At 40.8% G+C, this 144179-nt stretch overlaps 2 protein-coding genes, 2 long non-coding RNA genes and 1 pseudogene across 7 annotated transcripts; 3 read left to right on the top strand and 2 right to left on the bottom strand.

Moving 5' to 3' along the window:
• Window positions 1–33199: 33199 nt before the first annotated feature.
• On the bottom strand, window positions 33200–46895 carry LOC123333986. Of its 2 annotated transcripts, none has more exons than XR_006551689.1 (3): window positions 46176–46895; window positions 40175–40425; window positions 33200–34599 (listed from the first exon to the last, which is right to left on the bottom strand). It is a non-coding gene; the product is annotated as an uncharacterized LOC123333986 (long non-coding RNA). The 2 variants fall into 2 exon arrangements; XR_006551675.1 differs by having other exon boundaries at window positions 40275–40425.
• Window positions 46896–56989: 10094 nt separating this feature from the next.
• On the bottom strand, window positions 56990–68248 carry LOC123333984. Its single transcript, XR_006551660.1, has 2 exons — window positions 67888–68248; window positions 56990–57279 (listed from the first exon to the last, which is right to left on the bottom strand). It is a non-coding gene; the product is annotated as an uncharacterized LOC123333984 (long non-coding RNA).
• A 25940-nt stretch (window positions 68249–94188) lies between these two features.
• Window positions 94189–105956, top strand: DPPA4 (developmental pluripotency associated 4). Of its 2 annotated transcripts, none has more exons than XM_006047308.4 (7): window positions 94189–95231; window positions 97016–97166; window positions 98254–98423; window positions 98510–98560; window positions 98680–98959; window positions 102171–102366; window positions 104091–105956. In XM_006047308.4, the coding sequence occupies exons 1-7, from the start codon at window positions 95064–95066 to the stop codon at window positions 104119–104121; spliced, it is 1047 nt and encodes a 348-aa protein (XP_006047370.3). In that variant the 5' UTR covers window positions 94189–95063; the 3' UTR covers window positions 104122–105956. The 2 variants fall into 2 exon arrangements, with proteins under 2 accessions (XP_006047370.3, XP_044797601.1); XM_044941666.1 differs by lacking the exon at window positions 94189–95231 and adding an exon at window positions 96114–96129.
• On the top strand, window positions 105001–105956 carry LOC102396319 (annotated as a pseudogene).
• Window positions 105957–120210: 14254 nt separating this feature from the next.
• DPPA2 (developmental pluripotency associated 2) lies at window positions 120211–132885 on the top strand. 2 transcript variants are annotated; one of them, XM_006047307.4, is made up of 7 exons: window positions 120211–120362; window positions 123430–123577; window positions 125001–125161; window positions 125478–125531; window positions 125936–126191; window positions 129244–129439; window positions 131936–132885. In XM_006047307.4, exons 1-7 carry the CDS (start codon window positions 120339–120341, stop codon window positions 132042–132044), a joined length of 948 nt encoding a protein of 315 aa, XP_006047369.1. In that variant the 5' UTR covers window positions 120211–120338; the 3' UTR covers window positions 132045–132885. The 2 variants fall into 2 exon arrangements, with proteins under 2 accessions (XP_006047369.1, XP_044797598.1); XM_044941663.2 differs by lacking the exon at window positions 125478–125531.
• Window positions 132886–144179: the final 11294 nt, after the last annotated feature.

Raw genomic sequence — 144179 nt, 5'->3', positions numbered from 1 at the left:
AGTGGCTACCATTATCCTAGAAAACTCAATTATACTGCTCTCTTCCACACCATGCTACATTAAAACATAAAAATAGCCAGAATTTTATAAATGAGAGAAATAAGACACAGTGCACACACATGCACACACAAACAGAGCTAAATTGTTCCATATAAACTCAGCATCTAAAGGAGCCAAGTCAATTTTGTTTCTGATAAATCTCACTTCTTCCCAAATACAAATGAACCTCAATAACACAGATGTGGACTATGTAGGCCTACTTCTACATGGATTTTTTTTCAATAAATATATTTGAAAATTTCTCAGAGATCTGAGAAAATTTGAAAAAACTCACAAAATGTATAGCCTAAAATATAAAAAAAATTAAGTATGTCACAAATCCATAAAATATATGTAGATACTAATCTATTCTATCATTTACTGCCATAAAATATGCTCATATCTATTATAAAAAAGTTAAAATGTATTAAATCTTGTACAAACACTTGCAGATGATTCATTCATTAGTGTATGTGCGGAGCTACTCTGAAGTAATTGTATAAATTACTACACCACCATCATATCAGATCATATCAGTCACTCAGTCGTGTCCTACTCTTTGCAACCCCATGAATCACAGCACGCCAGGCCTCCCTGTCCATCACCAACTCCTGGAGTTCACTGAGACTCACGTCCATCAAGTCAGGGATGCCACCCAGCCATCTCATCCTCTGTCGTCCCCTTCTCCTCTTGCCCCCAATCCCTCTCAGCATCAGAGTTTTTTCCAATGAGTCAACTCTTCACATGAGGTGGCCAAAGTACTGGAGTTTCAGCTTGAGCATCATTCCTTCCAAAGAAATCCCAGGGATAATCTCCTTCAGAATGGACTGGTTGGATCTCCTTGCAGTCCAAGAGACTCTCAAGAGTCTTCTCCAACACCACAGTTCAAAAGCGTCAATTCTTCAGCGCTCAGCCTTCTTCACAGTCCAACTCTCACATCCATACATGACCACTGGAAAAACCATAGCCTTGACTAGACAAACCTTTGTTGGCAAAGTCTGCTTTTCAATATGCTATCTAGGTTGGTCATAACTTTCCTTCCAAGGAGTAAGAGTTTTTTAATTTCATGGCTGCAGTCAACATCTGCAGTGATTTTGGAGCCCAGAAAAATAAAGTCTGACACTGTTTCCACTATTTCCCCATCTATTTCCCATGAAGTGATGGGACCAGATGCCATGATCTTTGTTTTCTGAATGTTGAGCTTTAAGTCAACTTTTTCACTCTCCACTTTCACTTTCATCAAGAGGCTTTTTAGTTCCTCTTCACTTTCTGCCATAAGGGTGGTGTCATCTGCATATCTGAGGTTATTGATATTTCTCCCAGCAATCTTGATTCCAGCTTGTGCTTCTTCCAGCCCAGCGTTTCTCATGATGTACTCTGCATAGAAGTTAAATAAACAGGGTGACAATATACAGCCTTGACGAACTCCTTTTGCTATTTGGAACCAGTCTGTTTTTCCATGTCCATGTTGCTTCCTGACCTGCATACAAATATCTTAAGAGGCAGATCAGGTGGTCTGGTATTCCCATCTCTTTCAGAATTTTCCACAAATTTTTGTGATCCACACAGTCAAAGCCTTTGGCATAGTCAATAAAGCAGAAATAGATGCTTTTCTGGAACTCTCTTGCTTTTTCCATGATCCAGCGGATGTTGGCAATTTGATCTCTGGTTCCTCTTCCTTTTCTAAAACCAGCTTGAACATCAGGAAGTTCACAGTTCACATATTGCTGAAGCCTGGCTTGAAGAATTTTGAGCATTACTTTACTAGTGCGTGAGATGAGTGCAATTGTGCAGTAGTTTGAGCATTCTTTGACATTGCCTTTATTTGGGATTGGAATGAAAACTGACCTTTTCTAGTCCTGTGGCCACTGCTGAGTTTTCCAAATTTGCTGGCATATTGAGTGCAGCACTTTCACAGCATCATCTTTCAGGATTTGGAATAGCTCAACTGGAATGCCATCACCTCCACTAGCTTTGTTCGTAGTGATGCTTTCTAAGGCCCACTTGACTTCACATTCCAGGATGTCTGGCTCTAGGTCAGTGATCACACCATCGTGATTATCTGGGTCGTGAAGCTCTTTTTTGTACAGTTCTTCTGTGTATTCTTGCCATCTCTTCTTAATATCATCTGCTTCTGTTAGGTCCATACCATTTCTGTCCCTTATCGAGCCCATCTTTACATGAAATGTTCCTTTGGTATCTCAGATTTTCTTGAAGAGATCCCTAGTCTTTCCCATTCTGTTGTTTTCCTCTATTTCTTTGCATTGATTGCAGAAGAAGGCTTTCTTAACTCTTCTCGCTATTCTTTGGAACTCTTCATTCAGATGTTTATATCTTTCCTTTTCTCTTTGCTTTTCACTTCTCTTCTTTTCACAGCTACTTGTAAGGCCTCCCCAGACAGCCATTTTGCTTTTCTGCATTTCTTTTCCGTGGGGATGGTCTTGATCCCTGTCTCCTGTACAATGTCATGAACCTCATTCCATAGTTCATCAGGCACTCTATCTATCAGATCTAGGCCCTTCAATCTATTTTTCACTTCCACTGTATAATCATAAGGGATTTGATTTAGGTCATACCTGAATGGTCTGGTGGTTTTCCCTACTTTCTTCAATTTAAGTCTGAATTTGGCAATAAGGTGTTCATGGTCTGAGCCACAGTCAGCTCCTGGTATTGTTTTTGCTGACTGTATAGAGCTTCTCCATCTTTGGCTGCAAAGAATATAATCAATCTGATTTCGGTGTTGATCATCTGGTGATGTCCATGTGTAGAGTCTTCTCTTGTGTTGTTGCAAGAGGGTGTTTGTTATGACCAGTGCATTTTCTTGGCAAAACTCTATGAGTCTTTGCCCTGCTTCATTATGTATTCCAAGGCCAAATTTGCCACCATAAAGCAATCTATATTGCTGCTTCTTCATTATCAATGTATGAGTCATTATATCTGTAAATAAAGATGAATTTTTTTTCACATTCTTTTTGTTTTTGGCCATGCCACCTGACATGAGGATCTTACTTCCCTAACCAGGGTTTAAACCAGTGCCCCCCTACATAGAAGCGAGGAATCCTAACCACTGGTCTGTTGGGCAGTTCCAATCTTTTTCACTGTTGATGTCTAGTAATAGGTATAATATCTACAGTGTTTTGTATAATTAAAGATAACATGGATGTAATACTAACAGATGATTAATCTTCTAAACAGATGACATGAACTTATGGTATCAGTAAATACAAGGAGTTCAGTTCAGTCCCTCAGTCATGTCCGACTCTTTGCGACCCCATGAATTGCAGCACGCCAGGCCTCCCTGTCCATCACCAACTCCTGGAGTTCACTCAAACTCACATCCATCGAGTCAGTGATGGCATCCAGCCATTTTATCCTCTGTCGTCCCCTTCTCCTCCTGCCCACATCTCTCCCAGCATCAGAGTCTTTTCCAATGAGTCAACTCTTCACATGAGGTGGCCAAAGTGCTGGAGTTTCAGCTTTAGCATCATTCCTTCCAAAGAAATCCCAGGGCTGATCTCCTTCAGAATGCACTGGTTGGATCTCCTTGCAGTCCAAGGGACTCTCAAGAGTTTTCTTCAACATCACAGTTCAAAAGCATCAATTCTTCGGCGCTCAGCCTTCTTCACAGTCCAACTCTCACATCCATACATGACCACTGGAAAAACCATAGCCTTGACAAGACTAACCTTTGTTGGCAAAGTCTGCTTTTCAATATGCTATCTAGGTTGGTCATAACTTTCCTTCCAAGGAGTAAGCATCTTTTAATGTCATGGCTGCAATCACCATCTGCAGTGATTTTGGAGCCCCCAAAAATAAAGTCTGACACTGTTTCCGCTGTTTCCCCATTTATTTCCCATGAAGTGAGGGGACCAGATGCCATGATCTTCGTTTTTTGAATGTTGAGCTTTAAGCCAACTTCTTCACTCTCCTCTTTCACTTTCATCAAGAGGCTTTTTAGTTCCTCTTCACTTTCAGCCATAAGGGTGGTGTCATCTGCATATCTGAGGTTATTGATATTTCTCCCAGCAATCTTGATTCCAGCTTGTGCTTCTTCCAGCCCAGCGTTTCTCATGATGTACTCTGCATAGAAGTTAAATAAGCAGGGTGACAATATACAGGATTGACGAACTCCTTTTCCTAGTTTGATCCAGACTGTGTTCCATGTCCGGTTCTGTTGCTTCCTAATCTGCATATAGATTTCTCAAGAGGCAGGTCAGGTGGTCTGGTATTCCCATCTCTTTCAGAATTTTCCACAGTTTCTTGTGATCCACACAGTCAAAGGCTTTGGCATAGTCAATAAAGCAGAAATAGATGTTTTTCTGGAACTCTCTTGCTTTTTTGATGATTCAGCAGATGTTGGCAATTTGATCTCTGGTTCCTCTGCCTTTGCTAAAGCCAGCTGGAACATCTGGAAGTTCACGGTTCACGTATTGCTGAAGCCTGGCTTGAAGAATTTTGAGCATTACTTTACTAGTGCGTGAGATGAGTACAATTGTGCCATAGTTTGAGCGTTGTTTGGCATTGCCTTTATTTGGGATTGGAATGAAAACTGACCTTTTCTAGTCCTGTGGCCACTGCTGAGCTTTCCAAATTTGCTGGCATATTGAGTGCAGCACTTTCACAGCATCATCTTTCAGGATTTGGAATAGCTCAACTGGAATGCCATCACCTCCACTAGCTTTGTTCATAGTGATGCTTTCTAAGGCCCACTTGACTTCACATTCCAGGATGTCTGGCTCTAGGTCAGTGATCACACCATCGTGAATCTGGGTCGTGAAGCTCTTTTTTGTACAGTTCTTCTGTGTATTCTTGCCACCTCTTAATATCTTCTGCTGCTGTTAGGTCCATACCATTTCTGTCCTTTATTGAGCCCATCTTTGCATGAAATGTTCCCTTGGTATCTCTAATTTTCTTGAAGAGATCTCTAGTCTTTCCCATTCTGTTGTTTTCCTCTATTTCTTTGCATTCACCGCTGAGAAAGGCTTTCTTATCTCTCTTGCTATTCTTTAGAACTCTGCATTCAGATGCTTATATCTTTCCTTTTCTCCTTTGCTTTTTGCTTCTCTTCTTTTCACAGCTATTTGTAAGGCCTCCCCAGACAGCCATTTTGCTTTTTTGCATTTCTTTTCCATGGGGATGGTCTTGATCCCTGTCTCCTGTGCAACGTCAGGAACCTCCATCCATAGTTCATCAGGAACTCTATCAGATCTAGTCCCTTAAATCTATTTCTCACTTCCACTGTATAATCATAAGGGATTTGATTTAGGTCGTACCTGAATGGTCTAGTGGTTTCCCCTACTTTCTTCAATTTAAGTCTGAATTTGATAATAAGGAGTTCATGATCTGAGCCACAGTCAGCTCCTGGTCTTGTTTTGTTGACTATATAGAGCTTCTCCATCCTTGGCTGCAAAGAATATAATCAATCTGATTTTGGTGTTGACCATCTGGTGATATCCATATATAGAGTCTTCTCGTGTTGTTGGAAGAGGGTGTTTGCTATGACCAGTGCATTTTCTTGGCAAAACTCTATTAGTCTTTGCCCTGCTTCATTCTGTACTCCAAGGCCAAATTTGCCTGATATCCCAGGTGTTTCTTGGCTTCCTACTTTTGCATTCCAGTCCTCTATAATGAAAAGGACCTCTTTTTTGGGTGTTCATTCTAAAAGGTCTTGTAGGTCTTCACAGAACCGTTCAACTTCAGCTTCTTCAGCATTACTGTTTGGGACATAGACTTGGATTACTGTGATATTGAATGGTTTGCCTTGGAAACGAACAGAGATCATTCTGTCATTTTTGAGATTGCATTCAAGTACTGCATTTCAGACTCTTTTGTTGACCATGATGGCTACTCCATTTCTTCTAAGGGATTCCTGCCCACAGTAGTAGAAATAATGGTCATCTGAGTTAAATTCACCCATTCCAGTCCATTTTAGTTTGCTGATTCCTAGAATGTCGATGTTCACTCTTGCCATCTCTTGTTTGACCACTTCCAATTTGCCTTGATTCATGGACCTGACTTTCCAGGTTCCTATGCAATATTGCTCTTTAGCATCGGACCTTGCTTCTATCACCAGTCACATCCACAACTAGGTATTGTTTTTGCTTTGGCTCCATCCCTTCATTCTTTCTGGAGTTATTTCTCCACTGATCTCCAGTAGCATATTGGGCACCTACTGACCTGGGGAGTTCCTCTTTCAGTATTCTATCATTTTGCCTTTTCATACTGTTCATCAGGTTGTCAAGGCAAGAATACTGAAGTGGTTTGCCATTACCTTCTCCAGTGGACCACATTCTGTCAGATCTCTCCACCATGACCTGCCTGTCTTGGGTGGCCCCACGGGCATGGTTTAGTTTCACTGAGTTAGACAAGGCTGTGGTCCTAGTGTGATTAGATTGACTAATTTTCTGTGATTATGGTTTCAGTGTGTCTGCTCTCTGATGCCCTCTTGCAACACCTACCATCTTACTTGGGTTTCTCTTACCTTGGGCGTGGGGTATCTCTTGACGGCTTCTCCAGCAAAGCGCAGCCGCTGCTCCTTACCTTGGACGAGGGGTATCTCCTCACTGCCGCCCCCCTCACCTTGAACGTGGAATAGCTCCTCTAGGCCCTCCTACGTCCAGGCAGCCACTGCTCCTTGGACATGGGGTTGCTCCTCCCAGCCGTTCCTGTGCCATCTCAGCCTGGCACTCTTGGCCGCTGCCTCTGACCTCGGACGTGGGGTAACTCCTCTTAGCCGCTCCCTTAAATTTGTTTTCTATTCCTGTAATTTTCTTAATAACATTTTCTTTTCTTAGCTTACTTTACTGTACGAATATTGTACGTAATACATACAACATACAAAATAAGAGTTAATAGACAGTTCATCAGTAAGGCTTCTGGTCAACAGTTGGCTATTAGTAGTTAAGTTTTTGAGGGAGTCAAAAGTTATATGCTGGGTTTTCCCTGGTGGCTCAGAGGTAAAGAATCCGCTTGCCAATCCAGGAGACATGGGTTCAATCCCTGATCAGGGAGGATCCCACATGACTCAGAGCAATAAACCCCATACACCACAACCGTTGAGCGTGTATTTTAGAGCCTGGGAGCCCCAACTACTGAGCTTGGCAAGAAAAGAAGCCACCACAATGAGAAGCCTACACATTGCAACTAGAAAGTAGTCCCCACTCTCTGCAACTAGAGAAAAGCCCGTGCAGCAAGGAAGACCCAGCACAGCCAAAAATAAATAAATCAAATAATTTTTTTAAGTTATATGAAAATTTTGATTGCATAAGGGGTGGGCACCCCTCCACCCACATTGGTCAAAGGTCACATGTATTTTTATTTATGTTAGTAAATATAATTTTCCGTAAAGACAATTTTCCACATATATGTCTAGCAATCACTGGAAAACATGAGAACCATATATTATCACATATTTGTATCCAGTTTTCCAGAACCCAGTACAATCTTATCAAGCAATATCTGCCAAATCCTGACACTTGTGAATTTGCATCTACCTGTTTACAGACACTGGTTGAAAATCTTGTAACAATTTGACAACTCACCTTTAAGATTGGCTGTGTACTGGGATTCAGTAATAGATCTGTCACACCACAATTACCAAGCCAAAGTTGCATTTTATTTCTAAATGCCCATAGAAGAATTTTTACTCAAACTGGAAAGTCTCCGGTACAAAAAGTATTCCCTTAAAGTCTGCACTTCATGAGGTTTTCTAATTTGGTTCACCAATTAGATGCGATCTGCATTATCTTAAAACAAGCTGAGTGAGGTTTATTTAGCTAGAAATCCCTTGGTAAATTATAAAAAGTGAGACATAAACTGGGCAAGCACCATTGCATAATCACTAATTACAAAAGTGAATGACTTTGGATTTTTCTGGTGGTCCAATAAAAGGGAATCTGCCTGCCAGTGCAGGGGATAGGGGTTCAATCCCTGGTACAGGAAGATTCCACATGCTACAGGCAACTAAGACCATGTGCCAAACTACTGAAGCCTGAAAGCGCTAGAGCCTGTGCTCTGCAACTAGAGAAGTCAACTCACTGAAAAGCCCACATGGAGCAACACGGACCCAGTGTAATCAAAAGTTAAATAAATAATGTTTTTAAGTGAATGACTTTATGACAAAATTAGAGCTTAATTTGAAACCTCACCTAGAAATGAAAAACAAAACAAAGCTTAAAATAGAAGAAAATAATACACTAATTTGGATATGTGTATCTATAAAAGGTATATTTTTCGTATACAAAAAGAAAAAAAGGGTCGGAGTACAAGTGTGGAAATATCTGCTTATTTTCTTTGCCTTAATTAACTTTTACCTACAAAGGGTATTAGTGAGTTCTCTCTTCTTAACAAGGACTATATAAGACCAAACTTATAAGTTTGTAACTATATAAGGTTACAAACTTGGGAAACAGTATGACTTTTGGAGAAAGTAGTGCTAAATCATTTACAAATTGCCCAAGTTAAAAAGAGTAGAAGATAAAGAACTCCAATTATGCAAGAAGTCAATAGATTTTTGCAAACCTGAACATAAAACGACTTCCATCAGATCAGATCAGATCAGTCGCTCAGTCGTGTCCGAAACATAAAAGGACTTCCATAGGGACTGGTAAATTCTGGACTCTTAAACACTGTCCCGAAAAACCTAAAATTCTCACTTTGCAGAAGGAACACCAAGTGATGGCTCTTAAGAAGGTACACTCTTAAGAAGGTATCATGTTTTCAAATGGGAAGTGTAAGGAATGATATGAAAAAGGTTTTTCATGCCTTACTAATTTTGATGATATGTCACATTTGATTAACCTCATTAAGTATCCATTGTCAAGAGTAGCTTAAGAAGAGAGAAATGTCCTCACTTACTGCCAAACTGTCATTTAGATATATTTAGAATCTTATTCCCATTTAAAGTTCTCCCTGCAGGGTATAAATTCAAGTTGTTACTGTTATTCAGTGCTAAGTCATGTCCGATTCTTTGCGATCCCATGAACTGCAGCACCCCAGGCTCCTCTGTCCTCCACTATTTCCTGGAATTTGCTCAATCCATGTCCATTGAAACAGTGATGCTATTTATCTAATCCTCTGCTGCCCCTCCTCCTTTTGCCTTTAAACTTTCCCAGCCTCAACGTCTTTTCCAATGAGTTGGCTCTTCTCATCAGGTGGTCAAAGTTTTGGAGCTTCGGCTTCAGTATTAGTCCTTACAATGAATAATCAGGACTGATTTCCTTTAGGATTGACTGGTTGGATCTCCTTGCAGTCCAAGGGACTTCAAGAGTCTTCTCTAAAATCACAATTCAAAAGCATCAATTCTTTGGTGCTCAGCCTTCTTTATGGTCCAACTCTCACATCCGTACATGACTACTGAAAAAAACCATAGCTTTGACTATACAGAACTTTGTCAGCAAAGTGATAGCTCTACTTATTAATATGCTATCTAGGTTTGTCATAGCTTTCCTTCCAAGGACAAGCATATTTTAAATTCAGAAACTAAAATTCTCCCCTTAAATGCTTAAAATACTTGAAGGGAACTCCAGTACGTAGCTATTGATGGCATAAAGCAATTTTAGCATTTTATTTTACAAAAATTTGACTTTGCATTTCTATCAAGAGATGGAAGCAAGAACCTTCCCCCAAAGGTTTACTGTAAAAATACAGAACATAATACTTTGCTGCCAATTGACCTGCTTAGATGGCAGGGGGAAAAGAAATAACTAGAGTTTTTGCCATCTAATATTTGAGGCTAACTTAAATAAATATCACTGCCATATAATGAAACAGTTTAGTGTCTTCTGCTCAACCACTACAACTTAATAATAACTCTCATTCATTGAGCAGTTATTTTATGTCAGGCACAACATTGAGTGCATTGCAAATGGAAATAATGACTGTATTAGATGGTTTTTATTATCTCAATGTTCAGAAAAGAATATTGAGACTCAGAGTTTAAAACATATGGCATGGGCAAATCATTAGAAACCAGCAGAGAAGAGATCTATAATACAGTCAAACCCTGACTCTAAAGTTTTGTTGTTCCTATATGGCTTCTTAAATTGTCCACAAAACATGCTTACACAATTTTTTTTTTTTTTTTAAGGAGGAAAACAGATTTTTATTCCCCAGTTTTCCCACTGTTAAAATGGTATTGGTGGAATTCCCTGGCAGTCCAATGGTTAGGACTCCACACTTCCACTGCAGGAGGCCCAGGTTTGATCCCTGGTGGGGGACCTAAGATCCCACAGGCCACCTAGGGCATGGCCAAAAAGAGAAAAAGAAAAAAACTTCAAAATAAAATAAAATGGAACTGGTATTGCCTTCTTTGATTGATTCACATGTAGTTTAAAATTAAAGTAGATATGTAAAACTTCTTTAAAAAATAAATTTTTTGCAGGTTTTATGAAGGTCTTCTACCCATCTCAATTGCCCTGCAGAAACTGGTAAGATTAGTTTCTTTTAGGAGGGGAACCAGGAGGATGCTAAGAAAGGGTAGAAAGGAAGACTTTTATTCCATGCCCTTTTACTCTTCCAAACTATATTAACTACTTTATCCGATCAAATAAATACAATTTAATTAGAAATTATTTCCTCAAATGACCCTTATAGTAATAGATTATAGTTTGAGACATCAGTATGAATTTAGGTTTGACTTAATATAGGTACAGATGATTACATATAGAAATATTTATAGATATGTATATATACACGGCTTACTATATACACATATATTACTCTTTTTTGCTCTGTCAACTTAAAGTATGTAAAAAAGTAAAGATACTCCTGTAGAAGCAAGCAAACCTAGAGTCCGGATCTTGGTTTCTAATATGATTTTCCGATAAAAAGAAAGGGCTCCTTGGAGAAATGGTTGATTTTAAGACAAGGACAAGAATTACAGAAGATGAGCCTGGAGCATTTTGTAGTATCAATAAGTAAGGAAGTACTCAAAAAAAAAAAAAAAAACCACCAAGATGGGGATATGTCAAATGAGCACAGAAACCACTGAACATCCAAGGGCCAAAGCTGAAATAATTTGATCAAGAAAATAAAGTAGTACTGGATTATAAACCAAAGTATAAAATAAATATCCATAAGTCTATATGAAAATAGATAAATGATTGAGTAAAGTAATAAATGGAGGAGAAGAGATAAATCCTTTGTGCAGAATTCCAAAAAATGTATGTAGATATTCTGCCCTCAAGGAGGGGAAATAAACCTCCCCATTCTGTAGGTGAGGACTGTAAATAATGACTTCCTTCCAAAGAGTACAAGAAGGAAAGAGGGAGGCTTCCTCAGTGGCCCAGTGGTTAAGAATTTGCGTGCCAGCGCAGGGGACACAGGTTTAAGCCTGGTCCAGGAAAAGTCCACATGCTGCTGAGCAACTGAGCCTGTGCGCTGCAGCTACGGAGCCTGATGCCCTAGAGCCCATGTTCCGTAACAAGAGAAGCAACTGCAGCGAGAAGCCCAAGCACTGCAGCAAAGAGTAGGCCTTGCTCAAAGCAAGGAGAGAAAGACTACATGCAGCAACAAAGGGCCAGGGTAGCCAATAAATAAACAAATAAATTTTAATGAAGTGGGGAAAAGAATAATTTTACAGTGGAAAAATCTGACAAGTACTACTTCAGTCAAGTGATCAAGGTCAACATCGACAGGCATAAGTCATGTCCATAATATGTACTCTTGCTAGGAGGAGATGAAAATGGCACTTTACCCCTATGGTTTTTCTCCCAGTGACCCATAAGCCCAGTCTTATCATGAAAAAAAAAAAAAAAACAAAAATTAGTCCCATGGAGATAGAACATCCTACTTTTCATTCTAATTTGAAAGAGACTGCCGTAACTAAAAGGAGTCTAAAGAGATACGACATCTAAATGAAATGCAGAACCCCGGATGGGGTCCTAGAAAAAGGACATTAGGTTAAAAACTAAAGCAATATAAATGAACTGTGAACAATAGTTGCTGCTTCCCTGGTGATTCAGCCAGTAAAGAACCCTCCTGCAATGCAGGTGACCCAGGTTCCATCCCTGAGTTGGGAAGATCGCCTGGAGAAGGGAATGGCAACCCACTCCAGTATTCTTTCTTGCCTGGAAAATTTCACGGACAGAGGAGCTTGGTGGGCTACAGTTCATGGGGTCACAAAGAGTCAGACACAACTGAGGGACCAACAACCACCAACAACCAACTATGAACAATAGTAATAATGTATTGATATTGGTTTATTAGTTATGACACATATATTATACTAACGAATGATATCAATAAGAGGGAAAACAAGGTGTGGGTATAAGGGAACTCTGTACTATCATCTCATTTTTTTCTGTAAATCTAAAACCATTCTAAAAAATAAAATCTATTGTATTAAAAATAAGAAAAAGTAAAACAACGGTTTTCCAGACATTGGAAATCAGGGCAATGACTCCCAAGAGAAGGTAAGCAAACAATATAAATTGTAAACTTCTTCAGCTCACTTCCTAACCAATCCAAAGGACATCAAACAGTGGAAGTATTTACATGCTGCTTCGTTGTTATTGTTTAGTCACTAAGTCGTGTCCACTTCTTTGGGGATCCCATGGACTGTGGCCCATCAGACTCCTCTATCCATGGGATGTCCCAGGCCTGGGTGAATCTAAATATTAATACTACAACAATTTGATAATGTCTGAGCCACCAGGGAAGCTCTCTTAAAACTCAATATATATCAACTGTATGATCCAGCCTTTCCAAGAGAATTAAATAATATGTCCATACAAGGACATGTACAGTGCAAAGACTTGTACCTGTTCCTGGAAACTTTGTAATAATCGCAAACTAGGAATAAACAAATGTCCATCAGTAAGTGAATAGGTAAACAAACTGTGGCAAATCAATACAGTACTATTCAACAATAAAAATAATGAACTATTAATACACTCAATATCATGGATGAATCTCAAAGTAATTACATTGAATGAAAGAAACCAGACCCCAGCAAAAAATAAACATTCTGTACAATTCCATTTATATAAAAGAATAGAACAAAGTGAAAACAAATTTACAGTATCAGAAATCAAATTTTTGGTTTCCTGAGGACAGGGAGAGAGGAAGTAAGAAAGGATTTTTAAGAAGTACAGGAAAGTTAGGGTTTCATTTTATTAATTGTGGTGGCATTTTTTTCACTGTATATACACACCAGGACTCCTCAAACTGTATGCTTTAAATGTATGCAATTTATTATGTGTCAAATACACCTCAATAAAGCTGTAATAAAATAATAATTAACAATATAGTATAACTAATTCAATAAAATAAGAATTTGATCCCATTCTGATAAAAGTAAACAAATACAAACAGAAAGCTCCATCTTAAAATTGAATTCCAACTAAAAAACATAGACAGAATGATAGAATTAGAAAATAAATTCATCAATCACCATTGTAATAAATGATTGAGGCAAAAGATCTCAATGGATATTATAATCACAGGGTAATTTTTTTTTCTTTTACTTTTTTTAACTTTCTGATTTGGACTGGAATATAGCCGATTAACAATGTGCAGTCTCAGGTGAACAGTGAACAGACTCAGCCATACATATACATTTATCTATTCTTCCCCAAACTCCCCCCATCCAGGCTGCCACATAACATTGAGCAGAGTGCCAGGTGCTATACAGTACATCCTTACTGGTTATCCACTTTAAATCTAGTAGTGTGTGCATGTCCACCCTAAACTCCCTAGCTATCCCTTCACCCATCCTTACCCTGGCAACCATAAGTTCATTCTCTAAGTCTGAGTCTCTTTCTGTTTCCACATATAAGGGATGTCGTATGATATTTCTGGGCTTCCCTGGTTACTCAGTGGTAAAGAACACATCTGCCAATTCAAGAATCGCAGATTCAGTCCTTGGGTCAAGAAGATCCCCTGGAAAAGGAAATGGCAATCCACTCCAGTGTTCTTGCCTGGGAAATCCCATGGACAGAGGAGACTGGCAGGCTGTAGTCCATGGGGTCGCAAAAGAGTCAGACACCACTTAGCGAGTAAAGAGCAACGATACAATAGTTCTCCTTCTCTGTCTGACTTATTCAGTATGACGATCTCTATCTAGTTCCACCCATGTTGCTACAAATGGCATTATTTCATTCCTTTTAATGGCTGAGTAATATTCTGTCATAAATATACATACCACATCTTCTTTATCCATTCCTTTGTTAATGGACATTTAGGTTGCTCCCATGTCTTGACTCAACAGTGCTACAGTGAACACTGGGGTGCATGTATCCCTTTGGATCATGTTTTTCTCCAGATACATGCCCAGGAGTGGTATTGCAGGGTCATATGGTGCTTCTATTTTTAGTTTTTTAAGGAACGTCCATACTGTTCTCTGTACTGGCTGTACCAATTTACACTCCCACCAGCAGTGTAGGAGGATTCACAGGATAAAATTTTGATGAGAAAAAGAATATGTATGTGCAGAGTCTCAAAATAAATTACCCCCAGAATCTATTAATTCCTCAACTATCTTTAGTAATGAGAAAAAAATAATGTGCCTTCTGACATGAGCCATTGAAAATAGCACCATTTCTGTGGTATCCACACCAAAAAGTATATCCTGAATCTAGCCATGAAAAAAAAAAAAAATCCGAGAAATCCAAACTGAAGGCAATTCTATAACATTTTAACCTATATATACTCTAGTCAAGTCAAAGTCACTCAGTCGTGTCCGACTCTTGTGACCCCATGGACTGCAGCCCACAAGGTTCATCTGTCCATGGGATTCTCCAGGCAAGAATATTGGAATGGGTTGCCATTTCCTTCTCCAATATATACTCTAAAAATGTCAAAATCATGAAAAACAAAGAAAACCTAAGGAAGTAGATTGAAAGAAACTAAACAGACATGACAATGAAATACAATGCATGATTTTCTGAATTGGATTTTGAACCAGAAAGGAAAGGAGGGAAGGGCAATAATTTTGTTACTACTATTCCTTTTTTTGTGTGTGTGTGGCACATGTAATCTTAGTTCTCCATCCAGGGATTGAACCTGTACCCCCTACATTGGAATCACAGAGTCTTAACCACTGGACTGCCAGGGAAGTCCTCTATTCCTTTCTATATTAGACAACTGGAGAAATTTGCATGGATTTTGTGGATTAGATAAAAGTATTGTTGCCATGTTAATATCCTGAATTCAATGGGGATATTGAATTTACGTATGCAAGTGTCATTGTTTTAGTATATATACACTAAAGTATTCGGGAGTAATTTGGAAACATGTCTACAACTTAACCTCAAACATTTCAAAAAGAAAATAATGATATATGGGAGAAAATGAAGACAAATGTTCATAATTAGGAAACCTGGGTAAAGTGTAGAGGGTAGCTCTTTGTATCATTATTAGATTGTATTTTTCTTGCAAATCTTTAAGAATGAAATTATTTTAAAATAAACTGCTAAAAATTGAAAAATATCAATGAATTTGGATAATGGGTTCATGACAGGTCTTTTTATTATTCTTGCATCTTTTCTGTAGGTTTGAAATTAATTTCCCCTCCCCGAAAAACACAGGTAATGGAAACATTGGAAAGATGAAGCAGAGATGCTTCACTGGGGTCTGGCCTAACCCAGTCATTCATACTCAACACAGATGTATGGGGTGCCTATCCTGCACCAGGCACTGTGCTTGTGTCTGAGGATATAGACATGAATGGAATGGGCATGATCTGGAGGTTGTTAGAATTAGGGAGTCCAAGGTGGCCAGTCAGCTCTGCACTAAGATTCTTCATGAAATCCAACAAAAGGAAAGGAGAATATGCAGTAGAAACCATCCTATTTTAATCTCTGGATAACAGCACTGTTGTTGTTTAAAGCCCTTAAATACATCCAGTTCTTCTCTGAAAATTACGTGTATCACTTTATCTAGAAGAGCCACATCATCATTTAATTCCACATCATTTAAAACCCAGTGTCAAAAAAAAAAAAAAGAAAAAAAAAAAACCCAGTGTCCACCTAGAGGGGTGGGATGGTGGGGGTGGGAGAGAGGCTCAAGAGGAAGGGGATATATGCATACTTACAGATGATTCATGTTGTTGTACAGCAGAAACTAACACAACATTGTAAAACAATTATATTCCAATTAAAAAATATATTTTAAGGGACTTACTTGGTGGTCCAGAGGTTAAGAATCTGCCTGGCAATGCAGGAGACACAGGTTTGATCTCTGATCCAGGAAGACCACACATGCCTCAGGGCACCTGTAAGCCACAACTACGGAGTCCACACATCCTAGAGCCCATGCTCCAAGAAAAGAAAACCCACAGCAATGAGACGCCCACAAGCCCACACACTGCAACTAGGGAGTAGCCCCCGCTCACTGAAACTAGAGAAAGCCCTCAAACAGCAAGGAACACTCAGCACAGCCAAAAATAAATAAACAAATTTAATTTTAAAAAATGACCCAACATGATAAAATTTACTAAAGCACTAGCTAGCTTTAAGGACAATAAGAAACAAACATATTTGAATACCTAATTTTTGGGTAAATCATTAACACAATGAATCTAAATTTGTATCAATAAAAAAATGAAATAAAATTCAATGTCCAATAGTGTCACCTATTGAAATAAATAATTTTATCAATAAACTTTACTCCCTTCTTGGATTAAACTTTTGTGTTCCCATGAAATTAATATCAGGATGAATTCAAGGTCAGGAGGGGTGGCAGTGAGGAGATACCCCTCGTCCAAGGTAAGGAGCAGAGGCTCCACTTTGCTGGAGCAGCCATGAAGATACCACACATCCAAGGTAAGAGAAACCCAAGTAAGACGGTAGGTGTTGCAAGAGGGCATCAGAGGGCAGACACACTGAAACCATAATCACAGAAAACTAGTCAATCTAATCACACTAGGACCACAGCCTTGTCTAACTCAATGAAACTAAGCCATGCCCTGTGGGGCCACCCAAGATGGGCGGGTCATGGTGGAGAGGTGTGACAGAATGTGGTCCACTGGAGAAGGTAATGGCAAACCACTTCAGTATTCTTGCCTTGAGAACCCCATGAACAATATGAAAAGGCAAAATGATAGGATACTGAAAGAGGAACTCCCCAGGTCAGTAGGTGCCCGATATGCTACTGGAGATCAGTGGAGAAATAACTCCAGAAAGAATGAAGGGATGGAGCCAAAGCAAAAACAATACCCAGTTGTGGATGTGACTGGTGATAGAAGCAAGGTCCAATGCTATAAAGGGCAATATTGCATAGGAACCTGGAATGTTAGGTCCATGAATCAAGGCAAATTGAAAGTGGTCAAACAGGAGATGGCAAGAGTGAACGTCGACATTCTAGGAATCAGTGAACTAAAATGGACTGGAATGGGTGAATTTAACTCAGATGACCATTCTATCTACTACTGTGGGCAGGAATCCCTTAGAAGAAATGGAGTAACCATCATGGTCAACAAAAGAGTCTGAAATGCAGTACTTGGATGCAATCTCAAAAACGACAGAATGATCTCTGTTCGTTTCCAAGGCAAACCATTCAATATCACAGTAATCCAAGTCTATGTCCCAAACAGTAATGCTGAAGAAGCTGAAGTTGGACGGTTCTATGAAGACCTACAAGACCTTTTAGAATGAACACCCAAAAATGACATCCTTTTCATTTATAGGGGACTGGAATGCAAAAGTAGGAAGTCAAGAAACACCTGGAGTAACAGGCAAATTTGGCCTTGGAATACAGAATGAAGCAGGGCAAAGACTAATAGAGTTTTGCCAAGAGAATGCACTGGTCATAGAAAACACCCTATTCCAAAAACACAAGAGAAGACTCTACACATGGACATCACCAGATGGTCAACACCAAAATCAGATTGATTATATTCTTTGCAGACAAAGACGGAGAAGCTCTATACCGTCAACAAAAACAAGACCAGGAGCTGACTGTGGCTCAGATCATGAACTCCTTATTGCCAAATTCAGACTGAAATTGAAGAAAGTAGGGAAAACCACTAGACCATCCAGGTATGACCTAAATCAAATCCCTTATGATTATACAGTGGAAGTGAGAAATAGATTTAAGGGACTAGATCTGACAGATAGAGTGCCTGATGAACTATGGACGGAGGTTCGTGACATTGTACAGGAGACAGGGATCAAGACCATCCCCATGGAAAAGAAATGCAAAAAAGCAAAATGGCTGTCTGAGGAGGCCTTACAAATAGCTGTAAAAAGAAGGGAAGTGAAAAGCAAAGGAGAAAAGGAAATTTATAAACATCTGAATGACGAGTTCCAAAGAATAGCAAGAAGAGATAAGAAAGCCTTCCTCAGCAATCAATGCAAAGAAATAGAGGAAAACAACAGAATGGGAAAGACTAGAGATCTCTTCAAGAAAATTAGAGATACCAGGGGAACATTTCATGCAAAGATGGACTCGATAAAGGACAGAAATAGTATGAATCTAACAGAAGCAGAAGATATTAAGAGGTGGCAAGAATACACAGAACTGTACAAAAAAGTTCTTCATGACCAAGATAATCACAATGATGTGATCACTCACCTAGAACCAGACATCCTGGAATGTGAAGTCAAGTGGGCCTTAGAAAGCATCACTACGAACAAAGCTAGTGGAGGTGATGGCATTCCAGTTGAGCTATTTCAAATCCTGGAAGATGATGCTGTGAAAGTGCTGCACTCAATATGCCAGCAAGTTTGGAAAGCTCAGCAGTGGCCACAGGACTAGAAAAGGTCAGTTTTCATTCCAATCCCAAAGAAAGGCAATGCCAAAGAATGCTCAAACTGCCACACAGTTGTACTCATCTCACACGCTAGTAAAGTAATGCTCAAAATTCTCCAAGCCAGGCTTCAGCTGTACGTGAACCGTGAACTTCCAGATGTTCAAGCTGGTTTTAGAAAAGGCAGAAGAACCAGAGACCAAATTGCCAACATTCGCTGGATCATTAAAAAAAGGAAGAGAGTTCCAGAAAAACATCTATTTCTGCTTTATTGACTATGCCAAAGCCTTGGACTGTGTAGATCACAATAAACTGTGGAAAATTCTGAAAGAGATGGGAATACCAGACCACTTGACCTGCGTCTTGAGAAACCTATATGCAGGTCAGGAAGCAACAGTTAGAATTGGACATGGAACAACAGACTGGTCCCAGATAGGAAAAGGAGTACTTCAAGGCTGTATATTGTCACCCTGCTTGTTTAACTTATATGCAGAGTACATCATGAGAAACGCTGAACTGGAAGAAGCACAAGCTGGAATCAAGATTGCTGGAAGAAATATCAATAACCTCAGATATGCAGATGACACCACCCTTATGGCAGAAAGTGAAGAGGAACTAAAAAGCCTCCTGATGACAGTGAAAGAGGAGAGTGAAAAAGTTGGCTTAAAGCTCAACATTCAGAAAACAAAGATCATGGCATCTGGTCCCATCACTTCATGGGAAATAGATGGGGAAACAGTGGAAACAGTGTCAGACTTTATTTTTGGGGGCTCCAAAATCACTGCAGATGGTGATTGCAGCCATGACATTAAAAGACGCTTACTCCTTGGAAGGAAAGTTATGACCAACCTAGATAGCATATTCAAAAGCAGAGACATTACTTTGCCAACAAAGGTCCGTCTAGTCAAGGCTATGGTTTTTCTAGTGGTCATGTATGGATGTGAGAGTTGGACTGTGAAGAAAGGTGAGTGCCAAAGAATTGATGCTTTTGAACTGTGGTGTTGGAGAAGACTCTTGAGAGTCCCTTGGACTGCAAGGAGATCCAACCAGTCCATTCTGAAGGAGATCAGCCCTGGGATTTCTTTGGAAGGAATGATGCTAAAGCTGAAACTCCAGCACTTTGACCACCTCATTCGAAGAGTTGACTCATTGGAAAAGACTCTGATGCTGGGAGGGATTGGGGGCAGGAGGAGAAGGGGACGACAGAGGATGAGATGGCTGGATGGCATCACTGACTCGATGGACGTGAGTCTGGGTGAACTCCAGGAGTTGGTGATGGACAGGGAGGCCTGGTGTGCTGCGATTCATGGGGTCACAAAGAGTCGGACATGACTGAGCGACTGAACTGAACTGAACTGAAGGGTTAGAGTACATCATGAAGGTAGGGGCTTCACGATGAGATCAGCGACCTTATAAAATGAGGAAGAGAGAGGAAAAGCCTTACGAATACACAGTGAGATGGAATCCATCTGGAAGCCCTGAAGCAAGTTCTCATCACAATTCCAGCATGCTGCCACCCTAGTCTCTGACTCCAGCATCCAGAACTAGCAGAGAATGAACTTTTGTTGTTTAGGTCACCCAGATGGTATTTTATAATGGTATTTGGAATTAAGACATTGACTTTTCCTCTTCCCTTTCCAATTCAGGATCCAATCCAGGATACAGTACTGTGCTTGTCATATCTCTTAATATATCTGTCAGCATTATGGACAAATGAGTGAACTAGAAGTGAAGTGGCTACAAGGAAAGTTCACAAAAAAGATTTAATGGCTAATTTTTTTTTAGCTTTCTTTTTGTTTGTTTGTTTCTCAAATTCCATTGTTATTTTGTGGGCAAAAAGAAAACAAATTTAAGTCTAAATGTCATGAATGTGAAAGAAGGGAACTGACTTTCCCCTGACACAATGACATACTCTAAGTTAGCAAACTTCAGTGCACTACAGCTGGGGACAAGGCTATGGCAGAGGGAAATGATGAAGCAAATATGAATAACAGAAAGGCAGGGAAATGGCTGCTTCTGCCAAAACCTTAAAGAAGACCAAGTCCTGGGTCTACTTGCAATACCAGGGCTAACTCTTCTACAAACACTTACTAGATACCAGCCAGTGTGCTAAGTGCTTTAGGAAGTCTGTCTAAATTATATGCCCCCAATAATACAATAGTCATGTACGAATGTGAGAGTTGGACCATAAAGAAGGCCAAGTGCCAAAGAATTGGTGCTTTCAAACTGAGGTGCTGGAGAAGACTCTTGAGAGTCCCTTGGATAGCAAGGAGATGAAACCAGTCAATTCTAAAGAAAATCAACCCTCAATATTCATTGGAAGGACTGATGCTGAAGCTGAAACTCCAGTACTTTGGCCACCTGATATGAAGAGCCAACTCACTGGGAAAAACCCTGATGCTGGTGATAGCTTACAGTGAATGATGTCGAATTCATGATCTCCATAAAAGAAGATTCAGCCTTGGTCCAAGGGCCAGGCTTGATCACTCAGGAGCTTTTGTGTAGCAGAGGGACAGAGAAAGCTTCTGACATAGAGTTCTGAAGGGAGATGGAGAATGCCCCCTTCCCTAGTCTTAGCAAGGGAATTATATACTTTTTAATTGGTTATTAAAATAAATCAAAAGTATGTCACAAGGTTGTAAAGATCTTACTAGACCCACTCCCATAATATACATTTTAAGGTAACAGGATTAGTCAGAAGGTTTTCAGGAAGGAGAAACATGTCCTTAAGCAGGATACATTATGTTATATAATCCTTACTAAGGAATGTGGGAAAAATGTTTGTCCTTTCCTCCTCCTTGAGAATTCCAGACCCCTATCTCCTTCTTGAGAGCCCCAGACCCCTTTCTCCTCCTTTGGGACCCCGGACTTCTTATCAACCTGCCTTACTCTCTCTCGTTCACCGCCACCCCCCCTCCCTTTTCTTATAGGAAAATTATGTTGCCAAGGGAAAAGAAGGTCGTTTTCATTGCATAACTACTTCCTGCTGTTGAGGGGCATGGTCCCTAAATTGTTGAGGCAACATATTCTCCTAACCCTCGTAATGAGGGTCTCTGATCCAGGAGCCCCAGGTAATAGTTGGAGGAGGCTGTGGCATCGTAAGAACCTAGACAACCATTTGTAATTTAAAAGCTTTCAGATGGTTAGAAACAAACCCCATTTTACAGTCACAAATGTAAGGCAAAATAGTCAGCAAACCAAGTTAAAACCTAATCAAAATTAAAAGTCACATTATGTTCATAGTTAAAGTACAATATGTTATACCAGTCCATCTTAGGATTGTTAGATGTCATCAGACCAAGAAGAGGCGTTGCATATGATTGTCATTGGTGAAGGTATTCGCAGAGTTGAAGAAAGTCCCTTCCTTGAAGTGGAGAAACCCACCATGGGAAGCCTTCAATTGATGAGGAGGCTGAAAAGCTGAAAGCTGGGTCACATAGTTAATTCTAAGGCTTCAGGGTCTATGACAATATCTGTGCACAAAAACAGTCTGCCATAGAGACAGTCCCTTCTTAGGGGCAGTTTGAGCCCTCATTAAAGCTATGGGTAAAACTTTAAACCAATTGCCTTGTGTTTCCTGAGTTAGCTTACACAAATGCCTCTTAATAATGTCATTAGCTTTTTCAATTTTTTCTGAAGATTGGGGTTTCCAGGAACAGTGTAAGTGATATTCTATTCCTAGAGTTTTCAACACCCCTTGAGTTACAGCAGCTTTAAAGGCGGAGCCATTGTTACTCTGAACTTTAGAGTTTAAGATCCCTCTTACATCCTGAGAAGTCAGCACAGTAAAATTTTGCCTATTAGCATACTTATGAGCTTTAGGCATTAGCAAAACAATAGTAGAAATTATCCTTAAGCAATGTGGCTATAGCCTTTTCTCAGTAACAGACATACTAAACTCTGATCCTGTGGGCAAGCTCAAAGCAGAAGCCTGCAAGAGAGCATTTTAAACAGTCTTAAAAGCCTTTTGAGTCTCTGGTGACTCAGAAACTGGTTTGGACCTGCTAAGTCTCAGTTATAAGTTTATATAAAGGCTGGACAAGTTCCCCATAACCCAGAATCCAAATGCAGCAATAGCCTGTAATGCCCAAGAATCCTCTCAATTGTCTTAAAGTCATAGGTATATGATTTAATATAGGCTTAACTCTAGAAAGCATCCTTCAAATCAAAGACTGAAAAATATTTGGTTCTTTCAGGAATTTCAGACAATGAAGTAAAAGGATTAGGCACTTACTATTCATATACCTTGAACTAGTCTCCGTTTATCATTTTATTTATTTATATCCAGAATAGGAGTGTTGCATGGACTGTTACAGGGAATTAATAGCCCCTGCTCCTTTAAATTCTCAATGATGGGTTTTAACCCTTCCTTTACCTCGGGCTTTAGTGGGTACTGCTTTTGATATGGAAATAGGCAAGGGTCTTTGAGCTTGATAAAGACAGGAACAGCATTTTGTGCTTGACCCACAGTTTTTCCATCAGCCCACAATTTAGAATTTACATTCTGTTCAATTAATGGGAGAGAAAGAGCAGGCTCCATATTTATGAAAACAGAGGCCTGGACCTTGCTCAGTATATTCCTCCCTAGAAGGGGTGACAGAGAATCCAGCATGATTAGAAACTCGTGAGAAAACAGCACAGAATCCCAGTCGCAGCTTAAAGGATGACTGAAATAACAGCATTTGGCTCGTCCTGACATTCCCATTACAGGAGTGGATTGGGAAGAAAGCAGACCAGGGGCTTCAGTGAGCACAGAGAAATTTGCCCCAGTGTCCAAAAGAAATCGACTGATTGGCCCTCCACAGTTATTAATATGCTGGTTTCCTCAGGTGTAATTAGGACAGGAGCTCATGTGGGTACCCCCAGGCACTGTCAGTCACAATTGTCTTGAGAGTCTGACCCCTGGGGCCTACATCTCGTAGGGCAGTCTCCTCTCCACTACGGTCCTTTACAGACTGAACATGGAGCCTGGGGTGACTTAGATGCCTGAGGGCAATCTTGCTTGAGATGCCCCTCCTTTCCACAGTAATAACAAGTCTGTCCCTTTTCACCTGGGTCCCTCTGGGCATTTTTCTCAGGCTGTTTCAGAGCAGGTCTAACAGTCATTGTTGGGGCTTCAGTCTTTCCCTGGTCTTTTTTGTCTCTTATTGTCCTCCTCGTATTCTCTACCGTAATATACCATCTGAGCCAGCTGCAACCATTTCTTTTAAAGACTGATTTGGTCCAAACACCTGTTTTCATAATTTATGGCAGAAATCAGAAGCCAAATGAGTGGGAAATCTATCTTTAAGATCATTTCTCCTCTGCACTTTCAGGGTCAATGTCAGTAAACTGGCAGAGAGCCTCCCAGAGTCTATCTAGGAATTTACCAGGAGTTTATCAGGAGTTTCCTTCTCTCCCTGTTCTATGTCAGCCAACTTAGCATAAAGTTTTATCATGTGCTCACTTGAAGCCCTACAATAATGCAATTGACAAAGCGGTTCTGATCCCACCCTCTTTTAGCCATGTTATAGTCCCGGTCTGGCTCTGTCATGGGAACTGCTTGGCTCCCAGTAGGGAGGAGGCTATTTCATGTTCCCTCTTATCTCATGTTCAAGCCATTCATCTCCAAAAGTAGTAGCTTCCCCCAAGACTCGAGCTCTTGAGTCAGGAGTCAGTGTTTGTCCTAAGACATGTATTATATCTCACCAAGTAAGGTCATAAAGTAAAATTAGCCCCATAAAGCCTTCTGTGTACTTTTTGGATCCTCTAAATAGTCTACGGAGACTGAGGCAATCCCCCCTAGAAGAGTGCCCTGATTCTCAGCCTGTTCAGTTCAGAGCCCCACGTACAGGGGCAAAGTAAGAGAACAGGAAGCAGCTGTGTAGGTTTCACACCCAAATCTGTACCCTTAGGACACAAGACTGGCATGTCTCACAGAAAGATAAAAGAACAACACTTATGTCACTTCTTCCCATTTCTCTTGTTTTCTACAGAACCAGTCTAGTTGTAAAACAGTGTCATAATTAAGAGACCCTTCAACAGGCCAGCATTCCCCGTCTTCCAAAGGATACCATGGCCATTCAACATCACAGAAGAAAATCAGGCATGTCTTTGTAAACTCTGGAGATCAAACTTGTCCCAGTTTTTTTAAAAAATACATTTTAAAAGAGTGGTTCTGGAACTGCTACCTCCCATCTATAAGAGAGAAAAAAGCAGCATCCACAGCCGTGGCTTTTTTCCACCAGAAATGCCCTTCCTTGCTCTAGATGGGGATATAGACAGACTCTCCACCGAAGCTTTCCTTCCCTGGTCTGCCCCTTACCAACGCAGGTGTCTTGTCCCTCCCGTTCTACCACTGAGGTGGCATGGAGACGCACCAGGGGTAGGCCTGATGGCATCCCAGATTCATGTCCAGTTCCTTACCACCAACACCTGTGTTTGGTTTTCCCATTTCCTCTGATACCACCTAGGGTGGAGCAGAGTAGTTTTCCCAGAATGTTTCCTAAGGTAGGACTCCTAGGGGAAGTATCCATGTTCCGTGTGCCTATGTACATTCCTGAGTACAATCCTGACCTCAGTAGAAGCAGTGAATCATAGAGATGAACAATAACCAAGATGTCCCTTCTGAGTGCCACCACGCCAGTTATGTGATAGCAAAAGAAGTTGTGGAGGGATAGTCAGTGAGGAAAAAGTGATTTTTGTCCTCAAATTACTGGGGCCAATCCTTCCAGTTCATTTACACAGATTACATAAAAGGAATATCTAGGGAGTTGAGACAAAAGCCATCAGAGAGCCTTCTCTGGTCTGCTAAGAACTAGCACTACCAAAAAAAGAGGCCCATTATAATCCCAATCTAACCACATCTTGCAATTCCGGATCTGTATTCTCAAAAACCTCATGGTCACTAGCAATGCATCTATCCACACAAATCAGAGGCACAGCCATGACAAAGACTCACGTTCAGGTCACTGGCCTCTGAGGCAGGCTGCCAAGAGAATGACCTCTAGACTGAGAGATGTTCCTGGAGCTAGAGTTCTGCCTAGTTCCCAAATATGCTTTTGTAACTTTCAGCTCTTAGCAAGGCTAGGTGCTTCCATACTTGGGGTCTAAGTAAAAGTACATAGTAAGAGCATGGATCACAATTCCCTTTAAAGTCTATGATCCAACAGATTAGGCTAGTAGTTCTAATTCCCCATGCAATTATGAAATGGTCAAAGAGACCACGAAAAGATGACTGAGAAAGGAAAATTCGGTCCACATGCTTTGCCCATCTCTGGTCATTCCCCTCACAGGGATGTTGGGTGTCTCTTGGTATTGGCAAGTTGGTATAAACCCCCAATAAGCTTCTCCTTTTGGGGGCTTCCTTCAGTCATTACAAGACACCTCGAAACCACAGAGCAGGGCTCAACACTTGCTTCGTGCAAGGTGTCTCATTAACTCACACAAGCACATCATAAAGTTATTAAAGTAAAGCAGAAAATGCCTATACTGAGAAAGCAGAGAGGCTTGAGGTCTTGAGTGCTCTTACCTGGTCCTGAAGATCCTGGATGAGCCCTGAAGAAGATAGCTTGTTGTTGAGCCATGAAAGACGCTGAGATTCTTGGCCTCCGGAGGAGAGGAATTCAATCCAGGGCCAGTGACAAGTCTTGATTGCTCAGAGCTTTCATGTAATAAAGCTTTACTAAAGTACAAAATTGATTATATTCTTTGCAGATTGATTACACTCTTTCCAGCCAAAAATGTGGAAGCTCTATACAGTCAGAAAAAAAAACAAGACTGAGAGCTGACTGTGGCCCAGATCATGAACTCCTTATTGCCAAATTCAGACTTAAAGAAAGTAGGGAAAACCAATAGACCATTCAGGTATGACCTAAATAAAATCCCTAACAACTATAGAGTAGAAGTGACAAACAGATTCAAGGGATTATATCTGATAGACAGAGTGCCTGAAGAACTATGGATGGAGGTTCATGACATTGTACAGGAGGCAGGGATCAAGACCATTCCCAAGAAAAAGAAATGCAAAAAGGCAAAATGATTGTCTGAGGAGGCCTTACAAACAGCTATGAAAAGAAGTGAAAAGCAAAGGAGAAAAGGAAAGATATACCCATATGAATGCAGAGTTCCAAAGAATAGCAAGGGGAGATAAGAAAGCCTTCCTCAGTGATTGGTGCAACAAAATAGAGGAAAACAATAGAATGGGAAAGACTAGAGATCCCGTCAAGAAAATGAGATACCAAGGGAATATTTCATGCAAAGATGGGCTCGATAAAGAACAGAAAAAGTATGGACCTAACAGAAGCAGAAGATATTAAGAAGAGGTGGCAAGAATACACAGAAGAACCACACACAAAAAAAGATCTTCATGACCCAGATAATCACGATGGTGTGATCACTCACCTAGAGCCAACATCCTGGAATGTGAAATAAAGTGTTAGGAAACATCACTATGAACAAAGCTAGTGGAATTCCAGTTGAGCTATTTCAATTCCTAAAAGATGATGCTGTGAAAGTGCTGCACTCATATGCCAGCAAATCTGGAAAACTCAGCAGTGGCCACAGGACTAGAAAAGGTCAGTCAGTTTTCATTCCAATCCCAAAGAAGGCAATGCCAAAGAATGCTCAAACTACTGCACAATTGTACTCATCTCACATGCTAGCAAAGTAATGTTCAAAATTCTCCAAGCCAGGCTTCAATAGAACGTGAACTGTGAACTTCTGATGTTCAAGCTGGATTTAGAAAAGGCACAGGAACAAAGATCAAATTGCCGACATCCGTTGGATCATTGAAAAGCAAGAGAGTTCCAGAAAAACATCTATTTCTGCTTTATTGACTATGCTGAAGCCTTTGACTGTGTGGATCACAATAAACTGTGGAAAATTCTGAAAGAGATGGGAATACCAGACCATCTGACCTGCCTCCTGAGAAATCTGTATGCAGGTCAAGAAGCAACAGTTAGAACTGGACATTCCCCCTGGTCATTTAAATTATATTCAGTGTGTGTGTGTGTGTGTGTGTGTGTGTGTTAGTTGCTCAGTCATATCCGACTCTGTGACCCCATGTACTATAACCCTCCGGACTCCTCTGTCCATGGGATTCTTCAGGTACATCAAGCGAAATGCCAAACTGGATGAAGCACAAGCTAGAATCAAGATTGACAGAAGAAATATCAATAACCTCAGATATGCAGATGACACCAGCCTTATGGCAGAAGTGAAGAACTAAAGAGCCTCTAGATGAAAGTGAAAGAGGAGAGTAAAAAAGTTGGCTTAAAGCTCAACATTCAGAAAACCAAGATCATGGCATCTGGTCCCATCACTTCATGGCAAATAGATGGGGAAATAGTGGAAACAGTGACAGACTTTTTTGGGCTTCCAAATCACTGTGGATGGTGACTGCAACCATGAAATTAAAAGAGGCTTGCTCCTTGGAAGAGAAGTTATGACCAGCCTTGACAGCATATTGAAATGCAGAGACATTACTTTGCCAACAAAGGTTCATCTAGTCAAAGTTATGGTTTTTCAAATAGTCATGTATCATTGTGAGAGTTGGACTATAAAGGAAGCTGAGAGCTGAGGAATTGATGCTTTTGAACTGTGGTGTTGGGGAAGACTCTTAAGAGTCCCCTGAACTGCAAGGAGATCTAACCAGTCCATCCTAAGGGAAATCAGTCTTGAATATTCATTGGAAGGACTGATGCTAAAGCTGGAACTCCAATACTTCAGCCACCTGATGCGAATAACTGACTCATTTGAAAAGACCCTGATGCTGGGAAAGATTGAAGGTGGGAGGAGAAGGGGACAACAGAGAATGAGATGGTTGGATGGCATCACTGACTCAATGGACATGAGTTTGAGTAAGCTCTGGGAGATGGTGATGGACAAGGAGGCCTGGCATGCTGCAGTCCATGTTGTCACAGAGTTGGACATGACTAAGCAACTGAACTGAACAGAAAGTATAAAAGAGATAGAGAAAGCTTCTGACATAGACATCAGAAGCGGGCAGAAAGAGTGCTCCCCTTCTAGTCTTTAGCTGGATGTTTTATGTCTGTTAGAAAGCTATTACTCAAATAAGAGAGACACCTAAAGGCTGATGGAGTTTCACCAGGCCCCTCTCCCACAATATGCATTTTTGAGATAGGATGGCAAGAGGTGTGTCATCCCCCAGCCATAAAACAATTGGTATCAATTCTGGTTTGTTGAGCTATTATCAGCCCAAGGTTTGAGAAAAGAAAAAAAGTTAGTCTTAGGTGGAACCACTTTGAAGAAAGGCAAATTCCAAAGCAAATACATAGTTTGATTAACATAGCTTAAGAAAAATATTTCCATAAGAAAAACACATTTGTTAGTTCAAGTTATGAGAAAAGTTAAGTTCAGGTGGAAGCAGGTGTCGTCACGGCAACACAGAATTTTAAGAGAAAAAAAATCTGACACTTGTAGTTTGTTTCCTCCTGCAGCTTAAGGGAGAGATAAAAAATGTCTGACACTTGCAGCCTATTTCCTCCATTCGAAGACCCTTGGTCTTCCTGCCTGTTACGCTCTCACTGGGAAAGAGTGAGGGCGAGAGGAAAAGGGGGCGACAGACAATGATATGGTTGGATGTCATCACTGATTCAATGGACATGAGTTTGAGCAAACTCTGGGAGATACGGAAGGACAGGGAAGCATGATGTGCTGCAGTTCATGCAGTTGCAGAGTCGGACACGACTTAGCAACTGAACAATAGCAAATAATATGTGAAGAGGTTTCCATTACCTCCATACCCTCATTTGTTAATATCTTAGAGAAGTGAAGTTACTTTCTCAAAGTCATAGCAGTATTTAAGCAGCAGAAGTAAGGAGAACTCTCTCAAATAGTGCCTTTCAAATATACACACAAGTCACTAAGGAATCTTGTTAAAATGCAGGTACTGATTCTGTATGTCTGGAGGAGGACTATGATTCTGCATTTCAAATAAGCTCCTAGGTGATGCTGGTGCCGTGTTCTGCTAAACACACTTTGAATAAAAAAGCTCTAGAAGTATAAAACAACTTAGTGTACCTGGCATATAGGTGTCCACTAGATTTTTTTTTTAATTATTTAACAAATACAGAAGGGGAAAAAAAGATTCTAAAACTCTACTGTTGACTTCATTCTTAATCAGCAAGTCTTGATTGTTACAGCTTTTCTCCACAAGGATTTTATAAAATCAAATATTTCATGAGCAATCTGGAAGGTTTTTAGGTACAAGATGCTGCACAGTTACAGAGAACACAATACTGGAAAGCTGAGAGCAGACACCAGCCTTTGGGTGGTATACTTAGTTGTAATGTAGTATAGCAGACTATTCGCTTCTCCATCCTTCTTTCCTTTGACCTGGCTGGTGAGAATGCTAAGAATTAATAAAATGCTTCACCCTCTAAACATCATATGAGGCTACAAGGGCTGCAAAAATCCTGTCAGGAAGAAAAGATTCACTGGGAACAGAGTTGAAGACCAATGCTAGCGAGCATTCTTACCTAAGAGTAGATGGGTAGAAAAACTCCACATGAAAGCAAGTCACTGCGACTTCCCTGGTGGCACAGTGGGTAAGAATCTGCCTGCCAATGCAAGGAACACGGGTTGGATACCAGTCCAGGAAGATTCCACATGCCGTGAAGCAACTAAGCCTGAGAGCTGTACCTACTGAAGCCGGAGCACCTAGGGCCTATGCTCTGAAACAAGAGAAACCACCGCAATAAGAAGCCCCAGCACCACAAAAATGAGTAGTCCCCATTCACTAGAGAAAGCCTGTGTGCAGCAATGAAGACCCAGGGCAGTCAAAAATAAAAATAAATAAATAAATTTTCGAAAGCAAGTCACTGATATGGCAACTGCAGAGTTATTGTTTGAGAGTATAAACTAAGTATGCGCGCATGCTTGCTCGCTTCAGTTGTATCTGATTCTTTGTGACCCTATGGAGTGTAGTGCACCAGACTCCTCTGTCTATGGAATTCTCCAGGCAAGAATACTGGAGTGGGCTGCCTTCTCCTCCCTCCTCTAGGGGATCTTCCTGACCCAGGGATCAAAACCGTGGTCCTATGTGTCCTGCATTGCAGGTGGATTCTTTACCACTGAGCCACATGGAAAGCCCATAAACTAAGTATAAGTACAGGTTAATGTGTAACAACTTCCAGAAAGAGTCAGTTTTGAAACTCTTAAATACTCTTATTAACAATTAAAGCCTTTTTAAGATAATTGCTTAACTGAGGTATAAATGACATCATAAACTGTACATCAGATATTTAAAGTATGTGATTTTATAAATTGTGACAAATGTTATCTTAGACAGTTTTTTTTCACCCTTTTACATACCTAGTTACCAAGTTTACTCCCTAGCTAACAATTATTTGTGTTAAATTCTCTTTGTTCCAATAACTGATGTGGTTTCTGTCCCCTGACGGAACCTTGACTCATACATGTGTAGAGCAGCCATCAGCCACCATCATTACCATCACTTACCTGCCTAGCCGAAAAAAACAGACAAAGCTCATTCTAGATATTCCCTTTCACTGAAGCAGACATCTTGGATGTCCCAACAAAGTCAGGTCTGTATTAATTTCTAAGTTCTAAGGTGCTAAAATAGTTCAAAAGTTTGTATGAAACAGGATGTCATTCAAATAAAAGAAAACCACTAGGTTTGTGGTAATTTGTTATGGCAGCCCTGGGAAACAGTATAGGTAATAAGTGGGGAAAGACATCAATAAATGAAAAAAAAAAAAAAAAAAAGATGTGCTTCTATCAGGCAGTCAAGGAGCAGAATACTCTGAAAAGATAAGCATAAAATGTAATAAACCTCAATTTTCTTTGGCAGATCTGAACCCAAGGTCACCAGAGTCTATATATGGAGTAGGAGAGCAAAGGTAATTTGTATATGTACCCTAGGGTACTTGGAACTCCCCAGTTCTCTAGGACATTCTTGTAGTGTGATTTTCATGAAAGTATCTGTGTGGGATAACAGACTGATAGTTGAACAGAAATTTGGAGGGCTTGAAGATTTCTCTAAATGACAGTTTGGATATTCCTGAAAGGAATGTTACTTTGAAAGGGGTGGAATGGGGTGGAGATGGTTACTGATGCTTGCTACTCATTCCTCCATCTAGCATAAATCATGGCGGTAGAGGTGTCCCATTCATCTATTAATTCCTGGGGTCCAGTGGCTGAGACTCCATGCTGATCAGGAAACTAGATCCCACACTCCACAATGAAGAACAAAGATCCCACGTGCTGCAACTAAGATCTGTGAAGCCAAATACATAATGAAAATTTTTTTAAAAAAAGAATGACTTTCTATCAAAAGAAAAAGAAGAGAAAAAAATAAAAGACCTCATAAGGTTGCAGGCCACAAAACTATCACTACAGGTATGATATAAAAATTTACACTAACAACCCCTTATTTCATAAATTAAAAAGCAAATCTATGCCTTTTACCTTTATTTCTTCTTCCCAACTCCTTTGGGCCACTGAAATTCTCTTTGCTAAGTGCTTTTCAAGCTCCTTGATAACAGCTTTTGGTAAGTAGCCCATCATTCCAATACAATTTAGCATTCACAGTGAAAAATGAATCTAATACCTCTATATTTTGATAAATGCAGTTTCAATTACCTAGTAACTAAAGAGCCTGGTAAACAGAGCAGGAGAGGAGAATGTTTAAATCCATTTTCTAGGGACACTCAATTGATTTTCCTAAGTTTTGTATTTAAAATGGTACCAATGAAGTTATCTAATGAATACCAAGGATTTCCCCTTCATTTCTCAAGAAAGCTCATACATAAAACCTGGTCTCGGAAATCAGTATGGAGGAGAAAGTAGAAATGATAATATTTACTTAACAGTGTCAAGACAACACTGGAGCCATCCATTCAAAACACTTGTGAGGGACTTCCCTGGTGGTCCAGTGGTTAAAACTCCATACTCCCAGTGCAAGGGGTCTGGGTTCGACCCCTGGTCAGGGAACTACATCCCACACGCTGCAACTAAAAGATCCCGTGTGCCACAACGAAGACTTGGTGCAGACAAATAAATAAAGATTAAAAACAACAACAACCACACACGTGAATCTAGGCTCTGGGCTTTTAGTATTGGTAAAAAGTGAAAGTGTTAGTCCCTTAGTCACATCTGACTCTGTGACCTCATGGACTGTGGTCCACAGGCTCCTCTGTTCAAGGACTTTTCCAGGGAAGAATACTGGAGTGGGTTAGTACTGGTAACCTTTGGGAAATGGAGTAGACACACATGAAGGAAAAAACTGACTATACTTTATATGTGATAGAACATTTTCTGTTCTTTAATGACTTGATATGATACTTTTCTAATTTTAAAAAATATAATTGCATTGTGGTGAGAAGGATTATGGGAGAAAGAAAGTGTCAATGCCTCTGCCACATGCCTTTTTCAAAAGCGAAACAGAAGTGGCAATGCCAACAGACACTTTAGAAAGATGGTTGGTAGAGTTGAAGAGGAATGCAAGAAGAAACAGGTCATTGAAACAGTCAAGTGTATTTAAAGCAGCTTTACTCATAGCAGCCCACACCAGGAAACAATACAACGTCCTTCTACATTACAACAGAAAAATAAACATTATTTACCTTTGAAAGATGATATTTACTGAGAACAGACCTCATGTAACCTTTTGAGCTTCTGGAAAAACTCTAATTTTATCTGGGTTGTAGTTAAAGGGTGCATATGTAAAAATTCATGAACACTAAAGGTTAGTTTATTGTATATGTAATATAAGTCAATAGAAACTCCGGGAGATAGTGGAGGACAGGGAAGCCTGGTGTGTTGCAGTCCATGGGGTCTCAAAGACTAGGACAGGACTTAGTGATTGAAAAACAACAACAAAATGTCACTAGAAAAAAAAAAAGATGGCAATGTATTTATTGTATAAACACACTCTGGATTCTTTCATGTTGCTTAGTAAACTCTGGATCCTGCCAACTTGTAGCCAAGAAGGTGATACCAAGAGAATGATTAGCCACATTCAGGTCTCACCTCTAGGTGGAATCAGAAGACCAGTTGTAGTTCAGACCCTCCCTGGATAAATCCAAAGCCCACATCAACCTTCCCCTCGACCTGGCCACACCTTCCTGCTCTGCTGATCCAGAGGCAATCATATTCCAGAAGAGGAAGCAGTAAATACAATTGATCCTTGAACCACATGGGGGTTAAAGGCAGCGACTCCTCCCCAGGAATGGAAAATCTGCATACTATTCTATCTTGAAAACAAAGAAATTGATAAATGACTCACCCAAGGGCAGGAAGTTGAAAGAGTTTGAACAGAATCAAGACTCAAATTCTAGTTCTTGTGGTTCTACATAATGTGTTCTCTAATAGAACCCAAACTTTTCCCAACACATTTAAAGATCTATAAAATGAAAATACAGGCACAATGCTTATTGAAAAAAAAAAAAATCCATGTGTAAGTGAACCTTACAGTTCAAACCTGTATTGTTGAAGTGTCAACTGTACTTCTAGCACTGACAGAGGTACAAATTCTCACCCAGAAAAAAAGGCTTTGAAGGATCCCAGAGTCACTGTTTATATTACATTATACAGTAATCTCAACCACCTCGTAGCTTTCTCAACTTGAGACCTGATAATGCCGCTTTCAGAGCACACTCATCCCAAAAGTGGGGAATGCAGGTAAGAAATAAGGAAGACAGCCCTTCAATGCTTCCATGTGATAGTCCCTACATTCCATCAGGTGAAGTGCACAAGTGGAACAGGATGGTCCACTCATGGCACAATCTCCCCAGTACTTGTTCCTGATTCCTCCTAGTTTTTTTCTAGTTTTCAAAGCGTGCACTCGTTTCTCTGTTTGACAGCTTGTCTTCTTCTTTGGGGTTTGTTCTAGACTTCCTCGTTCAGGACTGTGGAAAAGGAAAGGAGAAGAACATAGAAATAATAAAGATGTTAAATATCTCCCAAAGATCATCAAAATATTGCCCAAGTAGCAGCTTTAAAAGAGGAAATTGTTGATGCATTAATTTGAAATTTATGGTGCTATTGTTCTCAGAAAGCATAATTTTAAAAATATAATGTGCAAGAGAAATGACAGCAGCAAATTCCTCCAAATGGGATTACAAACAAACACAACCATCCTGCCTGGTTCACTAATGTCCAGTTGAGTCCTAACTCCATGAGGAAGATCCAGAAGTAATATCCTAATGTGAATATAGTATTTTGGACTTTCAAAAACACAGCAGCCAAGGACAATTTCATGAACTAGGCGAGGGCTGTGCCCCAAATGTGAGAACATTGGTTACTGTAGACAGTCACCCCTTAACTTGGGCAAACACCAACCTTCAGATACCCCAGGTACTTTTCCATTACTTCCCTTCCCTTCAGATTTGCTCTTTACAATCATCTCCTCAGGCACAAAAACTTTCACTGTTACTTCCTCTGGGTTCTCAATGCCCACCCTAGCTTTTTCATGTTAACAGAAGGCCTTAACATAAAACATTTTATTACTTGTTTAGGCCTCATTTGCCCCAAGTGTCTCAGTGGTAAAGAATCTGTCTGCCAATGCAGGAGACAGGAGTTCCGTCCCTGGGTGGGGAAGATCCCCTGGAGGAGGAAACGGCAACCCACTCCAGTATTCTTGCCTGGAAAATCCCATGGACAGAGGAGCCTGGTGGGCTACAGCCTAGAAGTCACAGAGTTGGACACAACTAAGTATGCACACATGTCAGCACAGTAGATAGACCATGCAGTTAATATGAACCCCAGTCCTTGACTAGCTGGTTAGCTGTGACTAGCTGACTAGCTGGTTAAATAAGTCTAAGCCTCAGTTAATTCATCTAAAAAGATGAGGATAAGATTAAAATTTAGAGGGACTTCCCTGGTGGTCCAGTGGCTAAGACTTCAGGTTCCCAAGGCAGGAGGCCCAGATGTGAGTCCTGGTCAGGGAACTAGATCCCACATCCTATAAGACGCAATGAGATCCCACATGCCACAATCAAGACACAGTGCAGCCAAATAAACACACATTAAAAGATTTTATATTGCTTCATTTAATCCTCACTGCAACCCCACAAAGTAGCTATTACCCAGCCCACTTTACAGATAAGGAGACAAGCACTAAAAGGATACATAACCTGCCCAAAGTCACACAGCTGCAAAACAGCAGCCTGAGATTGGAGGCACATGGCAGAGGTACATGGCTCCTGGTATGTATAAACTTTCTGTTCTACTGTTTCATATACCTCAGTTACTATTAATTTTACTGCATGGGAATTTAGGATAGTGGTCAGATTGTAACAGAAATATTTAGCTAAAGATGAGCTTGATGTTTTGCAGGAGACCTGGGTTCAATCCCCACATTAGGAAGATTTCCTGGAGGAGGGCATGGCAACCCACTCCAGTGTTCTTGCCTGGAGAATTCCCAAGGACAGAGAAACCTGGTGGGCTACAGTCCATGGGGTCGCAAAGAGTCGGATACGACTGAGTGACTAAACACAGCACAGAAGACTTGATGCTTACAAAGAAAAAAAAGTAATGGTAGCCCATGACCATCATGGGAGTAATTCATTGGTACATTTATTTAAGACATATGTGAGGGCTCAGCACTGTTTTAGAGGATGAATACGCAGCTATGGATGAGACAAAATTGTATGGTTTTACCTCTGTACCTTTTGCTGAGAATGTACCTGTACACACACACACACACACACACACACACACACATACACACACGTGCTTTGTAGTCTGATCATTCCTCACTTTTTCCACTCAGTGTAGTAAAACTCAGTTACTGCTCCACCTATTCTGGATTCCTACCTTCAGCACACATCTCAGAGTCCCTAATTAAACTCAAAGAGGAACAAGAGAATAAAAGAAGAACTTTAAAAAAAAAAAAATAAGACAAAGAAAGAAAAGAAAAAGGATGCATTTGGGAGGTGCCAAAAGAAAGAAACCAAAAACAAAAATTAGAAATAAAAAGACAGTTAAAATAAAGAGTGAAAAGGATGAAACGACAAGGCAGTTTAGTAATATGTTTAGTACATGAAGGACTTTTACATGGAGAATAACAATAGGCTCTTCTCCTTAGGGAGTTATAAGGGAGGAAATCATTTGCAGTGAAAGTGGTACAGACAGAGGCAGCTAGCTTTTATTAGGCACTTCCCATAGGCAGGGCATAATCACTACTATCAAGGCGCTTACAATTTAATGGGAAAGACAGCTGCACATAAAAAGATGACTAGTAATCAATTTAATGGAAAAGATTACAAGAGCAATGAATGCAGAGAAGGGACAGATTTCAATGAATTCATAAGCTGCAATAGAAAGGAAACACTTCACTAAGGAGATAAAATAGTAGAGTCTTATCCATGAAAGAAAAAAGGACTTGGGCAAAGGGTAGAGCTGAAGAAAATGACATAAAACATGATTGAACTGTCTTAAAAATGCATTTTTAGAGGCCCTTTGCTAAAGCCAACTTCACTTCTCCATCAGAACTTGCACCAGCTTCATCAAAACTCCTCTCCATTTTTTTTTTCTCTTCTCTTTTCACTGGATAATTCCATCAATATAGCTTTCTATCATCTAAAACATTAAACCAAAATTACTGCTGCTATACCTATTGCGCCATTTCTCTCCTTTTTCCTTTTTTTCTTCCAGTTTCATTGAGATGTAATTGACATATAGGGCTTCTCTAGTGGCTTAGTGGTAAAGAATTTGCTTGCCAATGCAAGAGATGCAAAAGACAAGGGTCTGATCCCAGGGCCAGGAAGATCCCCTGGAGGAGGGCTTGGCAACCCCCTCCATTATCTTTGCCTGGAAAATCCTACAGACAGAGGAGCCTGGCGGGCTACAGTCCCTGGGGTCACAAAGAGTTGGCCACGACTTAGCGACCAAACAATAACAAATTGACATATAGCACTGAATAAGTTTAAGGTATACACTGCATACTGATTTGACTTAAATATATCATGAAATGATTGCCACAAGTTTAGTGAATTCCCATCATATATATATATACACATCAGAGTTAAAGAAATAGAAAAAAAATTTTTTTTCCTTGTCATGAGAACACTTATGATTGACTCCTTTAACAACTTTCATGTAAAACATTCAGCAGTGTTAATTATATTTATTGTGTTAAACATTACTTCCCTTACTTATGCATCTTATAATTGGAAGCTTCTATGGTAACTTCTGACCACCTTCATCCAAGTCCCCCTGCCCCCACCTCCCACTTCTGGTAACCACAAATCTAATCTTTTTTTCTGAGTTTGTTTTTGAGGTATAATTGACCTACAACACTGTAATAGTCCTGCACACAACATAGTGAGTTGATTTTGTATACATTTCAAAATAATCACCATGATAAGTCTAGTTAACCTCTGTTACCACAAAAAAATACATAGTTATTATTTACTGAGTATACTCCCCACACTGTACATTTCATATCCATGACTCGTTTTTTTTTTTTTTTTTTGAAATAAACTCTCCAAGCTAGAAGAGAGTTTAGTCTTTTTTTTTTTTTTACCACACCACATAACTTGTGAGATTTTTAGCTCCCACAGTGACAGTGCAGAGACCTAGCCACAGAAATTCCCCTGTGACATTATTTTATAACTGAAAGTTTGTGCCTTTTAATTTCCTTCACCTGTTTCTGTCCTTCCTTTTCCTTTTTCTTGTGGGAATATTTTTTTGACATCATTGTCTATGTTCTCTGTCTCCTATTCCTCTCTTTGCATTCTCTCTAGATCCCACTACAATCAAGCCAACCTCACACCAAACTTTTCCCATCAGGCCTCAAGGGACATTCACATGCCTAAATTCAGTGGTCAATTTTCAGGCCTCATCTCACTAACTTGACTTACTTGACACCTCTCTCCATGAAATACTTTCTGACCTGGCTCTCAAGACATCAAGCTCTATTTCCTTAGTGCTCTCATTTAGTCCCAAGGTTTTAAATATCATCTATATGCTAATAACTCCGAAACTAATATCTCTGCCTTAATTCCTCACTTGTGTATCTAACTGCCTGATACCTCTCTGCACGTGTCCAAAGGCATCTCAAATGTAACAAACCCAGGATTACATTTCTAATATTCCTCACCGTCCCTTAATTCTACTCCTTTTGGACTTTACCGGTGCTGCAATGATTAAGACTTTGCCCTCCAGTGCAGGGGGTGCTAAGATCCCATTGCCTCATGGCCAAAAAACCAAAACACAAAATAGAAACAATACTGGATCAAATTCAATAAAGCCTTTAAAAATGGTCCACATCAGGACTTCCCTGGTGGTCCATTGGTTAAGAATCTGCCTGCAAATGCAGGGAACATGGGTTCAATCCCTGGTCCAGGAAGATTCCACATGCCATGAGGCAACTAAGCCCATGTGGCACAACTACTGAGCCCACTCTCTAGAGTCTTCAGGCTGCAACTGCTGAAGCCCACACGCCCAGAGCCCAAGCTCCCCAAGAGAACCCACTGCAGTGAGAAGTCCTTGCACCACAGCTAGACAGCAGCCCCTGCTCTAGGCAACTAGAGAAAGTCCACAGGCAGCACAAAAACCCAGCTCAGCCAAAACTAAATAATTTTTTTAAATGGTCCACATCAAAAAAAAATCTACTCCTTCTACAATGCTTTTCTTGATAATGATAGCTCTTCTTTGCTCAGGGCAAAAATCTTAAGAGTCATCACTGAACTCATCTTTTTCTCACCCCATATTCAGTTTAGCAATCAAGGTAATCATTTTTTCAAATATATGCATAATCTGGAGGTCCTTTCAATTTGTTGTCGTTGTGCAGTTGCTTAGTCATGTCCCACTCTTTGCAACCCCGATGGACTGCTATACACCAGACTTCTCTGTCCTTCACCATGGACAAACTCATGTCCATCAAGTCAGTGATGCTATCCAATCAGCTCATCCTCTGCCATCCCATTCTCCTTCTGCCTTCAATATTTCCTAGCATCAGTGTCTTTTCCAATGAGTCAGCTCTTCACATCAAGTGGCCAAAGTACTGGAGCTTCAGGATCAGTCATTTCAATGAATATTCAGGGTTGATTTCCTTTAGAATTGACTGGTTTGATCTCCTTGCTGTCCAAGGGACTCTCAAGAGTCTTCTCCAGCACCACAGTTATTTTCAATACCTCCTACTATTATCTGATTTTAAGTCAAAATGGCAATTCACTCCAGTGTTCTTGCTTGGAAAATCCCATGGACAGAGGAGCCTGGCGGGCTGCAGTCCATGGGGTCACAAAGAGTTGGATATGACTGAGCTCATACACACGTCATCTCTCCCCTGAATTATTACAAACTTGCTAGTTGATCCCTCTGTTTCCACTCCTCCAGTTTATTCTCAACATAGTAGCTGGAACATCCACATAAAATGTCAGTCAGACCAGTGCACATCTTCAAGCTAATGTCTCCAGAGTCTTTCCACCTCACTCATAGGGAAGAGCCAATGTCCCATCTCCAACCCACCACACTCACAGCATTTGCTCTGCCTATTTTACTTCTCTGTTCTAGTCTAATACATTCAGATCTGTTCACCCGAGGCCAACTCCTCTAACTTCTCATTCCTGGGACATACTAGGCATGTTTCTGTTGATGAGCCTTTGGGCTTGATGTTTTTCCCTCCACTTAGAATTTGCTTCTTGGGAATTCCCTGGTGATTCGATGGTTAGGACTCCAGGCTTTCACTGCCAGGCCTGGGTTCAATCTCTGGTCAGGAAACTAAGATCCTGCAAGACAAGAATAGGCCAATTAAAAAAAAAAGAGGAACATGCTCCTCTCTTTTGGATATCTACATGGGTAGACTCAGTTTCTTTAGGACATGGCTCTTACACCACTTTCTTAAAAAAGGCTTTCTTGATCACCCGTGTAAAATTTTTAAACTCTTTCCCCAAACTCCTAACCTCCTTCCCTCTCTGTTTTTCCCTTAGCATTTATTAGTTATCATATAATAAAATTTACTTATTTATTTATTATCTACTCCATTAAAATCTAAGTTAGCTCCTTGATGGCAGGGCTTTGCTGCTGTGTTCCCAAGTACTTTAACAGTAACAACAAAATAGTTTCTCAATGAATGGATGCTGGCAAATATTCATTGTAGTATTCACATATCAAATAGAACTTCTATTCAGGAATGAATTGTTTCGTGTAACCTGTAAGCCATTTAAAATTGAAGAGTTCCTTTTTTCCATGTCACATCTTCAACTATAAAGACAAATTATAATGCATTTGGCAGGCAATAAAAGGAGTAATCAAGAGATACTTTTTTACTAATATATTCTCATTATTGCCCATCAAAAGTGATGAAATTTTGTGAAATGCATTAAAAAATGGTAATATTTATATTTCAGTGGCTTCTGGTGATGTAAAACATATGCATATTAAACTAACTGGATGTGAAATTTGGAGAATTGTTTAAATCTCTTCAAGAAAATAATCCATAGATAATCCACATATGCTCCAAAATAATGTGTCATGGGTAGTGTAGCTCAGCATGATATTATCCAGCACTAAGAAGAAACAAAAAGAAAAATTAAAACCTATTTAATTTTGACAAAATGCTTTTCTATCACTTAGAATTTTTATTTTAAGCCTACTGGAAATGTTTTTCAGACTTACTTAGACATGAATTTCTATCAAACAACATTTTTGCACTTATAAAAGAAGCATGATATAAGTGAAATAAATCAGTCAAGGTGTTTCTAGTACTTCACACGCAAAGGCTGACTCATCTGAATTACTTCTCAACTTGGTCTCATTGATGTCCGTGTTTTTCCATCAATTTGCCAGTAAAGCAAAAACAAAACAAAACAAAAAAAAAAACTATGAAAAAACACCAGGGCTTCCCTGGTGGCTCAGCTGGTAAAGAATCCGCCTGCAATTCGGGAGACCTGGGTTGAATCCCTGGGTTGGGAAGATCCCCTGGAGAAGGGAACAGCTACCTACTCCAGTATCCTGGCTTGGAGGATTCCGTGGACTATATAGTCTGTGGTGTTGCAACATTTTCAGAGCAAAAAAAATTTTCCACCCTGACCTCTGGGTGCTTTCCTGATCTTACTATAAAGCATTAATGTATGATTTTCAAACTATGAATAGGACTTGTACAGCCTTTCTCAGATGTTCCGAAATGTCCTGATTGAAACTGAGTTACAGTTTTGCGATCATGCTACCAGGAATAATCAAAGACTCCCATTGCCCAGCAATGGTAACAAGATCATGTCTGCCCCTCTGGCTGACAGTCACTGTAAGATGCCCTAGATTCTGAGACCTCAATTTCAAGACATTAAAATGTGCAAAAATGTGACACATAACATATGGTAACAAACTTCAGCTTGCTTTTGTCAGGTACCTGTCCTGGCTCTTGAGAAATCTGTATGCAGGTCAAGTCATGTCCGACTCTTTGCGACCCCATGAATTGCAGCACGCCAGGCCTCCCTGTCCATCACCAACTCCCAGAGTTCGCTCAAACTCACGTCCATTAAGTCAGTGATGCCATCCAGCCATCTCAGCCTCTGTCATCCCCTTCTTCTCCTGCCCCCAATCCCTCCCAGCATCAGAGTCTTTTCCAATGAGTCAACTCTTCGCATGAGGTGGCCAAAGTACTGGAGTTTCAGCTTTAGCATCATTCCTTCCAAAGAACACCCAGGGCTGATCTCCTTTAGAATGGACTGGTTGGATCTCCTTGCAGTCCAAGGGACTCTCAAGAGTCTTCTCCAACACCACAGTTCAAAAGCATCAATTCTTCGGTGCTCAGCTTTCTTCACAGTCCAACTCTCACATCCATACATGACCACTGGAAAAACCATAGCCTTGACTAGACGGACCTTTGTTGGCAAAGTAATGTCTCTGCTTTTCAATATGCTATCTAGGTTGGTCATAACTTTCCTTCCAAGGAGTAAGCATCTTTTAATTCCAAATCGGGAAAGAAGTACGTCAAAGCTGTATATTGTCACCCTGCTTATTGAACTTATATGCAGAATACATCACGAGAAATGGTGGGCTGGATGAAGCAGAGCTGGAATCAAGATAGCCAGGAAAAATATCAATAAACTCAGATATGCAGATGAAACCACCCTTATTGCAGAAAGCGAAGAAGAACTAAAGAGCCTCTTGATGAAAGTGAAAGAGGAGAGTAAAAAAGTTAGCTTAGAGCTCAACATTCAGAAAACTAAGATCATGGCATCTGGTCCCATCACTTCATGGCAAATAGATGGGGAAACAGTGGAAACAGTGACAGACTTTACTTTTTTGGGCTCCAAAATCACTGCAGATGGTGAATGCAGCCATGAAATTAAAAGACAATTATTTCTTGGAAGGAAAGTTATGACCAACCTAGACAGCATATTCAAAAGCAGAGACATTACTTTGTCAACAAAGATCCATCTAGTTAAGGCTATAGTTTTTCCATTAGCCATGTATGGATGTGAGAATTGGACCATAAAGAAAGCTGAGTGCTTAAGAATTGATGCTTTTGAACTATGGTGTTGGAGAAGACTCTTGAGAGTCCCTTGGACTAAAGGCGATCAAATCAGTCAATCCTAAAGGAAATCAGTCCTGAATATTCATTGGAAGGACTGATGCTGGAGCTGAAACTCCAGTACTTTGGCCACCTGATGTGAAGAGCTGACTCATTTGAAAAGACCTTGATGATGGGAAAGATTGAAGGTGGGAGGAGAAGGGGACAACAGAGGATGAGATGGTTGGATGGCATCACCAACTCAATGGACATGAGTTTGAGTAAACTCCAGGAGTTGGTGATGGACAGGGAGGACTGAAGTGCTGCAGTCCATGGAGTTGCAAAGAGTCAGAAACAACTGAGTGACTGAACTGAACTGAGTAGGCAAATCATTTGATTTTGGCATGAGTGCACTGCAACTCTCCTTGCTAAGCACTGTGACCCACAGAATCTATCTTTTATTAACATGGTAAGATTTTAGTTTAGGTAAGAGACCTTTAAACTCATGTGGATGTTGCTATCAGATGTTAATATAAGACAGCCAAGTTTAGTAGAAACAGAAATCCCATTGAGGTTGAACAACATGCAGAGAAAATGCCCTAAGTTCAGTTAAGAGGAATGTCATGGGTCAATTTGGTTTATTTTTTGTTGTTGTGGGGTTTTTTTTTTTAATTTAAATTTATTTTTTTTAATCGAGGTTAATTACTTTACAATATTGTATTGGTTTTGCTATACATCAACATGAATCTGCCACAGGTGTACATGTGTTCCCCATCCTGAACCCCCCTCCCACCTCCCTTCCCATACCATCCCTCTGGGTCATTCCAGTGCACCAGCCCCAAGCATCCTGTATCCTGCATGGAACCTGGACTGGCAATTCATTTCTTATATGATATTATACATGTTTCAATGCCATTCCCCCAAATCATCCCACCCTCTCCCTCTCCCATAGAGTCCAAAAGACTGTTCTATACATCTGAGTCTCTTTTGCTGTCTCGCATACAGGGTTATCATTACCATCTTTCTAAATTCCATATATATGTGTTAGTATACTATATTGGTGTTTTTCTTTCTGGCTTACTTCACTCTGATTAATAGGCTCCAGTGTCATCCACCTCATTAGAACTGATTCAAATGTATTCTTTTTAATGGCTGAGTAATACTCCACTGTGTACAGAATCAATATAGTGAAAATGAGTATACTACCTAAAGCAATCTATAGATTCAATGCAATCCCTATCAAGTTACCAACGGTATTTTTCAGAGAGCTAGAACAAATAATTTCACAATTTGTATGGAAATACAAAAAATCTTGAATAGCCAAAGCAATCCTGAGAAAGAAAAATGGAACTGGAGGAATCAACCTGCCCGACTTCAGGCTCTACCACAAAGCCACAGTCATCAAGACAGTATGGTACTGCCATAAAGACAGAAATATAGATCTATAGAACAAAATAGAAAGCCCAGAGATAAATCCACACACCTATGGACACCTTATCTTTGACAAAGGAGGCAAGAATATACAATGGAGAAAAGACAATCTCTTTAACAAGTGGTGCTGGGAAAATTGGTCAACCACTTGTAAAAGAATGAAACTAGAACACTTTCTAACACCATACACAAAAATAAACTCAATATGGATTAAATATCTAAACATAAGACCAGAAACTATAAAACTCCTAGAGGAGAACATAGACAAAACACTCTCTGACATACATCACAGCAGGATCCTCTATGACCCACCTCCCAGAATATTGGAAATAAAAGCAAAAATAAACAAATGGGACCTAATTAAAATCAATTTGGTTTAGACTGATCACTTTTAAATATAAGATTCTGTGACTCTTTCAGATTTTTTTCTACAGAACTAAGTTATAGTATAGCTTAACTAGAGAAATTTATTAATTCAAAGTTTAATAGACTTGTGCTTAAAAAAAAAGAAAAAAATCACATTGTATATCATTATTTAGCATTTGTTGAATTCCTCAGGTCTAATAACAGGTTATGAAATACAGTATTAAAAGTAATTCTATAATCCCTAGGAAAAAATGTTGGCCTTTTCAACTCTAGCATGAAAAGATGGGGATGCCTGTATTATAAGTCAATCCACACTCTTAGAAACCCATTAAAATAGCTGGATATTATGTTTAAATCTCTGAGACTTCTTTGGTACAAAAAGGGGATTAGAAACCTAACTATTGAGAATGTTTTAGACCTGTGCACAGTTAAACTTACTCTTAAATCTGAGATTTGCAGAAAATCTGAAAGAGTCACAGAATCTTATATTTAAAAGTGATCAGTCTAAACCAAATTGATTTGCAAGAGTTTTCCCTGAGGAAGAGAGCACTTGTACCTTTTTTTTTTTTTTTTTTTTTTTTGCCTTATAGCATAATAATAATGCAATAAAAATAATGAGTTTGTACTTATTTACAAAATAAATAATTAAACAAGAAACCATAGTTAAATGTATTTCTCTGATACATAAAGAAGTGTCTCTTTATATTCCAGGGGAAAGGGAGAAACTAAAGATAACTGTCAGAGCTTTCTTCTGGGCTGTTGACAGGGATGGATTCATTTCATTCTCACAGTATATTTATGAGATGGGAGATTTTGGAAACCAAGGTTTGGGAAACCTAGATCTCTTTTCTGAGATCAGGGGGCTAATGGAAGCAGGGCTGAGACGGAGCCCAGTCTGCTTAGCCTTCATTCTCAGTGAGTGTCTTTACACTCTCATACCTGCTAACAGATTATTAGTCTACCAAAAGTGATCCTTTCTGCCTCCACAGAATCCTAGATTTCTCAAAGAGAAGTAATTTAAAAAGAACTCAATCAATATTGAGACATAGACAGAGGTTCTATTTCTATCTACTGGCTAATAAGCTCAACAGTCTAGTAACTGAACAGTTTCTAAAATGTTCCCCGGCCGTAGGCTACATTGCTGACAGTACTACCTAGATCCTTTCCCAGGAGTGAATCGAGATCATTTGGGAACCTTCAACCTACCCTCTTCACTCTGCCACTCACCTCTTTGTCAGCCCCCTCTGCCTTCTCCAACATGGGACAGCTGGGAATGATGAAACCTGGTAGAGGAGACTGTGCTCCTGCCCCCTAATTTTAGAGTCTAGGGTCCTGGGGATTTACAATTAGGTTTATTCCTGAAAAGATTAAGCAGCTTCCTGCCCTTTACCCATAATTAGGAGAAGTCTTGCAAATCCAACTAGAATTCAGAATGCTTTAAGTACAATATACTCCACTAGGCCCTGCAGCAACCACTATTCAATAGAACGGACCCCTAATTCTTTTCCAGAGGCAATTTTTATTTTTTCTCTTTCTTTCAAGACCTTCTCATTCTATGTATTGAGACAGCAACAGAAAATCTCTTTGGCTTCCTTCCTTCCTTCCCGCTACTCTATTTGTAGTTCCAAATGTTGCCAGGTGTCAGCAACAAAATTAAAGCGGGATCATTAGAGTCTCTCCAAGCTGTTGTTGTTACTTAGGGTGCACCTAATATTTTACATTAGCAAGTTGCAGTGCAGTTGCCTTTATTCAACTATTCTGGACATTTTAAAGATGCTGAATGATTTACTCTTTTCCAAGCCCCAGACAAAGCTTCTCTGTGTGCTGTGCACATTTAAGCTGCTAATACCAAAAGAATTGAGCCTGGGGGAGTCATGATTCAAGCTGAAACTCTCCTTTGAAAGCGCCTGTGCTGGCTGGAGTGTACTCAACTTCATGTTGTGATAAAGCAGGTAAGTAGCTATGCTTTAACACCAAAGAAATAGAGCGACTGCTTAAGATGGTAATTCCCACACTTTTAAAAGCAGGCGCACACCTTCATCAACAGGTTCAACTCATTTATCTATAAAATGGGAATGGTTTTAATTAAGAGATAAATTCTGGAAAAAAAGAAAACAGAAAAAGACTGCTTTCTCTATTGCTGTTGCTTAATTGGCTTTATCTCAGAAGAAAGCTGGAAACTCATAGCCTAGTTAAGTTTCATTACCGTGACCGGAGTGTCTGCGGGTGGGTGCCTGGAGGGACAGGGGTCTCAGAATACTTCATTACGAACAAGCTTATATTCTGGCCAGCGGGTTAGTTAGGGAGATGAGGCATATAACCAGGTGCTACCATCTCCTCCCAATCCTGCCAGTCAGTGGGGCGGGGGGGCAGGGGGAGAACCAAACCTCAAAAAGTAACTGTGAGTTTCCCAAACTATACATGTTCATGAGGAAATATAATGGAGATATTAGGTAACTGGAACTTGAACTCAGCAGACCTCCTTTGAAAGTCAGCCTGGCATTTGTAAGACCAAATGATGGGAGTAGAGAGAGAGAAGGAGAAGGCAATGGCACCCCACTCCAGGACTCTTGCCTGGGAAATCCCATGGACAGAGGAGCCTGGGAGGCTGCAGTCCATGGGGTCGCTAAGAGTTGGACACGACTGAGCAACTTCACTTTCACTTTTCACTTTCATGCATTGGAGAAGGAAATGGCAACCCACTCCAGTGTTCTTCCCTGGAGAATCCCAGGGACAGGGGAGCCTGGTGGGCTGCCGTCTATGGGGTCGCACAGAGTCGGACATGACTAAAGCGACTTAGCAGCAGCAGCAGCAGAGAGACAGATGAAGCAACTAGGTTTCTCTGCTCCTGTTTGCTTTGAGCAATTCCACGTGCTTTCCAGTTAACTTTCACCAAACCCTTTAGGAAATAAAAATTTTTGCATCAGTTTAGAGGATGTTGAAAACAGAATGTACAAAGGCTCTGACTTTGATCACACACAAACACAAAGCAAACCAAGCCTGAAACCATATACTAATCATTATGTCCAGGTGAACTGGACAGTCTGTCTGGCTTCAAAACCTCTGCTCTTTCCACTCTGCATGTTGAGTTTTGTTGTTGTTTTAAAAAAAAAAAAAAACAAACACTATTCAGGGAGTGAAAAAGAAATTAGCCTGTATTAACACTGTTTTTGAATATATGTGTTGTTGTTGTCATTCAGTCACTAAGTCACGTCCGACTCTGCAACTCCAAGAACTGCAGCATGCCAGGCTTCTGTTTAAATGTGTTTCAGTTCTAAAAATTATAGAAGTACTAGCAGCAAATAAGACATGCCTGGAAATCCAGAAATGAAAGCAATTCAGAATACTTCAGAATTGGAATTAGAAAATATCATTCTGTGGCCTTCTACAAAAAGCATCAGTTTGTCAAATTATTAATTTCCTTTACAGCATTCCCAGAGGGAAATGTCACCAGTTTCTTCTCAATTGTGTCTCGGGTTTCCACCACTGAACTAGGAACTTAACTATAAAATCAAATATAGTATCTCCACATATTCCAACCCCTATCCCCAACTCCCACTCCATCATCCAAGTCCATTTACATCCACCCACTTTTGAACAGTTGGGGGCAAATTTGAGTTCCCAAATCCCATTACGTAAAGAGTTAATGTAAACATTAATCTATCTAGAATCGAATGATCCTTTAATTGCTCCAGGTTTAGGTATCCTGGGGAGGCTGGGGGGGGGGGGGCAGTGCTACTAACAAAGGATGCTTCAAATCTAAAAGTTTATGAAATTCTGAAGATCTTTTTTCTTAAACAACAACCAAAAAAAAAAAAGGTCTTTTAGACATAACACTTCATTTTCATAGTCCCAGGCTTTTAACACTTGAATTGCCTCATTTTCTTTACAACTAAAATCAGTGTGCACTTTTATTAAAATGCATAAGATTTGCTGTTTGAGGCTTTTCAAGAGCTTAGAGAATGGTAGGTTTATTTGCAGCTATCTCATATTGATTTTTCTGTCATCTTTAGGCTTAACCAATTTGCTTCAAATAAGATTTCTGTACTACCTGCACCAGAGAGAATCTCAAAAACCTCAGTGGAGAACTTAAAGAAATAGAAAATATATAGACAATATCATAGCAGAAAAAATATTTTTCTTTATTTTATGTTGCAATTTACTCCAGAGACTTCTAAATAGTATGAATGAAACACCTGGCTGTGGAAACAAACCAAGACCAACCAGAGGAGGAAAGTAAAAGCTACCCATTCAGAGCTTTCTACAGCAATGGTTCAAATACCCTAGGACCTTCACTGGTAAAATCTAAAACTGGGCCCCAATCACGGCGGGCAAGGAAAGAACGAAGAAAGAGGCAGCCCACTCTGGATTGGTAGCTAGTAGATTTAATAATATAGGGCTTCTCAGTTGGCCCTAATGGTCAAGAACCTGCCTGCCAATGCAGGAGACTTAAGAGGCGTGGATTCGATCCCTGGTTGGAGAAGATCCCCTGGAGAAGGGCATGGCAACCCACTCAAGTATTCTTGCCTGGAGAATCCCATAGACAGAGAAGCCTGGCAAGCAACAGTCTATGGGTCTGCACAGAGTGGACACGACAGAGGAGACTTGTTAATGCATGGCACAGGTTTAATAAGCAACGTTGGCGGGACAGGGAAAGGCATCAGAACTTACTTATCAGGCTTGTCTGGAGCCATCGCAAGGGTATTGTATTAATAGATCTCCGTACCCGCCAGGAGAACTTTAAAAGTTTACACTGAAGCCTTACCTGGGTTCAGCCAGGTAGCGATGGGCTCAACACCTCAAGCTCCGTCCTTGAAAATGGCTCCAGCCGTGGAAAGGGTGGGCAGAAGTACATTCCGGGGCTGGGGTGGGGGCGGGTGAGCCTCTGATTATCCGGATCCGGTTCGTGGGTCAACTGGTGGTCTTGTCCTCTCCATGATCTCCTCGAACCTCCACACCTCCTGAAGGGCTCTTACAGCCTCACGCGCCCCACCTTCTGCGGTGCGCCCTGAGCACTCAGCCAGGTTTTGCACCAGTTAAGAAGTAGCTCAGGTAGTTATCTTGCTGCACTTGAAGCAGACAACACAGCAGCAGTAGAGGAACATACAAGAGAAAACACAGATCAAAATGATTGCCATAGGGAACTCTGCTCAATGTTACGGGGGCAGCTGGGATGGGAGGGTAGTTTAGGGGAGAATGCATACATGTATGTGTATGGCTGAGTACCTTTGCTGTCCACCTGAAACTATCACAACATTGTTAACCATCTATACTCCAAAATAAAAAGTTAGACATAATTCCTAAAATAAGTAATGATATTTTTTTTCCACCAAGACCCCTCTGATCTGAACCACTGATTTATTAAATCTCCTGGGCTGAGGGTCAGATCAGTCAAGACGTTCACTTCTGTCTTCATGTGATTTAATAAATATGACACTTCGGCAGACTCATCAGGTATGTATGTATCCACGACCCTCTGGATAATGACACAGGTGCCTCCTTGTGAGGCAGTAATAATGTTCAAGGCCATGGTACTCTTGGCATCATGTCCAAATGCCAAGAGAATTTCAGTGTTCAGTAAAGACAGGCTTTGCCAGCTGCCATTAAGGTTTGCTGGGTAAATTTAGTAAGGATGTCTATGGTGGTATAATGCCCTCTAGGCCAGTGGAGGACAAGAACTAGTGGCCAGATGACCATACCAGTGGGAAACAACATCATCACCTGGCCTTGAGAAGGAGATTGGCAATTTTTGTTACTATGGGTAGATTCTCCCAGAGTGCAGCAGCCCAACCTCCCAGGTGAAAGCCATGGCAACCTATTTAGGGATATCCAATAAACACCTGGGAAGTGGGACCAGTCAGTGCCAAACCAGTCTCCATCCTTTAATATGACAGAATGATTACATAGTTCCAGTGATATCCACATCATATCCTTGGTGCGATTGGGTTGGTTCCATTTAGAGTGATTTTTCTGTTTCCAGAATAGAGATACCTAGGTTCAATTAGGGAGAAGGCAATGGCACCCCACTCCAGGACTCTTGCCTGGGAAATCCCATGGACAGAGGAGCCTGGTAGGCTGCAGTCCATGCGGTCGCTAAGAGTCGGACACGACTGAGCGACTTCCCTTTCACTTTTCACTTTCATGCATTGGAGAAGGAAATGGCAACTCACTCCAGTGTCCTTGCCTGGAGAATCCCAGGGACTGCGGAGCCTGGTGGGCTGCCATCTATGGGGTCACACAGAGTCAGACATGACTGACACGACTTAACAGCAGCAGCAGCAGGTTCAAATATCCACAACACTGGGTGAGCTACATGAACCCATCCCAAATCAGAATGGTGGAATGTTTCATGTAAAAAGAGGACAGCATTTTCACTTCACTTGTGTTTTCCTAATATCTTTAATACTGTTTTCTTTCTGCCTTCTATTTTCCTTGGACTTTATTCTTTGGCTTGGGTCAACTGATTTTGTTCTGTAAGTCTCTGTACTCTCTGTTAATGAGAATGAGACCTTGTTGTTAGTCAGAATAGTAGGAAAATCTAATTTAGACTTCGTAGAGAAGGATGCTGATCAGTGTAGATAAAGCTCATTCTAACCACTTTGGACAGCAAGAAAGTTGAATGCTAATTAGAATTATTAAGGCTCATTGTCTTTTCCTGTTTGTCCTATTTCTGCCTCTGTCTCTCTTCATCACTTTGCCAAGCATCCCCCATGACTCTTGGGCTAAAGCCAGGTGACGAATCCCTGCAAGAGTCCTTCTCAGTGAAAGCACCAACCCATTCTTTTGAATCTATCTTCACTTGCTGCTGCTGCTGCTGCTAAGTCACTTCAGTTGTGTCCAACTCTGTGCGACCCCATAGACGGCAGCCCACCAGGCTCCCCTGTCCCTGGGCTTCTCCAGGCAAGAACACTGGAGTGGGTTGCCATTTCCTTCTCCAACACATGAAAGTGAAAAGTGAAAGTGAAGTCGCTCAGTCGTGTCCGACTCCTAGCGGCCCCATGAACTGCAGCCCACCAGGCCCCTCCGTCCATGGGATTCTCCAGGCAAGAGTACAGGAGTGGAGTGCCATTGCCTTCTCCGCTATCTTCACTTACCTTTAGACTTTTCTCCTCTTTATTCATCTTCATTACATTCTATTTGTGTCACCTGTGAAGAGATGCAGTTATTCCTCAAATATAGTCTAACTGCAGCACAATTAAAATGGAAACAAAAAGGAAACATGGCTGTGCTAAAAGTATTCCATATTCATTCTGAATTCCTTTATACTTCAGGCACATATGCCTATATTTATGACAATATACGTAAGAAAAGGAGGAGAAAAAGTTCTGTCCTTTCTTGCCTGCAAAATGGCATTGCACATGACCATGAGAGACTGAATATACAATGGACAACTGCTGGACTATGTATATAAATAGAACTGTGATTCACAACCTGCAGCTACCTGTGCAGGAAGTCAACCCCTCTTCTCTATAATAAATAGCCCAGGAAGCCAGCCTGCTATAGATGGTGGGGGCCCACTTGGAATTCCAGAGTTGAAATGAAGATTATTTTAAGCTGAAAGGTTTGAGATTCAGTAGATTCAGAAACAAGTCTTCTTGGAGCTTCCTATATCCTACAGGGAAAAAAAAAAAAAAAGCAACTTCTGGAAAATGAGGCTACCTGTCAGGGACATGAGAGGTGAAACCCCTGGGAAAGTGAGGAGAGTGAAGATCAGGATAGCGTGGCAATTGACAATGAAATGGATGAAATGTCCAGCACAGCCCAACCCTTCGTAAAAGAAAGGCAATGCATAGCACTGTAACCCAGCCAGCAGGGCAACCCCCAATTCAGGAAATATTCATGATGAGAGAACATACTCCTACTGAGCTTACTGAGCCTCAAGTTTAAAAATAAAATAAAATTAAAAAAAAAATTTCTAATGATGATGTATGGCAGAAACCAACACAATATTGTAAAGCAATTATCCTTCAATTAAAAATAAGTAAATTAAACAACAACAACAAAAAAGAGCCTCTTGATGAAAATGAAAGAGGAGAGTGAAAAAGTTGGATTAAAGCTCAACATTCAGAAAACTAAGATCATGGCATCTGGTCCCATCACTTCATGGCAAATAGATGGGGAAACAGTGGACACAGTGGCTGACTTTATTTTTTTGAGCTCCAAAATCACTGCAGATGGTGACTGCAGCCATGAAATTAAAAGACACTTACTCCTTGGAAGGAAAGTTATGACCAATCTAGACAGCATATTCAAAAGCAGACATTACTTTGCCAACAAAGGTCTGTCTAGTCAAGGCCATGTTTTTTCCAGTGGTCATGTATGGATGTGAGAGGTGGACTATAAAGAAAGCTGAGAGCAGATGAATTGATGCTTTTGAACTGTGGTGTTGAAGGAGACTCTTAAGAGTCCCTTGGACTGCAAGGAGATCCAACCAGTCCATCCTAAAGGAAATCAGTCCTGGGTGTTCATTGGAAGGACTGATGGTGAAGCTGAAACTCCAATATTTTGGCCACCTCATGCAAAGAGCTGACTCATTTGAAAAGACCCTGATTTTGGGAAAGATTGAGGGCAGGAGGAGAAGGGGACGACAGAGGATGAGATGGTTAGATGGCATCACCAACTCAATGGACATGAATTTGAGTAAACTCTGGGAGTTGGTGATGGACAGGGAGGCCTGGATGCTGCAGTCCATGGGGTCACAAAGAGTCAGACACGACTGAGTGACTGAACTGAGCTTATTGAAATAGCTGCCAAGTTCCAGGGAAAGTATCCAGGCCTGGTTAGTGCAGCTCTGAGGTACAAGGTGGGATGAGATTTCCCTGACTGGGCAGGACGCAGAGAAAATGTGCAACATAACCACACACCCTCCCCTCTGAAGGTGCCTGGCCAGAGGCATGCTGGGGTGTGGGGGGACTTTGAGGAACTCACTTTTGTTTCTTTGGAGTCTCTTCACACTAGAATATATGCTTCATGATGGATGATAGTAAAGACTTTTGTCTGTTTTGTTCACTGTTGTGTTCACCAGCATCCAGTGTGCCCAAACCATCATGGTAGTGCTCAATAAACACTTGAAGAAACTATAGGGGAAATGGAGCAGATCAAATGAAAACAATAAAGGCAAAAAGAAGATATTCTTGTTATACCCTGGCTTGTCAATAATGTCCTACCATGATAGCCAAAACAGAGAGGTGATTCATGGGGACTTATTGCCCTTGATCGAGACCAAAACACCAAGGCACAGCATTAAAATCTTCCCTTCTCCTCCTCCTTTTGATGACAACCAGGGTTCTCAGCCGTCCCCAGTCAATAGAAATTGACTAGAGGCCACATAAGAAATTCAAGCAAGACTTTATTGGGGCTTCTGCTGCAGCAAGGAGGAGTAAGAACAAGTAACAGGTTTCTTTGCTTGTTTGCTCTCTGAGAGGGGATGAACCTGTTCTTTATGTGGGGTGAGGTTAGAGGTATGGCCAGGGTCAGTCCAGAGGGGTGGCTTACGTGTTGTGCCCACGCCTCCAACAATGTTGAGTGCAAGAGGCATGCTCAATACCCTGCTTTTGTTCCCAACACTGTTTTTGCTCTGGGCACCTTTTGGTCTTTCCGTATCTTTTGTCCATAATTTGCCCCAACTGCACATGCAATTATTTTCAGTCCCCTGTGAAGAAAGCTGAGTGCTGAAGAATTGATGCTTTTGAACTGTGGTGTTGGAGCAGACTCTTGAGAGTCCCTTGGACTGAAAGGAGATCCAACCAGTCCATTCTAAAGGAAATCAGTCCTGGGTGTTCTTTGGAAGGACTGATGCTAAAGCTGAAACTCCAGTACTTTGGCCACCTCATGCGAAGAGTTGACTCATTGGTAAAGATCCTGATGCTGGGAGGGATTGGGGGCAGGAGGAGAAGGGGATGACAGAGGATGAGATGGCTGGATGGCATCACCGACTCGATGGACGTAAGTTTGAGTGAACTCTGGGAGTTGGTGATGGACAGGGAGGCCTGGAGTGCTGCGATTCATGGGGTCACAAAGAGTTGGACAAGACTGAGCGACTGAACTGAACTGAACAGTTCCTTTCTATTTTATGTTAGTCATTCTAGAACCTAAGCATCCTTCTTCCAAAAAAAGTGTGCAAAATAAAATTATTTTTTCTTTAGCAAAATAAATATTATCTATTGTTAAAAAAAAATCTTCAAGTTGATGTTTGGTAGAAACCAACACAATACTGTAAAGCAATTAACCTTCAATTAAAAATAAATAAATACAAAAAAAAATCTTTTCATTGCGCTTTTACCTCCACCAGCTTTCCCAATCTCTTGCCTTCCTCTCACAACTACATTTCAGGAAGAAGTGGCCTGTGTCACTGATCTCCCCTGTCTTACCTTCAAACATAGTACCTGAAAACTCACTTCCATCAGGCTTTGATTCACGCACATGCTCTCCTAATTCTGCATTCTCCCAGGTCTTTCTTTCTCCTCCCTTTTGCCGGACCTTTTTGCTCAGCTCTTAGATAGTGGTTGTCTCATCTTAGCCCTCTCCCTATGTATCAATACTATTCTTGGACAGTGGCATTCACTCTGTTGAATCAACCCATTACCCCAACCCACCTCTGTGCAGAGCTCTAGGTTAATATCTCACAGTCATCTCCTTCTGGACGTCTTTCAATCACATCAAAATTAAAAGTACAAAACTGAAATTTTAAACTCTAATATGACAATATGTCATGAAACATTCCCTCTTCAAACTGCTCCTCCCCTTTTGGGTGCCCTCATCTGTGAACAGCATCATCTACTGAGACAAGGAAACCAGCCCAGACTTATCCTTGACTCCTCTCTCTCCTACATTCAAAATGTCGTGGTTGTGCAGGTTGAGTTCTCCAGGAAGCAGGCTCTGAGGTGGAGGTTAGTGGGTAGGAAGCTAATGAAGGAGTGACCTTCACATTTGTAGAAGGGGAATCGGGCAGGATTAAGCAGGAGGAGGCAGACTTTAACGCAGTCCCAACAACTGCCTGAGCTAACTCCATTGGGAGCTCTGATACTTAGAAGTGACTTTTCAGAGTTAGCTGAGATCGACTTAGATGGCAAGGCCTTTATGCCCGTCATCAATACCATGATTTGCAGAGTCCAGTGCAAGATGAAAATGCAAGACTATATATTTAAAAATTAAGGTTTCCAAGAGGGTAACAGCAGAACATTAGACCAAGCACCGTGCACAGGGGGCTGTGTGACTGCACACATTGCAGGCGCGTGAAGCTGGGACTGGTCCTCATCAGTCACTGCATGCAGTCAAGGTCTCTCTGCAGTTGACATCATCCCTGAAGGGGCTGGCAGCTGAAGGCTGTTTTCCAGTGGCACTGCCAGCAAAGGGAGCAACTGAACATCACTCATGAGGCATCTGGGCCCGGGTCACAGTATCTACTACATTAACCAAGCCTGTCCATTTTACCACCTTGAAATTTCTCATATTCATTCTCTCTTTGCAATTGACCCTGCTAATCAATAGAATTAAAGTTCTCATCATCTTGCCTTAAGTACTGAAACAGTCCCATGCCTGTTAATTTCTCTTCTAGTCTGGTCTTCACATCCTCCACTACTGAAAATGAGACTAACACACTAAATTCCTAAAACACTAAATGACTTCCATTGCCCACAATATTAAAATCTAAGCCAACATTTCCCAAACTCTGTTCATAAAACACTTGGTCTTCAGAGTACAAAAAATATGATGCAAGTTTTCTTCTGAGTTATTTTTAAAATTCTTCTGTAATAAAAATACTAAGCCATTTATACAATTATGTTTATAATTTTATGATTATCATGCCAAAGGATTGGTGAGTTATACCTCAGAACTCCAGAGGTAGCAGGAAAATTCTCCTAATCAAAGAGTTTTATTCAATCCCACATATTGACCCCTAAACAACATTTACTAACTACTGCCTAGATATATCATCGTACTGATAAATTTTTTTGTATCTTCCATCTAATTTTAATAATATCAGTGACATTATTCAATGTTTTTTATTGTATGCATGGATTTTATAAAATATTTTCCCCTTTGGATTTGTGGATTATAGAAGTCTGTCACTACATTTTAGAACCTACTTTTTTCTTTACTGATAAGCACTTAAATATACTAACAGAAGTAATACATACAGAAAGATGTAGGCATCATAATTGTACAGCCTGAAGAATTATCACAAAATGAACATAATAATGTAGCAACCACCAAAATCAAGAAATAAAATGTTGGTAATTCCCTGACTCAGCACTTTAACTGCAGTGGCCCAGGCCTGGGTTCAATCCCTGGTTGGGGAATTAAAATCCCACAAGCTGTGTGGTGCAACCTGAAAACAAAAAAAAGAAATAAATAAAATACTAGCATCTAATGGCCTCCTTTTGCCCTTACAGTCTATTACTTCTTTTATCTGTCCCAAAGTTGCCCACTACCCAACCTCTAACAATTTGTGATCTACATGAATCCAAGTTTGATTTACATGAATTCATGTTGATCTTATTGTGCCAACTAATGGTGGAGCTGGGATTCAAATTGAACTCTATATACAAAGCCTATGTTTTCAGAATGTTCCTAATTGTTGCTTCCATTCCCTACTGACATAATAAAAAGAAAACAGCTATTTCTTCAAATTACAGAGGTTCCCACACTGCACCTTGACAGGAAAAAAAAAAAAATGCCTTCCACATATTTAAGCAAAGTATATGAATGAAGATAGACTTAAATCTAATTGTTTATTAAACAATGAAGCTACTAAATCTTACATCTTTGGATTGATATAAGAACAATATATAGGTGTGTGTATGTGTGTGTGTATGCAAATACATATATATGTATATTATGGTCATAGAAACCCATATCTGTAAGAAAATAAAATATATTTTCTAAGTTTGACACAAATTCATTTGGCAGTAAGAGCTGCCTGAAACCTCTATGAGCCTAAATATAGTCTTTGTTTATTATGCAAATATATTGTATTATGTTAACATAATAAATAAATATATTTTGCTGGTGAAATGTTAAAGTGTTTGAATAAGTTGTGTGATCCCAGACCTCCTAGGTGTGTCATGCATGTAACGTAGCATATATAACAAATCTGCAATATAGTAAACACGTGTGGGTTTTGATGTTTTTGAAAAGAAAAATCCTGAAAGAAATTAAGGACTGTTGACCTGTTAAAGCAAAGAAAAGTCATGCAAACAATGCTCTCTTCCACTAAAAAATGACTAAAAAATAAAAATATGGTATTGGGAAATAATAGCCATACTAAATGGAAAATCCGTGAGATTTCATAGTATAATAAGCTGCCCTCTTTCATCATTTCTCCCTACCAAAGTAAACAGAAATGTCTTCTAAATATCATTTTTAAGACTTTGTACACATTTGATCATTTCTAAATCCAAATGCATCTTACAATTAATATGCATGTTTAGTATGTAAGAAAAACAGCTATGTATAAATCAGGGATGAACATTACAGTCACGTATATTGAAGCAAATAAGTTATGTCGTGTCATACCTGAAGCATTCACCTGTTTCTACTAGTGAAGCATGATTCAATAAAATTACAGAATATCCATAGCCACTCTATAACTCTGTCGGAGACAGTTATAGAATTCCAAATGATGTGCTGGTGTCTAAGGTTATGAGAACTGACTTATACAGACCTAGTCAGAAATCCTTTCACAGTAGCTAAATTACTTTTGGGAGCAACACCTCAAGTTAGCAGACAAGAAAATATGTTTATTCATTAAGTACTCTGTTATATCATTGAGCTATAAATATTTAAAAAGTTAAGTTAGATTGTGGAAATACCACAATAAAGAGCACCTAATTCATAATCATTACTTATTGATTGTAAACAGGAAATTTTATATATATTTGTATATATGTTTATATGTAACATTATTATGTGTGTTTAAAAAGGAAGATATCACAAGGAACACATCATTCTGCAACTTGCTTTTTTACATTGCTACATAGTATCCCAAGGGTGCCTATCCCACAGACATTTCCCACAATGATGAATATTTTGGTTTCTCATTTCTTGGCTGTTTTAAATGTGAGTCAGACCATCTCTAAAGGGCACATTAACAATTGGTATATCCTGGTTGCCTACAAATCACAGAATAGACACCTGGCTTTGAGAAGGAAACTTACTTTTCCCTGAGCATCATTTTATACTATTTGAATTTTCTGTATGTGAAGATAACAATTACAATGTTTATTTTTTTAAAAGCTCTAAATACAATATTAGTATCATGTAGTCATTAAAACTGAAAAACACAAAAAGTAAACCTGCAATGAACTTCCCTTCTTCAGTATATTTTTTGGTTAAAATCTACCGGACAGTGTGTTAGAGTTGTACATATCTTGCCTCATTTTGCCTCATTTAGCCTTTGTAGAAACCTTACAGTTCAGTTCAGTTCAGTCACTCAGCTGTGTCCGACTCTTTGTGACCCCATGAATTGCAGCACTCCAGGCCTCCCTGTCCATCACCAACTCCCAGAGTTTACCCAAATTTATGTCCATCGAGTCAGTGAAGCCATCCAGCCATCTCACCCTCTGTTGCCCCCTTCTCCTGCCCCCAATCCCTCCAAGCATCAGGGTCATTTCCAATGCATCAACTCTTTGCATGAGGTGGCCAAAGTACTGGAGTTTCAGGTTCAGCATCATTTCTTCCAATGAACACCCAGGACTGATCTCCTTTAGAATGGACTGGTTGGATCATCTTGCAATCCAAGGGACTCTCAAGAGTCTTCTCCAACACCACAGTTCAAAAGCATCAATTCTTCAGTGCTCAGCTTTCTTCACAGTCCAACTCTCACATCCATACATGACCACAGGAAAAACCATAGCCTTGACTAGATGGACATTTGTTGGCAAAGTAATGTCTCTGCTTTTGAATATGCTATCTAGGTTGGTCATAACTTTCTTTCCAAGGAGTAAGCATCTTTTAATTTCATGGCTGCAATCACCATCTGCAGTGATTTTAGAGCCCCCAAAAATAAACTCTGACACTGTTTCTACTGTTTCCCCATCTATTTCTCATGAAGTGATGGGACCAGATGCCATGATCTAAGTTTTTTTAATGCTGAGCTTTAAGCCAACTTCTTCACTCTCCTCTTTCACTTTCATCAAGAGGCTTTTGAGTTCCTCTTCACTTTCTGCCATAAGGATGGTGTCATCTGTATATCTGAAGTTATTGTTATTTCTCCCGGCAATCTTGATTCCAGCTTGTTTTCTTCTTCCAGCCCAGCATTTCTCATGATGTAATATGCATATAAGTTAAATAAGCAGGGTGTCAATATACAGCCTTGACGAACTCCTTTTCCTATTTGGAACCAGTCTGTTATTCCATGTCCAGTTCTAACTGTTGCTTCCTGACCTGCATACAAATTTCTCAAGAGGCAGATCAGGTGGTCTGATATTCCTATCTCTTGATGAATTTTCCACAGTTTATTGTGATCCACACAGTCAAGGCTTTGGCATAGTCAATAAAGCAGAAATAGATGTTTTTTTCTGGAATTGTCTTATTTTTTCAATGATCCAGTGGATGTTGTAAATTTGATCTCTGGTTCCTCTGCCTTTTCTAAAACCAGCTTGAACATCTGGAAGTTCATGGTTCACGTATTGCTGAAGCCTGGCTTGGAGAATTTTGAGCATTACTTTACTAGCATGTGAGATGAGTGCAGTTGTGCGGTAGTTTGAGCATTCTTTGGCATTGCCTTTCTTTGGGATCAGAATGAAAACTGACCTTTTCCAGTCCAGTGGCCACTGCTGAGTTTTCCAAATTTGCTGGCATATTGAGTGCAGCACTTTCACAGCATCATCTTTCAGGATTTGAAATAGCTCAACTGGAATGCCATCACCTCCACTAGCTTTGTTTTTGTAGTGATGCTTTCTAAGGCCCACTTGACTTCACATTCCAGGATGTCTGGCTCTAGGTCAGTGATCACACCATCATGATTATCTGGGTCGTGAAGCTCTTTTTGTACAGTTCTTCTGTGTATTCTTGCCACCTCTTCTTAACATCTTCTGCTTCTGTTAGGTCCATACCATTTCTGTCCTTTATGGAGCCCATCTTTGCATGAAATGTTCCCTTGGTATCTCTAATTTGCTTGGAGAGATCTCCAGTCTTTCCCATTCTGTTGTTTTCCTCTATTTCTTTGCATTGATCGCTGAGGAAGGCTTTTTTATCTCTTCTTGCTATTCTTTGGAACTCTGCATTCAGATGCTTATATCTTTCCTTTCCTCCCCACGTGAACAACCCCACGTCTGAGGTCAGGGGTGGCAACTGAGATGAACAACCCCATGTCCGAGGAGCGGCGGCTGTGTGGGCGCAGGAGGGCTGAGAGGAGCTACTCCACATTCAAGGTCAGGAGGGGTGACCTCATACAAGGTAATGAGCAGCTTACCTTGCTGCTTACAAAGCTGCACTTTGCTGGAGCAGCCATGAAGAGATACCCCACGTCCAAGGTAAGAGAAACCCAAGTAAGACAGTAGGTGTTGCAAGAGGGCATCAGAGGGCAGACACACTGAAACCATAATCACAGAAAACTAGCCAATCTGATTACACAGACCACAGCCTTGTCTAACTCAATGAAACTAAACCATGCCATGTTCACCAAGATACCGGGGTCACCCAAGATGGATGGGTCATGGTGGAGAGGTCTGACAGAGTGTGGTCCACTGGAGAAGGGAATGACAAACCACTTCAGTATTCTTGCCTTGAGAACCCCATGAAAAGTATGAAAAGGCAAAATGATAGAATACTGAAAGAGGAACTCCCCAGGTCAGTAGGTGCCCAATATGCTACAGGAGATCAGTTGAGAAATAACTCCAGAAAGAATGAAGGGATGGAGCCAAAGTAAGAACAATACCCAGTTGTGGATGTGATTGGTGATAGAAGCAAGGTCCAGTGCGGTAAAGAGCAATATTGCATAGGAACCTGGAATGTTAGGTCCATGAGTTAAGGCAAATTGGAAGTGGTCAAACAGGAGATGGCAAGAGTGAACGTCGACATTCTAGGAATCAGCGAACTAAAATGGACTGGAATGGGTGAATTTAACTCAGATGGCCATTATATCTACTACTGCAGGCAGGAATCCCTTAGAAGAAATGCAGTAGCCATCATGGTCAACAAAAGAGTCCAAAATGCAGTACTTGGATACAGCTCAAAAACAACAGATTGATCTCTGTTCGTTTCCAAGGCAAACAATTCAGTATCAGGGTAATCCAAGTCTATGCCCTGACCAGTAATGCTGAAGAAGCTGAAGTTGAACAGTTCTATGAATACCTACAAGACCTTTTAGAAATAACACCCCAAAAAGATGTCCTTTTCATTATAGGGGACTGAAATGCAAAAGTAGGAAGTCAAGAAACACCCAGAGTAACAGGCAAATTTGGCCTTGGACTACAGAATGAAGCAGGGCAAAGACTAATAGAGTTTTGCCAAGAGAACTCACTGGTCATAACAAACACCGTCTTCCAACAACACAAGAGAAGACTCTACACATGGGCATCACCAGATGGTCAACACCAAAATCAGATTGATTATATTCTTTGCAGCCAAAGATGGAAAAGCTCTACACAGTCAGCAAAAACAAGACCAGGAGTTGACTGTGGCTCGGATCATGAACTCCTTATTGCCAAATTCAGACTGAAATTGAAGAAAGTAGGGAAAACCACTAGGCCATTCAGGTACGACCTAAATCAAATCCCTTATGATTATACAGTGGAAGTGAGAAATAGATTTAAGGGACTAGATCTGATAGACAGAGTGCCTGATGAACTATGGACAGAGGTTCATGACATTGTACAGGAGACAGGGATCAAGACCGTCCCCATGGAAAAGAAATGCAAAAAAGGAAAATGGCTGTCTGAAATCTTACAAGACGGGTATTATTGTCCTCACTTTACAGATAAGGAAATAGAGTTTAAACAAGTTAATCTTCTTGGGTCACAGAGAGAGAAAAAGAGTGACAAAACCAAGATATAAACCAAATTTTTCTACTTCAAGAAACACTCTCAGCCACTGAGCTGGACATTAGCTGCTTCTCTTCAGAGACTTCTCCTAAACTCCACCACCTTTGACTTTGCTACAACTTCGGGAATCATTTATAGGAGACTAGAGAACTAGATTTTCTCATGTTCTCAGATCCCCTCTCTTTATATACTTTCCCCTCTTGGTTAATTCTTACCGAACCTTCAGTGATCAACTCGAGCTTCACCTCCCTAAACTTCAGACTGAAAAGAATGTGTTTTACCTGCTGTTTTCCCATCCTGTGCTATCAATGTGTTCAAAAAGCTGTTAAACCGCCTAAGTATCTCTCAGCCAACAAGTCCTCAGGAAATCTAAATAGCCCTCAGACTAGCCGCAGTGCTAGTAATATTTAGCATACATTATGCCTTCAATCACAATATGCTGCATTCAAGCCAAGGACAAATACAGACAAAGAACTTAAGGATGTTAGAACTAATTCAGGATTTCCAATCCTGGCTGCATAATAGTAACTTAAGGAGCTTTTAAAATAGGTTATCTAGCCTTGTCCAAGAACTAATCAGAGTGGCTATGGGTGGAACTACACATTTTATATTATTTAGAAGGCTTTCCAGGTGGTGCCAAGTTTGAGAATTCTATTCTACATGTCTCACTTCATGAAATATGGAGATTGAGACCTAAAGACATTAAATTACTGGTCAAATTTACACTGACAGAGGTGAAGATAGGACTTGAACCCTAGTTTCTTGACTTATAGCTGCTTTACTCGATCACTCAAAACTATTTGTTAAGTGTCTTTTATGTGAAAAGCATTTTGCTAGGCCCTGTAGATACAGTGGTGGGCAAACTAGAGCTTGCATTGTAATAGGAAAGATAGGATTAAACACATGCCCATATAATTAATTGCTTAACCCTGGGTGGGGAAGATCCCCTAGAGAAGGAAATGGCAATCCACTCCAGTATTCTTTCCTGGAGAATCCCATGGACAGAAGAGCCTGGTGGGCTACAGTCCATGAGGTCACAAAGAGTCGAACACGGCTGAAGCAATTTAGCAGCAGATTGTATTAAGAGAATCTGGTGGTATATACCCAAATAACTGGGGGACATGTTTTAGTCTGGGGGGAGTTGAGGGTTGTTGCATAAATCTTAACTGAGTTAAGAGTACACATACAGAAATAATTAGACTTGTATTTTTCAACATGAAATTCTTGGGCCCATAGGTCCTCTGGAAGACTTTGTTTAATTTCCTATTTTCATTTTGTTGACAACCTTAAAGATTAATAGAAACATTTTCCAGGAGTTCCCTGGTGGTGAAGTGTTAGGATGTGGTGCTTTCACTACTGTGGTTAGTGTTCATTCCCTGGTGGGGAAACTAAGATCCCATTAGCCATGTGGAATGGCAAAAAAGAAAAGCGAAACATTTTCTGCATTTTTAAAAAATGATTGAGTTCTGCCCAAAGCTTCAAAACCCATTTGAACATGTGGTTTTTGATTGAGTTGGCCACAAGTAGTACTACTCTAATTTTCTAAGGCTTATATAAAAAGAGCAGACCGACTTAATGTGTCTATACTGCATTCCTGCCAAATGAAGATCAAATGCCTACCACAAACACTACAAGAGTAAAGGTTTCATGGTAGTTCACATACCACAGGGCAGTGGTGGGTGAAGTGGGTCATGGCACAGCACCTGAGCATCAGTCAATCTGAACTCAAAAAAACCTGGACCATGGGAATCAGATGCTGGTGCTGTGCAAATAGGATTTCAACAATCATCATCTACCCCACTAAGTTAGTAATGTGAATTGTTATTTGAAAAAGAATGTAACAACTCTGTAAAAATAAGCTCAGACTAAATACCCTAAATAACTCTGCTGCTGCTAAGTCGCTTCAGTCGTGTCTGACTCTGTGCGACCCCATGGACCGCAGCCCATCAGGCTCCCCCCTCATACATATATATTGGGAAGGTGAACTGCAAGGCTGAGACAATGGGTAGGAGGGAGAATTATTTTTTAATACTCTTATTTATTTAGTTTTCAGTTTTGGCTGTGCTGAGTCTTTGTTGCTGCACGAGATTTCCTCTGGTTGCTGAGAGCAAGGGTTACTCTCTAGTTGAAGTGCACCGACTTCTCAGTGCAGTGGCTCTTCTCGTTGAGGAGTTCAGGCTCTAGGCGCTGGGCTTCAGTGTTGCAGCAGGTGGGCTCAGTAGTTATGGCTCGGAGGCTCTAGAGCACAGGCTCAATAGTTGTGGCGTTCAGGTTTAATTGCTCCTCAGCACATGGCCCAGATCAGGGATTGAACCTGTATCTCTTGAATTGGCAGGCAGATTCTTTACTGCTGAGCCACCAGGGAAGCCCAAGAATTATTTTTGATTACATATCCTTTTGTGTGTTTTTAGAAATTATTAATATCTTTCTTTTTAGTTTTTATTTTAGATGTGATGTTCTATATGACATAAAGAGTTACAGTTGTGTGTGTGTGTGCTGAGTGGTATCTAACTCTTTGTGACTCATGGACTGTACCCCGCCAGGCTCCTCTGTCTATAGGATTTTCCAGGCAAGAACTCTGGAATGGGTTGCCATTTCCTTCTCCAGGGGGTCCTCTCGAACCAGGGATTGAACCCGTGTCTCTTGCCTCCCCTGCAATAGCAGGTGGATTTTTTTTCCACTGAGCCACCTGGGAAACCCTTCCCTTATAGCTCAGTTGGTAAACAATCCACCTGCAATGTGGAGACCTAGGTTGGATCCCTGGGTTGGGAAGATCCCCTGGAGAAGGGAAAGGCTACCCACTCCAGTATTCTGGTCTGGAGAGTTTCATGGACTGTAGTCTATGGGGTCACAAAGAGTTAGACACGACTGAGTGACTTTCACTGGGAAGCCCAGTTTATCTAATTTTAAGTGTGCACTATTTTATATTGTAATACTGATAGCTGGACACCAGAAGACATAGGTTTTTTTCCCTTGAAGTGACTTGTTACTTTACTCACAAGGAAAGGAGGGAGTGTGCGTGCATGTTGGGGGGTCAGTGAGAAGCAGCAGCCCCCCGTGGAGCTGAGCAGGCTCACAGAAGAGGAAGTTCCCACAGAACTCCTAGGCAGCCACGAGCAAGGCTGACGCAGAACCAGCAGGGGGCAGGCCAGGCAGACTAGTCCCTGAAGCAGGTCAGCGGTAAGGAATTTAGTCTTTCCTCTAAGAATAATGAGAGGCCCTTGCTCTTTCCACCATATTAAATATTTTTACAAATTTTTTTTTGTTGCAGGCATTTGAAATTCTAAAACCACATTAGTTTAAATACTATTTCCTTCTCTCCAAATTCATCCAAAATATTAAAATTTGCAATGGAATTCAAGTGAGCAAAGAATGATATTATTTGAAGAGAGTAAAAAAAACTGACAGGTTTATAGATTAATATGTATAGACCCACTCTTTCCAATACAGTAGCTACCAGCCCCATGCAGCTTACGGGTTACTTGAACTGGGGCTAGTCCCAGCTGAGGTATTCTGTAAGCATGAAATGCACATCAAATGTCAAATAATTAATACCAAAAAAGACTATAGATTATCATATTAAAATATGTTTACATTGATCCCATGTTGAAATATTGTTTTGGAGATATTAGGGTAAAGGAAATACATTACTAAAACCTTTCCATTTGTTTCTTTTTATTTTTTATTTTTATTTTTTTAATTTTATTTTATTTTTAAACTTTACATAATTGTATTAGTTTTGCCAAATATCAAAATGAATCTGCCACAGGTATACATGTGTTCCCCATCCTGAACCCTCCTCCCTCCTCCCTCCCCATACCACCCTCTGGGTCATCCCAGTGCACTAGCCCCAAGCATCCAGTATCGTGCATCGAACCTGGATTGGCAACTCGTTTCATACATGATATTTTACATGTTTCAATGCCATTCTCCCAAATCTTCCCACCCTCTCCCTCTCCCACAGAGTCCATAAGACTGTTCTATACATCAGTGTCTCTTTTGTTTCTTTTTATTTTTTTTAATCTTGCTACTAGAAAATTAAAATTATCTATGTGGATCACTTCATATTTCTATTTGAGCAACAATGACATACTTCCTACTAGAATACACATAATAATTTTTCAAAATCGTAAAATTCACAGTGTGTGTCTGGTACCCTTGTGCTTCCACATGTGTTAATGCATTTAATTCTCATATGAATCTGATAAGTTAGGCACTGTTATTACCCCATTTTGCAGATTATTATTCAGTTTATTAACTGAAGCACAGATGCTGCACAGAACATTTTTGTAAGCGTACAGAAGAAACTGACAACAGTGGGGGTCTCCTGGGGAGGAATTAGGGGTTAAGATGTGAAAATAAATTTCTAGGCCTGAGATGGCACCATTCCTGCCCCAGGTTAGCAAACCAAAACTTAGGTAATATTTGTGTACTGTAAATGCTCTGCTTTACCAGAAATAAATGCAATCAGCCAACCCCCAAACACCAAACCAACTCTTATTTACCTACTTCCTTGCTCCTTATTCTTTTCCTATAAAAGCTTCCTACCTTTTACCCAACTTTGCCATTCTCTGGACCCTTAGGAACACAGCCTGGATGCTTTCTGTAGTGTCAAAGTGTTTACATCACCTAAATTGTCTTTAACCATTGTTAACTAAAGTCAGGGATGAAAAGGAGATTATTTCTCATTGTGTATCCCTTTGTACAGACTGAATTTATTACAATGTGAATATGTCATCTGTTAACCACTTTGGTATAACTATGAAAATAATAGAGACAAATTGCAAAACCACAGTGTTAGGAGCACAAACTCAAGTACATTAAGTACAATTGAGCACTTACTCAATTAAAAGTAACTGAGAGAAGACCAACTAGAAATAAAAGCAATAAAAAACCATTAAAAAATGTGAACCTTCCAATCTAATCACAGACATGTCTTTCTTGTTTATTACCTGTAATTTGCCAAAGTGACTGTGTCCTGAGTATCCAGTTTGTCAAAGAGCCAAAGCTTGCACACCAAGGAGCGAGGCTCAGCAATCATTTCCCAGGACTACGGTTCTCACTGAGACAAAAGGCCTGAAAAATACAAATGCATATCGCTTCAGTTTATGCCTGCAGTCTTTTATTTAAAAAATAAGCTATGTACTGTTCTTCCTTAATGCAAATGTGAATTTAACTTCTTTTTCCTAAAAACATGAATTAGAAGTCCCATGAGCCAAGGTTAGGCTCACGATGGTGCTGTTTCAACCACACTTCTACTGTATTATCACCATTATCAGTGAAACTCAGATTAAGATCTCTTCAATAACTGCTGTAGTTACTGAAAATTCCTGCCCACACCCCCATATCCCTACCCTTTGTTTGCACTTCGTGTGTATATTCCTCTGTGTGGTAGGCTCATTTTGGGGGGCTGGGAGTGTAACAGTGGTGACCCAGACAGACAGCAGCTTTTTCTCTCACGGCTACTATTCTTGAAGAGGTGGAGAGAAAAGCAGGTATGAAGACCTTGAAAGGAGAGGTCAGATGTGGGAAGAGCTGTAAAAGTAACTGCGCCCTAGAGCAGCTGGAGCCGGCTGAGTCAGGACAGTGGGGAGAGTCCAGGGACTGAATCCTTGCCACCGCATTAAATATTTGTAAGCCAGAGTCACACGTTTAGAATTTACTCTAAAGTTAATGGGATTTTCAAGATTTCTATTTTAAAAGGTCTGGCACTCAAATACTGAGCACTGGTTTAATGATGGACCATCAAGTCACGGCACAGAATCAGCCAGTATCCCCCTCCCAGTGTGGGTAACTCCCCAGGACTGGGCTGGAAATGCCCTACTCCTGTCAGGCCCTGCCCTAGACTGGATCCTGCCTGCTTGCTAAGTCGCTCAGTCATGTCCGACTGCTTGCGACCGAATGGACTGTAGCCCACCAGGCTCCTCTGTCCAAGGGATTCTCCAGGCAAGAATACTGGAGTGGGTTGCCATGCCCTCCTCCAGGGGATCTTCCCAATCCCAGGACTGAAGCCATGTCTCCTGTCTCCTGCATTGGCAGGCAGGTTCTTTACCTCTAGCAGCACTTGGAAAGCATTTTCATAAGCTCCCCAGACTCCCTTGGCTTCCTTGGTAGCTCAGCTGGTAAAGAATCTGCCTGTAATGCAGGAGACCTGGGCTCTATCCTTGGATTGGGAAGATCCCCTGGAGAAAGGAATGTCTACCCACTCCAGTATTCTGGCCTGGAGAATTACATGGTCTGTATGGCCCATGGGGTCACAAAAAGTCAGACACAACTGAGTGACTTTCACTTCCAGGGGATTCATGAGCAGATTAAAGCTGGAGTAGTGCTTTGTAAGCTAGGGATCTCAGCTTTGACTGTATTCTGGAATCACCTGGTAGGGATATAAGAAACTGTTGGCAGCCTCTTTCCAGAGAGGCTGTTGTAATTGGTGTGAGCTGCAACCAGGGCATTGAGAATTTTGGAAACCACTCATCTTTCCAAGGTTGAAAATTACTGCCCAGAAGTCGCAGTGAATGACCAGCAGCTGTTTTTCATGCTCAGCTGATTTCCTCCACTCCTTTTTTCTTTTATTTTTCCTCCTAGCAGTCCCTGGGGCTCCTCTTGTTTCTCTGTGTTTGGTCATCAGCAAAAGTACTTCTCTCCCTGGGGATTTTCAACTGCCCACGCTGAGGAGAGCAGTCTGGCTAACCCCAAGACAGACACACTGGCTTTTAATGTTAAGAATCAATTGGTTTCTCTACTAAGGCCACAGGCTGTCAAATAAAACAACCCTGAACAAGATACAAAACTCAAAATGTTCCTACAAATGTGATCCTTAGACCAAAGTGCCAGTAGGAACCCTCAGGCTCTAAGTCATGTCTGACTCTTTGCAACCCTATGGACTGTAGTGCACCAGGCTCCTCTGTCCATGGGATTTTCCAGGCAAGAATACTGGAGTGGGTCGCCATGCCCTCCTCCAAGGGATCTTCTCAACCCAGGGATCGAACCCATGTCTCCTGCATCTTCAGGCATTCTTTACCACTGAGCCAGCAGGGAAGCCCATATTCATTGTACTGTTGTTCAGTTGCTCAGCAGTGTCCAACTCTTTGCACACCAAGGACTGCACCATGCCACACTTCCTTGTCTTTCACCATCTTCTGGAGTTTGCTCAAACTCATGTCGATTGAATCCTAATGCCATCCATCTCATCCTCTGTCTTCCTCTTCTCCTCCTGCTTTCAGTCTTTCCCAGCATCAGGGTCTTTTTCAATGAGTCGGTTTTTTGCAACAGGTGGCCAAAATACTGGAGCTTCAGCTTCAGCATCAGTCCTTCCAATGAATTTTCATGCTTGATTTCCTTTACGATTGCCTGGTTTTATCTCCTTGCAGTCCAAAGGACCCTCAAGAGTCTTCTCCAACACCACAGTTCAAAAGCATCAATTCTTCATCGCTCAGCCTTCTTTATGGTCCAGCTCTCACACCTGTACATGCCTACTGCAAAAACCATAGCTTTGACTAGACAGATCTTTGTTAGCAAAGTAATATCTCTGCTTTTTAATACATTGTCTAGGTTTGTCATAGCTTTTCTCCCAGGGAGCAAGAATCTTTTAATTTCATCGATGCAGTCACTGTCCGCAGAGACTTTTGGAGCCCAAGCAAAGAAAATCTGTCACTGTTTCCCATGTTTCCCTATCTAATTTCTATGAAGTGATGTGATCAGATGCCATGATCTTAGTTTTTTTAATATTGAGTTTTAAAACAGCTTTTTCACTCTCCCCTTTCACTTTCATCAAAAGGCTCTTTAGTTCCTCTTTGCTTTCTGCCATAAGGATGATGTCATCTGCATATCTGAGGTTATTGGTATTTTTCCTGGCAGTTTTGATTTCAGGTTATGATTCATCCAGCCCAGCATTTCACATGATGTACTCTGCATATAAGCTAAATAAGCAGATTGACAAAATACAGCCTTGATGTACTCCTTTCCCAATTTTGAACCAGTCCATTTTTCCATGCCAGGTTCTATCTGTTGCTTCATTGTACATTGTGTATAAGGGACTTGAGCAGTCAAGGATTTTGATACCTGCAGGGTCTCCTGAAACCAACTCTCCCTCCCCTCCTGTAACTGAGTATCTCTGAGGAGTTGGTTCTTCCCAAATCCCACCCAGCACAGGAATGAGCCCCCCAGGCATTTTTGGCCAGCCCTTTGCTGTCATTTCCGGTTGACTTCTGGAGCCAACAAGTAGGATCCCATAATCCCTGCTGCTGCTAAGGTCTACAACATCGTTCCCTTCTTTAATAAAATGGTTTCTTTTCACATTAGACTTCTCATACTGGAGCAAAATGAGTTGTAAGGAAAAGAGAAAACGGACACTCTGATTTTTCATACAATGGTTTAGCCTCAGGGCTTCAATATAGGGCTTCAAAAGGTTTAGCTTAAATCACCTTTATAAAGGACCATTACATAAGAGGAAACTGCCAAGAAAGCATCTCATTCTCTTTAGGTTTTCTAAACTTTCAGCCTCAACAAGTAGTTATTATTCAAATGTACTACTTGACAACTTGTTAGCAAAAGCATTGAAACTACCAGTGATGAATCAGAGTAGAAGGACAACTTTATGAAAATGCAAACTTCACTCAAAACAAATCTGAAATAATTAATTAGAAAGGGAATGGAAATGTTAGACACCTTTTCCTTACTAATGATGATTATGAATATTTACTGACCAATACTGTTACCTGAAAAAGTGAGTTCACCTCTTGGTAGATGTCAAAAAACACAGTAAAAGACACAATCAAGTCAAAAATCAGGTCTTATTACTTACAGCAAGTAAGGGGACTACTGGGGAATCTTTCCCAAAACAATGTTTCCCCAACAGCAAAATTGGGGAAATTTTAAGCTAAGGGTGCATGAATATTCATGAAGGGACTTCAGCAGAAGAGAATTCAGCATAGAATTGGGCAAAGGTTGCAAGGTCCAACCTTTAGTTGATTGAACTCTTGAGAATCAGAAAAGGTCAACATCAACATTTCTTAGGTTTAGACCTGTGCGAGGTCTCAGGTTGCAGTTACCACCCTTCACCTGCTGAACACCAAAGAATTGATGCTTTTGAACTGTGATGTTGGAGAAGACTCTTGAGAGTCCCTTGGAATGCAAGATCAAATCAGTCAATCCTAGAGGAAATCAACCCTACATATTCACTGGAAGGACTGATGCTGAAGCTGAAGCTCTGATGAAAAAAGCTGACTCATTGGAAAAGACTCTGATGATGGGAAAAATTGAAGGCAGGAGGAGAAAGGGACTAGAGAGAATGAGATGGTTGGATGGTATCAATGAGTTGAGCAAGCTCAAGGAGATGGTAAAGGACAGGAAAGCCTGGTGTGCTGCAGTCCATGGGTTGCAACTGAGTGTGTCTGACTCAGCAAGAGCAACACCTCAGTGGAGGCGTTAGGTCCTGCAGAACTCAAAGGTACATATCAGATTGTTATGTATATCCCGTAAAGAGGAACTAGGACTCTCTTTTATTGCTAAACTATTATTTATTGATTGCTTTTCCTTTATTGGCTTTCCTGGTGGCTCATAGGTAAAGAATCCGTCTGCCAAGAAAGAGATTCGTGTTCGATCCCTGGGTCAGGAAGTTCTCCTGGAGGAGGAAATGGCAACCCACCCAGTATTCTTGCCTGGGCAATTCCATAGACAGAGGAGCCTGGCAGGCTATAGTGCATGGAGTCGCAGAGCCATGAGTAAACAAACTTTTCTTTTGTTTCTTCATCCACTTAAGGTCCTTAGTTTTTGAGACCTGTTCCAGGGAAAGCGCTATGGCCAGGCTTAGATCACAAAATTACTTAGGCCAAGAATGATTTCTCTCATGTCAAGAAAGCCATTCCTGGTTCTCTTTTTCTGGGGACCCCCTACTCTATCCCCTTATAATACTTGCAAGGAACTAAAATATAATTTATGCAATATTTTTGCAGTGTTTTTTCAGGACTGCTTTAAAATGAGAAGGCAGTTGTTATAAGTCATTGCCTTTGTAATAGTGATGTTATAGTCTGCCTTCTTCCTAATGCTCCATCAGTGAAAAAATATTCTACTCTTTGAGTCCATTTGGATGGTGTTCTTATGTTGACTTTGAGTCTAGGCCAAAAATAATTGGAATTAATTCAGGAATTAAGTTTACTTATTCTGTAACATCTGGGCCTTTGTCAACTAGCCTTGCTTATTCTTGCAGTCACATTGCAATCATCAGCACCACTCTTGGAAGCTTTGAATTTAATTGCTCTCAGAACTAGTTTTTATACTATTAGTACTGCCATTTGAAGCATATGTAACACAATCAGCGACTTCTTTCAGTTCAGTTCAGGCTCTCAGAAGTGTCCGACTCTTTGCAACTCCATGGACTGCAGCACGCCAGGCTTCCCTGTCCATCACCAACTCCCAGAGCTTGCTCAAACTCATGTCCATCAAGTCAGTGATGCCATCCAACCATCTCAGCCTCTGTCATCCCCTTCTCCTCCTACCTTCAATATTTCCCAGCATCAGGGTCCTTTCCAATGAGCCAGTTCTTTGAATCAGGTGGCCAAAGTATTGGAGCTTCAGCCTCAGCATCAGTCCTTCCAATGACTTCATTACATGTGCATTATATTTTCCATGTTTTGTCCCTCATCAAGATGATTTTGGCCCTTGGGGCCTTAGCACGAGCTCTGTCCTCTGTCTAGAATGTTCTTGCCTCTCAGGTCTTCGTATAACTGGCTGCTTTTATTTAATTCTCAGTTATATGTGACCTCCTCAGAGAGCCTTTGCCTGACTACTCAATCTAAAGTAGTCCCCAGACACTTTATCACATCACCATATGCTATTCTTCCCTGTGCTAGGCACAATCTTAAATGGTTTTGGCTTATTTGTTGGTCTCTCCTTTCCCTAAAATCTGTATGGATCACAACAAACTGTGGAAAATTCTTAAAGAGATGGGAATACCAGACTACCTTACCTGCTTCCTGAGAAATCTGTATGCAGGTCAAGGAGCAACAGTCAGAACTGGACATGGAACAACAGACTGGTTCCAAATGGGAAAAGGAATATGTCAGGCTGTATATTGTTGCTGCTGCTGCTAAGCTGCTTCAGTCGTGTCCGACTCTGTGAGACCCCATAGATGGTAGCCCACCAGGCTCCCCTGTCCCTCAGATTCTCCAGGCAAGAACACTGGAGTGGGTTGCCATTTCCTTCTCCAGTGAATGAAAGTGAAAAGTGAAAGTGAAGTTGCTCAGTCATGTCCAACTCTTCAAGACCCCATGGACTGCAGCTTACCAGGCTTCTCCGTCCATAGGATTTTCCAGGCAAGAGTACTGGAGTAGGGTGCCATTGCCTTCTTCTGTATATTGTTACCCTGCTTATTTAACTTATAGGCAGAGTTGCTGCTGCTAAGTCGCTTCAGTTGTGTCCGACTCTCTGCGACCCCATAGACGGCAGCCCACCAGGCTCCCCTGTCCCTGGGATCCTCCAGGCAAGAACACTGGAGTGGGTTGCCATTTCCTTCTCCAATGCATGAAAGTGAAAAGTCAAAGTGAAGTTGAGTACATCATGCGAAATGCTGGGCTGGATGAAGCACAAGCTGAAATCAAGATTGCGGGGAGAAATATCAATAACCTCAGATACACAAGCTGACACCACCCTTACAGCAGAAAGGGAAGAAGAACTAAAGAATGTCTTGATGAAAGTGAAAGAGTAGAGCAAAAAATTGGCTTAAAACTAAACATTCAGAAAACTAAGATCATGGTATCTGGTCCCATCATTTCATGGCAAATAGATGGGGAAAGATTAGAAACAGTGGCAGACTTTATTTTGGGGGGCTCCAAAATCACTGCAGATGGTAACTGCAGCCATGAAATTAAAAGACACTTGTTCCTTGGAAGAAAAACTATGACCAACCTAGACAGCATATTAAACAGCAGAGACATTACTTCGCCAACAAAGTTCCACCTAGTCAAAGCTATGGTTTTTCTAATAGTCATGTATGTATGTGAGAGTTGAACTATAAACAAAGCTGAATGCCAAATAATTAATGCTTTTGAACTGTGGTGTTGGAGAAGACTCTTGAGAGTCCCTTGGACTGCAAGGAGATCCAACCAGTCAAGCCTAAAGGAAATCAGTCCTGAATATTCATTAGAAGGACTGATGCTGAGGCTGAAGCTCCAGTATTTTGGTCACCTGATATGGAGAACTGACTCATTGGAAAAGACCCTGATGCTGGGAAAGATTGAAGATAGGAGGAGAAGGGGACAAGAGGATGAAATGGTTGGATGGCATCACCGACTCAATGGACATGAATTTGAGCAAGCTCTGGGCATTGGTGAAGGACAGGGAAGCCTGGCGTTCTGCAGTCCATGTGGCTGCAAAGAGTTGGACACGACTGAGCGACTGAACTTAAATGAACTTCCCTAAAATGAAGCTTCCTGTGCTTTGGGTCCATGTCTGTCTTCTTCTTCTTCTTTTTTTAAATTTATTCGGCTGCCCCAAGTCTTAATTGCAGCACGCAGGGTCTTTGATCTTTGTTACAGCATGTGAGTTCTAGTTCCCTGACCAGGGATCAAATCCAAGTCCCGTGCGTGCACCAGGAGCACAATCTTAGCCATTGGACCCCCAGGGAGATCTCCTTGTCTCTCTTTTCAGAGCTTTATCCCCAGCCCCTAGAATTTGTTTCAGACACTGTGAGTGCTCAGTAAATACTGCTGACTATCTTTCAGCAAAATGGTATGGATTTGCTGGCAATGGCACCCCACTCCAGTACTCTTGCCTGGAAAATCCCATGGACTAAGGAGCCTGGTAGGCTGCAGTCCATGGGGTCGCAAAGAGTCGGACACAACTGAATGACTTCGCTTTCACTTTTGACTTTCATGCATTGGAGAAGGAAATGGCAACCCACTCCAGTGTTCTTGCCTGGAGAATCCCAGGGACGGGGGAGCCTGGTGGGCTGCCGTCTATGGGGTCGCACAGAGTCCGACATGACTGAAGCGACTTAGCAGCAGCAGCAGCAGCAGCATCCAGTTATGGTAATTGGAATGAAACATTAGGAATATTTACTTTTAATGCATCGGAAAGACAACAAAGTTTTCACTATAGTATTGCTCTTTAGAAGACCTAAAAATTACAGTTCTTCAATAATGAAACATTGAATTATAGAAGTAGATTTGCAAACCTGAGGAATTTTCTTCCCTCAAAGTCAGAGGATAACAAAAAGAGATTGGATCTTTGATGCTGCTTTAATTTCTGTCACTGTGACTAAAACTCAAATTGGATTCACTGTCTCAGAAAGATATCCTGGGCCATAGTGATATAAAATATAGAGAGAATCAAGAAGAGAAATCTCGGCAAGAAAGGCATTTTAATATTATTGATAACTCACAGAGCATCTCATAAGTAGACTTACCTCAAAGAAAAGTTGTATTGCAGCTGTGGGTCTGTAACTCATTACCAATGTATATTTTGTTCCCCCTCCCCCCCAAAAAAGTTTATATATGCTTTGCCTTGTAAGCACTGCTGATAATCTGATAAACCATAGCAATTTCAGGAGGAAGACAAATTTGCTGTATTTTATACTGTAAGCCACTACCAGAGTTACTACACCATTTAGATTTTCTATAACTACCTTCTTCTCATATTTCTTACTGTTTTAATTCTAGCTGTGTATTCCACATATATTTAAAGGAGAATTTCTTCTTTAACTGTATCTCTGTTTTTCACACATAACATGACTTATATGGGGCTGTTACATTCCCAAGAAAGAAAAAGAAATCATCTGCTACTTGGACTTTGTTTAGCTTGTTAGGTGCTTAACTTGACTCTAATTACCAGATGTTATCCAGTTGGCAAAACAGTGTTTTCTTACCCATCTGTGTGTGCTCATCTCTCCACTTAATTCTCCAGCTGTATTGCTCTCTGCCTCCTTGTATAAATAACGGTATTGAAATATTTCCCAAGAAACATGCCACTTTTTCTTAGCTCTTACTTCCTTATCCACAAAGCACTTGAGAGTCCTCTGCACTCACCTCCCAGTGCCCTCTGGATTCCCTCTCTTGGTACCAAAAGCATCGAAGGTACAGTACTGTCGCCCCATCTGTAAGCGGAAGAGAGTTCTGAAGCTGATTAAATCAGCTGGGGTTGTAGCCTACTTCTGAATTCAGCTAGGCTTCATGAAGAGCTTCAGCAAAGATGTTTACCTTTCCTGAAGAATGCACATAGATCATTTCTGCAAACTAGGAGCAACTCATGCTGTACCAGCATCAGTGAATGATGAAAGTATGTTTAAAATCGTTTTCCCAAGCCCCAAAGCCCATTGAAATAGTTTAATATCATTAACAAATATTATATATCTAAATAATCTACTAAGCTTATAAATCAACTATACCAGTAGAGCTCATCACTTTAAAATTCATTATTTAGACAATATCCTTCATGTTAGTTAATATCTGCTCTACAAATGCTCAAACTGAGAAGAAAGTAACCCCTGATTCACCAGAAGAATAGGGAGGAAAAACAATTATTTATATAATAATAGTAATAACATGTTAATTGAATGGTTACTATGTATCAAACCCTGTGAAGAGAGATTTACATCCATTACCTTTTTTTCTTTTTTTGGTCACCCTGCAGAGCTTGTGAGATTTTAGTTCCATGACCAGGGATTGAACCTGGGTCCTTGGCAATGATAGTATGGACTCCTAACCACTGGACTACTAGAGAATTCCCTACATTCTTTTTAAATCTCATATGGATCCTAAGATTGGTAATATTATTACTGCCATTTAACAAAAAAGGAACCTGACAATTACTTTGCCCAAGGCCACATGGCAGATGGATAAGCCATGCAGGCAAGATTCTAAACAGAATATAAAAAAAAAAAAAAAAATTACTTTGAATTTTTGAAATTTCATAAATTAGGGCTAAGAGAGGAAAAGCTATGGATGCTGGATTTCTCTTTCCATTTTTATTTTGACAGTTTTTAAATGAACACAAATTAGTTGTTGTTGCCTTTTAGTTACTAAATTATGTCAAACTCTTATGACCCCATAGACTATAGCCTGCCAGGGCTCCTCTGTTCATGGGATTTTCCAGGCAAGAATATTTCCTTCTCCAGGGTATCTTCTCAACCCAGGGATCAAACCTGAGGTAGAGAGAACATGAACATGCATTTCTGTAAGCCAAATATATCTTACCAAATGTCACTTTCCTTCATCTATCCTTTTTTCCTCTTTGTAACCCTATTTTAAAACAGACCCAGGGACTTCCCTGGTGGTCCAGTGGCTAAGACTCCATGCTACCAATGCAGAGGGGCCCAGGTTGGATCCCTGGTCAAGGAGTTAGATCCCACATGCCACAACTAAGACCAGTACAGCCAAATAGATAAGTACTGTAAATAAACAAATCGATAAATAAACAGATCCTAGGTATCATATTATTTTGTATCAACATATTTTAGCATGCATCCCTTTAAAATGTGGCCATTTTCTTACTCAACATTCAAAAAACAAAGATCATGGCATCCAGTCCCATCACTTCATGGCAAAGCATGGGGAAACAATGGAAACAGTGACAGACTTTATTTTCTTGGGCTTCCAAATCACTGCAGATGGTGACTGCAGCCATGAAATTAAGACACTTGCTCCTTGGAAGAAAAGCTATGACCAACCTAGATAGCATATCAAAAAGCAGAGACATTACTTTGCTGACAAAGGTCCGCTAGTCAAAGCTATGGTTTTTCCAGTAGTCATGTATGGATGTGAAAGTTGGACCATAAAGAAGGCTGAGGGCCAAGGAATTGATGCTTTTGGACTGTGGTGTTGGAGAAGACTCTTGAGAGTCCCTTGGACTGCAAGGAGATCCAACGAGTCAATCCTAAAGGAAATCAGTCCTGAATATTCATCAGAAGGACTGATGCTGAAGCTGAAACTCCAGTACTCTGGCCACCTGATGTGAAGAAATGACTCATCTGAAAAGACCCTGATGCTGGGAAAGATTGAAGACGGGAGGAGAAGGGGATGACAGGAGACAAGATGGTTGGATGGCATCAGTGACTCAATGGACAGGAGTATGAGCAAGCTCCAGGAGTTGGTGAAGGACAGGGGAGCCTGGTGTGCTGTAGTCCATGGGATCGCAAAGACTTGGATAGGACTGAGCAACTGAACAACAACAATTTTCTTTCTGATTTAAATGTCATATCAACCAAACAAAATTAAGAATAATCTTTGCTGTTCACTAACACCCAGGCTAGTGGTAAAGAATCCCACTTCCCAGGGCAGTGGTAAAGAATCTACCTGCCAGTGCAGGGGACACAGGTTCAATCCCTGGGCTGGGAAGATTCCACATGCTGCAGAGCAAGTAAGCCTTTGAGCCACAGCTACTGAAGCCTGCACCCTCTAGGGCCTGCAAGCCATGACTAATGAGCTTGCATGCTGCAACTACTGAAGTCTATGCACCTCGAGTCTGTGCTCTACAATAAAAGAAGCCACTGCAATGAGAAGCCCATGCACTACAGCTGGAGAGCAGCCCCCACTCTCCACAACTAGAGAAAGTCCTCACATAGCCACAAAGATTCAGGGCAATCAAATAAATAAATAAAAATAAATAAATTATTTAAAAAATTCCTTCTTGCATTTAGCATGTTCAAAACAAAATCCACATAAGATCCACATGGCACATTTGCTGATTATGACTCTCAAGTCTCTCTGAATCAAGTAGACTACTCCAACTTTCCCCTGTGTCTTTGTTATATGCCATATTCTGGATGTGTCTGTTTCATTCCCTGTGGAATCACTTAATTTGTTTCTTTCCCACACGGTTTTTGTAAATGAAAGTGTGCCCCAGAACCTTGATTAGATTCAAGTTCACTGTTTGGGGCAATAATACTTAGTGCGTGGGTTAAGCACCACAATGTCTGATTGTTTCTCTATATTTCTGTAGGTAGATCAGTATATTTGTGCAGTAACTACTGAATCCCTCCATTGTAAAGATCCATCAGCCTTTCGCCTCCTGGTTTCATCCATTGATGTTGCTTGAATTATTACATTAGGAGCTGCAAAACACTGACTTTCCAATTCTATTATTCCTTCCATTTTCTTTACCTATAACTTCTACAAAGGAGAACTTTCTGATACTTACTGGGACTATTTCTTAACTTTGTCAAGCAATCAAATCACAGTCTTAACACTGTAGGAGGAAAGTATAATTCTTTTTATCTAATTGTCAAATTTAAGATAAAAGGCTGATATTTTAGCAAGTTCTAATGCTGTCCCATAAGTTGAAGGGGATGAGGTTGGTGGGGACTGAGAGAGAGGCTCTCTTTCCCTCCCATTTGTTCCATTATGAATTTATCCTTCTCTATTAATAACTATACATTGATATCATTGATTTCAGAAGTGTCTAGTGTTCCACTGTTTGCCTAGATTAATGGTTCTCAAAATGTGTTCCCTGGACCAGCATCATCAGCATTCCTTGGAAACTTATTAGAAATGCGAATACTTCAGCTTCACTCCAAACCTACTGAATCAGAAACTCTGCGGGTGAGGTCCAGAAAGATATGTTTTAACAAACCCTCGGGGTGGTTCTGATACCCACCAAAGTTTGAGAGTCAGTGGGCTAAATCATATTTAAATTAACCACTCATTTATTGTTGCTATTATAACCTGCTTTACTTTAGAATGACAAGCTTGTTTTATATCCTTTTCTGGTGAGGCCATAATTATGTAATGGCTTTTTTTGATGGTGGGGAGGAGGTGTGGGGACTTGGCTGTTTTGTTATTGCCTACGATTTCAATGTGCTCATCTCAGGCTTTGGCAAATATTGTTTTAGTTCTTTTTTTTTTTTTCTTGTATGACTTTAAAGTAGAAACAGTATTCATATGCATCATAAAAACAAGTATCCAATTTTCATGTTAGAGAATATAATATATTTATTTCTCAAACAGACAATGATAAGGGTGAAGGAAGTTCGAGTTCATTTGTAACTGCTGCTTTGTTTGGCTGTGGCTGGAAAAAAAATTGCTTCCCAAAGCAAGCTCAGTTCTTTAAAAAACATGTACATTTAAAGTCTGTTTTTTAACCAATATATTACTTGAGATAATCATCAAATCCAACAGATACTATGTATCAGAATCCCTGAGAAAGACACTTGCTTTAAAACATTAAATACTACCATTGTAACTTTGCTGAATCTTATGGACAACTATCAAGATGCCATTAAATTAAAGGAAAGTAAATGTGGATCTTACAACTAGTAAAGCCTTAATGTTAATTTTTACTAAGGCTGAAACATTCTCCCTAAGAAATAGAAGGTTGTTGAAAAGATTTTTAGGTATGATAGATTTTATTATGCATTTTTTGAAGTAAGAGAAAATCTTTCAAAAAAAATCATGCAGTATAAGATAAATATGGAGTATCATATTGCACTGTAAAGCAAGAAGGCTAGCAAAGATTAACTGGGCATGCCAACTTGAGCCATCAAAGAATGGTACATCCCCCATGGATGGAATACTTTGCACTCCAGGACTTGCTGTTTGTATTTTTATCCCCATGCTTAATGCAATTCCTGGTACCTATTACCTATTTAAGAATTAAGAAAAGGAAACTCAAAATTTTATCAGACTACTAGAAGGGCATTAAAAATAAATATACTTATATCTTCTATCCTGTTTTCCCTATGCTCATTGCCATGATACCCTCCCCTCAGCTCATACCACCACCACTATCACCAACATGACTTACTAACCAAGGACCTGACTAGTCACACGTACTATACATCAATACTAACTGGAGAGCAATTTGAGTCAATGTCGGGATTCCTGTGGCCAGACACCCAAACATAGTCTCAGTAGCAATGAGAAGGACTAAACCAAGCCCTGGAAAATTTGTTTACTCATCCATTCAGTCATTTATTCATTACTTAGCCAATATTTGTGTGCAAGGCTCTTAGACAAAGGTTGACAATACAAAGTTAAATAATGCAGAGTCCTTTTAATCTACGAAATCCTAATCTAGCAAATCATTATACTATAGAATAAAAGTCCTGCCAGATCTGCAAAAGGCAAAGAGGAAAGAATTAAATGGGGTGAAGCAATTTGTCAGATAATTAACTAGGACATTTTTATCAAGCTGGTTTTACTTTGGACCACTAAATGGATTCCAAAATTTTCACTTTTATTTAACATAGAAAGATACATTATGATTCTATGCTCTATGCTGTCCATGGAATCTTAACCAAAGCCTGACAAATACTTGATTACATACCTTTGGATTTATCATATGTCAGGTGGGTCATGGCAGGAAATAACACCTATCAATGGTTGCTAAGTGCTACAATCTACTTATTTATTTATTTGGCTGCACTTGGTCTTAGTTGAAGCACATGGGATCCAATTCCCCAAGCAGGGATTGAACCCAGGCCCCTTGCATTGAGATTGAGGAGTCTTAGCCACTGAACTACGAGGGAAGTCCCTGTGCTTCAATCTTTAAAGTCCATGACACATCTCCCTTTTATGCTCTCTTTGGTTCAAACATGGTGTTAATCATACCACCATTTTCCTGGTACCATATTTAAACCTCACTTTTATATTTTCCAGGCAAGGATACTGGAGTGGGTTGCCATTTCCTTCTCCATAAATAATTTTAGTGCCCCAATATTCCACAATATTCAATCTCCCAATATTTTTGTAACTAATTTCAATCCCCCAATAATTTCCAAAATCACTGCAGATGGTGATTGCAGCCATGAAATTAAAAGACGCTTACTCCTTGGAAGGAAAGTTATGACCAACCTAGATAGCATATTCAAAAGCAGAGACATTACTTTGTTAACAAAGGTCTGTCTAGTCAAGGCTATGGTTTTTCCAGTGGTCATGTATGGATGTGAGAGTTGGACTGTGAAGAAAGCTGAGCACCAAAGAATTGATGCTTTTGAACTGTGGTGTTGGAGAAGACTCTTGAGAGCCCCTTGGACTGCAAGGAGATCCAACCAGTCCATTCTAAAGGAAATCAGTCCTGGGTGTTCATTGGAAGGGCTGACGCTAAAGGTGAAACTCCAATACTTTGGCCACCTCATGCGAAGAGCTGACTCATTGGAAAAGACTCTGATGCTGGGAGGGATTGGGGGCAGGAGGAGAAGGGAACAACAGAGGATGAGATGGCTGGATGGCATCACCAACTCGATGGACATGAGTTTGAGTGAACTCCAGGAGTTGGTGATGGACAGGGAGGCCTGGAGTGCTGCAATTCATGGGGTCACAAAGAATTGGACACGACTGAGCGACTGAATTGAACTGAACTGAATAGGTTCCCATGGGATTTTACCTCATCATGTATCACATAATCTTCCTTGTCTCTCCAGTTCCACCAACAACCATTTCATTCTGGTCTTCATGGTCCCTGTAAAAATCCCACACTCCTTCCTTACCAGAGTAATTTTCATAAAGCGCAATTCCTATCATACCTCTCTAAGTAACACAGCTGTGCTCATCATTAAATTCCCATCAGTTCTGACCCATAAACAGTCACCAAATGTTTGTTAAAATTGACCCCTGGCTTCACTAATGAATTTACCGAGGGAAGCAGAAAGGATTTAATATTCACAATATCTGCTTCACTGTAGTATCAAGAATGTTTATGTCCAGTAGCTGGAGTTTCTCTCTCCTTTGGACAATTGTAAATAAATCGAAGAACTGACATATTCTTTTTCTCTACCCACTCTGGTTTATAACAGGACATGACCACACTGCCTCTCTGCATTTGTATCCATTTCAAATCAGGTTATTATTTTGAAGTTTACAGACTTTTTTTACATTTTTTTGAATTTCAAGTTGGCTACTCTCTAATGGTTTAAAGGGCCAATATTTGTCTGAAAATTGCCTTTCAGATCAGATCAGATCAGTCGCTCAGTCGTGTCCAACTCTTTGTGACCCCATGAATCGCAGCACTCCAGGCCTCCCTGTCCATCACCAACTCCTGGAGTTCACTGAGACTCACATCCATTGAGTCAGTGATGCCATCCAGCCATCTCATCCTCTGTTGTTCCCTTCTCCTCCTGCCCCCAATCCCTCCCAGCATCAGAGTCTGTTCCAATGAGTCAACTCTTCGCATCAGGTGGCCAAAGTACTGGACTTTCAGCTTTAGCATCATTCCTTCCAAAGAAATCCCAGGGCTGATCTCCTTCAGAATGGACTGGTTGGATCTCCTTGCAGTCCAAGGGGCTCTCAAGAGTCTTCTCCAACACCACAGTTCAAAAGCATCAATTCTTCGGTGCTCAGCCTTCTTCACAGTCCAACTCTCACATCCATACCTGACCACAGGAAAAACCATAGCCTTGACCAGACGGACCTTTGTTGGCAAAGTAATGTCTCTGCTTTTGAATATGCTATCTAGGTTGGTCATAACTTTCCTTCCAAGGAGTAAGCATCTTTTAATTTCATGGCTGCAGTCACCATCTGCAGTGATTTTGGAGCCCAGAAAAATAAAGTCGGTCACTGTTTCCACTGTTTCCCCATCTATTTCCCATGAAGTGGTGGGACCAGATGCCATGATCTTCATTTTCTGAATGTTGAGCTTTAAGCCAACTTTTTCACTCTCCACTTTCACCTTCATCAAGAGGCTTTTGAGTTCCTCTTCACTTTCTGCCATAAGGGTGGTGTCATCTGCATATCTGAGGTTATTGATATTTCTCCCAGCAATCTTGATTCCAGCTTGTGTTTCTTCCAGCCCAGTGTTTCTCATGATGTACTCTGCATATAAGTTAAATAAACAGGGTGACAATATACAGCCTTGACAAACTCCTTTTCCTATTTGGAACCAGTCTGTTGTTCCATGTCCAGTTCTAACTGTTGCTTCCTGACCTGCATACAAATTTCTCAAGAGGCAGATCAGGTGTTCTGGTATTCCCATCTCTTTCAGAATTTTCCACAGTTTCTTGTGATCCACACAGTCAAAGGCTTTGGCATAGTCAATAAAGCAGAAGTAGATGTTTTTCTAGAACTCTCTTGCTTTTTTGATGATCTAATGGATGCTGGCAATTTGATCTCTGGTTCCTCTGCCTTTTCTAAATCCAGCTTGAACATCTGGAAGCTCACGGTTCATGTACTGTTGAAGCCTGGCTTAGAGAATTTTGAGCATTACTATACTAGCATGTGAGATGAGTGCAATTATGTGGTAGTTTAAGCATTGTTTGGCACATCCTTTCTTTGGGATTGGAATGAAAACTGACCTTTTCCAGTCTTGTGGCCACTGCTGAGTTTTCCAAATTTGCTGGCATATTGAGTGCAGCACTTTCACAGCATCATCTTTTAGGAATTGAAATAGCTCAACTGGAATTCCATCACCTCCACCAGCTTTGTTCATAGTGATGCTTCCTAAGGCCCATTTGACTTCAAATTCCAGGATATCTGGCTCTAGGTGAGTGATCACACCATCATGATTATCTGGGTTGTGAAGATCTTTTTTGAATAGTTCTTCGTGTATTCTTGCCACCTCTTCTTAATATCTTCTGCTTCTGTTAGGTCCATACCATTTCTATTCTTTATTGTGCCCATGGCTAGTAGTTACTTTATTGAACATTATATTGTATAAGGGGGCTTCCCAGGTGGCCCAATCCACCTGCAATGCTGGAGACTCAAGTTTGATCCCTGGGAAGCTCCCCTGCAGGAGGAAATGGCAACCCACCCCAGTATTCTTGCCTGGAGAATACCATGAACTGAGGAGCCTGGTAGGCTGCAGTCTATAAGGTCACAAAGAGTTGGACATGACTGAAGTGACTGAGCATGAACACATACAAATTTTCTGCAGCCATTTCCAACCATAGGGGAGTGGGGGTGCAGGTGGAGTTGTTTCCCACATCAACCAGCTATTCCCTGAAACCAGCTGGGGTGTCCTACAATTCAACTCAATTCTGATACTATGTTACCAGAGAGAGTTTCGGATCCCACAGTCCCTCAAGACTCCCCCTAACCCCTACTTCAGATGCCAGTCACAAGGTCAGGCTATCACCCATACTTCTGACCAACCAGCTAGAGATTGGAGGTTACAGAAATCACCTCCTTGTGTTCCATTAATGTATGAGAGCAGCTCACAGAACTCAGAGAAACATTTTACTTACTAGATCACTGGTTTATTATAAAAGGATATAACTCAGGAGCAGCCAGATGGAAGGGGGGCCTAGAGCAAGGTATGGGGAGGAGGTACAAGTTTCCATGTCCTCTCCAAGGGCGTCATTCCCCCAGCGCTGCACAAATCCACCAACCTTGAAGCTCTCTGAACCCTACACTTTTGGGGATTTTATCGAGGTTTCATTAGGCACACTTGACTAAATCCGTGGCTATTGGTGAAAAATTCAATCTCCACTCCCTTTCCCCTCCCTAGAAGTCAGGTGAGAGTGGAGGGAGATACAGGAAGTTTCAATCCTCTAAATCGCCAGTTGGTTCCCTTGGCAACCAACCCCCACCCTTAAGTACTTTCCAAAAGTCACCTCCTTAACATAAGAAAAGATGCCTTTACTGCTCTACCAATTCAGAAATTTCAACAGTTTTAGAAGCTCTGGATTAAAAAAAAAGGAGAATGAAGACCAAATACACACAACTGATTTATTTTCTTTTACTACAGATAGTACGTCTCTGGCTAATTGGATAGCCTCTTTTGGAGATCTTTCAAATATTTAAATGTGAGGCTCTTTGAGAATGTGAAAGTTGGATCTCTTGGTTTTCTTTATGGTGGCCACAAAAAATCAGTGGAGCCAAAAAGAAGATTATAACCTGGGGACAGCCCCAAAGAAACCTCTAAGAACTGTTCCACTCTAGAGGCCAAAGCACAATTATGTAAGTTTTTGAGACAGATGGCTGTACATTAAATAATATATTACTGACAGCTTGCACAATCCAGATCTATACATACAAAGCCAGTAGTGGGTCATGGGTCATTGTGGCCCTTTACAAGATTAAGAAGGAAGGTTATCTCCTAAGGAGCTGTGATCCTTGATGAGATTAAGAAGGAATGTTATCTCTTAAGGAGGTTTGGTGAATGTGGATGCACAGTATACACTAAAGGTGAGAGAAGAGGTCTGAACAGACAGACAAAAATGTTATGCTTAAGTTTTTTTCATATTGCCATAAAATATGAATTTTATTTCATTAATGGTAACACCTGGTCTTTTATCATGAACATTTTAATTATTTGAGGAAAATTATACTGTTTATTTTTGCTTATATTATTTTTTCTATGAGTTATTAACCTTCAAAAATGTTCTTATTTTTTAAAAATTTATTTTGAGATTTAGAGGCTTGCTGCTTAACTTATATTTTGTCAGGAATCAAAAATGAATTCACATATAGACAGATACTGTTCATGACTGTGTGGAACACAATAAATTGTGGAAATTTCTTAAAGAGATAGGAATATCAGACCACCTAACAGAAAAGCCTGTACATAGGTCAAGAAGCAACAGTTAGAACTGGACATGGAACAACAGACTGGTTCCAAATTGGGAAAGGAGTACATCAAGACTGTATATTGTCACCCTGCTTATTTAGCTTATATGCAGAGTACATTATGGGAAATGCTGGGCTGGATGAAGCACAAGCTGGAATCAAGACTACTAGGAGAAATATCAGTAACATCAGATATGCAGGTGATACCATCCTAATCGCAGAAAGTGAAGAGGAACTAAAGAGCCTCGTGATGAAGGTGAAAGAGGGGAGTGAAAAAGCTGCTTAAAACTCAACATTCAAAAAATGAAGATCATGGCATCCGGTCCCATCATTTCAAGGCAAATAGATGGGGAAGAAATGGAAAAGTGACAGACTTTATTTTCTTGGGCTCCAAATCACTGCAGATGGTGACTGAAGCCATGAAATTAAAAGATGCTTGCTCCTTGGGGTAAAGCTATATGACCAGCCTAGACAGCATATCAAAAAGCAGAGATATCACTTTGCTGACAAAGGTCCGTATAGTCAAAGCTACGGTTTTTCCAGTAGTCAAGTACAGATGTCAAAATTGGACCAAAAAGAAGGGTGAGCACCAAGGAACTGATGCTTTTGAACTGTGGTGCTGGAGAAGATTCTTGAGAGTCCCTTGGACTGCAAGGAGATCAAATCAGTCAATCATAAAGGAAATCAACTCTCAATATTCATTGAAAGGACTGATGCTGAAGCTGCAACTCCAGTACTTTGGTCACCTGATGCAAAGAGCCAACTCATTTTAAAAGACCTTGATGTTGAGAAAGATTGAAGGGAGGAGGAGAAGAGGGCAGCAGAGGATAAGACAGTTGGATGGCATCACAGACTCAATGGACAAAAGTTTGAGCAAAATCTAGGAGATGGTAGGGGATAAGGAGGCCTGGCATACTGCTGTCCATGGGGTTGCAAAGAGCCAGACATGACCAAGCAACTACACAGCAACAACAATAGACATGTACTGGGCTTTCCCAGTGGCTCAGCCATAAAGAATCTGCCTGCAATGCAGGAGATACAGATGACTTAGGTTCCATCCCTGTGTTGGGAAGATCCTCTGGAGGAGGGTATGGCAACCCACTCCAGTATTCTTGCCTGGGAAATCCCATGGACAGAGGAGCCTGATGGGCTATATAGTACATAGGCTCACAAAGATTTGGACACGACTGAAGTGACTGAGCATAGTCAGGTACTAGATGAACATTTTCAAGTCACCGAAACAATACAAGGTTACAAACTCACAAAAGAAAGTGTATAAAGAGGATCAGTTGCAATGTATTTCTGGAAATTTCTAGATCTACTATCAATATGCTGAAAGCTCTTAGTAGTTCAGTTCAGGGCTCTAATAGGCATAATTTCCATCTATGCCACTGAGCACATCCTGTAAATCTTTTGCCCCTGCAGAGTGAACAGGACAGCTCTCCTATGAGTTCTTAAGTGTTAGCATTGTGATTAAATAGATTCTGGGGAGCAAAAAAATGTTTCATGTCCATCTTCATCCCTGTATTTTTCCATCAGAACTTTACAACAGCTCAGAAAAATGTCCATCCATCACTTCTCATTATGTTTTTCTCCATGATAGCAAATGCGTCAATGCAGCAAAGGCTCCATCAATGTCTTCACACCTCGGGGTTGATGTTAGAGGGGAGAAGAAAGACACCTGTGTTCAAAACCAATACACACTGAATTCTAGAGATGCTTCAACTCAGTATCATATTTGAGAAGGGAAACACTCAGGAATAAGGAAATTGCACAGTTGTAATTTTCAACCGTAACACAGCATCAGCTACCCGCCTTCCTTTGAGATACTTAGATGAAAGGCAGGCTTACCTGAATGCAAAATGTTATTACCTATCTTCTCTTTGAGGTTGCAGTTATTTAGTAATCATTCTCATTTAAGTTACTCTTCCTGTTCTATGCATGATTATGCTTTTAGCTCAGGAGGAAAGCAATTCTTATAAAAGCTGCCGTATTTCAGAGCTGGGTAACATTTAAAGTCAAAGAGAGTGAATTATATTTAAAAGTAGTTAAGGCTTCTGAGAAAAAATGCATACATGCCACAGAATTAAATTAAGTCTGCTTTTATACAAAATATCACTCCTAAATTCCTTGGGACAGTCGCCGAGGTTAAAAAAAAAATTCATGTAGCCATACTTCCTATTCCCTGTGTCACTAGAACTCTAGAACTGAAAGGACTCCAGGGGACACCATTCAGGCCTATGTCTCCTGGAGGTGGACAGCACAGCCTTCTATAGTAAGCCTTGTGTGGAGGATGGTTTAGAAAGGGGAGACTGAATAAAGATAAGGAGAGCAAAAAGGAGGCTATACAGTGCTTCAGGGGAGAAGAAATGAAATCCTGAGCACAGTGGTAGCTGGGAGGATGAAGATGAGGAGTAGCAGCCCTGTGAAACATTGAGGAGATGGACCCAACAGGACTTGGTGGGGAATAAGGAGGAGGAATAGGGATTTGTCTCTCACACCGGAAACTGGAGGAATGGTCTCATTACCGAGTCCAAGTGCATACTACTCACCGCACAACACACCAATAAATTGAGAGTCGAGTTGCTGGGACAAGGAATAGTGACGTTATTTGAAAAGTCAGCAGAGTGAGAGGCTGGTGAATTCCTGCTCCAAAGAACCATCTTGCCTGAGTTAGGCTTCCAGGTGTTCCCTGGCAGTCCAGTAGTTTAGACTCTGCACTTCCACTGCAGGAGGTATGGGTTCGATCCCTGGTCCCGGAACTAAGATCCCTCACACCCCTCACAGTGTGAATTCCAGTCTCTTTTATGCTAAAAGGGGAGGGAGTAAAGTCAGTCATTACCTGCTCAGCCTCCAGAGGGGATGTGTTAATTTCTGCCTCTCTGCATTCATTCATAGGTGGGGCTGTTTAGGATGTTTCCTGTGAGCTTACACAAAGGTATTTTAGCTTAAAGGTCATTACCTAGAGCTGGGTTCCCAGAGATGTGCCATCATGTATAATTTAAGCTTAAGGGCAGCACCCTTTTAGTGACTAATTTATAGTAGACTACAACAGGTTCTTCCCTATCATAGTTTTAGTCACCATATCTGGTCCAAATCTTTGTACTCTCCTTCCTTTGCTTTGAAGAAGGTCACTGTATATAGGTGAGTTTGTATGATCACAAAGACTACTATGGAACCAGGTATTACCCTGCTTTCAGTTGAAATTGGTTCATTAAGGCCTGCGGGCTCACAGTCGCCACTCTTCCCCAGTAACATACAAAGACTTGGTAAATCAACATTCATCAATCTACAAACACTATCAGTTGGCTTGGTGAAGAACAACCTTTGGGAAACATTAGTATCCTCCACAGCACTGATGAATCTCTAGAGTATTGATGAGATAAAATTTATTTTGGCTTCAAAAAGCATTTGAAAATGTCCTCAGTAACATATTTTAAATAAACCAGGGGACTTTCCTGGCTGTCAATTTAGTTAAGAACCTACACTTCCTCTGTAGGGGGCACAGGTTCCATCCTTGGTCAGGGAACTAAGATCCCATATGCCACACAGTGCGGGGGAAAAAAAGAAATAACCAGGTACACAGAACTGCCAGGGTAAAAGTACATAGTACAGGCTTTGACCTTCACACAGGAGCTACAGAGAAAGGATGTGAATTGAAGCTGGAATAAAGCTCAGGGGGCTCTTGCCAAGCCCTGTGGCCTCACTCAGAGCTGCATCAGCCTGGAGAAAGTGGCAACTTTTTTCTTAATTGGCCCACCTGAGTGGCTGCTTTTTTGCAATTTGTCAGCCCCAAAGCATTATCAATTTCAGATGTATACTAAATTTCAAAGTAATTTCACAATGACTTTGGCACTTAGTATCTACAGAAAGATCAGAAGCTAGAAACCTAATAAGCAAGTAATGATTCTCCTGGAGCAGTTAACTGGAAGCAGAGAAGGGAAGCTGGGAAGGGGAAGCAAAGGAGAACACACTAGATGTGATTGTCAAGAATGCTATTGTTTTGTGCAAACATTTCAGAATTTGTGAATCACCTAAAACTTGTACAACTGTGGAGTTCCCTCTTTAAGAAAAATGATATAAAATTATGAATGCACAACTGCTAGAGCCTTCACAGGAATTGGGATGAGCCAGGGCAAGTCAAGTACCTAGAACTTAAACTTTAGTGGCTTCCTGGTAAATCTGCCCCGATTAGCATGTCCTGTCCTTTAAAGTAGATGTTAAAGAAAACTAGGTATGTAATTCATGCCACTATGTTTGCTTATGTTTTGGGAACATCTACTGTGAAGAAAGAATCTAAACCACCTTCTTTTTCAGTTCAGTTCAGTTCGGTCGCTCAGTCATGTCCGACTCTTTGCGACCCCATGAACTGCAGCACGCCAGGCCTCCCTGTCCATCACCAACTCCCGGAGTTCACTCAAACTCATGTCCATTGAGTTGGTGATGCTATCTAACCATCTCATCCTCTGTCATCCCCTTCTCCTCCTGCCTTCAATCTTTCTCAAAATCAGGGTCTTTTCAAATGAGTGAGCACTTCATATCAGGTTAGCCAAAATACTGGAGTTTCAGCTTTAACATCAGTCCTTCCAATGTACACCCAGGACCGATTTCCCTTAGGATGGACTGGTTGGATCTCCTTGTAGTCCAAGGGACTCTCAAGAGTCTTCTCCAACAGCACAGTTCAAAAGCAATTCTTCTGCACCCAGCCCTCTTTATAGTCCAACTCTCACATCCATACATGACCACTGGGAAAACGATAGCCTTCACTAGACAGACCTTTGTTGACAAAGTAATGTCTCTGCTTTTTAATATGCTGTCTAGGTTAGTCATAACTTTCCTTGTGCCTAATAAATGAAGGAAGGAAGACAGGGAGGAAGGAAGTTGGGATGGAGATTATAAAGAGACAGATTTTTTTTTCCACTCCATGATATCAGCTCTACCAGCTACCTCCAATTTTTTCCTTAAAAAAGAATTATTTACTTTTGTCTGTGCTCTATCTTCATTGCTGCACGCAGGCTTTCTCTAGTTGTGGTGAGTGGGGGCGACTCTTTGTTGTGGTGCGCAGGCTTCTCATTGCAGTGACTTCTTTTCTTGTGGTTCTAGGCGAGGGCTCAGTACTTGTGGCTCAGGGACTTAGCTGCATCGTGGCATGTGGAATCTTCCTGGACCAGAGATGAGACCAGTGTCCCCTGCATTTTCAGGAGGATTTCTGTCTCCTGTGCCACCAGGAAAGTCCCCAGTTTTTCTCTTTTTTAACCAAAGTTACTAACAAACCTGATGGCCTACTTTACTGTCTAGATTTATTTCTAAATGACTAGCCTGTTTCTTAAAATAAAATAACCCCATAAAGAGCAATAATTTCCCACTATGAGAGATACTATTTAAAAGGTAGATTGTCATAAATTGTGTCATAATTGAATAATTAAACTGATAAAAATCATTCTGGATATGAATTGAATTACATGTAATTTTAAATGGGGCTTCCCTATGGCTCAGCAGTTAAGAATCCACCTGCCAAGCAGGAGATTCAGGTTCCATTCCTGGGTCAGGAAGATCTCCTGGAGAATGGAATGGCAACCTGCTCCAGTATTCTTGCCTGGGAAATCCCATGGAGAAAGGAGCCCAGCAGGCTACAGCCTACAGTGTCCCAAAGAGTGAAACATGACTTAGTGACTCAACAACAACAATAAATCTTAAATAAGCCTAACTTTGAACAGAGCATTTATGTGAATACACAGTGCAGAGAGATTCAAACAAGTTCTCCAACCAGCCTCCACAGTCACACCTCCCACAAAATCTCTATCTCATCAAATGTGGAATGTTTTGTCTTCTGTTTATGCAGATTAATGACTTTTTAAGATTCATTGCCTCCAGGTAAACGACTATAGGCTTCATTAACTCAGCTTACTTTATTCAATCAAAATTTGGGGAGGAAGAGAAAATACAAAAACAAAGAGAAAAGAAAACCTGGCAGAAATACTCATGTCTCTCTAATGTCTTCCATTTCAACACATCTCCACTTCTTTCTCCTCACTGCAGTTGAGAGGTTGTTCTTTTATTTTCTTTAATTAAATTAAATTAAAAAAAATTTTGGCTGCACCAGGCCTTTGTTGCTTGTTGTTTGGGCTTTCTCTGGTTGTAGTGAGCAGGGGCTACTCTCTAATCACAGAGCACAGGCTTCTCTTGCCGCAGTGCACAGCCTCTAGAGCGGGGGCTGAATAGTTGTGTTTCACAGGCTTACTTCCCCTGTGGCAGGTGGAATCATCCTGGACAGGGGATTGAATCTGTGTCCTTCGTATTGATAGGCAGGTTCTTATCCACTGTACAACCAGGGATGTCCTAGAGAGATCTTTAAAATAACGCTCATCAGAGTCCACCCACTCCCATTCATCCCCACCACCATCTTTAATTTTTCATTAACTTTCTATTGCTTTTAGCCCACATATGAAAAGGCCACACTGTCCAGACTCAGTTTACACTTTCCTCCTCAGACCAGGGTTGGGCTGGTCCCTCCCCACCTTCCTCTATTCAGTTAGGTAAGCTCACCTGGTCCTTCAGATCTACTTTCCTGAGTTTCTTAATGAAGTCTAAACCCCTATCACAGGCTGCCAAATGCTCCTCCTTTTCAAGCATCATAATTGAAGGTCTATTTGCTTGGATTATATATGTGTAATATATATATTATGTATATAATATATATTGAGAAAGTTATTTGGCTTTTTGCTTCATTCAAGAACTCAGTAGTATTCATTTTAATTATGCTCAAAAATTTTAACTTATTCTAATCCTCCTTATTGTAGGACATAAGCTATCCTTTTTTTTTTTTTTTTTTTTTTAGTGGTTGGTAAATTCTTTCAGAATTGTGTTTCCCCAAATAGTGGTTGGCCTAAGAATTTCTAAAGTATAATCTCAACACACACTCCATTTATTAACACACAAATTATAGACTTTATCTTGCCCAGGATTAGGTATCTCTTACTTTAGAACTCAGAAACATTACCTTCAGTTACACAGGGAAAATAAAGATGATTCAATCAAGTACTTTAGAGTTACTCACTCAGTTGTATCTGACTCTTTGCAACCCCATGGACCATAGTCCATGAGGCTCCTCTGTTCAGGGGATTCTCCAGGCAAAAATGCTGGAGTGGGCTGCCATTTCCTTCTGCAGGGGATCTTCCCGACCCAGGAATCGAACCTCGGGTCTCCCACATTGCGTGCAGATTGTTTACCATCTGAGCCACCAGGGAAGCCCACATTAAGTATAAACCTTAAGTAGTAAATGTATACTGTTGTTTAGTAGCTAGTGAAGTGAATGAAGTCGCTCAGTCGTGTCCAACTCTTTGCGAGCCCGTGGACTGTAGCCCACCAGGCTCCTCTGTCTATGGGATTCTCCAGGCAAGAATACTGGAATGGGTTACCCATTTCCTTCTCCAGCGGATCTTCCCGACCCAGGGATTGAACCCGGGTCTCCAGCATTGGAGGCAGACGCTTTAAACTCTGAGCCGAGTCCAACTCCTAGAGTTGGAATTCTAAGTGTTCCCTTGGAATTTTTCTGAAGGAGCTTTCAACTTCCAAAGTCTCCAGAACCACACCCTCAATGATAATGTTAAAAAAACTCACAGGAAAGGGCTTCGAATGTATTCATTCATACAACAGTCACTCATGAATAAGAAAGCAGGCAAGCTTAGCTTTCACATGTTATGGAGGAGGGACAGAGGGGAGGAGAAAAACGAAAAGTGCTTATGGGTGGCGGAAGGAGGAGGAGACTTTTAAAAGAGCAATCTTGGGCCGGAGCCATTTCAGAAGTAAGGAGAGTGTTCATTTTATCAACCTTGACCTTTCTGAGCATGGAGAGCAGAAACGAGGAGGTAAGTACAATCTGAATGGGTTTGCTTTTGTCTTTGTGAATCATTGTCGGGCACACTTACTCTCTCTTTTGAGGAGAAAAGAAGGTGCCTTAAGAATTGGAATTCTAAGAGTTCCCTTAGAATTCCCTCACTTCTTTTTGAGGAGAAAAGAAGGTGCCTTGATTCTTAAATTAAGAATTTCCTTCTCTTGTTAAAAAAAGAAACTCCTTGATATGATCGTTGCCTGGTATATTGGATGAGATCCTTTAGTTTCCCTTCTATAGACACAGGTTTGAAACCAAAGTCTCTGGATCTGCATTCATTGTTTCCCTGAGTCTTTAGGGCCAAGGAATAATCAGAAACCAGACATACAGAGGAGCACTGCAGACAGCAATTAAAGTTGGAGAGGCTTTGGGGCTTGTCTAGAAAAAATGAGCTACTCTGCCAGAGAAACTTGAGCATTCTCCAGCTCTCTTTCCCAGAACCAGGTCATTTTTACCCTCCCAATTTTAATTAAGACTTTTATAAGCAGGTAATTTTCTGGCGGTCCAGTCGTTAAGACTCAGCATCTTTCTTGGGGCCAGGGTTTGATCCTTGGTTGGGGAACTAAGATCCCACTAGCCTCTTGGTGTGGCCAAAAAAAAACCCTTCTGTGTAGCCCCAAAGTTAATCATTTGTGTAAAGGCTACACAAATGTGAGATTTGAGTATGAATGTAAACCTGCTATAGAGATGTAAAGATGCCATACAAATGTTAATTTGTCCCATACTTCCATCTTGGAGGTGACAGGATTTAGATTTGGGAACAAAACTGGGATTTTTAATAATGATTTGTGGTTTAATTTCTATCTTAAATGCTTACCTGTGTGTCCTTAATTATGTAACCTCTGAGCCTCAACTTCTGCAATACCAGATAGAAGGTATAGACTCAATAGATGTTAGTTTCTTTGTATCAAACAGTTTTATCCCTACTGTTCTCTTGTTTCTTTTGAATTAACCAGTATTTCTTACAACAAAAGGGAAAGGAATTCTACCCTCATAATCAAATGGAGTAACAGGTATGGATCAAAGCACACAAGCGAATATAAACCTACATCAAGTGGTAGGAATGAATCAGTTGATTTGTATTGGTCTATAAAGTAAAAGTTATTAGATGAACTTAAAACACCTAAAGTGAGCTTCTGAAAGAGGATTAAAGTTTAAGGATATGAATATAAGGGATGGTGGTGTGTGTAGAGTTGAGTGATATCCCTTTCGGCAAAGTAAATAGGTTGGAAAGGAGTTTTGTGACAGTAGCTTGGAGCAATAGTACGGGGAGAGGTTTATCTGGTAGAGGTCAAGGAGGGGAATAGGGGGAAAAAACCTTCCAGGTGAGGGAGAACGGATGGATATGATGAGAGATCTTAGGGTTTTCTCCAAAGCAGAGGCTAGTTTCTTCTATGTCTTTTGTTTTATATTTTCTTTCTTTTGGGGGGAGGGGAGGGAGCTGTGCTGATTGGCTTGCAGAATCTTAGTTCCCCCACTCCCCAACCAGGGATTGAACTTGGACCCTTGGCAGTGAAAGCAGAGTCCTAACCACTGGACAGCCACGGAATTCCCCTTTTCTCGTACTTTCAAATCGGCCTTCCATTTCCCCATCGTTGCTTCCCTTTCTTATAAACCTGAGTATTAAGATGATGTCCAGAAGGGATTCCACATTGCTAACACAGTTCAGTGATTGTCTTGGTGCCTTGGACATGAGGTATAGGCAGTGGATGCAGTGGGTCGGACCCCAAAACAATGACTGGCTGGTTCCTCTGTCCCCAGAACAACTCCACAGAGAAATCTGAAGAACGTATGAGTTGCAGACCTACATCAGTAGAAGCTGAAAAGGGACAGGGAACTTCTGGTGAAGCAGAGATAGCAAAAAATTCAGCACAGGGGACCAAAAGAAAAAGAGAAACAAAAAATAGCACAGGTAAGAGAGCTACAGTTCCTCAAATCGTGTTTCCTTGGGTCTGAAAAAGTAGGAAAGAAATCTTCATCCTGTATTCTATAAATCCTACACTTTGAAAGCCTAGCTTAAGTCTCACCTCTTGGTTCTGAGCATTGTTTCTCCTACTCTGCTGCTGGGAGATAAGGAGCTCAATGTGTAGTGATCTGAGTACAGATGGGTATAAATTTGAAATCCCACCCTTGAAGCTTCACTTTATGCTAAGTTGGGTCAAGGTCAGGGTGGAGGGTCAGTTGTAATTTACTTAGAATAATTAGGTAAACCACCTACACTTCGTGTCACTATAGTTGTGACTGTTCTGGAGGGGTGTCCTTCGAATCCTTCTTGAATGGTAAGAGTATGTGAGGTGCATCAGGAAACCGGAGCGCTGCCCTGGCTGGGGTGGGCTGCAAGAGTTATGGGTACTAGTAGTTATGTAGCATTGCTGAGTGGTTTATTTTGTCTTGTGGTGAGAGGGCAAGGTATCATTGAGTATTTATGACCTCAGTTCTAAAAACTTCTATTATTCCCTCAGGAATTGGAAGTGCACTCTCTAGGTCAACCTCTAGAGAAGTGTAGTCTCTAGGTCAACCTCTTCAGAGTCTGTGGCTTATTGCTCTCACAAAAGAGCAAGTGTGTGTGAGTAGTGGGGAGTTTTAGGAAGTAAGAAAACTGAGGGATTCAGAAATATTGTCAGTCTTAGGTTTGAGGTTCTGTCCCTTGGAGTTTGCGGCTTTCCAGGTGGCTCAGTGGTAAAGAGTCTGCCTGCCAATGCAGGAGATGAGGGTTTGATCCCTGGGTCAGGAAGATCCCCTGGAGGAGGAAATGGCAACCCATCAGTATTCTTGCCTGGGAAATCCCACGGACAGAGGATCCTGGCGAGCTACAGTCCATGGGGCCACAGAAGAGTCAGACATGACGGCACACACACACCCTTGGAGGTTAGGTAGTCTTTTGGGAATCATTGAATTGTACAGTGGGGATTAGACTACTGAGAACTAAAAGTGATTGTACTTTTGACATTCGAAAGGTCTACATTAATTATTGCTCATTCTATCCCATTCCCCTTCAGCCTGCGGTCCAGGAGACAAGTCACAACGTTGTGACGGTGTGAAACCTCCGAAGACACCGACGCGGATCCCCATCCCCCCTCTACCTGCTGTCCTGCCGCCTGTCAACCTGGTCCATAGGGACGTCATTCGTGCTTGGTGCCAGCAGTTAAAACTGAGCACCAAAGGCCCGGTGAGAGTCCAGAGTGGGAATGAGGCTCTTGGGAGGAAGACCATGAACCTTAGTCTGATTATTCACTCACTCTTCTCTTGTCTTAGAAACTAGATGGATATAAACGACTCTGTGAATATGCTTATCCTCATCAAAAAGTGAGTAATTTGTAGGGAATGTGGCTCAGTAGAAGATTTAGTTCTCACCCTAATTACTTATTTTAGCATCAAAAGGTGAGTAGAAGAATAGCCTTTCATCTTTTAAACCCTCTTTGTAGAACATTCCTGCCACAGCACAGGAGGCCAGGATCCTGTCACTATCAAAAAGGATAAAGATAGAAAAGGGGGAACTACCACTGGAATGCTCTCTTGAGAGAACGTCTTCTGAAGGGGCTGCTCCTCCTGCACCAGGGCCACCTGCCCTTGAGGGAGCTCCTCCGCCTCCTGAGGCTGTTGTATCAACTTCAGCCCCCAACTCAGAAGCTGTGTTTGCCGCCTGGAGCAGAATGACAGCCAGGGCCGTGAAGACGGAGTCAGTACGATCACAAGAGACTTGTGGTGAGCTCATTATTAAAATATATATATTTATATATTTCTTTGCGGTCACACTGGGTCATCATTGCTGATCATGGGCTTTCTCCAGCCGCAGGGACTGGGCACTACTCTTGGTTGCAGTGGGTGGGCTTCTCATTGTGGAGCCTTCTCTTGGGCACAGGCTTCTAGGCGAGCCAGCTTCAGTACTTACAGTACTAGGACTCAGGAGTTGTGGCACCCAGGCTTAGTTGCTCTACGGCATGTAAAATCTTCCCGTACCAAGGATACAACCCATGTCCCCTGCATTGGCAGGCAGGTTCCTACCCATGGTGCCACCAGGGAAGTCCCAGTAAGCTCATTTTTAAGAACAGGTTCTGGCTCAGGTGGGAAAAGAAGCTTAATTGATATTAGCCACTGACTAACTTCAGAATATTATCAATATCACCTGAAGGCATGGTGATTCCTTACACCCAGCCACAGATTTTTCTGATTCAGGTCTTGGTAGGGCCTGGGAATTTACATTTCCAACAATTTCCCAGGCACTGCTAATCTGGGGACCACACTTTGAGAAACACTGTTCTAAATTAATGAAGTCATCAGAAGAATACAGCAATCTGGCTTAATTTTTTCCCCCTTTAAAGAATTACAAAAGTAAAAGCAGGTTCTAAAATCAATTGCCTGAGCTAAAGCCCTGTATCTCTAGTTCCCAGGTTGCTCTGGGTAAAGTAGGTTAATAATAATATACCTATTTCATGATGTTTTGGTAAGAGCTACAGGAATAGAATTCAGTTCAGTTCAGTCACTCAGTCATGTCCGACTCTTTGCAACTCCACGGACTGCAGCACGCCAGGCCTCCCTGACCATCATCAACTCCCGGAGTTTACTCAAACTCATGCCTATTGAGTCGGTGATGCCATTCAACCATCTCATCCTCTGTCGGCCCCTTCTCCTCCTGCCTTCAATCTTTCCTAGCATCGGGATTTTTTCAAATGAGTCAGCTCTTAGCATCAGGTAGCCAAAGTATTGGAGTTCAGCCTCAACATCAGTTCTTTCAATGAACACTCAGGACTGATTTCCCTTAGGATGGACTGGTTGAATCTCCTTGCAGTCCAAGGGACTCTCAAGAGTCTTCTCCAACACCACAGTTCAAAAACACAACATCGATTCTTCGGCGCTCAGCCTTCTTCACAGTCCAACTCTCACATCCATACATGACTACTGGAAAAACCATAGCCTTGAATAGACGGACCTTTGTTGGCAAAGTAATATCTCTGCTTTTAAGTGGAGAGTGAAAAAGTTGGCTTAAAGCTCAACATTCAGAAAACGAAGATGATGGCATCTGGTCCCATCACTTCATGGGAAATAGATGGGGAAACAGTGGAAACAGTGTCAGACTATTTTTCTGGGCTCCAAAATCACTGCAAATGGTGACTGCAGCCATGAAATTAAAAGACGCTTACTCCTTGGAAGGAAAGTAAGTTATGACCAACCTAGGTAGCATATTCAAAAGCAGAGACATTACTTTGCCAACAAAGGTCCAGCTAGTCAAGGCTATGGTTTTTCCTGTGGTCATGTATGGATGTGAGAGTTGGACTGTGAAGAAGGCTGAGCGCCGAAGAATTGATGCTTTTGAACTGTGGTGTTGGAGAAGACTCTTGAGAGTCCCTTGGACTGCAAGGAGATCCAACCAGTCCATTCTAAAGGAGATCAGCCCTGGGATTTCTTTGGAAGGAATGATGCTAAAGCTGAAAGTCCAGTACTTTGGCCACCTCATGCGAAGAGTTGACTCATTGGAAAAGACTCTGATGCTGGGAGGGATTGGGGGCAGGAGGAGAAGGGGACGACAGAGGATGAGACGGCTGGATGGCATCACTGACTCGATGGACATGAGTCTGAGTGAACTCCGGGAGTTGGTGATGGACAGGGAGGCCTGGCATGCTGCGATTCATGGGGTCGCAAAGAGTTGGACACGACTGAGTGACTGATCTGATCTGATCTGATCTGATCTAGGTTGGTCATAACTTTCCTTCCAAGGAGTAAGCATGTTTTAATTTCATGGCTGCAGTCTCCATCTACAATGATTTTGGAGCCCAAAAAGTAAAGTCAGCCACTGTTTCCACTGTTTCTCCATCTATTTCCATGAAGTAATGGGACCAGATACCGTGATCTTAGTTTTCTGAATGTTGAGTTTTAAGCCAACTTTTTCATTCTCCTCTTTCACTTTCATCAAGAGGCTCTTTTATCAAGGAGATAAAATTAAGGAAGACCATGTACTGGTTAGCCATTACAATGTCTGTTGAGACCGTTATCCCCTGGTGACCTCCCTTGCCCCTCAGGAGCAAAGCCTGGAGCCATATCCTGCCCACTGTCTTTTGCACACAGTGGGGTGTTACTCCAGGACTTTGCTTCAGATGTGTAAGATACCCCTCTACATTAAACAAAAAAATTTTTTTAACATATGAGACCCCTGAACTGATGGCCTTCTCAGACCTAATCTGGCTTAATGTTTCTATTGAAGGAAACCAAAATGAATGCTCTTTGCCATAAAAATCTTGAGCTGAAGGCAATTAAGAAGCAGCAAACCCAGAAAAGGCTCTCCTTTTCTAGCCTAAATGGAGGATATCTATATTCTTTTTGCTGGAGACAGATTTATCCAGAGTAACCTGCAAACATACCTCATCCATTAGTTTCCTCTCCTATATTTACCTTCCCACTGTTTGCCACCCATGGGAGCCTAAAACTGCTTCCCTTTGTCCTGTCATTTCTTTACAAATGTATTATTCTTGGTCGGAAGGTGTTATATAAGATGGAATATTCTAAGCTGCCATTTTGAGCTAGTTTTTGCTTTTTTTCCCTGAACTGTGTGTGCTGCATGAATTCATCAATGTTTTTCCCTTGTTAATGTTTTTGTTAGGATCCCAGATGGGCAGAGGTAAGGTTTGACCCCACCCCCACCCTGGAACACACTGTCATCTACCCACTTGCCTCTATACATCCAACTGTATTATTTGTTTCTTTAAAAAGAAAAATTAACAGGAAATTCTTAATTTCTTTTAAAAAAGTTAATGTTTTTACATTATTTTCTAAGAGGAACAGGGTGGAATAAATAGGTATCCAGTGTTAGTATCTGAGAGCTGGCACTTGAGAAAGACAGTTGAACCAAAGGCCATGGTGCAGACGCAAACATTAGGACTGGGTCTTGCTGTGCTCATACTTGCCTCTCTTCCTTCTCCAGAGGTCCAGTGGTGCGTGGTCCACGGGAGAAGTCTCCCAGCTAACACAGAAGGCTGGGTTCGTTTACAGTTTCATGCTGGGCAGGCCTGGGTACCTGGAAAACGAAGGAGGGTGTCTGCATTCTTCCTGATACCGTCTGGTGACTTTCCACCCCCACACCTGGAGGACAATATGCTGTGCCCTGAGTGTGTACACAGGTAATTACCTGGTACTTTTCTACACACTGAATGTGGGCATCCGGTTTTTAGTTGGAGGGAGAAAAGAGATACATGTTTATCTTAATTAGCCCTGCATTTCAAACACAAGTTGTCGGTAAAGAGTTTCACAGAAATTCTCGCTAGGAAAGTATATTCCTAGGAAAAAGGACATTTTTATGTCAAGGCTTAATGCATCTACCTGGAGACCCATAACTTTGAGGTCTCTTAGTAGCCACTGTATAATTACTATATCCCAGGCATATGTACTACACAGAAATAATGACTAGCAAAAAAATCCTTCATTTAAGTGGCCTACAGTATAATGGGGATAACTGCTATGTAAACAACTGTATCACCATGTGATGATTGTGATCAAACAGGAAGTTTCTTAATTTAAAGGAAGAATTATCTAGATGTAAAGGAGGATGTAAGATCATTTTTCAGTATAGGGACCAATGCCAAGGTTGTGAAAGGACTTAGGATAAAGAAATTGCCAGTAGTGACAGAATGTCATGGAAAATAAGCTTCAGACCATCCCTGGGTGATAGGCCACTGAAAAGTTTTAAGCAAGTAAATGAACTGAGGCTTATACTTCTGAAGAGAGTAGGATACAAGATCTATTAGAAAAATCATGTGGGATAATTCAGTTTCTCATGTTTAAAGGGCCTGGCACCTTCTATAGGTGCCAAAGAAGAAACCTGGCTACTAGATAATTATTTGGTAATTATACTTAAACACTAATAAGGGTAAGAGCTGCATTGGGGCTGAAGACAGCTTCAAGGAACAGCAGTGTCATATCAAATGAAGCTGAAGAAGATACAGATAACGTAATAGATTGGAGAAGATTGAAAGCAGTAGAGAATGTAGATGATTTGGTGTGGGTTGAATAAGGGGAGGAGAGAAGTAGAGGCTACAATCGGAAGTATTTTCTGAAAGCCACAAATGGGGGAGTAGCAGGATGCTCAGAGGAAACTCGTGTTTTTTGCTGAAGAGGGCAAAGTGTGCTTCTGGGCTTAGCTTAGGAGAGGGGCCTATGGAGGAGGAGGATAGAAAGAGATCCATCCTTCTGAATAGAGGGGCTGGTTCAGCCCAGACTTGGTTCCCAGGGATCCATCTCCTCACCCCACAGTTGTGTAGGAAACCATTCTGGGCTTCATCCCAAGTTCTCTGTTGGTCTGCTGGGGGCCCACATTTGGTATCATCATGATTGAACGCCAGAGGTGTAGGGCAGTTGGAAAATTGAAGCCTTAGGTGGTGGGGGGAAGAGTCTCCAGCTAGACTCTACCCGTCCACAGCCAGAAGTGCCAGCCTTCAGGCCCCAGCACAGATACCATGTCCCACAGGAGGAAGTATGTGAGTGTGCACTACTCATCTTTTCCCATTTCAGCTATCCTCTTTCCTGCCACAATCTTTTGTCAAGCAAGTTGAATACAATGGAGGTCACTTTGGGTAGCCTTTTAGTAACATTCTTGAGCCACTGGGCAAATGGTTTAAGTTCCCTGTGGGGCCTCTCCTGCCCATGAGCTGCACAGGACAAGAATATATTAGAGAATAATATAACTTGAATATTGTCATTCCTTGATGACATGGCCACATGCTTTCCACACATGGTCCTAAAGTTTAAGGGAGATTTTATTGGGATTTCGTGGTGGGTTTCTTGGTTCTTTTCAAGAATTTAACTTGCTATTTCCTCTCAATTCTAAAACATTTCATTTACTTTATAGGAATAAAGTATTAACAAAAAGCCTGCAGTGAGATCATAGTACCAGTAAAAGGGTACAGCTATGATTATAATTAATGATAGAGAAGTGACTACAATCAACTCCACGGTGACTTTAGACAGCTGAACTCTGGGCCGCTCCATTCTCTCCATGCTTCCTGCTTCCAGGGTGCACAGCCTGCTTACAAGGTTGCATGATAAAGAAAGCCTGTGAACTGATGGGAAACAGAAGCAGAAGTGACTGTCTCTCCAAAGATGCCCAGCCCTAAGGGAGCAGAGGATAAAGGAGATGGGGACATTTTAAAAATACTAAGTCACTGAATGGAATTAATTTGCTTGAAAATGCCTCAGGTAAATCTCTACATTGAACAAAATGGGTCTTATAGGCAACAGTTGAAATTTGGTCATATACACCTTAAGCAGATATTCAACCTTATCCTCACCAGGCATGGTACAAGCAAAAATGTGTTTCCTGACGTGATACAATGTATCGCTGACAATATTCTTGCCCCAAAGAATCTATTTACAGGGAAGCAGTCAGTCCTGATTATGCCTCTTGTCTCAGGGTAATTAGGTGAGCTTACCATCCTTTGGGTGTCAGTTACTTAGATGTACCCATCCATATGTAAATATTCACAACTTATGCACTTAAGATGTCTATATTTTATGTATATGTGAGTTATATATAATTTTTTAAGTGTTCCAGATTGAATGATACATTATAGTGCCTCTAGTAAAAAGGCAACTAGAAAATTTTAAACTTAAAACTTTTATTTTAAAATAAAATACTCTAGGCCAGATCAGGAGTGAGGTTGAACCAGGGCTGAGGCAGCCAAGGCCCCTCCTTCCCATATCAGTGGATCCTGCCCAGAGTATGCCTGGCTGCCGTTGCAGGCAAGTGGGGTGGAGTATGACTGGGCAGTGCGGGCACTGAGACAAAGCTGTTTCCAGTTACAAAGCAGGGATCACAGCAAACACACCCGCCACAGAAGCACTATGGCATTGCTTCTCCCTTCTGCTTAGCACCCCCCAAGGAGACTAACTGCCTACTTACACAGAAACTAGTGGAGACTCTGAAGCCCTTTGGGATTTTTGAAGAGAAAGAGGAACTTCAATGCAGGATTTTAATTTTGGGAAAATTAACCTGGTAAAAGACTGGATATGAGAAATCAGTGAAAGCAATAATCTTCCACAATCTCTAATTGAACATGCTGATGGGAAAATGTTTACCTCTGGATCTTACTGATTAGGTGTACATACAAAAAACTGCCAATATTGATGCATTGTGTGTTGCACCAAGACATGTTGATTGAAGTGACTTTTTCACCTCATTCTATGATAAGTTGAAATTACAGGGAGAAGTAGAAGATTTAAGAGCTGTTGAAGAGGCATTTGTACCAAGTTATCAAACTGTTTGATGGAATAGAGATTGATATTTTGTTTGCAAGATTAGCACTGCAGACTATTCCAGGAAACTTGGACTTAAAACATGACAGTCTGCTTAAAAATTTAGATATGTATAAGAAGTCTTAATGATTGCAGGGTTTTGATTTTGTTGCAAATCAATGAAATGGTTTTATGAGATGTTTTACATCTAGTATCAAACATTGACAACTTCAGGTTAACCCTGAGGGCTATCAAACTGTGGGCCAAATGCCACAACATCTACTCCAATATATTAGGTTTCTTCAGTGATATCTCCTGGGATATGCTCATAGCAGGAACTTGCCAGCTTTGTCCAAATGCGATAGCATCAACTCTTGTACATAAATTTTTCTTGGTATTTTCTAAATGATATGTGTTTAGATTATATTAAAATAAAGTTGATTATAGACACTGAAAAATAAAATACTCCATTGTGTATGTGAAATGATCCTTCTGAAATATGTTGGATCATAACAATGCTCAAAACCCTCTCTTGGATCCTGTTGATTCAGAGGGAAAACCAAAGTCCTTGTAATGACTTCCAAGGCCTTCCTAAAGTGCCTTATACCCCATGCCCCCTTTTCCATAATACTTATTTCCTCTAATTTATAATTTGTTTGTCTTCCCCAACAGTATAAAAAGATTTGTCAATTTTGTTTGTGCATGTGGGTATCACAACAACCTCCTAGAACCACTGAACACGTAGTCGGTGCTCAATAAATGTTTATTCAATGAATGATGAATGAAAAGGTTTGAAGTGAATTAGGAAAGGAGATTGCAACTTACTTAGAAATCTATATTTTAAAATATAGATTTTGGAAAGTAATTGCTGTTGAATTATATTCTTTTGGAAAGTAATTGCTGTCTGTATTCTTTTGGAAAGTAATTGCTGTGAGTTACCTCTTGGACAGGAAAAACTCTGGTGTGTTGACGCCCAGTGTTCTCCATAACTCTTTTCATCATCTACAGCCCACCTACCCAAAGTGAAAAATGACACTTCTCTTTATTCAACTAATGCATAGTGTGGGAGTGGTCATTGCCTGGAAGGGGCAAAGAGAGACTTCTTTGATGATGCAAGTATTTTCTGTCTTGACTAGGGAGTTGACTACCATTTTTCAGAACTTATCAAATAGGACACTTAAGATCTGTGCATTTTACTGTAAATTTTACCTCAAAGCAAAAGTGTTTGGCAATCAGAGAGGAAATGGTGTCTGTCACATGTCTGCACTCCTAGGATTTGTATACTGAGACCTCAGTATATATTATATATACATAATACATTCAGGAGGTCCTCATTTTTTCTTATGACAGATGACAAAGAGGACATGAGGGGAATTTATAACACTGAGGAGGGTTATATAAGAGGCTCACAGAGACTGGGCAGAATTTTCTCTGTCTCAAGATCATTAGTTCTAGTGAAAATGAATGTCAGAACTTCTTTCTGCTCTTCCTCAAAAGCCCTGATTAAATATTACTTCATTGGTAACATTCTTTGATATATTCTGATTCTCAAAACTACTAAAATTATCTTTTTTATCTATACTGGATTGAAGCTCACTTACATCTTATTGTTAAGAAACACAAGAGGGACTTACCTGGTGGTCTAGTGATTAATACCCTGAGCTCCCAATGTAGGGGGAAGGGCTTGATCCCTGGTCAGGGAACTAGATACCCACATGCCTCACCTGAGAGTTCACATGCCACTTTCCACTTGAACTCATGTATAATTGCCAAACCAATTCTTTCATATACTTCTACTATCACACAGCTGTCACTTTTTATAGGACATCTTCGGATTTCACTGTGGTTTTGAAAGTACGTTCTCTGAATAAAAAGCTCCTCCAAAAATTTGCATGTCACAACTAAGACCCAGTGCAGTCAAGTGAAATATTTAAAAAATGGAAAAAAAAAAAAAAAGAGCTCAATCTTTGAGGGCAGCTAGATATAAGTTAAGTTTCTGTCCTTAAAGCTCAGTGAAGTTAACAGCTCACCTTTGCTAGGTTGAAAAAAAATTTCTTTTCAAAAACAAAATTATGTTAGGAAAGTGATAAGCACTCAGCCAAGAGTAATTGTTGTAATATCTATCATGTTTTGTCTCTATCTTCCTTTTCTACACTGAAGTCATCTGTAATTTCCAAGCACTTATTAGCCATTTCAAAATTTTGTGGCTTTGGGAATTTAATCTCTCTAGCCTTAGGTTTCGGAGAAGGCACTGGCACCCCACTCCAGTACTCTTGCCTGGAAAATCCAAACTATATGTGTTCATGAGGAAATATAATGGAGACATTAGATAACTGGAACTTGAACTCAGCAGACCTCCTTTGAAAGTCAGCCTGGCATTTGTAAGACCAAATGATGGGAGTAGAGAGAGAGACGGAGAAGGCATTGGCACCCCACTCCAGTACTCTTGCCTGGGAAATCCCATGAACAGAGGAGCCTGGTAGGCTGCAGTCCATGGGGTCACTAAGAGTCGGACACGACAGCGACTTCACTTTCACTTTTCATTTTCATGCATTGGAGAAGGAAATGGCAACCCACTCCAGTGTTCTTTGCCTGGAGAATCCCAGGGACGGGGGAGCCTGGTGGGCTGCTGTCTATGGGGTCGCACAGAGTCGGACATGACTGAAGCGACTTAGCAGCAGCAGCAGCAGCCTTAGGTTTATTGAACATACAGTTTTATTTACATACGGTTAAATTTACCCATTTTAATGTATGTGTGTGCTAACTCACTTCAGTCATGTCCCATTCTTTACAAACCTATGGACCATAGCCTACTGGGTTCCTTGGTCCATGGGATTCTCCAGGCAAGAATACTGGAGTGGATTGCCATGCCCTCCTCCAGGGGAATCTTCCAACCCAGGGATCAAACACAGGTCTCTTACATCTGCTTTGGCAGGAAGGTTCTTTGCCACTAGCACCACCTGGGAAGCCCACTTGAGTGTACAGCAGTATCTTAAATGTGGTGTTAATTTACCCTCCGTATAGATTCTTGATGGAATAGCTGTTAAAGAATTTTGCTCTTTTGGGGGGAAGGGATTATTTGTTTTCTTATTATTGATTTAAGGAACCCTTTACGTGTAAATTCAGAATCAGCATGTCACCTTTTGCAACAAAAATCCTGCTGGGATTTTGATGAATTTTCTGGGCCAATGTATAATGAGAAAAGTAGTATACTGTAGGTCTAGAGTTATGGATTAACTCTAGAAAAATATTTGATGTTGTGTCATAATGTGGTTAATGATAGCCATGTTTCTTGCAATAAGAATGCATTTAAATATGTTCCTCTGTAAGCAAATATCTGGCCTTAAGCAAAATGCAGTGTGTGAGGAGTTATCTGGAGTACAAGGCAGTAACGGAATGCTGGCGCTGGGGAAGAGTCTTGAGAGGCCCTAGGACAGAAAAGAGATCAAACCAGTCAATCCTAAAGGAAATCAACCCTCAAGATTCATTGGAAGGACTGATGCTGAAACTGAAGTTCCAATACTTTGGCCACCTGGTGGGATGAGTCACATCACTAGGAAAGACCCTGATGCTGGGAAAGATTGAGGGCAAGAAGAGAAGGGGATGACAGAGAATGAGATGGTTGGATGGCATCACTGACTCAATGGATATGAGTTTGAGCAAACTCAGGGTGATAGTAAAAGACAGGGAAGCCTGGAGTGTAGCAGTTCATGGGGTCAGAAAAAGTCGGACACAGCTTAGCAACTGAACAACAAATGGAGTGGAGGTGAGTTGTATGTAGTGTGGAGGGTATTGTGAAATGAAGATAATAATCAACTGTGTTAAATTTGAAGACTTTGCTAATATAACTCAACTAGTATCTAATGCAACGATTTGACCTGTGGATGGGGCCTATAAAACAAGAGATGATACACATGTGTGTTTTGTAAAGTGTTAATAACTTGCAAAGACTAAGGAAGTAAGAAGTCTAACACCTAGGTTTGAGACCACATGTGCTATTTTAATAGATAGTTGATATTATCCATTACCTAAATAGTAATGATGATGATATTTATCTCACAGGATTATAAAAATAAATGAGACATATTAATATATTAACTTCTCATATAATTAATGAGAGATGTATAATATACTTCATTCATTGAAGGTCTATGCGAATGCTATTTATGACTATTTTATTTCATTCTTTCTTAGCTTCTGTTGCCCCAAAGAGAATATCAACTATTAAGTTGCTCTAAACAGAATATTTCCCTGGACAACCAGTCTGCTTCTATGGATGGGTTACCTTGAGACATTTTATGTAGCTGGTGCCAACAATATAATTTGAGTAGTGATAGCAAGGTTAGTAAATTGGGAATCTGTGCTGCTTAGAACAAAGATGGGAATGTGAATTCTTTTATTAACTTTTTATTTCTCTCTTATTCTCTGCAGGAAAGAAAAAGCAATTTTGTGTAAACACATTATTTTTTAAAGTCACTTTTTGGGAAGGCATTAGTGGTATAAAGTCATAATTCTTACATTGAGTCATTTTGCCTAATTTTGGCATAAAGCAAGGCCATAAAGAAAGCAGGCAGATAAAGAAGGAGAGGACATTATTATTAGTGTCTATTCTCATATATTACTCTCTCCACACTCCATGTTGAACTGTTGAAATAAATAGCATTCATTAAAAAAAAAAAAAGAAGGCAATGGCACCCCACTCCAGTACTCTTGCCTGGAAAATCCCATGGACAGAGGAGCCTGGTGGGCTGCATTCCATGGGGTCGCTAAGATTCAGACACGACTGAGCGACTTCACTTTCACTTTTCACTTTCATGCATTGGAGAAGGAAATGGCAACCCACTCCAGTGTTCTTCCCTGGAGAATCCCAGGGACAGGGGAGCCTGGTGGGCTGCCGTCCATTGGGTCGCAGAGTCGGACGTGACTGAAGTGACTTAGCAGCAGCAGTAGTATCTTACTTTTGGACACTGGTCATGAGAGAGACCTGTTTGCAGAATATGCTCACCTTAGCAGAAAAGGTCCAGAAATTGTCACATTTGAGAAGAGACCTGATATTATCTTGCTAAGAATGAAAGAAAATATATATATATACATATATCAACTAAAAGAACAAAAAAGAGAGAGTTCAGCAATGCCTCAGCAACGCCCTACACGAGGGAAGAAGATTGAAGTAGTCACCACCTTTCACATGGCTAAAAGATTTGTGATAAATAACTCAGACTAAGAGTCTGTACAATTATTACATTTGAGAAAAAGATTAAGATGGGAAAACCCTGTTGCACTTGCCCTGGCTGTTGTTACTGCCACTTCTGAGTTGTGGACCCAGAAAGTCTCTGGTAAGACTGATAATAGTGCTGGTCAGAAAGGGGCAAGAAGCTTAATTTTGATTAGCTTCAAATGGAAATAAAGTGATGGAACAAGGCACTTACCATTTAACAGTTCATAAGTTGGAAAATATTTTTCCATAAACCTTCTCTCCATTGGCTGTAGCTCACTTACTACTGGCAGATGTCAGTGCTTTTCCTGAATTGATTTCTAAGCCAAGTGATTTGGCCCATGTTCTTTTCTCATCATTAAGGAGTGTAGTTATAACTTCAGAGAAAAGAATAAAGGGTTGATGTGCTCAGAAGAGGGGTGCCACAACCTGAGTGTACTCTATTTCTCTTCTTTCTTCAAGGGCTTCTAGTAAAGGGAGTACAATGGTACTGTATGGTGTGACAATCATACAAATGTGCCTTTCAGCTGTGTACTGCAAGTCACTGGCCCCATCTTGAACACCACTGCTATAAAGTTCACACCTGCACTATAACTCCCATCTATTCCTCCCAGCAACTAAGAGTAGCAGGGATTCTAAAGTTGGGGCAGTCTTATGGCTTAGACTCAAGGACTCCTCATCAGCCTTGCTGAAACATCCTTAGAATGGCCCTGTATTTCAACATTCTTCCTACCCAAACTCCCTTCCTCTCCTTCACATGACTCAGACCTACATCATGGTCTTACAGCTCTCCTAGCCTTCTGTCTCCCTTCTTATTTTCCTTTGCAGTTGTTTTGTATACCAAATCTCTTGCCATATACTCAGTCCCTTCATGCCATCTGCTTCTTGAAAGATATGAACAAATACATATGGTGCCAGAAGCAGTCAGAAGAAAACAAGTAATGAGATTCTGGAACTGGCTCACTGATCTGCTGGTGAACACAAAAGGACAGCATTCTGAGTGCTATACAGAGGACGGATAGTCCCTGGCACACAATGGTGGTCCAGTTGCTGAAGATATCACTGGAGGAGGTCTGGCAAAATGTGCTATAATTCAGGCATTTGGAAAATAAAGGTGTCAAAGATCCTATAAAGTTAGTGGAGTTGGCTGCTTACTGGTAAGTTGTATTAATGTCCATCAATGGCATAATGAGAAACTGAGGGTCATTAACAAGCATTGGAAGACTAAATATGAGATGTGAGAGCCAAAAAGCATCTAGTAATTTACAGAGGCCCACATCTCCCACTGTTAGATGAATGGACACAGCTGAACAGCAAACAAGTTCTAATAAGTAAAGTTGCAGAGCTACAGGGCCTTAAAATTTCAGCCAAGGCCGGTCTAATATGCTAAAGTCAGCAAACTGATTGGGAAAAATCTCAGACCCTGAAACATCAGGTGGGGACACTGGAATGGATGCCCCTGAAAGTGTTGGCTCTGTACAGCCCTGTGAATTCTCAGACTTTTCAGAGCTGGTCTGCAGTCCCCTAGTAAGAGCTAACACAACCTGTATGCTGGAGGATGCTGCACAACAATCCCCCCCGCCCCTGCCTCAAAGATAGTCGTGACAGGTGCTCCCATCAAAAATGTGCTCCAAATTCCTCTCCCAACTACTAGGCCAATAACTGAGAATTACATTCCAGCGTAACCCAGCTGAGGACATGATGGGCCTGGCAAGGGAGGAAAGAGAACATACACTGAAGGATCTGCAGACATTAGCCAGCATGTACTGGCAGGAGTTAGGGGGATAATTCTTTTCGCTAGTTTTTAAAGGCAACTGATCGAAAGGACTGGACTATGACATTAATTAAGCAAGAATTCATTGTGTTGAGGGAATATTTTCTCTTTGCACAGAATTTAAGATCTTAGCAAGGATCCCATGAGATGGGACAGATTCACTGCTAGGATGGTTCTTAGAGGTCTGGGGAGAAGGGGAAGTGACAGCCAACACCAAGCAAAGTATAAATGCCCAAGCTTCCCTGGCAGAGGGTGGAGGAGGGAATAAAGAGGTGAGCAAAGTAGACCTGCAGGGCAGGAATGTTACGTGAGGCTGGAAACCCACTATAGGATGTTCCATGGGAGGGCCCAGCTTTCACCATGGCCATCAGGAATGTGATGGAGAAGGGAGAAGCAGTATTGCTGAGAAGGTCAATGGTCCTCTTCAGACCAGGCTGATGGTAGGTGAGGCTGGCACAGAACTGGGCTCGTTAATGTCATTCTTGGGGTGATGGGCCCTGAAGTCAATGAGCCAGATGGTGCCACTTAACAAGCAGCAACCGGGAGGCTACAATTACCAAGAAAGTTGGAGGGCAGCCAAGGGGCCTTGATTCACAGGAGGCTGTGGAGATGGTTAATAGATCATGGTGCCTAGGGTCAAAGTAGATGGGCAGCCAACAAGGATGCTTCATTTTTTTTTTTTTTTAATGTGGAGGTGAGCAACTACTTTTATTTTTAAAATTTCCAGTTTTATTGAGATGTAATTGACATAAACCACTGTACAAGTTCAAGGTGTATAACAATAATTTGATACATGTGCTGATGTGTACTCAGTCATGTCTTAGTCTTTGTGACCCCATGGACTATAGCCCACCACGCTGCTCTGTCCATGGAATTCTCCAGGCAAGTATACTGGAATGCATTGCCATTTCCTACTCCATTGATACACTTATCAGTTATCTATTGTGAAAAAAGAGGCTTCTTAACACCTACAATTAAAGTCAAGAATAGAGGAGCAGGAGGACTTCCCTGGAGGTCCCTGGTTGGGGAACTGGGATCCTAGAAGCCACACAGTGTAGGCAAAAAAAAAAAAAAAAAAAGAGTATCAGGAGGCTGAGGACAGTCACTCTAATAAAAAAGTCACCATCTCTTGCTTAGCTCCCAGACCTGAACTGATTTTTAGATCTAGAATCCACTAGTTGATGAGATGATTGGCTTCCTATGAAGGACTCTATAACCACCATAAAAAATAAAGTATATATTGCCTATGTGTATTCCTCAAGTCTTTCCCCAAAGGGATATATAGCCATTTAACAATGTGACTGTACACTGGAAAAGATAAATGAAACATTTAAAGACTATTGGACATAAGATCTGTATTGACTATGATTTTAAATTATCATCATGACTCTCTTCTTCTTAGCTTGGAGGCTTAAAGGAGCTCAGTAGTAGCTGAGTCCTGGCTAAAGTCTAGCTCAAGGAGGCCCACTGTTTTTTATGAAACCCGGAGATTGTTTTTCCAGTCTCTGAATGTAAAAACTGGAATTGATATATTTGTCACATGAAGTAACTGTCATATTGGGTCCTTGGCCTGAGGAATAAGAACTATTGCAGCAGGGAGGCCAATACAAAACCTTTCAAACTGCTTCCTATCCTACCTTGTTGTGCATAGATTCTATATTCCCTAGTCATGAAACTCAGCTTGAGGTAACATATATTGGTATTTCACAGCATCAAGAATGGGTTGAAAAATTCTGTAGAGCAATTATCTTTTAATTAAAAAATAAATAAAATTTTAAAACTATATATGCTAAAAAAGAATGGGTTGAATCTGAAAAAGAATATGTATATGTGCATATATATATAATATATATATACACAAAATATATATATACAAAATCAAATACATATATACATAAATCAAATATATATACATATATATATATATACACATACAAAATCAAATAACTTTCCTGTACACTTGAAACTAACCCAACAATGTAAATCAACTGTATTTCAATTAAGAAAAAAGAACAGGTTGGCTGAGAGGTATTATGGTCAGCAAGAAATTTCAATAAATGATTAGAGATGCTTTAGACAAGAAATAAGACAACGGCAGTAGAATTAGAGGAGAAACAATAGCAAGCAAGATATGTGTTTGACTCCATAGGACTTAAACCTATTGGAATTTAAGGAAAAGGAGTGTTTTATGTTTTCACCTTTAGATGGCTAGGTGGATGATAATATATCTCAAGGAAAAGAAATACCAAAGGTGGTAAAAATTTGGTAGGGATGTCACTGAGTTTTTTTATTTATTTTCTTTATTTTTTTTCTTTTTTACTCCACCATGCGGCATGTGGGCATGCAGAACTTCCTCGACCAGGGATAGAACCCATGTCCCCTGCAATGGAAGCATGGAGTCTTAACCACTGGATTTCTGGAGCAGTCCACTGAGTTTATTTCTTACTATGTTTGAAAGGCATAAGCAGGATATGCCACAACTTGGGTCAGTAAGGCAGGCAAAATGACTGGGCTAGAAATATACATATATAGGACTCACCAGCATGTAGATGGAAGTTGAAGCTGGAAAAATGGATGAAGCTGTTCTACAGAAGCATAAAACGTGATCAAGAATAGATGGACATCAATATTTTAGGAGTGGGAAAGGAGACAGAAAAACAAATAGACAAAGGTGGAAAGGAACTAGACAGAGTAAAAAGATGTGTACAAGGCTTCCCTGGTGGGTCAGTAGTTTAGAATCTGCCTTGCAAAGCAGGGGACACTGGTCCAATCCCCGGTCTAGGAAGATCCCACATTCAGCAAAGCAGCTAAGCCCATGCGCTACTGCTGCTGAGCCTGTGTGCTGCAACTACTGAAGCTCACATGCCCTGGAGCCTGTGCTCCACAACGAGAGAAGTCACCGCAATGAGAAGCCTGCAACTAGAGAGTAGCCTCCACTCGCCAAAACTAGAAAAGGCCTGCACACAGCAATGAAGATCCAGTGCAGCTAAAAGATAAAGTTAAAGAAAAGATATGTTCAGAAAGTCGAACTGGGAAAGAACAGAGAGAGAGAATAGTAATTAAATAAAATGATAGTGTTAAAAGAGCTGAGTGTTTTAAGTAGGATGAAGTTAAACATCTTTGTGTGCTAGCAGGATAGAATTTGTAAAGAGTGAGAGGTGGAAAACTCAGGAGGGAACAAATGACTGATAGGGACATAGGAGGAAATAACTTCAGTTTACATTTCTTGGCCTCAGTCCCCATCTTTCCTCACCCACAATTCTCATATAGTGGCAATTGCTCAGGGGTCCAACAATTTTTGGCACCAATCTTCAGCCACTTCAAGAGAACAACATGAATTGAGCTTTCCAACTTCAACATGTCTCACAGCTATTCCATGTGTCTCATAGGAGAGTTATCTTGCTGAAAATGCAGAATGCATTCAATATGGAAAGAGGAGGGTGAGACAAGACTTGGTTTGACTGGCCAAGATCACTTGCTGGTAGGGGCTAAATTTGCAACTATTATTGAAGAATCTATAGCCAGATTAACTCCCTGTCCATTCATCAAAAGTTGTCCTTGCTACCTCATCTCACCTGACTGCCATGCTCTGTCCTAACCACATCCTCTGAGTCATTACAGAACACAAGCTAGCCCTTACTCATTTGGATTCTGAATGTAAGATTCTCCTAATTGTGACTGTTGCTTCCTGACAGAGATTTTTTTTTTTTTTCTGTTAAAAAAAAAAGAAAGAAAAATCTGCTAATATATTCTTGATCAGAAGGTGAAGATCTGCAACTAGTGCCCTAAAGAAGAAATAAATTTCAGTAATGCTTGTAAGTGGGAATTCTTAAAATGAAGGATGTAGCAAAGTTGAGAATACCTTTCAGAATGCAAGTTATACTTTCTTCCTCAGGAAATGGAAGAACTTAGTAGCTATCCCTCTGCCTGAGAGGGACACCGTGCCATAGTGTCCAGAACCACTGTTTCTCAGAACCACAGTGTTCTGTGAGCTGTCTTACAGGTTTTTAACTTTCAACCAGAGTTGCTCCAGTTTTTTCTGTTATATATTAGAACTGCCTTGCAATGCAGGGGACAAAATTATAGAGCATGTTCCTTAGGCTTAAAAGAAAAAAGCTTTTGAAAAACATTTATCTAAAGAAAACAATACAATGCTTTAAATATTTAACTTATGTAGTAAATATAATATATTTGAAATAGATAATGCATTTAAAAAAGATTTTAGAAATTTATTATAATTTTATTTTTGGCTGCAGTGCATCTCTGTTGCTGCACACAGGCTTCTTGTAGTTTGGTGAGCGGGGGCTACTTGTTGTCTTCTCACTGCAGTGGCATTTTTTGTAGCAGAGTATAGGCTGTAGGTGCACAAGCTTCAATATTTGCAGCACTTGGACTCTAGAGCACAGGTTGTGGTGCATGGTCTTAGTTGCTCCCTGGGATGTGGGATCTTCTTGGACCAGGGGTCCAACTGGTGTCCCTTGCACGGCAAGGTGGATTCATAACCATTGGACTATCAGGGAAGCCCTAGGTAATGCATTTTATTTCATAGATCCATATATAACTGTAGTTAGAAAAAGTTTTTTTTTCCTGGATTTGTGAAAGAGATGAAGTCTGGTATTTCCTTCAAAATAAGGGAGGGAGAATAGGTTGCTGCTGCTGCTGCTAAGTTGCTTCAGTCGTGTCCGACTCTGTGCGACCCCATGGACTGCAGCCCACCAGGCTCCTGTCCCTGGGATTCTCCAGGCAAGAACACGGGAGTGGGTTGCCATTTCCTTCTCCAATGCATGAAAGTGAAAAGTGAAAGTGAAGTCACTCAGTCGTGTCCTACTCTTCGCGACCCCATAGACTGCAGCCTACGAGGCTCCTCCGTCCATGGGATTTTCCAGGCAAGAGTATTGGAGTAGGGTGCCATTGCCTTCTCTGGAATTGGTGGCAGTTTAGATTAAATCAGACTGTGTGCATGCTAAATTGTATCAGTTGTGTCCAATTCGCTTCCCTGTACCCCAGACGGCAAAGAATCTGCTTGTAATGCAGGAGACCTGGGTTTGATCCCTGGGTTGGGAAGATGCCTTGCAGAAGGGAATGGCAATCTACTCCAGTATTCTTGCCTGGAGAATCCCATGGACAGAGGAGCCTGGTGGCCTACAGTCTGTGGAGTCACAGAGTTGGACACGACTGAGCGACTAACACTACTATGGACTGTAACCCTCGAGGCTCCTCTGTCCATGGGATTCCTCAGTTAAGAATATTCTAGTGGGTTGTCATTTCCTTCTCCAGGGGAATTTTCCTGGGAATCCCAGGGTTCTGAACTGGGGCCTCCTGCATTGTAGGCAGATTCTCTACCATCTGAGCTAATAAGGAAGCCTGAATCAGTTTAGCTGGGGTCAATCGTTGTCAAAGCTTGACGACTGATCCATGAGGACTGAAGATATTACTGTCTGTTTTTATATGTTTGAACTTTCCCATAATATAATGTTTTCAAAAAGCAGGAGGAAAAAAGCCCAAGAAAATAAGATAATTACATTGTAATAAATGCTAAGAAATACAGTAATGAATAGTCTTTCCACTTAAAGTCCTATCTTAACCTAAGGCACTGGACTCATTCTGTACTGGCTACCAGATCAACTCTCTTCTAAATCATCCAGAAAAAGCATGTCAGGTGGGACCACACCCGAGTGGGGAGATGAAATGTTTTCTTGGCTGAATCTCTATGGGCCAATTCAGTTTCCACCCTGAAAGGGAGTAGCCAGGATTCCAAGCATTGTCTGCTTAATCCAAAGCCATTTGGTCACACCCTGATCTAGCCAATGTTTATAGATTTTAGGTGCAGGAAGAACTACCCTTGAGGGCTTGTTGAAGCACAGATTTCTGTAACTTGTCCTGTGCTCAAGGATTTGATTTTGAGGGTCTGGCTGTAGTTTCATAGTTTATTTTTCCAACCATGCATTTGTGTGTGCTCAGTCATGTCTGATTCTTTTTGACCCTATGGACTCTAGCCTGCCAGGCTCCACTGTCCATGGGATTCTCCAGGCAAGAATACTGGAGTGGGTTGCCATTTCCTCCTCCAGGGGATCTTCCCCACTCAGGGATTGAACCCAAATGTCCTGCATTGGCAGGCAGATTCTTTACCACTGCACCCCCCAGTTCTTCAGCAAATTGAGGTAGAGTCCTTGTACTTTGAATACTTTATAGTACTAAGTTAAAGTTACCTGTCAGATATGCAGATGACACCACCCTTATGGCAGAAAGTGAAGAAGAACTAAAGAGCCTCTTGATGAAAGTGAAAGAGGAGAGTGATAAAGTTGGCTTAAAGCTCAACATTCAGAAAACTAAGACCATGGCATCCGGTCCCATTACTTCATGGGAAATAGATGGGGAAACAGTGGAAACAGTGGCTGACTTTATTTTGGGGGGCTCCAAAATCACTGCAGATGGTGACTGCAGCCATGAAATTAAAAGACGCTTACTCCTTGGAAGGAAAGTTATGACCAACCTAGACAGCATATTAAAATGCAGAGACATTACTTTGTCAGCAAAGGTCCCTCTAGTCAAGGCTATGATTTTTCCAGTGGTCATGTATGGCTATGAGAGTTGGACTATAAAGAGGGCTGAATGCCAAAGCATTGATGCTTTTGAACTGTGGTGTTGGAGAAGACTCTTGAGAGTCCCTTGGACTGCAAGGAGATCCAACCAGTCCATCCTAAGGGAAATCAGTCCTGGGTGTTTATTGGAAGGACTAATGTTGAGGCTGAACTCTAATACCTTGGCCACCTGATGCTAAGAGCTGACTCATTTGAAAAGACCTTGATGTTGGGAAAGATTTAAGGCAAGAGGAGAAGGGGACGACAGAGGATGAGATGGTTAGATGGCATCACCGACTCAATGGACATGAGTTTGGGTAAACTCCAGGAGTTGGTGATGGACAGGGAGGCCTGGCGTGCTGTGGTTCATGGGGTCGCAAAGAGCTGGACATGACTGAGTGACTAAACTGACTGAAAGTTACCCGGGCTCCCTGGGTCCTGAGACCAATGGCCTCTGGGCAGAGAAAGCCTGTTATGAGACCAGTGGATGCCAGGGCTGCCATATTGTTTGTGAAGATTTTCCTTTAGAAGCTCTGACTCATTAGAATGGCCTATGAAAACATCTGTGACTTCTCCAGCCTCACCTCTTGTCACATCCTACCCCCAACATTATCCTCTAGCAGTTCCCAAGAACTGCAGTTGTGGAGTTCCTTCTGCATTCGTTAGCAGATCTCTTGCCTTGGTGGTTTGTCTCCTGCTGTTCTTATTCTGAATAGCCTAACCTTTCCCTTCTACTCAGCTCACCCATTATTGTGGGCTTAAAATTTGTGTTTAGAGCTAGATCTTGGAGTGATAGTGTTATCCAAACACTACAATCTAAACCTAATCTCCCAGTGAGTAACACACCCTCAGCCATAAATCAGTTACAAAATACCTTTGAATTTCTATTCCCTCCAAAAAAACATCCTTCAATCTACCATCAATATTATTTACAAATATTGTTCATTTGTTTGTAACTTAACAACTGTTCATCATTTTTTATTTTCTGAGTCTCATCTTAAAGGAATAAAACCCAAAAATTTTTTAAAAAGTTTAGGAGTGATTATTAATTACACAGTAACTTAACTCTCACCTAATAGACAAGACTGTGTATAAAGCTGATGAAATTATCACACTGACAGATAACAAAGGAGGGTGGAAAGAGGAGGGAGGAATACAGCTCTTCTGGGAAAGAGGAAGAGGGGGACATTTGCTTACAAAAGGAAGGAGAAACTGGACTAGAAACCCTCAGGTTCAGAGGATTAAACTGCAGAGATTGAGCATTGTGGCTCTGCCTTTCTCTGAGCATTCCTTGAAATGGCATACTCAAATTACGGGAAGGTAAGTTTGGTTTTAATTTCATTCATTTTCCCACAGATTCACTTTTTAAAGCTTTTCTAGAGCTCACTTCTATTTCCCTCTTGCCACAAGTCTCAATTTCTGGATGTGAGAAATCTCTGAGAATCTCCTCTTTGCAAGTGAATTATTTTCTTTCATGTGGTTGTGGTATACAGCTTGGGTGAAAGTAAAAGGGAGAAATTAAATATTTCTCTTTCTAGTTCTAAGTAAGATACTTTTTTCATAGAAAGACATGTTGTAGTTGGGCAAGATAAAATGGTAAAGAAATGGCCGGCTGCAGTGAAAAGAGTGAAAAGGGTAATATGCTTCAGACAGTAAATTGACTAGTGGTTTCTTTCCTTCAGGGATAAGAAGCAACCCATTCCCAATGGCCTTGCTACAAAACAGGTTTCCTGACTTTGCTTGGGTAGTCTTTGACTGCTACTGTTGCTGCTAAGTTGCCTCAGTCGTGTCCAACTCTGTGCAACCCCATAGACGGCAGCCCACCAGGCTCCCCCATCCCTGGGAGTCTCCAGGCAAGAACACTGGAGTGGGTTGCCATTTCCTTCTCCAATGCATGAAAGTGAAAATGAAGTCGTTCAGTTGTGTCCGACTCTTGGTGACCCCATGGACTGCAGCCCACCAGGCTCCTCCGTCCGTGGGATTTTCCAGGCAAGAGTACTGGAGTGGGGTGCCATTGCCTTCTCTGAGTCTTTAACTAGATGAGAATATAAACTGAGCAGGTTTCATTCACAGGAACCACTTGGAGAAGGGAATGGCAACCCACTTCAGTATTGTTGCCTGGAGAATTCCATGGACAGAAGAGCCTGGTGGGCTACAGTCCACATGGTTGCATAGAGTCGGACACAACTGAGACACACACACACACATACACACACACACACACACACACACAAGGGGGAACACAATGCGGGCTGAAGGACAGAATTGGCCAAATTAAGTATAGAATTTATGCGCAAGTCATATAACTGTTTACCTCTTGACTGGAATGATACTTCCCCCAATAATGACAATTTGTTTTTTTAAGTATGTCCCAGAGTACTTTGAAAAAGTGGTGTACAAATGCAAAATCCCTAGTTGCAAGCTGAAATGTGAAAGCAAGGGGAAATTTTCAAAAAGATTTAAACAGGGAGGGAAGCCTGGTGTGCTGCAGTCCATGGGGTTGCAAAGAGTCAGACACAACTTGATGACTGAACAAACAGAGGGAAAGGCGTGTCAAATGCAGATGAATTTAGCTGTTCAGAAAAGAGTGTATTACAATTGAGCTGGAATGGAGTTTATTTGCCCTTGGATTGAGAGGAAGAGTTAAGAAACTTAAGCATATGTGATTCTATGGCATTTAATTTCTGAGCCTCAGTTACTTCCCTGGTGTCTCAGACAATAAAGAGTGCCTGCAATGTAGGAGGCCCCGGTTCCGGGAGGGGAAGATCCCCTGGAGGAGGGCGTGGCGACAACCCCCTGCAGTATTCTTGCCTGGAGAATTCCCACGGACAGAGTCTGCTGCTAAGTCACTTCAGTCGTGTTTGACTCTGTGCGACCCCATAGACGGCAGCCCACCAGGCTCCCCCGCCCCTGGGATTCTCCAGGCAAGAACACTGGAGTGGGTTGCCACTTCCTTCTCCAATGCATGAAAGTGAAAAGTGAAAGAGAAGTCGCTCAGTCGTGTCCGACTCTTAGTGATAAACATAAGTTCCTTTCTACCTATCCACTTTATCTTTCATTCATGAAATTGTTAAAAGAACACTGAGTGTCCACTGTGTACCCTGTGTTTGCTGTGGAGAGTAAGACAGATACATTTGCTTCCCTCAGGTCCTGGGGCTTAAACAAGGTTGCTATGGCTGAAGCTCGGAAAGCTCAGGGGTCTTAAACTGGAAAGGAAGGCAGGGGCCCCGCTGTTCAAGAATTTACAGGCTGCATGAGGGAATTTTGTCTTTAATGGAAATATTTTATTTTTTAAAAATTATTATTTTAATAATTAAATTATTATTTACTTTTAAAAATTGGAGTATAATTGCTTTGCAACGTTGTGTTAGATTCTGCTGCTATATGGTGAATCAGCTATGAAAAGCGAAAGTGTGGAAGTGTTAGTCACTCAGTTGTGTCCGACTCTGCGACACCACAGACTGTAGCCCGATAGGCTCCTTTGTTCAGGGATTCTCCAGGCAAGAATATCGGAGTGGATGTTTATATATCCACTTTATATATCCATGTTATATATAACCCCTCCATGTTTGAGACTCCCTCCAAACTAAAGTATTTTAAATAAGCAGGAGAGCAGTCTGTAGAAAGGGCATAGATGGATTTTGGAAAAACAGAAGATAATTGCTGCTGCCAGTGAGAGTTGATGCTTACTTGAATCACACAATAGAAGATGAGAAGGCAGAAACACCTTCCACATAGATTTAGGAGATTAAATGAAAATATGTTTTAGCTGATGAAGAGACAGGCTATGAGGGGAAACGGTTTCCCCAAACCCAAGATCTATGTTTTAATTTCTTCTTATTGATCAGTTCAGTTCAGTTGGTCAGTCGTGTCCAACTCTTTGCGACCCCATGGACTGCAGCACACCAGGCTTCCCTGTCCATTACCAACTCCCGGAGCTTACTCAAACTCATGTCATTGAGTTGGTATAAATCTACTTTTGCTCATTTCCTCATTGTTTTTCTTATCTAATAAAGGGTCTACTAGGGACTTCTCTGGTGGCTCAGATGATAAAGAATCCGCCTGCAATTCAGGAGACCTGGGTTCAATCCCTGGGTTGGGAAGATCCCCTGGAGAAGGGAATGGCAACCCACTCCAGTATTCTGGCCTGGAGATTTCCATGGACTATATAGTCCATGGGATCGAAAGGAGTTGGAAATGCCTGAGCAACTTTCACTTTCACACTTCACAATAAAGGGTCTACTAATCAATATCAAATTCAGGGAATCTCAGTCTTTCCATCCAACCGCTGGCTTCTCAGTTTCTTATTCATTAGTTGCACCATGAAGTTAAACATCTTAGTGTACAGCATTAAATGAGAACAGTAATTGACACTTCCTTTTTCCAGAATTTCTTTGAAGGGCCATTAGATGAAGAAAATGTGATTCTTACATTGTATCCAGTTAATGAGGAAATTATTGAAGACCATCAAGTGGAACCAGGTGTTTCTTCAACTTCAGAAGTCAAAGAGGAGGCACTGAATACAAATAATCAAGGTATGAAGACCACAGGGTTAGCTCAGTTTGCGGCCCCTCCGACTCTGGGAAGCCCAGGAAAAGTAAGTTCCCCTGACTTTTAGCTATGTGACACCCAGCTTAATTCTCACCTTGATAACCTGTGGTAAGAGATTTCTCAAACTCTCATACTTCTCATTCACTAAGCACCCCTGTCTTACTTTGAAAAAGGCAGTGGAATGCTTTGAATAGAGCATGATCTTTTGCGGCAACTAGATGTGAGCTCAAATTCCCAACCCACGAAGCCCAGTCTTCTTTCATTTTGGTGAATGCCCTTTTTACATACCTCTTACGGAGACCAGATCATTTTTTTCTGAGTTTTTTGTTATATATAATTGACACAGAAAACATTGTGTAATTTTAAGGTATATAATGTGATGATTGATGTATGTGTCTATTGCAAAATGATGACCAAATAAGATTAAGAACAATAATAAGAAATTAAGAAATGATGACAAAATAAGAATATTCCATCATCTCACACAATTAACTCCCTTCACCATGGGCAGAACATTTTAAGATTTACTCTCTTAATTTTTAAGAATACATTATAGTATTAACTATAGTTATGTTGATATGCATTAGATCCCTAGAACTTACTCATCTTATAACTGAAAATCTGTACCCTTTGATCCAGGGAAACTCCCCATTTCCCCTGCCCCCAGTTCCTGGCAACCTCTCTGTGCCTGAATTTAGCTTTTTTTAGATTGCACATATAAAATCAGATGGTATTTGGGAGGCTAAATCACTTTGAAAACATCTAATCTTTTGCTTGGTGAGTAATTACTGATAAAATATCTAGTCGACTCTTTGCATCTGTTCTTGGGGCTTCATAGAGACGCATCAAAGAAGTATTTTTAGAATGATTTTATTTGGCAGGGGCAAATAACAAGGGCTTCAAGATAGAGCAGATAGTGACAAGTTAAACCTAAGCAAAGTGATGTGAGACAGGGTAACTTTTCTTTGTTGAGGAAAATGAGGCATGTAGACAAAATTGAGGACTGTTGTTGGATGGGGTGGTTTTAATGATTTCTATAAGGACAGATAGTTTGTGGACCAGCATCTGGACATTTTGGAGAGCAATCCAATGTAATGTTCTATTCAGGAAGTTGGTGATGGCTGTAAAAAACAGTTTGCTGAATGTAGTATAAAATATTTATAATTTCCAAAAATAATTTATAATTTCAAAACGTGGGTATGAGTCCTAGGTCTGCCATTTTCATGGTGGTGTGATCTTGGGCAAGTCCTTGAATTCTGAATTTATTACCTTATTTGTAAGATGAAGAAAAAATACTGGATATGTATATGTGCAAATTGAGTTATGGGGAGTGAGAACTTCATAAAATTAAAAATAATTTTTCAAATAGATTAATGAATTCCTGTTTTGGTTCCCTTCTTTCCGCAGTTCCTCTTCCTCAAACAAATGAGCTTGAGGAAGATTGTCCAAGTTCTAGCTTTAGAAGATCATTTTGTCCCTTGCCGACCACATTGCCTCCGATTAACGATGTGAGTCGGGACACTTTGCGGAACTGGTGCCAACAACTTAAGCTGAGTACCGACGGCCAGGTGAGTGCACTGGTGGGAATCTCTGGTGCTTGGAACAAGCGTGGGAGCTCTGCCAGCTTTTAATTTTTATGAGAAGTGAAGTTGCTAAGTCGTGTACGACCCTGTGATCCCATGGACTATAGCCCACCAGGCTCCTCCATCTGTGGAATTTTCCAGGCAAGAGTACTGGAATTGGTTGCCATTTCCTTCTCCAGGGGATTTTCCTGACCCTGGGATCAAACCCAGGTCTCCTGCATTGCAGAAAGATGCCTTACCCTCTGTGCCACAGGGAAATCCCTTTAATTTTAATTTTTATTTCCCTTGTTAATTTCCTTAGAAAATAGAAGTTTATCGGAGACTCCAGGAACATGCTTTTCCTGAAAAAGTTCAGGTGAGTGAGGAATGTAGGGATGTAAGTTCTGTAAATTTTCCCTCTTCTCCACCATCTCTATACCTTGTACCTCGAAGGCAAGGTTTCTCATTCAAGACAATTGGCATCTGGAACCAATTAGTTTCTTTTTCTCCTGCGGGTTGTACTGTGCATTTTAGGATGTTTAGTAGGCTAAATATCCCAGGATTCTACCCACAATGTGTCAGTGACCTCCCTCCCCCTACACACAGTTTAGCAAACAAATTTTCTCCCAGCTGAGAATCACTACTTTGAGGGAACTGACATTCTTAAACCATTTCTACACTGACATACACAGGTCAGTGCATGAAGAATGATAAAACCGGCACAAATGTGCTTAGGGCAGTGGCACTTCACTGTATTCTCATTGTGAATTTCATTTGCAGTATATTCCTAAATCATCACGGGAGGCCCGAATGCACTCATGTTCAAGGAAACACAGCATGGTGACCAAGAGGGGAAGTGTACAGAAAAGGAAGATGAGTGAGAATGAGGAAAGGACTAACATGGTTGAGGTGGTAACTTCAGCTCAGGTAGCCATGCTGGCAGCATGGTCAAGAATTGCGGCAAGGGCTGTTCAACCAAAGGCTGTGAATTCACGTGCCCTTCGTGCCTCTGAATCCTTTCTGCCACAAGCCTCAGGTAAGATCAACCTTAAACAGTGGTTACCATGCCAGTGAAAGAAGGCACTCTGTTTTTAAAAAATTGCTTTATTTTTTTGGTTTCACTACATGGCGTGTGGGATCTTAGTTCCCCACCCAGGGATCGAACCTGTGTGAAGGTTCTTAACCACTGGACCTCCAGGGAAGTCCCAGAGGACGCATACTAATGGTAGTTACAGTGAAAGGGTTAAAATAGCTGCAGATGCGATGTTAGCTTCACAGAGGGCTTATCTTTTGATTGATAATCAAGTTTTGCCTGAATGGCTCTGAGTCAGGTGACTGAGTTGGGGACAGTTTCTCATCACTAAGCAGAAGGTGGGAAGAAAGCATAATCTGATAGTGAGGCCAGCCACGGCCAGAGATCTTCCCCTTTCTCTTGAAGAAACCCAAGGTTTCTCAGTGTAAACCCTAGTATCCTGATTTATAAAATTGAAGATTTCAACTATTCGACTTCATAGAATGACTGCGAGGCTTATGAGATACAACTTGGCATATTAAAAGTAGGCGATAAATAATTGAAATATTTCTTGAGAAATCTTGAGTGAGCATAACTTAGCTTCATCTTTCTTCAGTTCCTGTTTCTCTATTTCGTATTTCTGTTTTCATTTCCAGAACAACCTACCTCTGGTCAGTACAAAGTCACTGTCTTCTGTGGCTTGAATTATTTTCCTTCCTCTACCCCATTTCCAGAAGTGTCTGAATCCTGTTATTCAGGACTGACTTGTGTGGCCATGCGCATTGTTCACCACACAAAGAACCCAGACAAAAAAAGAAAAGACTGGGAGCTAAAATTGGCCTGCTGACTGCCGCCCACCCCCCATCTATACTTCCTTCTGTGAGAAGAAATGAGCACCTTTTACTAATTTTCAAAAGCAGTATCCAGCCACAAAGCTGTCTCGGAGACCTGCTTCCCCAACAATGACACCTCTTTCTAATTTTCATTAATGTGCCATATGAGCGAGTGGCACCCCAGACTTACCATTTTAGTTCCTCTTCATCCAGCAGTTATCAAGCACCTACTGGGATACAGGAGAGTGCCTAGCCACTATGTATATTGTGCCACAGCATCTTTACTCTTTTTAAATGTATTTCTTTAAAATTTATTATATTGAAGTCATAATTGATTTACAAAATTGTGTTAATTTATACTGTATAGCAAAGTGATTCAGTTATATATACACACACATTCTTTTTCATATTCTTTTCCATTATGATATCACAGGATATTGAATATAGCTCCTTGTGTCCATTCTATATATAATAGCTCATCTGCTAATCTCAAACTTCCAATCCCTCCTTCCCACACCCCTCCCCCTTGGCAACCACAAGTCTTCATCCTCTGTGTCTGAACCTGTTTCCACTTTGTAGGTAAGTTCATTTGTATCCATATTTTAGATTCCACATGTAAGTGATATCATATGGTACTTGTCTTTCTCTTTCTGACTTACTTTACTTAGTATGATAATCTCCAGGTCCATTCACATTGCTGCAAATGGCATTGTTTCATTCTTTTTTATGGCTGAGTAATATTCCATTGGGGCTTCCCAGATGGCACAGTGGTAAAGAATCCACCTGCCAACACAGGAGACTTGGGTTTGATCCCTGGGTCGGGAAGATCCCCTGAAGGAAACGGCAACCTGTTCCAATATTCTTGCCTGGTGGGCTACAGTCCATGGGGTTGCAAAGAGTTGGACATGACTGAGTGAGCACAATATGCCATTCCATTCCATTCCATCTTCTTTATCCATTCGTTGATAGACATTTAGATTTTTTCCCCATGTTTTGGCTATTATAAATAGTGCTGCTATAAACACTGGGGTGCATGTATGTTTTTGAATTATAGTTTTGTCTGAATATATGCCCAGGAGATGGAAGGCTGGATTATATGGAAATTTCTACTTTTATGGTGTCATGTCCTATATTTAAATCTTTAAGCCATTTTGAGTTAGTTTTTGTATGTGGCATAAGGATGTACTCTAACTTGACTGATTTACATGCAGCTGTAACTTTCCCAACACCATTTGCTGAAGAGACTGTCTCTTCTCCATTGTACACTCTTGCCTCCTTTGTCAAAGGTTAGTTGAGCCAAGGGTGTGGGTTCATTTCTGGGCTCTCTTTTCCGTTCCATTGGCCCAAATGTCTGTTTTTGTGCCAATACCATCCTGTTTTCATTAATGTACTTTGTAGTGTTATCTAAAGTCTGAGAGGGTAATGCTCCTACTTTGCTCTTTTTCCTCAGGTCTGTTTGATAATTCAGGCTCTTATGGTTCCATATCAATTTTAGGATTACTTGTTCTAGTTTTGTGAAAAATCTCATGGGTGATTCGATAGGGATCACATTAAGTCTGTAGATTGCTTTGGGTGGTATAGCCATTTAAACAATATTAGTTCTACTATCCAAGAGCATGGTAATCTCTACTCTTATTTTATAGTGTGGGGAGATTTTATAGCTACTTAAGCCTACATTGATTGATCCTTCTCCAAATTTCAGACACTGGATATCTACTCCCAGTAGATAGGACTTCCTCTGTTGTCTCTCAAATATCCCATCTCCCCAATTAGATTGTTTCTTAGACTTTTAAACAAAGATCTTTCTGCCTGTTTTCTATGGTTGAGATAGTACAATGTAGTGGTTAGGCAAATGGACCATGAGTCTAGAATACCTATATCCTTGTTTTGGTTCTGGGAAAATTATGTTCTTTTAACACTATAAACTTCATTTATTTCACCTGTAAATTAAAGCAAATACTAATATTGTTATTAAAAATAAATATATTAATACATGTAAATAACTTAGCAAAATCCTAGACACAAAGCAAGGTTTCCCAAAAGTTGATTGTTAACATCCCTTGTGCTGTGTAGTTTGTGAATCAGACTATGGTGTCTTTTCGTCTACATTTTTTATGCTTCTTATTCAGTTGATTCATCAACAGAATATAAGAGTGAAATTAAGAGAGACTCACTGAGGGGTTGAATTGGGGTGCTGTTATCTGATCTCAGCAGTTTATATTTGCTTGTTTTTCCCCATCTAGGTGTCCGGTGGTGTGTGGTCCATGGCAGACCGCTCTTGGCAGACACAGAAGGCTGGGTTCGCCTGCAGTTCCAAGCAGGTCAGACCTGGGTGCCTGACACCCCCAGGAGGATGACCTCCCTCTTCATGTTACCTGCCTGCACTTTTGCACCCCCAGACCTGGAAGACAACCTGTTATGCCCTGAATGCACTAAGAGGTACCCCTTAAGTATATTTTTAAGTATGGTACACCGATGGCTAGATGGGTTTCTGAATAATTTGGTGGGAGAAGGCAGAGGGGAAGCATGCTGTTTCATTAATTTGCCATATAGATCAGAATCCAATGCCATATATCCAGAAAGCCATATAGAATTCGCCTGCAATGCAGGAGACCCTGGTTTGATTCCTGGGTTGGGAAGATCTGCTAGAGAAGGGATAGGCTACCCACTCCAGTATTCCTGGGCTTCCCTTGTGGCTCAACTGGTAAAAAATCCACCTGCAATGTGGGAGACCTGGGTTTGATCCCTGGGTTCGGAAGATTCCCTGGAGAAGGGAAAGGCTACCCACTCCAGTACTCTGGCCTGGAGAATTCCATGGACTGTATAGCCCATGGGGTCACAAAGAGTTGTACATGACTGAGTGAGTTTAACTTTCAGGGAAATAGGAAGCAAACATAATTTAGTGATACATTAGAACTCAGATAAATATGGCTTCTTCTTAGCAACCTTAACAAAGTATCTGACAAGTTGGACCTTAACTGTCTCAATATTAGAGAGATCTATTCTTTTTGTTGTTATTGTTTTTTGGTTGTGCTGGATCTTCTTTGCTGCATGTGGGCTTTCTCTAGTCGCATCGAGCTGGGGCTACCCTTCATTGCAGTGCATGGGCTGCTTGTTGTGGCAGCTTCTCTTGTTGTGGGACATAGGCTCTAGGCACAGGCTTCAGTAGTTGTGGTGCATGGGCTTAGCTGCTTCTCAATATGTGGAATCTTCCCAGACCAGGGACTGAAACCTCGTCCCCTGCATTGGCAGTTGGATTCTTATCCACTCTACCACCAGGGAAGTCCGAGAGATCTGTTTTAAGAAAGAAAAAATTAGAGTTCTTACCATATGTCAGATACTTAGCTGGGGATACAAAAATTAATAAGACAAAACCCATTTAGCACGCCGGGATGAAAATGACTAAGAGATGCTATGAAAATATATGGTTAGTACTTATATTGGAGTGACTTAGGGAAATTTTAGAAAGGATTACATGTACTGAGGAAGAGCTCACCAGTTAGAAATTAACAATTTGGGCATTTTGGTAGTGAAAGCAGCCCATACCAATACCTGAAAGTGGAAGAATATGACCTCCTTACGGACTGCAAATAGACCAATAAATTGAAGCTTATTGATGGGTAAGTCTATAAAGGGGAGGAGCAGACTACTGGTTTTATATCTACATTAAAGGTCTCATATTATCCTGCAGGTCATAGTCTCTCAGTCACTTTTGGGACATAAGACTTCTTTGAGAAAATGATAATAATGACATACACTCCATCCAAGAAAATACACATTAGGAATACACACAAGCAGTGCTTTAGGTTTTATGTAGACACATAATTCCCAATGGTCATCCATGAGTACAAAATCCAGCTTGTGGTGATAGAATTGGCTGGAGGTGATGCAAGATTGGTGTGATGGGAAATTATAGTATTTTTTTTTTTTTTGGATGGTAGACTGAAATCTTGCAACAGAAACTAGATTGAAAGGTAAGAGATTATTGTAATAATTCTGGAAAGATGTAATTTATGACCTTTACAAAGAATGTAAACAGAAATGTAAGAGTTGCAGGAGTGTAGAGAAACAGGATGCCATCTTATTATAGGATAGGTATTAATAGAAGTTCAGCTCGATGGCCAAAAATTATATGTGGTACATGCTTGACATGTGTCCAGTGTTCAGAAAGTATGGGTTAGAGAGAAACATCTTTGGGAATTAGAAGGGACTGCAGAAGAATCTTAAAGAGAATCAGCTTGTTGATGACAAGTGAGCAATGAAGACTGAAAAAGTACAGCTAGAGGTTGGGAGAGAAGTGAGAAAGCCAAGGGTAGAGAGTTTCAGAAGGAAATGGTTGGCAGTAAGACAGCCATGTAAGATGATGATTAATGCAGCGCTGTTGCGAATGTCAATTTGGGACACTACTGGTGGTCTTTTAGAGAGTCGGTTGAGAGAGTCAGGTGACAGTTGGAGTAGAGCATGTGAAGAACTAGGAACAGGTCATATTGATGATCTCTACTACTTGACCTGAGCAAGAGGAGACAGCAATTGAGGCAGTAATGTCAAGGGAGCTTGTTTGTGTCTTTCCTTCCTTCCTTCCTTTTTCTTTTTTGTTTTTAAAGGGAATACCAAGGCTTTGTGAACAGAGAGTGCATTTGGAGAGAAGCTGTGAGGAGGAAAGGGAGGGTATAAAGATAAAGGTGGCAGAACCAATTGTAGTATACAGAATAGGAACCCTGATATTAAGTGCACAATCTTTCTTTTGTTTACCACATAAAATCTTTTTAATTTGTTTTAATCTTTTGAATTTTAAAATCCTTTAGAGGGTAGGGCAAACTACTCAGACTCCAGAAGTGTATTCCTTATTTTATTGATCATTTTCAAGGATTTGGTATGGAATAATCTATCTTATTCTTAACATTTTTCAAAATTCTTTTCTGATTTGCTTTATAGGAATAAGAAGATTATGAAAAGATTAATCACAATGGGGAGGAGGAAGAAACCTGGTTTGGATACATCAACATCATTGCTTTCAAATGGACCACGTTTTAAAAAACAATAAGTGATTACCAGAAGGGAAGGAATGGGAGGTAGAGAAATGGGTGAAGAGGGTAATTTTATGGTAATCATGGTAACTAGATTTTTGTAGTATCAAATATCGAATTACTATGTTGTATATCTGTAGTGGGTGTGTGCATGGGTGTGCTCAATTACTCAGTCATTCAGTTGTGCTCGATTCTTTGGGAACTCATGGACTTCAGTCTGCCAGGCTTTGCTGTCCATGGTATTTTCCAGGCAAGAATACTGGTGGAGGACTTGCCATTTCCTTCTCCAGGGGAAACTTCCTGACCCAGGGATCAAACCTGCATCTCCTGCATTGGCAGGAGGATTCTTTACCACTGTGCCATCTGGGAAGCCCTGTACATTTGTAACGTAATGTTTTATATGGTTTTACCTCAATTTTTAAAAAGTTAGAATTCACCACTGAAGTCATCTGGTCTTGGACTTTTGCTTGATGAGAAGTTTTTGATTATTGATTCAATCTACTTACTAGTAATCAGGGGGAAAAGGATAAATGGTGGAGAGCCCACAGTTAAAGTGATTCACATTCCAATGACTGCTATACTCTGTTCTAACCATCCTCAGAGTGGCCTGATACCTTAAGTACAGATGGGAATGTCTGTATTCTGTACTTAAGGTTTACCTGAAAGTGACTGTTACTAGCTATGTATTGATAGAATGTAATTTGGTTTTGTTTAGTTAATACATTTTTTTAGCAGTTTTTGACTTGATGCTGAAAACTCCATTGTCTGGATGTACCATAATATATCCATTCATATCTTGAAGGCCACCTTGGTTACTTCCAAGTTTTGGCAATTATGAATAAAGCTGCTATAAACATTTGTGTGCAGGTTTTTGTGTGAACACACAGTTTTCAACTCTTTTGGGTAAATACCAAGGAGTGTCATTTCTGAATCTTATAAATGTAAGTTTAGTTTTGTAAGAAACTGCCAAACTGTCTTCCGAAGTGGCTCTCCTGTTTTGTATTCCCACCAGCAATGAATGAGACTTTCTTCTGCTCCACATCCTCACTAGTGTTTGAGGTTGTTTGTTAGTGCTTTGAATCTTGGCCATTCTTTTTAAGTTTTTGATTACTATTGAGACTGAGCATTTTTTCAAAAACTAAAGAGTCATTTTTATTTCCTTTCTCCTTAAACTATTTGTTCAAATTTGTTGTCTGTTTTTTCCATCAGGTTATTTGGGCTTTTTGTTTTGTTTGCCATGCCAGACCATTTTGTTTTTGTGTATTTTAGTTTATCCATTTTTTTTCTGAATGATTTCTGGATTTCTTTTTACTTAGAAGAATGATTTTCCTCGCTCTTAGATATTACACGTGTGCACATATAAATAGACCAATTTTTGAGATTTATTCTGATAACGTTTAGAGATTTGTTTCAAATATTTAAGTTTTCATATCTACTTAGAATTATATATGATTTAAGGTGTGAGCTATGGAATCACCTTTTTCACTCTGAATTGAAATGCTACTTTTATATTTGTTGTTGAAAAGCAATAAATAAATGCATCTGTGTATTTGAGTCTATATCTGGGCTTTGTATTTTGTTCTGTTGATTTGTAAGAATATTCGTAGGTTAGCATTTTAAAAAATAATAATTTATTTTTATTTTTGGTTGCATTGGGTCTTCATTGCTGTGCTTGGGCTTTCTCTAGTTGTGGTGAGCAGGGCCTGCTCTTCATTACGGCATCGTGGTGTATGGGCTTCTCATTGCAATGGCTTTTCTTACTGCAGAACACAGGCTCTAGGTGTGCCTGTCTCAGTAGCTGCAGTGTGCGGGCCCTAGCGTGCACAGGCTTTGGTAGTTGTGGCACACGGGCTTAATTGCGCCACGGCATGTGGAATCTTCCTGGACCAGAGATTGAACCCAATTATACTTTATTTAGATGGATTTCACATATGACTCTTTTTGAAGAGAATCTCTGCTACCTACCGGTTTGAAAAAACTAATCTAAACAAAATAAAATGCATTTATAAATATTTGGCTTTATTTTAATTAAATATAAAGTATAGAAGTGAAGCACCTAATTTTCTTCAAGATATGTTATTTAAATTTCATACAAATAAATATGTTATGGATCTTTTTAATGTAAAGCAAGAGTGAAATTAAAAAAATAAAATTTCTTTTCAATGTAGGTGATCAACCTATAAATTCTGTCTCAAAACTAATAAACTTCACATCCTCAGCTGAAGAAATAGTGACATGCAGATGAATCATCAAATATTGTCTTTCTTGCTTAACAAACAGGGAAACAAATTGATAACATTGGTGTGGGTGAATTTCTCCGGGAATAATACCTGTTTTAACTACTGTAGCTATCATAAGGCACAGTGGCTAGAATTTGGCTGTTTGATGGCTATCCTGGGTCTTTTTAAGAATTTTTATTTATTTATTTGGCTGTGCTGGGTCTTAGTTGTAGCATGCGGAATCTTTAGTTGAGGCATGTGGAATCTAATTCCCTGACCAGGGATCGAACCTGGTCCCCCAGCATTGGGAGAGCCAAATCTTAGCCACTAGACCACTGGGTAAGTCCTGGAATTCTGAGCCTTTAAGTCATCTTGAATGTATGTCTATTTCAGGGACGATGGGGAGTAACTTTGGGGTGAAATGTAGAATGAAAAGCGTAATGTTGAGATTTAAGAGGAAACAAATTTTAATATGTCAACTTATTAAATAGAAACTTTCCTGAGGAATGTGAGGACTATGTTGCTTGTGAATGTGATCTAAAAATTCAGACATAATTGATCCTACTGTAGAATTAGCAGAGAGTTAATCATTGTTAGTGCCCCATTATTATCCTGGAAAGAATTTAATTTGGATTGTCGTCATTTAAGGTGAATTTTATACAATATATATCAAGTAGTGAATACTAAATCATGTTACCATGGAATATAATGGGGCTGTTAAAAATAATGATGTAATTTTACTTATATGAAAGCTATCTGACACATATTAAGTAAAAGAGAAACTTCTAAAATAGCTCCAAGATTTACTTCACTCTGTTTTCTAATTGAATCTTAATGTATATTGTAGACTTTATCAGTTAGCTTTTGCACTTAAATAAACCATTCCCCAAAACAGACATTGAAAACTGTCAATGGGTAGTCTTTTGGGGCTGGACTGTTTAGCTTCAGGACACCTCACTTATGCTCTGGAGAGTATAGGCTACTTGGTTTAGGGAGACTCCTACTTATAAATGTGGAAGTCAGTTCCATGGCAGCTGGGCAGTGACCACAGAAGTTTCACCATCTCACAGATTGGCAGAAGCTCCTTCCCATAATAGAGGGTTCCCTGTAGGAAGTCTCAATACATAAGCTCTTTTTGACCCTTTGCCTAAGTCACATTTTCCATTTTCCAGCTGGCCAAAGCTAGTCACATAGTGAAGCATTATATGAGAGAGGAAGGGGTCTTCCCAAGGGAGGAATGTAGAGAGATGTAAGCTAATCAGGGTCATTATCACTAATCCTACCACAGGAACTCATGTGCATTAATACAAAATTGAAAATACCCCAGTTTTTACTTTCATTGGTTAAAGTTTGAGAAAAAAAAATTTTTTTGAGAAACTGCATTGTTGTGAACTACAGTTCTTCTTTTGTATGATTAGACTCTTTGAATCTCGGCAAAGGAAACTTAGAGCCACTGTGGTCCCAAGTCAAAGTCCATTTGAGCAGAAGTCCAGTCTGGAAGTGAGAGTAGGTACAACAAATTTGATTCTTTAGCCTTCATTTTAATTTTTTGAACAGAAAATTCATTCACATAGTTCAACATTCGAGATACCAGAGAGTGAAAAGCCTCAGTCTTCTATTCACTGGGTTCTTTTCCCAGAGAGAATCAATGTTTGAGTCTCTTAAATGACCTTCTGGAGATGTCTTGTGTATATGTATGGGAACATTTGTATATCAGATCAGATCAGATCAGTCGCTCAGTTGTGTCCGACTCTTTGCGACCCCGTGAATCGCAGCATATATTCCCTTTCAAATATGATTTAGAACCCTTAGTCTAGCTCCTAAGTCAGACTCGCAGGAAACCAGGAGAAAGAAGGCAAAGTGCCATGTGTTCTGCTTTTATAAAGTGTTACAAGTGAATTAACAAGTAATTGACAATGAGTGTGGCTTTAGAGCTGACTCTCTTGCGACTACATGGACTGTAGCCTGCCAAACTCCTCTGCTAATGGAATCTCCAAGGCAAGAATACTGGAATCGGTTGCAGTTTCCTTCTCCAGGGAATCTTCCCAACTTAGGAATTGAACCCTCATCTCCTGTGTTGCCAAGTGGATTCTTTACCACTGAGCCACCAGGGAAGTCCGTTATTAATCTATAATACTAAGCATTCACTAGTTAGGGAAAGAGATTAGCAACTTGGTGCAAATACACTTGACATTCTGCTATTTATCATCTACTGTATGAAGGCTTCCCTGGTGGCTCAGAGGTTAAAGCGTCTGCCTGCAATGCAGGAGACCTGGGTTCGATCCCTGGGTCGGGAAGATCCCCTGGAGAAGAAAATGGCAACCCACTCCAGTATTCTTGCCTGGAGAATCCCATGGACAGAGGAGCCTGGTGGGCTACAGTCCACGGGGTTGCAAAGAGTCAGACACGACTGAGCGACTTCACTTTCACTTTCACTATGAAGGTATATTAGTGAATATATGACCAAAGTTAGAAATTATCTAGCATTAAAGTGACCTTAAATTTAAAGAAAGAGGAGGTTTTCTAAAAAGCCCGCACTTTCACGTTAGCAAAATGTACCTTCTGAAACTCTAAATATATGCAGTAATTGTTCCATAGAGTTAAAGTTTATTCCTCTTTTTAAAAAGTGATCTTGTCCTTCAAGTTAGATGGTGGTGTATGAGGTAATGAAATGCTCAATTGTCTATTTGTTGTGTATAAATGTGTGATACTGAGACAGCTCAAGCATGTTTTCCACCTTTGCTATTGGATTATGATTCCCCATGCCTAATAGATAGCAGATATTAAACAATTATGTCTTTAATGTGTGAAGGAGTAGCTTATACATAAAAAAATCAAGTGATATTTAAGCGGGCTAGTTTTCACAATCTTCACTTTTTTCCCCACTAGATATGAGTAACAGCAAAAGAGGGAGGTATCATGAAGATGTTTAACTATGAAATGTAGTCATTCATTGAATTCCAACAGGTTGCTAATCTCAGAAAGACAAAGCATTTATCTGTAGTCTTCTTCAGCTTCCTTTAATTTTAAAGGCATAGTAAAAAGTCAGAACTCCTGGAGTGTGAAGTCAGGTGTCCCTTAGGAAGCATCACAACAAAAAAACCTAGTGGAAATGACAGAATACCAGCTGGGCTACTTCAGATCCTAAAAGATGATGCTGTTAAAGTGCTACAGTCAGTATGTCAGTAAATTTGGAAAACTCAGCAGTGGCCACAGAACTGGAAAAGGTCAGTTTTCATTCCACTCCCAAAGAAGGGCAATGCCTAATAATGTTCAAACCACCATACAATTGCCCTCATTTCACGTGCTAGCAAGGTAATGCTCAAAATCTTTCAAGCTAGGCTTCAGCAGTATATGAAACAAGAACTTCCAGATGTACAAGGTGGGTTTAAAAAAGACAGAGGAACCAGAGATCAAATTGCCAACAGTCACTGGACCAAGGAGAAAGCAGGGAATTCCAGAAAAACTTCTACTTCTGCTCCATTGATAACGTTAAAGCCTTTGACTGTATGGATCACTACAAACTGTGGAAAATTCTTAAAGAGTTAGGAATACCAGACCACTTTTCCAGTCTTCTGAGAAACCTGAATGCATGTGAAGAATCAACAGTTAGAATTGGACATGGAACAACAGATTGGCTCCAAACTGGGAAAGGAGTGTGATAAGGCTGTACATTGTCACCCTGGTTATTTAACTTCTATGCAGAGTACATCATGGGAAATGCTGGTCTGGATGAATCACAAGCTGCAATCAAGATTGCCGGAAGAAATATCAAGAACCTCAGATATGCAGATGATACCACTCTAATGGCAGAAAGTAAAGAGGAACTAAAGAGCCTCTTGGTGAGGGTGAAAGAGGAGAGAGAAAAAGCTGGCTTGAAACTCAACATTCAAAAAACGAAGACTGTGGCATCTGGTCCCGTCTCTTCATGGCAAATAGAAGGGGAGAAAGTGGAAACAATGACAAATTTTCTTTTCTTGGGCTCCAAAATCACTGTGAATGGTGACTGCAGCCGTGAAATTAAAAGATGCTTGCTCCTTGGAAGGAGAGCTATGAGAAACCTAGACACTGTATTAGAAAGCAGAGCCATCACCTTGCCGACCTTGCCGACAAAGGTCTGCATAGTGAAAGCCGTGGTTTTCCCAGTGTTCGGATGTGCGAGTTGGACCATAAAGAAGGCTGAGTGGGTAAGAATTGATGCTTTCAATTTGTGGTGATGAAGAAGACTCTTGAGAGTCCCTTGGAAGCAAGGAGATCAAACCAGTCAAACCTGAAGAAAATAAAACCTGAATATAATTGGAAGGACTGATGCTGAAGCTGAAGCTTCAATACTTTGGCCACCTGATGTGAAGAGCCAGTCACTGGAAAAGACCCTGATGCTGGTAAAGATTGAAGGCAAAAGGAGAAGAGGGTGGCAGAGGATGAGTTGGTTAGATAGCATCACCAACTTAATGGACTTGAATTTGAGCGAGCTCCAGGAGATAGTGGAGGATAGAGGAGCCTGACTTGCTGTAGTCCATTAGGTTGCAAAGAGTCAGATAGGACTTAGTGACTAAACAACAAGAATAAAAGAATATTGATATTGAAGTTAAACAGTGCGGTGATCAGATTCTGGTTTCACCACTTAACAGCTGTGAAGAAATGGCGTGCTCCTTGCCCTTCCTCATCAGCAAAAGGACCCCTATGTTTCCTTTTTTTTTTAATTGGAGGATAATTACTATACAATATTGTATTGGCTTCTGCCACACAGCAGTGTGAATCAGTCACAAGTAGAACACTGATGTTTCTTACCAGGCTGGGTTTTGCTTTGTGAGAGAATGTCTGTAAAAAAATAGCTTGCAGAAAACAGATCCTAAATAGTAAATATTAGCTATTATTGTTATTTTTAGTAGACAGGTGAGAAGGTGTGTAAAAGGAAGGAGAGCAGACACCAATATCAGGCAGGAACCTTGGAAAATGATAAAGAATTTATAGCAGGAGCTGAGATAGCCCTTTGTTACCTCCAGTAGCAGTTTTCTGCACAATGTCCTGACTGTCAAATAAGTAATTTTAAGCTTTTCCCCTTATTTCACTCTCCAGCTTGAAATCTCTTTATCTCCCTCTGCTAGTATCTTAATAGGAAGTTCATGTCTGTTCATAATCTGTTTTTTTTTTTTTTTTTCAAATTTCCCAGGGTGAAGCCTCCACTGCTGCTGCCTGGCACTGCAGATGGTCTTTTCTTCGGCCACTTCTCGGCTGGAGTCCCACCTTGTCCTGTCATCCCCACTCCTGTTTCTCAGTCCTCCCCCGCATCGAATAGCAGTGTCCTCCCACATTAAGAGTTGAGAGCTGCTTTTCATGTTTTCTGAAATTCTTTTCTGTAATTTAACTTTGCATTAGCAGTATCACTTGTCTTTTCAATAAGAGTGTTTCCTCAAGGTAGTGATTGTTCTATTTCTTGGTGTCCAACTGAGATGCTAATATCTGTAATTTATGTTTCTTAGAGAATTCTGAAAAAGAAGTCTGCAGGTCCAATTACCCCTTTACTGATAATTTTGATAATGCATCTAAGGAATTAGGACTTTTTAAATCTAAAAACCACATGGGTCTGAGGTTCCCTCACCTATTACTGTCTTAAGTACTGTTTTCTCCAAGTGAGTATTCCGCTGTCATATTCTATCAGTATTTCAGGAGCGCCCCCTACTGGGCAAATGGCTTTTGGATGACATCTGTTAACCTGAAATTTAGGGAGAGTCTAATTTCTCTGTACCAAAGTTTCATTCTACAAGCAATGACAGGATGTTTAAAGCAATGACACAATCCCAGTGTAAATTAGTAGTGTTTTTTTCCTTCCTAATCCCTCTGTCCCTTGGCTCTTGATGACTTTTAAAATGGAACAGTATTAAAATAATGTCTTTGAAGCACATGGATTCCTGTCCTTGTTTAATTGTCTTGGCTTCAAAAGTTTACTCAAGTAAATCCAGGGTTCCATTCTTACATTGCACTTTTAGCCCCTAGGATTATGTAGGCAATTAAGCTATCCTTCCAAGAGTTCTAAATACTCATTAACATTATTAATCATTTTTAACATACCAAGTTCTGATATCCTCTGGGAAATGCTGTGTACTGCATTAGAGTGTCTTATGTCAGCTCTCCTACAAGGATAGGGCCATATACCTCAGCTGCTGCTGCTGCTGCTGCTGCTGCTAAGTTGCTTCAGTCGTGTCCGACTGTGCGACCCCATAGATGGCAGCCCACCAGGCTCCCTGTCCCTGGGATTCTCCAGGCAAGAACACTGGAGTGGGTTGCCATTTCCTTCTCCAATGCATGAAAGTGAAAAGAGAAAATGAAGTCGCTCAGTCGTGTCTGACTCCCAGCGACCCCATGGACTGCAGCCTACCAGGCTCCTCTGTCCATGGGATTTTCCAGGCAACAGTGCTGGAGTGGGGTGCCATTGCCTTCTCCAATATACTTCAGCTCTGTTGTCAAATATGCCAAGGCTAAAACTTTGCTATTGGTGGGATAATGACTTTAGGTTTTAGGTACACTTTCATGGCTTCATAAACTACTTAAGACCCACTCTGGATATGCTTCTCTTTTAAATGAAATTACTTTAAGCATAACTGAGCATAAAAATGTTCAGTGACTAGAATCAAATTAAATTGGAAAATTAGATTAAATCATATACCACTGCTAATAGCAACAGATACTCACATGGTCCTTCACACCACAGCCCTCCTCCCCCTCATTTACTGATAAGAAGCTGAAGCTCAGAAAAGTTAAGTATAATAATTTATCCTAGGTCACCCAACCATAAATGGTAGAACCACAATTCAAACCCCAGGAGGCTGTGAAACCAGTTATTTCTGTTAAAACGTGTTCTAGAAGAGAACATATCTGTTTGTGTGATAAGTTACTGAAATTAAGATACCTCTATAGTTTCAAATGTATTATACAAAGTTAATAGGGAGGCCGCTGGTCACCTTATCTTTTAAGCAGAGACCGTGAGCAGTTATTCCTCTAATGAAATTAATTTAATTAAAAATCTCTGGTTCATGGGCTTGGTTATAAAATCTCTGCAAATAAACACATTTGGATGTGCTAGCTGACCATGCTAGGTGTTCAGTTTCTATTACATACACTTAACTAGAGGTGAGGTTGAACAGTTATATGACTCCTCCACACTCAGTGTCACATTAGCACAGGTCTTCCTACTGCTTACTCTAATGCTGTACTTCAGATCTTAGGGCATGCAGAGTTTTATAGATAACTTGCTTTTTAAAACACCCAATTTCCATATTTCTTTATTTTGTTATTTTAGGAGATTATGAGAAGGCGATGGCACCCCACTCCAGTACTCTTGCCTGGAAAATCCCATGGATGGAGGAGCCTGCTAGGCTGCAGTCCATGGAGTCGCGAAGAGTCGGACACGACTGAGCGACTTCACTTTCACTTTTCACTTTCATGCATTGGAGAAGGAAATGGCAATCCACTCCAGTGTTCTTGCCTGGAGAATCCCAGGGACGGGGCGGGAGAATGGGGGCGCCTCGTGGGCTGCCGTCTCTGGGGTCTCAAAGAGTTGGACACGACTGAAGCAACTTAGCAGCACAGGAACTATAGTAACATTTTGTCATTCATGTCTTGTGTAAGAGTGAGTGAAGTCGCTCAGTCGTGTCTGACTCTTTGCGACCTCATGGACTATAGCCTAACCAGGTTCCTCCGTCCATGGGATTTTCCAGGCAGGAATACTGGAGTGGGTTGCCATTTCCTTCTCCAGGAGATCTTCCCGACCCAGGGATTGAACCCAGATCTCCCACATTGTAGGCAGATGCTTTACCGTCTAAGCCACCAGGGAAGAGTGTAAAGAGAATAGTTAAAAAATTGTATTACCCTATTGTTTTGTAATATCACGCGGCCAGTGAAAACGATTGAACTGTACACACTACCTGCCATCAGCACTACCATCTCCACCTCCATGGCTACTGTTATTAGTAGCAAACATTTGCTTGGCATCTGGTTTGACTTAGGCAGTGTTCTGGCCTTCCTGGTGGCTCAGACGTTAAAGCATCTGCCTGCAATGTGGGACACCTGGTGGGTTCAGTCCCTGGGTCGGAAAGATCCCCTGGAGAAGGAAATGGCAACCCACTCCGGTACTCTGGCCTGGAAAATTCCATGGACAGAGGAGCCTGGTAGGCTACAGTCCATGGGGTTGCAAAGAGCTGGACATGACTGAGCGACTTCACTTTTCACTTTAGGCAATGTTCTAAGCTCATCGTGTACGTGAACTCATCTAATCTATCTCTGAAAGGATATGCAGGAAACTGATCATTGTGGTTCCTCTGGAAAGGGAGTCAGAGCAACCAGAGTCTGACCTAGAGATTTAGTTTCCACTGAATCCCTTTTATTGGTTTGAAAGTAACATACACATTGAATTGAACATTAATTTTAATGTAATGATAACTTCATTAGTATTAAAATAATATGAAAGTAAAAATTGAACATAAGTAGAAAAACAGCAAGTAGCTCATGTTCACTATGGCTGCAAATTGTTGTTTTTAAGAAATATTTTATTGTTGTTGTTCAGTTGCTCAGTTGGGTCCAACTCTTTGTGACCCCATGGACTGCACACCAGGCTTCCCTGTCCTTCACTATCTCCTGGAGCTTGCTCAAACTCATGTCCACTGAATCAGTGATGCCATCCAACCATCTCATCCTCTGTCACTCCCTTCTCCTCCTGCCTTCAGTCTTTCCCAGCATCAGGGTCTTTTCCAGTGAGTCAGCTCTTTACATCAGGTGGCCAAAATATTGAAGCTTCAGCATCAATCCTTCCAGTGAATACTCAGGGTTGATTTCCTTTAGGAATGACTGGTTTGATCTCCTTGCTGTCCAAGGGACTCTCAAGAGTCTACTTCAGCACCACAGTTCAAAGGCATCATTTCTTCAGTGCTCAGTCTTTTTATTGTCCAGCTCTCACATCCGTACATGACTGCTGGAAAAACCATAGCTTTGACTATATGGACCTTTGTAGGCAAAGTAATATCTCTGCTTTTTAATACACTGTCTAGGTTTGTCATAGCTTTCCTTCCAAGGAGCAAGCATCTTTTAATTTCAAGGCTGCAGTCATCATCCACAGTGATTTTGGAGCCCAAGAAAATAAAGTCTGTCACTCTTTCCACTTTTTCCCCATCTAGATTTAGCTCTCCTCTTTCTTCCTATTTCCACTGTGCATAAGCACCTTCCACATCCTCCAGTGTTTTTAATAACACTGTATCATAATATCAGATCAATAGTTAATATTCACATTATTATGAATATAAAAATGCCATTCACAGTACAATCACATAGAAAATTATAATTACTTTTCTTTATGCCATTTTCTGTTTTTTCCTGTAGTCGATTTTTCTTGTTTGTTTCTTTTTTAACTGGTGGCATTTCTGTACCCTTGGAAAACTAGTATGGAATAAGAGTTACACAAAAGTCTCTGGAGTCAGATTGCCTGGGATTCAGCCGCAGTGCTCCTCCTTACTAGCTGTGTTGACCTACCTAGTTAATTGGCTTTGCCTTCTTTTTCTTATCTGTAAAATAGGGGCAATACATACATCCATTGCATAAGGTTCAGATACAGTGTGCTTGGAAGAGTGTCTGCCCATAGAAAGCATTCCATAAATGTTATCTGTTATTAATTGCTAATTCAACCTCAACACTCTGGATTTGTATGTTTCTTAATATACAGGCTCACAGCAGTGAGTCTGTCAATTTCATCTTTGGGGAAATGTCTCCCAGATTCTTCCAACCTGCCCCACAAATGAGTATTCACCCAACCTAGGACAGTGCAAATTCTTATTCAGGATTTCCTCTGATAAAATAAAATTCACATTGTATTGCAAGACAAGACAGATTTAACATAAAATTTTTCTTTGTTTGGGCCTCCTCCCTTCCCTTTAGTATATATTG

Source organism: Bubalus bubalis, chromosome 1 (genome assembly GCF_019923935.1).
Source record: "Bubalus bubalis isolate 160015118507 breed Murrah chromosome 1, NDDB_SH_1, whole genome shotgun sequence".
Classification (NCBI taxonomy): Eukaryota; Metazoa; Chordata; class Mammalia; order Artiodactyla; family Bovidae; genus Bubalus; species Bubalus bubalis.
The sequence above is the reverse complement of the archived record's forward strand: the minus strand, read 5'-3'. Positions and strand labels throughout refer to the sequence as shown.

Bases quoted from the DNA above. Each gene is read 5' to 3' on its own strand.
- DPPA4 (XM_006047308.4), top strand. From the start codon at position 95,064: ATGGAGGAGGGACAGAGGGGAGGAGAAAAACGAAAAGTGCTTATGGGT. The intron at 95,232-97,015 runs GTAAGTACAATC...CTCTGTCCCCAG, and splicing joins TGGAGAGCAGAAACGAGGAG to AACAACTCCACAGAGAAATC. The intron at 97,167-98,253 runs GTAAGAGAGCTA...ATTCCCCTTCAG, and splicing joins AGAAACAAAAAATAGCACAG to CCTGCGGTCCAGGAGACAAG.
- DPPA2 (XM_006047307.4), top strand. From the start codon at position 120,339: ATGGCATACTCAAATTACGGGAAG. The intron at 123,578-125,000 runs GTATGAAGACCA...TTCTTTCCGCAG, and splicing joins ACTGAATACAAATAATCAAG to TTCCTCTTCCTCAAACAAAT. The intron at 125,162-125,477 runs GTGAGTGCACTG...TAATTTCCTTAG, and splicing joins AGCTGAGTACCGACGGCCAG to AAAATAGAAGTTTATCGGAG.